Genomic DNA, 142,774 nt, shown 5'->3' with positions numbered 1-142,774 from the left:
TACAAGAAGAATCTTGAGCCCAGTTTCTCTCCCGAGATATGTGGTTGTGTTGTGGTTTGTGCTTTTCCAGCCAACTCAGCAGTTGGTGGGAAGATGAAGCCAAGAGCAATAGAAGGGATCTTGTGAGGTCTCCCATTCTCACAAAGCCAGAGCACCTGAACTTCTTGGAAAGCCATCCGCATCCCTGCTGATCCAGAACTTCCTTCAAGGTCCCAAGGACTTCCACACTTCCTCCGTTTTGCTAGGCCAGAATATTGACCTGAGCTCAGTGAACACAAGAGAAGTATTTCTGGACAGTTGACATTATTTGCTGCACTCTTCCAGGTTAGTACAGTCATACCTTGGGTTGTAAACGCTGCGGGTTGCGCGTTTTCAGGTTACGGACCGCGCCAAACCTGGAAGTAACAGAACGGGTTACTTCTGAGTTTTGGCGTGCGCGCATGCGCAGAAATTCTAAATCATGCTTTGCGCATGCGCAGAAGCACCAAATCACGTCAGGCGCGTGCGCAGACACAGTGCTGCAGGTTGCAAACACGCCTCCCGCACAGATCACGTTCGCAACCCGAAGTATGACTGTACTAACAAACAGTAACTGTGCCTTCTAGGAATCCATGCCTCCTCCTATTATTCCCTCAGCATTCAACATATTTCCATCCTGTTGGTTCTCTGGAGAGCCAGTGTGGTGTAGTGCTTAAGAGTGGTAGTCTCGTAATCTGGGGAACCGGGTTCACGTCTCCGCTCCTCCACATGCAGCTGCTGGGTGACCTTGGGCCAGTCACACTTCTTTAAAGTCTCTCAGCCCCACTCACCTCACAGAGTGTTTGTTGTGGGGGAGGAAGGGAAAGGAGAATGTTAGCCGCTTTGAGACTCCTTAAAGGGAGTGAAAGGTGGGATATCAAATCCAAACTCTTCTTCTTCTTCTTCTCACCCTGTCTACATTCACACCACATGTTTGAAGCACTATGATACCACTTTTAAAGAATTCTGGGAGCTGTAGTTTGTTAAAGGTGCTCATACTTGTTAGGAGATCCCTATTCCCCTCACAGAGCTACGATTCCCAGAGTGGCTTAACAATCAATCCCTCTTCGCAGGAAACTCTGGAAATGATAGGGGAATAGGGGTCTCCTAGCAACTCTTGCCATACTTAGCAAACTACAGCTCCCAGAATTCTTTGGGGGAAGCCTAATTTGAAGTGGTATCATAGTGTTTTCAATATTTGGTGTTACTGTGGCCTTACTCAGTATCCACAAATAGTCTTGCTGCTCACTTTCTTTTTCTTTTTCTTTTTGCAAATTTCATTTTCAACTACATTATTCATTTAAAGGAGCCCAAATCTGATTGTCCATTGTCTAATCTGAGGCTGATCCCACCCCCAAATGTAGCCAGGCAGAGAAAACTGTCAAGCAGTACACACTTTTGGCTTTATAAACCTAGGCGGCCGCCCTCTTCACAAGTAGCCTCGCTGATCAGTCAGTTACCATCATGCAACCGCGCTTGCCATTTATTTCTCTGCCATCAAACCTAAACATCTCATTACTTAACCAGACAAGTGACGCACCCAGCAAAATTGGACAGAACAGGAAGACATCAAAACTGGCCCCATTCCCAACATCTGGCAGCCCAGTGTGCTTGGCTCCCAGGGATGACTGCTGCAGGGTCTCCGATAATCAAACATCTGGTTTCCAAACGTGAAAAGGGATGCAAAGCCCATTCTGTAGCTCAGCAGAGACAAAAGGGTGGGGGAAGCTCCTCGCCATTCCTGTTGTTAATTATGCCTCTGTAATGTTCGCTGTTCTGAGCCAGAAACAGTCTAAACAAAAAAGAAGTCTTACCATCCTGAGCTAGGGCAGGCTATGTAGCTCGGCTCATGTGCAACCTGTGCCCTGGCCTCAAGGGTGCAGCTCGAGCAAGGTAATCTCTACTTAAATGGGGCACACATACCTCCCCTGTGAAATGTATTTCTGTTCTTGATCACTGAAACCAGGGAGTAGATTTCCTCTGGTATGTGTGAGTTTCTAATGAAATTCACTTGATTCTTATCTCTCTCTCTCTCTCTCTCTCTCTCTCTCTCTATGTGGAAAAACTGGAGGTGTGGTCTTCCGTGCATCCATTTTTTTGTACAGGCATATCTGATTAGTCACAGTAGAGGACCAATGCTTGTATTCTTCATGAAGTGAGACTACAAAATTGTTGTGGTTTACACAGGACAGCTGAAGGTTTTTTGCTACCATCACACAAAAAAACCATCTGGAGTACATTCTCAGTATTTATAGGGGACTGGAAGCAGCACAAGAGCAAAGGCTAGGATGTTGCTTATGGCAAGCACCTAGTCCGCCTCTATTGTTGAGCTGCCCCTGGTTTCATGACTCCATGTGCATGTCTATTTCCAAGCAGTAATAGGCAAACTCTCTCTGGCTAAGTTCAGAAACAGTTTGGTATTTACAAGCTCGCCTGTTCTCTGGCTGTCATCCCTCCAACTAGCAACATTGGTGCATGTACAGTGGTACCTTGGTTCTCAAACACCTTGGTACTCAAATGCCTTGGTTCCCAAATGCTGAAAACCTGGAAGTAACTGTTCTGGTTTTTGAACGTTTTTCGGAAGCCGAATGTCCAATGCGGCTGTCGGCTATTGTTTCCGGGGCGCCTGCACCAGTCAGAAGCTGCGCCTTGGTTTTTGAATGTTTTGGAAGTCAAATGGACTTCCGGAATGGACTAGGTTTGGCGCTTTTGCTTTTGCTATTTATTTTGCATTTTTGAGGCTTTTTCAGTTAATTTGTTTTTGTGACTGTGTGGAACCCAGTTCAGCTCCTGATTGATTGATTGATTGATTGATTGTGTGACTGTAGAAATAGATAAAAGCCCCCCATGCAAACAATGACTATCATCAGTGCAGGTAAGAAAAAAAAATAATTTTAATTTTCATCATCTACAATACTGTCTTATTTATTTTATAGTACAGTACATTGATTATTGCTTTCATTTTATGAATCAGTGGTCTCGTTAAATAGTAAAATTCATGTTAAATTGCTGTTTTAGGGTTTGTTTTTAAAAGTCTGGAGCGGATTAATCCATTTTGCATTACTTTCTATGGGAAAGTGTGCCTTGGTTTTGGAATGCTTTGGTTTTGGAACATACTTCCAGAACGGATTAAGTTTGAGAACCAAGGTACCACTGTATTCTGATAGTTCAGTTTCCACAATAATTGTAGCTTGGCTGTTTCACTTGCCCTGCATCCACCCCAGGGGACCAAACAGGCTGGAAATCTGCTTGAAAACACAACTGCCCACTCCACACAAGCTCACGTAAGATAAAGAGAGGGGCTTACATTGGATGGAGAGCAGCAACCACACACACAAAAAAAAATGGTAAGAATCAATGGGAAGAAATGACCTGAATAGATATAAAACTTACTCAATAAAAGCCAGGCTGATACTTACCAGCTGGTCACCTGGTATCGTCACATCATTCATAGCAATCCAGATAATGGTGTATTTTCAAAATTGGCACCATCATTATTTTCAAGGTACACTGCAGAATAACAAATCTCTTTCAGGTGTAGAAATCTGGAGACTTTGGAATCAGGATAGCTTTCATGAGTTTTAATGATTTTGTTGGATTTTAGTATATATTATAGGAGACAGATGGCATACAACAATTTTAAAATATCATAAGAATAGAAATATCACAATAATATAGAATATTATTGCTGTAGCCCAAACATGTTAAAAGGTCTATATTAATGTGCAGTTGATTGCACATAACACATTAAGATAAATGTATAAAGGTTGCAAAATGCCAGAAACAAGAGCAATTGTCACAGTAGACTTCTGTTCAGAAGAAGACTGGATTTATGTCAATTACTTCCTTTAAAAAAAAGTTTGCAAGCATTTTTGAACTGAACTTGTCTTTTGTGAAAGAATTGCCCTCTGATATCCTGATCATGCTCCTGCCAACCCAGCAGTTCAAAAGCACGTCAAAGTGCAAGTAGATAAATAGGTACCGCTCTGGTGGGAAGGTAAATGTTGTTTCCATGCACTGCTCTGAAGCGGCTTAGTCAAGCTGGCCTCATGACCCAGAAGCTGTACGCCGGCTCCCTCGGCCAGTAAAGCGAGATGAGCGCCGCAACCCCAGAGTCGGTCACAACTGGACCTAATGGTCAGGGGTCCCTTTACCTTTATCCTTATCATGAAACATAAGATGAATAAACATCTTGGTAATGTCTGCTTCATGGCTAGAAGGCCAATCTATATTTACAAGGGCTGGCAAGACACCACCCACCACATTGCCCAGACAGTCTTTTGCTACTGCTGCTGCTGAAGTCCATACCCACCTGCCTTGGGATACAAACTTGGCCAGATAAGAAGACTTCCCTGCATTACAAAGCAAGCACATTTTGTCTGAACACTTTGTCTCCAATTGTGATCCAAGTTGGTGGGCCTCCCTCCCTAGTGCCCTAGTGCTAGAACAGTGACTTAGGCACCAAGGATTTTGGGAAGTGTAATTTTCCCAGGACACCTGAGCATAGATGCCAGACGCACCTCAGATATTCCCAGTAGCATTTAGCAGAACCAAGATTTGAAGTGCAAATTGGTCATGATATTATGTTTGCTGACTGGGAGCAGTTATGGACCACAGGTATTAAATTTACGGCATGTAGTGCCTTAAAAGAGAATATAATGAAAATGATCTATAGGTGGTACATGACCCCAGTCAAGCTTGCAAAGATATATCATTTGCCCAATAACAACTGCTGGAAGTGTAATGAATGCGAAGGAACTTTTTATCATCTTTGGTGGACCTGCCCGAAGATTAAGGCCTACTGGGAAATGATCTATAATGAAATTAAGAAAATCCTTAAGTGGACATTTGCAAAGAAACCGGAGGCTTTTCTCTTGGGCATGGTAGGCCAAATGGTTCCAAAGAAAGATAGAACATTTTTTATGTACGCAACAACAGCAGCAAGAATTCTTTTGGCAAAGTATTGGAAGACTAAAGAACTACCTACTCTGGAAGAATGGCAGACCAAGGTGACTGAATTTATGGGACTGGCAGAGATGACCGGCAGAATTCGTGACCAGAGGAGAGAGACAGTGGAAGAGGACTGGAAAAAATTTAAAATCTATCTTAAAAATTGTTGTAAAATTTCGGAATGTTAAGATGTCAAGGGATTTGATATAAAGAATTACAGCTGAAAAAATTTAAGCTTAAGAAAATTTTAAAGAGAATTAAATATAAAAATGGATGAAGGATTGCTAAAAAATTTTAAAACAAGGATGCAGTGAAGGGGAGGTATGGGGAAGTCGTGTTATGTTTGCTTGTTTTTTGTTTATGTTGTAAAATTAATAAAAATTATTTAAAAAAAAAAAAAAGATTTGAAGTGCAAAAAGGAAAGACTTTAAACCACCTTTTACATAGTATAATATTAACTATAATTCAAGTAAAGATTTGCACACAGAATAAATCACTCACTGCTTAAGAAGTCACTTTTCCCACAATTTAAAGAGAGGCAGTAAAACCAGTTTCTGGGACAGAAAGTTAAAATCCCCCCTAGACTTGAGATTTGTTTTATCTTTTGCAAGCTCAGCATCTGTGTCTAAAGCATGCTGGGCCCAGTTCTGGCCTCTGTTTTCTCTCTGGGGATCTGATACTTGTTGATTTCACTTCTTGAAACCATGGTCTTCACCTATCAGAGGCAACCGCCTGTCAGTTTAGCAAGAGTTAACAGGGCAGTTATTTACCTTGAATTCTATGCAATAGGTAAAATATAGGACCTTCTGCTGCCATCTAGAGGACAAGTGTTAGCTGGCCATGCTACAGTCTCTACTGGGGACTGGCTCCTCTTTGAAAAGTCTTTTTTAAAGTAAACAACTGCTTATGGATTCTCCATAGAAGAGAAAGAAAAGGATGAGAGAATGGAGCTCACAAGAGGAAGATGTGTGAAGTAAGCTTAGAAGGACCTGTGAATTTCAATTCTCCACATTTTTTTGCAACAAATTGAGAATTTTATTGGGGTTTTTTTAAATCCTCAATAAAATTCACCAGCATTTTACTATGAATTTCTGCTGATAAACACATTTTTGTATGCTGCTTTGATTTTGGAAAGCAATTTCCCCTAATATAATGCATGTGTGTATGTAATTTTCACTAATATATTCACTTTTATACACAATTTCCCCTAACACATGGCATTTTTGCAAACACCATTTGATTGGAGTACTGCATCACAAATTTTGAATAAGTGTGAATTCCAAAGGGCAGCTGTGTTTTGCTTCACATATTTCAGAAGGTGTGGATTTGGTAGAGCAGGCGGCCCCTCAGTAATTGTTTTGAATGGGCCAGGGCCCCTCAATGTTACGTGACATCACATACATGCTCATGTGATGTCACACACGCAAAACGCGCACCAGGCCCCTCAATCTTGGGGGCAATTTGGTTCCTCTGTGGTAGAATCACCTCTGAATGTGAACTGAATCAAATTTCTCAGGCTGGGACTGAAGAGCTTTCTTGGAGATACAGAGAGCCAAGGAAGCAGAGCAGAAATCGCCTTATCCTGAATCAGATCATTAGTCCACCTAGCTCCATATTGTCTACACTGTCTGGCAGTAGCTCTCCAGGGTTTCAGGCAGGGGTGCTCTCCAACCCCAACCTGGAGAATTCGCCAGAGACCTAAGTGCAGTTAAACACACACACACACATACAAGTGTGCAATGTATGCGAGTGAGCCATCGTGCTATTGTCATGGCCACATCACTTGCAGGAGTATTGTAAAGATCAGAGCATCCTTTAAGGAACCCCTCTCAAGAGGCCCTTGGGAAATTTCAGCAGCAGCTAGTGAATGTGAGACCAATATGGGAAGCAAGATGGTAGCTTGCCTAGAAGAGCTTCAGTTGCTGAGGTAGGGTAGAACATTAGATCTGACCATTTGCCAAGGGATACGTGGCCAAAAAGCACAGGGAAACTGTAAAATAAATTCATTTTTGGTCATGGGTGAAAGTCCACATCGGTCTTCTCAAGATTGTACAGATCCTAAATAAAGCAAGCAGGCAAGCAGCCACAGGAGGAGATGAAGGGCAGGGAAGAAAGGATGGCAACTCTTAGTCCCAGTTCCTTTTGGGAAGTGACAATGTCTCCTTCTTAGGAGCATAACTGAGGAGAAGGGACAGGAGAATTTGCCGTCCCTCCATGATGACAACCCTACCTAAAACATCTCTCCCCACCCCATGCACTCACAGGAGACTGGCCATTATCAGGCGTCGTTAAAGAGCAATTAGATGGAAATTAAGCTGAGAACAAGTATTGATTAGCTCATTAAGGACGGGGGGAACCTACTCTGTCGATAGGAATTACCAGCGCTAACCCCATTATCTGCAAGGTTAAAGTCTGCGGTTGGGGGCTCCTCATTAAATATCCCAGAGATTAATCGATCCCTGCCCCTCCCCTCCCTTGCCCAGGGGTCTCTCTGTAATTGCTCTGAAATGTTGGAATGGCAAGAGTCCTGGCTCCCTCTTCTTCCCCTGCCCTCCAGCTTCCAACAGAACACTAAAATACAATAACCTATTAAACATTAAAAGCTTCCCTAAACAGGGCTGCCTTCAGATGTCTTCTAAAAGTTTGGTAGTTATTTTTCTCTTTGACATCTGGTGGGAGGGCGTTCCACAGGGCGGGTGCCACTACCGAGAAGGCCCTCTGCCTGGTTCCCTGTAACTTGGCTTCTCGTAGCGAGTGCATTCTCTAGCTCACCAGTAAGGAAGATCAGATTGATGGCTGCCAGTGACAGGGCTTTTCAGTGGTGGCTTCACAAGTTGTTTTATTCTATGCAGTATTGGCCAGCAGGGAAGCATGGGTAAGGCTGCACTGGTGACCTGCCTTCCCCACCACATTTCCTGCTGCTCCCAAGAAGGAGAGGGACAAAACCCTTGTGAGGTAGGTTAGACACAGTGGGTGCAACTGGCCCAGTCACTCCATGAGCTTTATACCCAAGTGGGGACTTAAATCTGGGTCTCCCTGGTCTTAATACAACACTCTAACCATTACACCACAATGTCTCTCAGCTGTAGGCCTCCCTCACTGTGCTTACAGTCTTGCTGCTTTTAAATGGGCTTTGAAGATTTACCTGCTTTCCAAATCCTTTCGTGAAGATGGCTGCTGGTTTTAATATGTTTCACCCTATTTGCTTTGGTGTATTAATATTATTTTATAGTTGTTGCTTGAAGGGTGTTGGTAAGCCACCTGGAGGAGACTTGTACCTTCAAAGATGAGATATAAATTATTCTCATAGTCAAGAAATATAACGAATAGTATATGAATGTCCAATATCTCTGAAAGTGCTATCATTGTATGGTGTGGATTCTAATACCAACAGAATTGTGAAGCCCTTTGCCAGCTTGTTTCTGGGCTCAGCTGAAGGTGCTGGGTCTTCTGAGCAGCAGTTTGACTAAATGGTCTAGGCCCTGATTATCTCAGGGAACACTTTCTCCAAGATTGGAGACCAGTCAATAAGCACTTCTTGAAAACTGACATCTTTAAAGGGTCTCTTCTATAGGAGCCCAGGAACTTTGGAACTCCATTTGACTGCCCCTCTTCTCTCCTATTGTGAACCTAAAAGTGGAAAGTAACAGACAACTCACTCATAGTAATTCTTCATGCCATCAGAGCAGGAAATGTGCTCTACCGTGGACACATGTGTTTTACAACTTTTTCCGGTAACACAGTTTTGCAAAGTACAATGAAATAGGATTTAGTGGAGGTGGAATGACATTAAAATGTTTGTGGGTGGGGGAGAAGGTGCGTCCTGTAACTTCACAAACATTTAATATGCATGCCAATCATTTCACACTAAGCAGATAAAAAGCAGCTTAAATCCCCAGGCATTTTGCTCCCTGCTTGTTCTCTGCCCCCACTGGTTCATCTCTCATCCACGGACAATATCTTTGGCCCTTGCCAAACCAATTCGAGCTTGCCAAACTGGAATCTTTCACCTTTCCTGGCAGGAGTTCGCCTCCATGCCAACCACATTCCTGCCAGTTGCAACTTGCCTCTCCCAGTCTTCATTTACCCTGTCCCGGAGCAATGCAACTATTAATCTTGGTTGACGTTTTCCAAAATACTAATTGAGAAGTTAGATAGCAGACGATCCAGCCCTAAAGGTAAAAACACTCTCCACTTAATGGCCTGCTTAATCATAACCAAGCGCTGGGATCCCTGGGAGAGGCAAGGAGAAGGAGGTAATAGATTACAGCAGGTGAGAAAGAGAACCCACTAATGAGGCTAGAAAGGGGAGGAAACAGAAAATGGTAATACGTTTGTCTGGGGGCAGAATAGTGGGGCAAGCAGAAAGGGAAGTTTGGTGTGCTTTTCCTTGTAGAGCACTAGCTGTATGCAAGGAGATTAGAGAGAGTTCTCACAGAGATAGAATATTAGGTTGGGGTTTGTGGAACTACCCTACACTGCCTTTAAACTAGGGCAGGTGGTTCCTTATTTTGTTCCACAGATGTTCCACGTGCTCGTACAGTAAGACATGTACAGGCAGTTCCATTTGGTCCCCTTCCATTCCCTCTGCATACTCCTCCTCTTTAATTTACTATTTTCACTTTGTCACTGACAGACAGTAACAAACCTTTTACTTTCTGGCTAATTACTTCAAAAGCAGAATACTATTGCAGGGAGAAGTTAAAATCTGGCTGAATAGCCTCTGGGAACAATTACATAGCAGCAATTATGTAGGGATTTTAAATATATAGTACATCAAGAGGCTTATAAATGCTTTAAATAAATAAATACGTAATAAAACAAGTGGAATCAGAGGAGGATTTTTATATTTCTCCTTTATAGGCTAAGTGTGCCTCATCTTTCAGCCTTTCCCTCAAATGTAGCGTTTTTGGATGCAATTTTGCCAGATATACACATCTTTTGCAAGCGATCTTCCTTAATATAACACATTTTATATGCCATTTTCACTAATATATGATTTTTAATGCACATTTACCCTTCCCCCAATAGACACATTTGTGTATACATTATTTGGTTGGAGTTAGGCTTCACAAAATTCAGAGTTGCACAAATTCCAAAGGATAGGCTGCTTTTTACTGCACATATTGTTTTGAAAAGTACAAATTAGGTAGGTTTGCATTAAAATCAGAACCAAACTGAAATTCTACCCCAGCCCTCTCCCTAGGTGAGTCACGCTATACATACAAACATAAATACATACATACATACATACATACATACATACATACATACAATTATAGCAACAGGTGTATATTGATTCCTTCAATATTGGGAAGGGGTGTCTTGATGCATTTTACTGTAGTTTCTTGGGGCTCCTCCAAATGACCTGTTAATTGAACATTCATTACGTGGCCAGGCAGAGACCCGCCCCCCCAACCCTAGGCGACACCCGGGTGGAATAATGACTTGTGACAGCGTGTTATGGGACTAAAATTGACCACAACTTTATTAAACTTTCAGATGTAGGAAGACCTTGGCTTAGGCATTGGGCATTTATCCCTCCCAGTCCCCAGCCAGGGATCTGAGGCACATCAGGGTTATCCAATCTGTTTGGAGATTGGGCTGGCTCTGGAAGACGTATGTTTAAGCAGAGAGCCCACCTCCCATTTCACTGCAACACAGGGGAGTGCACTGACAACCTTTCAGCGTATGGCCAGTGACTCCCCTCAACACAACCTATTTAACGGGGAACACTGGGATTGCCACCACGGGGGGGGGGGCGTGTGTCACCGCTTCACGCCCTCCCATTTAGGGAAGATAGACTAAAGAATTCCGCCCAAGGCCTATAACCACCGAAGTTGCGACGTTATGCTTAAAGAGTGAACCCAACCCTTACTTGGGCTGGGAGTGTGGCGTAGTGGTTAAGAGCAGTGGACTCGTAATCTGGTGAACCGGGTTCGCGTCTCCGCTCCTCCACATGCAACTGCTGGGTGACCTTGGGCTAGTCACACTTCTCTGAAGTCTCTCAGCCCCACTCACCTCACAGAGTGTTTGTTGTGGGGGAGGAAGGGAAAGGAGAACGTTAGCCACTGAGACTCGTTCCGGTAGTGATAAAGCGGGATATCAAATCCAAACTCTTCTTCTCTTCTACTTGGTCCATTCCCCTGGCTATGCCTCCTCAGTTGCGACTGGTTCTTTGAACTGAGGTTTGGCAGGAACCTCAAGGTTTACGACTTGGGGAGGCAGTCCAGGAGTGCTCTGCCGGGAGTCATGTAGGATGGGGGGGGGGAGTGCTGCTGCTCGCAAGGGAACGCAAAGGGCGCCCTCCATTTGATGTGGAGAGCGGTCATTCTGATTTGCTTGCATAAAACGTATGCAGAAATTATATGATGCCCATTCTTTACTGAACATTCATTCTCATTTATTTGCAGGGAGGTTATATGACAATGAGCATTCATCCCAGTTTGTTTGATGAGAACTTATGCATCTTCCTATCAATAAATTCTTATCATAAAGATTTTAGCGTATTTTCCCATCACTTTCCTAACCAGAAGTCCATTAAAAAGGGAATTTCTTGCATCAGAACACCACAGCAAATTAATCCACTTTGTAACAGTACAAAGCTACCAGTAACCTTCTGGTACGCAGTGGAATCCTTCCCACAAAACGGTGGCAGTCTGGAGGTGAACTACATCAAATAATAAGTCTACTCATGACGTAAAATGCCGTTTCCTGCAGTTTGCAATTCACATTTATTTGAACCTTGTTTTACATAAACAGCCTCCCACTTGAGTGACTTCAGATTGTTTTTCTCTCAGTACCTTTCAGTTTATCTGACCTTTCCTGGAACATTATGAGAGCTGTACTAAGAAGTGGCATTAAGTGAGTTTATTAAGCCGAGGGTCTCTAATCACATATGTGTGCTCTGTGGGATTCTTCAAAGCTCGTGAACTGGTTTTATAGGAGGGGTATTTATTCTGTGAGGCCATGTGGATCCAAAAAGAACACAGCTGTTCTGGAAGTTAAGTTATGTACTTGTATGTCTCATCGCAATACACTGATGGGGTTTTCCGAAAGTGATGGAGATGAAACCTCTAGCACTGACTGGCTGAGTTGTCCTAATGTTACAGAGAGGGAGGTGGGCAGAGATTTCTGGCAGCCATTGACTGAAGAGACAGCAAAGAGACAGACACGAAGGTTGCAGGAAGGAGGCAGAGCATTGCAGTGACCTAGAAAAGGGGGAAGCAGAGGGCATGGGAAGGCTGTGTGGTGAGACAAAGAGTGGGCTTAGAAAATGGTCCAGAGCAGTGGTTTTCAATCTTGGGTCGCCAGATGTTGTTGGACTCCCATTATCCTCAGTCAGCTTAGTCAATAGTCAAGAATGATAGGAATTGTAGTCCAACAACATTTGAGGACCTAAGACTGAAGAACACTGGTTCATAGGAATGAATAGAGTGTGAGGAATGAGAAAATCATTAGTGAGATGTGTCAGGAGTTCAGCCTACATTCGAGTAGGACCCTGGCAGAGACACATGCCCGACTGACATGTTCCCTCCCTCCTGGTTGATTGTTCAGGAGTTTCAAAAGCTTTCTTCTGCCTGAACATCACAGTGACCGATGCCAACAGACACCGGCACACTTAGGGATCCACAGAGTTTGCGCACCTTGTGACAGACCTCAGCAACTCAACATTTTGGCTAATCTACTTTATTTACATATAAACACACACGGAGCACCGCAACATGGCTCCCGCTCTCTCTAGCATCAGACAGCAAAGAGAAAAAGAACAAAGGACAATAGTCCCACTTCACGGAACACAGTAACACAAACATCCTGTCTTCCCACTCTTCCCATCCACACTTCCCACTCTGTGGAGTCAAAACATACACCGTCATATGATAGACAACAATCCCATGACTGCAATCATGGAGCAGGAATTCTAACAAGGTGTGCATAGAACAAACTTCAAATGTAAGGCGGTCTGCAATTGTTGCATATTGCTTTCACATAGTCAGTCAAGTATTTGGTTACAAGCCTCAAGTATTTATTTACTTCCCCAGCAACATCTGCCGCCACTGCTTTCTACCTGTTGACCTCTGCATGGCAATTGTGTAGCCTAGGACCCAGTTTACTATCCCATTCCATCAAAAATAATCCTCCGCCACCCCAAACTTTATCCCCAGGCTGCTCCCATGTCAGAGCAAGTTTCCCTTTCGCTGCAAGTTCCGTGGGATATGCTCAGATTGTCTGCATGAGGAGGCAAAGTGAAGGGAGGGTTGCAAAAGTGTGCCTGGGGTTCTCCTTCCACTCAAATGCATTAGAAATGTATTGTTTTCTCAACTAATCCCACTCATTACAGCATAATAAAACATATAATAAAAACGTAATTCATTTTTCTTGAGCATTCCATCTCGCAGCATCTTGGCAAGCTATTAAAAATTTGTCTTCATTTTTCTGGCAAGAGCCTTGTACCTTTTCATCTTTAATTTATGAGGGCAGCTTTGCAATTGACAAATCTTATTGCACCGCAGACTCCTACATTATTTATCAGCCATTGATTGATGGCTCATCCCAGATCCATCCGTGCAATATGCTAAGCTGGAGGAGGCGGGAGGGAACAGGGCAGGAGACTCACATGGCAAGCAGATGGGGATGAGAGCCTTTGCTGGCAGCACCTGCCCCTCTTCTCTTGGCTTTGGGCTCAATTCTTTTCTCACTCCAGTCAGGGCATGTTGTGCAAGTGGATTTTTCATATGTCACAAATATATGTCCAATGTTGGCCAGAGACTTGGTTCTCTTGGTTAAGTCACTATTGATCAGAGGTGGGGAGAAAGATCTGGATCAACTGATAGAACTCTGGGTGATCTGCTGTAGAATGGCAATGATTTCCGATTCCAAATCAGTTAACAATAGCAGCAACAAAATCTCTCTCTCTCTTTCTCTCTCTCTCTCTCTCTCACACACACATACATAGTACAGTGGTACCTCGGGTAACATACATTTCAGGTTACATATGCTTCATGTTACAGACTCCGCTAACCCAGAAATAGTACCTCGGGTTAAGAAATTTGCTTCAGGATGAGAACAGAAATTGTGTGGCAGCGGCGGTGGGAGGCCCCATTAGCTAAAGTGGTACCTCAGGTTAAGAACAGTTTCAGGTTAAGAACAGACCTCCAGAACGAATTAAGTTCTTAACCCGAAGTACCACTGTAATGAAATGAAGACTGCAGTAACTGGGAGTGGATTTTTGTGCAGAAGAACTGCAAGCTTCATTCCATTCTGATATTCAAAACAAATTCCAAGGCTCAGAATACTCTCATTCCATGTGTATGTCTTTTACACCAGACTCTGGTTGGTGAATCTCTAGTAAAAAAAACACCAAAGTGGATTCTGCAAGTCTGTACATCCCTGCAGAAAGTGACAAGCCCTGAGCACACAATTCCTCAGTGATACAAATACATGCTTTGAGAACTTGTAAGTTCCCATGTTTGATCTTCAGTCAAAAGACTTCTAGATCAGAGCCTAAGTATTCTTCAGCATGTGCTTCCTCTGCTGTGGAAGAAATAGGTAGATTGTTATGCATGATTATCACACATTGAGTTTTTGCTGTTTATACACGCAGTGGGAGCTCAAAAGTGGCCCACAACCTCCTAACACATGCACAAGTTTTTTGTTTCCTTTCCCTTCTTGTCTAGATCACATTCGCTCTCCCACTTTTTGTTGCTTGGTACATCAGAAAGCTTTAAGACTGTAGGCCTGCAAGGAAGCCCCTGTGGTTTTAAATTAGCTTTGCACAGTGCTTAGTAACATTTAAGTGCTCTCAGAATAAATCACGACATGATGCGCTACATACAGGTTGTCTTTTGTGTAGGAATTTTGTAAAGTGAAAAATGGCCCGGAATGTGGGAGAGTATACTGATTTCTTTGCTCAAATGACAGCATAGCCCTTCCATGAACAGGAATAATCACTGTAATCATAAACGGATTAACCTTTGAAGAATGCGGGTGGGAATTAGGGGACCCGCACTTGGAAGTTAGCAGGAAGCTTTTTGCCTTCATCGCCAGTAGGAGTAATTTTGGTCACATTTCCTTAAAACAAAACTCTGCATTAAAATCTGCTGTATGTGAGCAAGAAACATAGCAATGCATTTTACCTGTCAGTTCAAGAAAACAGCAAAGACATGTGCAAGAGACAGAAATTATATTCTTTATTTGGAAACAGATGCCTTATTTAAAGCTATACAAGAGGTATAACATGGAATCAATGAGGATTCCTGCACAGACATTGCTTTGCATTTGGTAAAATAAGCCTCAAACATAACCCAACACAGTAAAAGAAAAATAAGCTGACTCAAACCATTTTAAGCTTGTAAGAGTTGGATCAGATGAGGTCTCATTAAGCGAGTGTGATAAAGAGCATATATAGTAACCCCTGATGGAACTCTGAGGCTCCAGCAAAGATGACATTTAACAAAGGAAGCAAGCATGCAAACCCAGGCGGTTCTGCTCAGATTAAAATAAATGATTTGCTCCAGGGATAAAAAGTACATAAAACTGGATTAAGCCACTGACCTTCATCCACCTTTGGAGAAGGCAGTTCTGGCAGTTCTTTATTCTACTTTGCAGGTCAAACATCATGTGTCATCACACACACTTGTTCCAGTTTAGCTCTGTGTGTGTGTTGCTTAGGTCAAATAAGTGCTATGGACCCTGCTGCTGCTGCTGCTGCTGCTGAAGTCAAGGGCAAAAATGACATTGAACTAAACGTTCTGAGCAAATGGAATCTGATGCTAGATTGTGCAGAATATGCAACAGCATGGACTACAGGGATGGACATTGCTGTAGAGCATTTTATGCCTTCAGACCATAAGCGAAGAGAATTTTTATGGGTCAAATCCACCCAAAGGCATCTTATGGATGCGCTGATTCAGTGCACCTGATCACTACACACAAATCTGATCCTAGCACTGACCAGTTAAGTCTACATGGCAGACAGAAGGAATTGTAGGGTTACAAGGCAGGTACCATAATCAACACAGGGTAATACTGCAGAAAACCTCATGCCCACATTACTTTCTTCATTAGGAGCAAATGTTGATTCAGAGTCAGAAAGTGTGTTTGCAAAAAAATGACAACATCTCTCCTCAAGCTTTCCATTTAAGAAGAAAGCCAAGGTGGGGAGAGGGTGGAAGAAGTCTAGCGCAAACAAACCTGCACCTTTTTGACTGGAATTATGGCAGGCTTCTTCCAGTCCAAAGGGTTTGCTATGCTTGCAAATTGCATACAATTCTGTCAAATGGAAAGAGGCTATCATAATTTGTTGATTTCCTCATGACAGCCAATGGGGAGGCACAAAGCTTCAGCTTTTCCCAGATCAATATTCTGATACGGTGCCAAGATGAACCAGGCAGCCTTCAAACTGTCTGAGCCAAACTGGAGTAATTTCCAAAGTGCTGAATGAGGGTCCAAAACAAACCTTGGTGGTTAGTGCACACTCTGAGTATTGGATACTGCTTTGGCAAGTAAAGCATCAAACCAGATACCCAAGAGCTTTTGTGCAGACACACCTCCCCAAACGCCGGAACATCATTTATTATTTTATTTATTTTGTAAGATTTTATGTACTGCTTGATTGTAAAAAACAAAACCTCAGAGTGGTTGTCTCAACTGTTCTGGTAAAGTACAGGTCCAGATAAAGAAGAGATACTTATGTGTACCACTATTCGGTCACAGCCACATGCTCCAAAGAGAGTCATTTATGCTCTCAGGCAGGTGTGACCCTTTTCTACCTGACAAATTCACCCAAGTAAGTATTCACTTGGAGCAACAAGGTATGTGCTTAGAAATTTGGGGGGTGGGGTTAAGAATTCTCCAACTAAATGGTGAGATTTCTACTTGTGCAACAGAATTCTTCATATTGCTCTTCCCTCTCCATGTGCCCCCAAGGCCCCCCCCCCATTCGCTCCTGAGGGTTGGGAACCCCTAGGACAGATTCAGGGGATGGGGGACACACAGGGAGAGGAGAGGGAGCATAAGTTCCTTTGCACAACAATAAGTATGTTCCAGCTCCACTGTCAGAGACATTATGCCTCTTAATACCAGTTGCTGGAAAACCCAGGTGGGCAGAGTGCTGTTAGGCTCATGTCCTGCTTGCAGGCTCCCCATTGGCATTTGTCTGCAACTATGAGAATAGGCCATTGGCTTGATCCAGTAGGCTTGTATTGCGTTCTTAAAATGTGGAACCACTTAGTTGGATACCACCCATGGTATTAATGAAAGGTTTAGGGGAGTGAGTGCGTGGAAAGGGTAAGCAGAACAAATTTCTTTCTCAGTCTGGGAGGTGAAACCATCAGGCCCCATGAGCATGGGTTTGCTGCTGTCACAACCCTCACCTGATCCAATGAAGCTGGCAGAAGTGATGCTCCATTTGGATGCCATCCCTATCAATTGCCCTGGGCCTTCAAGCAAGCTATGCAACCATACAAAATATTGCTGTGGTTATGCTAAAACAGCTAAGCAGAACATAAGGGGTGAAGCCTCTACATATACAGACACATCCCTTCCCAATTTATGTGAAATTCTGTGGTTTCCAAGGGGCAGATAAAGGGCATGTTAGGATCAGCTGATTTCCATGATCCCATCTCCCATAACATAATTATGCAAACATCAGATCTTTGCTTCATCTTCAAAGCATGTGCTCAGGTCTGAATAGAAGATTGCTGATAGAAAATCCACCAACCTGTTTGAATTTTAGCAGTTTCCTGCGAACTCAATATGGTCAGTTGCTTGCTTCCCTATGTAGGAAGCAGTGTGCTTATTTGACTAGCGCTCACCCTGCATCATGGGTTTTGCGGTTTCAAGGCTGCACGTACTATCATTCCTGTACATTTCTCTTATCAGCAAAGTATCAGAACAGCAAGAGAATGCAGAGGTTCTTGGAAAAACATGTTTGGGTTGCAAAAACAAAGGTTGTCTAGAGAAAAAACATCTCAAGAACGTAGGTATTGCAAAAACACATAATGCTCTTATGTAGGAGAGTGATCTCCTTTACCTCTGAATACATGAAATTCCAACTAACCAGGACAGCCAGTTGCCTTCCATGTAGCAACTGATTCTCAAGTGTCCCATGGATTTCTCCTCTTCCCAAACGTTTCTCAACGTTATCATTCTTAGGATAATACATCATTAAGATTATAGTGCACATACATCCACACCTGTACACATACCACTGTAGAACTATGTGTAATGTAAGGATTTAGGCTTAAGGACTTCTTTGCTCCTGAAACCCAAATGGGTCATCACTGGAATGTTTCTGCTTTGTTCAGAGTATGAACATACATCACTGCAACAGCCACATTGCCACATTACAATCTACCCTAGGGTTCACCTGAATTCAGGAAGGTTATATCATACACATAGGGCCTGCCATGACTTGTCAGCCAATAAGAAAGCAGCATATAAAAGGGATTATACTATTACAAAGTGTAAATTCCTCCTCGGGAGCACCGGATCCCTGGTTCTTCTACTTCTTCCTGTTTTTTTTTTACTCCATACCAGGGCAGCATGAGGAAGCTTCTCTCAAAGCCCTTTATTAAAGTAGACAACCTCAATGTCAGAGTTTTTCTCCCTGATCAGAGCTTGGACTTCAGGTTCCAGGCGGCTCACCCGCATTGAGCTGGAAAAAGGAAAACAAGATGTTTTTCTAGTTCTTAGGGCAAAGGAGAAAGTAGGAAATGGAAAGCAAAGTTATGGGGCAGGGCTATCTCAAGAGGTGCACAGCCATGCTCTGAAAAATGGGCTATGACTTCCCATGTCATGTTTTAAATCAGCAGTAGGCTAATCTGTATATTATGGGAAAGAGATGCTTACAGTGTGTCCACCATGTATGCTTCTGGAGAACACCACAGTTGCTGAAGGAGAAACCAGGTCCCAAGCATGTGGTGACCAAAGGTGTCTTCTTCAAACTTCATGTGGGATGCTCTTTCCCACACTGTGTGGCATTTCCCCCAACTGTGGCATTAGCCCCCATTTGAAAACATCCCAAGCAGAAAGGGGAAACATCTGTGACTCCTAAAGAATGTAGGATTGATTCTATACTTAAGACAGGATCAGGCTTCAAGACTGTAACACACCAGCAGGGCATGAAAACCATAGCAAACATTAAAAAGGCCATGTTTTTCAAAATAATGCTTCTTCCCCCACCCACCCCGGCAAAAAAAAAGGAAAAAAAACCTTTTCAAATTTTGAATTGAAAGTAAACAGTTGTGAAAATGTTGACTTTGGACAGCAAAGTATTTTTTAAAAAGAAAAGAAACAGCTTATGAGGAACTCCCCATTCAAAATTGTTTAGATTTAGCACAGTGCTAGGTCAACTCAGAAGAGACTGCCTGAAGTTAATGAACCATGACTAACAGGTCCATTAAGGTCTCTGTGACCCATGCACGAGAGCACAGTTCCCCAAAAGGAGCATTTTGGGGCACCAAGATCTCACGCGAGAGCACAGCCCCTCCAAACGGGATGTCCCAGACAGTTGATGGGTATGTGCCACGAGTCCCCTGGGTGGCTGGACTCCAAATGGACCCCGGAAACTACTCTCATAGATCATAAAATGCAATAATATGCTTACCTTTTCTGGGGGAAGAGTGCACAGCAAAGGGGGGTAGCAAACACCAAACTGGAAGAACAAAGACAGGAGAGGAGTCACTTCTGCCTTGGAGGATGGGCAAGGGAGTCGCTGTGGGGGGAAATAACCCTCACCCCCCCCCATGTTGCTCTATGTGTTGGGGGTTTAGGCTGCTTTCTTGCTCACAGTCAGAATTGTAGGTGCCGAACAACACGCAATGGAGTGCAGTATCTTGCATCCCAATCAAAGCTTTTCTCTTGTGCCTCCTTCACCAACCTGGAGCTCTCCAGATGTTTTGGACTACAACTCCCAACTACAACTCAGCATCAAAAACATCTGGAGGGCACCAGGTTGGCAAAGGGCCCCCAACCAAATTTCCTGGAATGGGGATCTAGTCAAATTTCCAAAAGGAATAGCACTATGTCATGAAAACTACCTTGCCTGATCCATTACAAATAAGCTGGGTACCATGTTATTGTCATTTCAATGGGGCAACCCACAAAAGTTGAAATATTCAGAATGGAACAGGTTGCCACTCAGAAATTTCAACACCTTCAAGCTGATATACATTGATAGGAACTGGTAGAATTTCTGATCAGCCTAAAGGTCAAGTCACAGTTGTCAGGGAAGAAAATCCAGAAGGGCCATGGAATGTGGGTCCCCGTGCCTGATTCCCACAATCATACCCTCTCAGGAGATTACCTCACTTGCTCCTGTAAGCCAAGTGCTACCTGGTTCTAGTCAAAAGCCGAGTTTCTTTATTATTTATTTATTCCATGCTTGTCTTGTCTTTCATCCCAGGAGCTCAAGGCTCCTAGGTCATCATGGCCCAACCAGCTACCCCCAATTTTAGCCTCCACAACCAGGTTGGTCTGAGAGAAAGTGAGTTTTCTGGCTGAGAGACGATTTGAACCTGAGCCTCCTCACTCATAGGCACTCTACTTCCCCACACTGGTCAGATTCACACCATAAATTTAAAGCGCTATGGTATCAATTTAAACAGCCATGGCTTTCCCCAAGTATTCTGGGAACTGCAGCTCGTTAAGGGTGCTAAGGGTTCATTAAGTTGTTAGGAGATCCCTGCTGCCCACACAGAACTACAGTCCCCTGAGTGATTTAACATTCAATTCCTCTTCACAGGGAACTCTGGAAATTGTAGCTTTTTGGGGGGGGAATAGGGGCCTCCTAACAAACTCAGGACGCGGGTGGCGCTGTGGGTAAAACCTCAGTGCCTAGGACTTGCCGATCGCATGGTCGGCGGTTCGAATCCCCGCGGCGGGGTGAGCTCCCGTCTTTCGGTCCCAGCTCCTGCCCACCTAGCAGTTCAAAAGCACCCTTAAGTGCAAGTAGATAAATAGGTACCGCTTTATAGCGGAAAGGTAAACAGCGTTTCTGTGTGCTGCGCTGGTGCTGGCTCGCCAGCTGCAGCTACGTCACGCTAGCCACGTGACCTGGAAGTGTCTCCGGACAGCGCTGCCCCCCGGCCTCTTAAGTGAGATTGGCGCACAACCCTAGAGTCGGACACGACTGGCCCGTACGGGCAGGGGTACCTTTACCTTTACCTTTAACAAACTCAGCACTGTAGATAAACTAAAGCTCCCAGAATCCTTTGGGGGAAGCCGTGACTGTTTAAAGTGGTATCATGGCACTTTATAAATATACAGTGTGAATGTGACCATGGTTTGCACTGACATTCTTCTCAGAGAGCTCTGGCAACCTGTTCTCTCCTCCTGACGTACAATACTCCCATTTGCAGAAGCGCACTTACCACAGGCCCACCAGCCCAACCTGCAGAGGAGCATTCATCCAAGGGTACCGCTGGAAGGAAACACAAGGCGTTGGTTCGTGCTCAGTATCTACATCCATTTCCAAAGCAGCCGTTGTCGCTTGTTGCTTACAGAGGTGCAGCCATTGACCCAGCAGGAGCACTCATACGTTTCTTGGGGAAAGCCCTATGTGGCACTCCAGGTAGTGCTAAACTACAACACAGTCTCAGCTAGCATGGTCAATGGTCAGGGATGATGGCAACATCTAGAGAGCCAAGGGTTAACCACCCCTGCTTAAGAAGCTTTGAATATTTTTTTGTAATAGTCAACAATTGACCCTAGCATTTCCAAGATGGCAGTCAATACACCTTCTAAGAAATTAAACTCCCCTTCCTGACCAGCGTAAGAAGAGCCCTACTGGATCAACCCAAAGGCCTATCTCATCTAGCATTCTGTTTGCAGATTGACCAACTGAATGCCCTTGGGAAGCCCACAACCAGGACATGAGGCCAATAACCCTCTCCTGTTCATGAGGATTGAGAAGTAAGCTGAACACACACACAAATATGGCTAATCTCAGGAAAGCAACCACATCCTTCTCAGCCTATAGGAATGGAGGCCTGGGAGCTGAACTAAGATCCAAAAGGACCTACCTTCAAAAATGCTCTCTTCTCTAGTGCGTTCATGATCACAGGAGGGATGGCTATAAGGAAAATGAGGAAGGAGAATATTAAAGACACACCCAACCAGCCATATGTCTCCTGCACGTTTTGAATCGGTTTTAGGGTTGTTGTTGTTTTATTTCTCTAGGAATTCCTGGAATCCATTGAGGATACTCAGAAACTAACATCACAATGAGTAGTTCACAAACTTAAAAGCTCAGAGGTGTCCCAACTGGCAATGGAATTTGATTTATGACTGCATTCACATGGCAGTTTATTTCATTTTCATGACATTTCCCTAACTGATAATTTCCACATTATATTTATGCTTTCACACAATGTAAAAGCCACTTCCAGAACTATAGTGGAATACAGCACAGGTTAAGCACTGGTTTCCATATTATTTGCAAACAGGGAAATGAGCACTTAACTTGCACTATGTTCCACTACGGTTCCAGAAGTCGCTCTTACATCATGTGAAAGCTCAAATATAATGCAGAACTTAGAAGTTAGGGGAAAGCCATGAGAATGGAATAAACTGCCATGCAAAGGCAGCCCAGATTGTCATTTTGTTTTTGCCCTGCAAATGCCAACAACTTAAACAGGATTTCTACCTTGGTAGAACCTTTCAGGAGATAATGACAAAATAGCACAGCATGTATGCACCAAAAGCAGAACTAAAATTAATGGGCTCTTCAAAATGCTTAATTTTGATGTCAAATATTCTCCAGGCAATCTGTGAATGCTCAAATGGGGGCACAGGGCATGAAGGGTGCTCTTCATCCTCTGTGCTCCCCAGCCCCTGCTGACAGGCGGGCACTCATGCGCCGGATCTCTTCGGGGGAAGGGTGCCTGGTTGACACCTCCCCAAGTGTGTGCCTGGGGCAATGGTCCCCCAGGCTACACCACTGTACCATCAGCAGATCTCAGGGCCCTTTTAAATTAAAAGTGCCAAAGGTTTAACCTGGGCTCTGCTACATGCAAACATGTGCTCTGCCACTGAGCACATCAATGCACATCAAGCATCCAAATTAATTAATTAGAATTAGTTAATAAGAAACACTCCTCAATTTATAATATTTCATATCTGAATCTGACAAAAAAATTGAGAGAAGCCAGCAAATCAAAATCATTCACATTTCCACCCATAAAAAAATGTATCATCCCTTATTGGCGAAGTTGGAACTTCAAGTATTTGCTTCCGCTCTAGCCAAGGGCCAATGCAGCAGCTACTTACCCATGGCAGGTGCAGCCATGCCAATTCGAGACACCACCACTTGTGCAATGGCTTGCTGAGCAGCTGCCTTTGACTCACCCAACCGATTTCCTTTCTCGTCTGTAATGGGGATACCAAGCTTTAGCTCCCTGTAAAAATGGTTAAGGGGGAAAATAATGATACAACCCTTTATTGTCATTTTCAGCCTCTCCTTTCTCTTGCTGCCAGAAATGCAGCAGTTTTTCTGAGTCCTAGTTGTCTGTGCTTCGTGTCTTTCTTGACCGGGAACACAAGTATTAAACTAGGCTTCAACTCCAGATGTTGTTTTGGACTACAAATCCCACCCACCCACCAGCCAGCATAGGACTACATCTGTCCTGCTGGATCTCCAAAAAAGAATAGTCTGGAACAATGTGGTATAGGACCATGGAACGATGTGGAGTAGCTCCATCACATTATCCCACCTGACCACTCCCCATGAACCAAAACCACATAAAGATCACAACAGCAGACACTGTTCAGACATGAGGACAAGGCACATCAAGAGATTGTGAGACCCGTGGCTCCACTCTTCATTACACTTTTTCTCTACTCTTCATTATGTTGCCTCCTCTCCAACATCTTCCACCTACTTCAAAACCCTAGCTCTCTACCCTGGCTCTGGCACATGATGCAGCAATCTTCATAAAGCTAAGCAGGTCTCGGTCCGGTCGGTGCCGGGATGGGAGACCTTTGTATATCGCCTTGAATTACCAAGTAGGAAAAGATGGGATACAAATAAGTAAAAGGAACTATATTCTCATCTACAGTAACAAATTTATCACAGAAATGTAGACGTTGCTTTCTAAATACAGTGGTACCTCTGGTTGCGAACGGGATCCGTTCCAGAGGCCCATCCGCAACATGAAAAGAGCTTCTGCGCATGTGCATGACGTCATTTTTGCACTTATGCGCATGCGCAAGCGGCGAAACCCGGAAGTAACCCTTTCTGGTACTTCCAGGTCGCCGCAGGACGTAACCTGAAAGAACGTAACATGATGCAAACGTAACATGAGGTATGACTGTAGCTAGAAAGCTTCTCGCTTCATTCCGCGGGTGGGGATGGTAGTTCCCCTTACGCAATCTGGTATTACTTTTTACTATGTTCTAAGTCCCCCCCACCCCACCCTTCATAGATCTATAATGGCAAAGCCCTCTGCTATGCTGTTAGCCTGATGCCAGTTATTGTGGATTCCGTATATTATCATAGCTGTGAACACCTCATACTTTCAAGGTCAAAAGACTGAGAAAAGATGCCCAGGGGTGCAGTAATTTAGAATATGCTACTAGCAAGAAATGGCCAAGACCTGGACTTTGGTTTCCCCTTCCCAGGAGGGTGAGCTATGTTTCAGTGTCAGAGGACATGCTTTGCTGGGGCAAAAGGTCACTGGTGTCTCCAGGCAGGGATAGGAAGCTCCCCTGCTTGAAACTCAGGAGAGACCCTGCCAGTCAGTGTAGACAATACTGAGCTAGATGGCCCAATACTGTGCTAGATCAACTCAGTGCAAGGCATCTTCCTAGGTTCCTACCCTCTCCCCATCACGCAGCCCTATCTTACCTCTGCCTCATTAATGGTATGTTGATACAGTTAGCCGCTGCCACAGCTGCAAAAGGCACATAGCGTCCAATGATGGGTGGAAGATGCTACCGAGGTGGAAGAGTTGAAAGGGAAAGAGAAAGAGAGAGGAGACATGTGTTACAGTTTGAATTAACAGCAGGATGAATAGGCCCAGGGAAAGTGTACCCAGCTGCCCACCCCCCTTGCACAGGCCTGACTGATGCACAAGAGAAAACAGGAAGAGGAACCAAAGATTTGCAGAAGTACAGACGCACACACACATACAAAAACCAGTGGAAGAAAACCTTTCCAAACATCTCAATGAATGCTGAGCGTGCTCAGTGGCCAGGGAATGCTGATAACCAAATAAGGAAAGAGAGTCACCCTAATCTCAAAGAACAGGCATATCCTCCTTGCTGTGCCAGGGCAGACACAGCTGACAGGTGCCTTACCTTGGTGAGGGACTTGAGGCCCAGTGCTGTGACCACAGCTCCTGTGGTAGCACTGACGTAGGCAGTGCCCAGCTGGCTGTAAAGGAAGCAGGCAACCAGGTGAGGCTAAGATACTCTCAACTTCCTCCTGTCTAGTCCCAGCCCTGGGAAAGGTACTCAATGGGTGGGACATGCAGGAACATTCCTACTTCCCACCATTAAAAATCCCCACCAAGACTAAGCAGTCACACATCTCACCACCTTTCCTAGCACTGCCAGTGTTCCTTCTTGCCTCATTCCCTATCCGTTTCTGCACAGGTCTCCACCATGGTCTACCTTGCTTTTGACTTCAAGCTTTCCCTCCATGACTCCTGGAAAGCCCAGTCCCTGCAATCCTCGCCTCTTGACCCCACAAATGGGGCCACCACTGCTTCCTAGGCACACCACTTTGAAGAATTAGCTCCCATGGGTTTTCCTAGGATTCACAATGGGAAAAGGCTAAGAGTGAATTCATTCTCCCAGTGTGGATCCCCACCCACCAAAAATGGCACCCATTCGTGCACAAGAGGGAGGTACCAGCAGACTTGGGGGAATCTCAAGTTTCGCAGAAGTTCAAAAGAAAACTTAAGGGAAACTATGAACCGAAGGGAAGGAGCCCAAACACAGCCCATTGAGGACTGAGCATGCTCACTAGCAATAGAATGCTGACTGTTGTAGGGGGGAAGAGAAACAGATAGGAAGGAGGATGAAATGGAATATTCTGAAAATTGGCTGGCACCCTGAATAGGATTACTCAACAGTGCAATGTTTTGTCATGGCTTCCACTTGAAATGTAATTAGGAAGGAGCTCCTGAACAAATGTGGAATAATCCGAGTCCACACCTATAGCCATCTGGGATGAGGGAGCAGAATTTTTGGGGCCTGATGATCTGCTTCCTTGGCAGGTATGGGTCCTGAAAAGCTACCCTGTAGAGGCCGCTCCTATAGTGGTATCAGGCAATCCCATGGCAAATTTCCCACAAATATGTCTGCATTCGTTTCCAGGGCTCTTGGGCAGTACTCAGTGTCTTCTTACCTGACGGTTATGGGAGCATCTCCACTCCGGTTAGTGTAGTTGACAATGGCGTTGAATGACTGGTTCACCCATTGCCAGAACAGAACAGCAGGGGTTGTTCTGCAAGGAAAAAGAAAAGTCAGGGCTCCCATAAATATGACAAAAACCAGAATGTTAGGCTAATTCTCAAAGAAGTAGCGAACGAGCTCTATGTACTGATTTGGTGTGTGCTTCTCACAGCCCCTCCTCCATACATACACACAAAAGCACTCAATGAGGTACGCATGCAGTTTCAATGCCACTGTTCCACACCATACACAGCACTTCCTTTCTCCTTCAGATTTAGGGCCAAACTACATCCAACACAGAAAATCCATGAACAGATCTCTATCTTTTTTATTTCATTAAAACTAGCTGATGTTAGGGGGCAATTTGGGTGAGGTAGGGTTGCTATACATCCAGAATTTCCCAGACATAGCCAGGATATTGCAGTCGGAAGCAGTGTCCCGGCAGAAATTGCTAAAATGTCTGGGAAAATCCAGATGTATGGCAACCCTTGTTGGCAGTGTTGATTTTCCTTAAAAATAGAAAACTCAACAACTTTTGTGTCTGGATTTTCACTTTTTGAAATATGGCAACCCTAGGTAAGGTCCATGGTATGGGAGAAAGTGGGGTTAATTCTTCCCCCCAGCCACAATGTTAGATTGCTCCCTCTTCCTGCCCCAAAGCTGGCATTTCCCTCAGGGGTACTTGCCCATATAGTATTTGTTTTTTTTCCCTAACCTGCAGCTAAGAGCAACTTGAGAACTGAGGCAGGGGAGAGAGGGGAACAGTGTTAAACTCCTATCATAGCAGACTGCTTCAAATTAGGCCTCTACATTGCTGCATTACATTAAATGTAAGGTTGTTGTCACGCTGCAATTCGCGTGGCCACCAATAGGACCTTAGAAGTTGTGCACGTGCCTGTAGAAAGTGAGCATGCACCCAGTGATGGTCATGTTCATGGGCACCTGGGCCGACATTCGCCCAATCAGGATCATCTTCTCGCCAGTGTCTGGGTGGAAAGCCGAGTCGTAAATGTATTTCGCCCGCCATAGTTGGTCCTCAGTCAATCCTGGTGACACCTTCCCTTTCCTGAAACAATCAAGAAAAGGAAAGAAGATTGGAGGCAGTTTAGGGAAATGAGAAGATTTGCTGTGGAGGTTGCTGGGGCAGGAAGTATCAACGCACTGTACTAGGAGGAGGCGGGGTCAGTTTGGGAGGTAAGAATAGCTGTATTAGCAATGACCAGAGGTACCCCTCAACACTCCTCTCTATTCATGTACACTGTGAAATGCAAGGAGACTCTTCAAATGAACCAGTTGCCCTGTGGATAGTCTTGGATGGGTTCCTTTGAATGTTCTGATTAATTCAAAATATTGGGTTTGGAATAGGATGTGTAGACAGGGCAATGGTTTGGGACTATGCTAATGCTCTGTCACCAAATGGCCAGTAGTCACTGGAGGAGACATTAATACTAATGAGGGAATCGTTAATACTAATATGTTTGTTTGCTAATGGGAACAAAAAGACTGCATTTATGATATATTTATGTTTTCGTTGCACCTATATATTGATTTGTTTGCTTTTCTTGTGAGCCACTTGGAGCATCCTTTGGGAAAATGGCCTATAAATAAACTTGATGGTTTAGTCTCTAAGCTTCACCTTTCCATCCCTTCTAAAAGTGCATCCTTCTCCCTAGGAGTTCGTTCTCCCTGCTTCTGCTTTCCCAGAGCCACTATATTGAAAGTCAACAAGCCACTCCAGAGTGCTAAGAAGAATCTATGAATTCCAGGAACTAGAGGAGAGCTAAGGAAGTTGAATGCCATAGTTAACACCAAGTGCTTTAAAAGCCTCTAGATAGCACAACATCAGGATTCCCCACAACCTCACCCCCTCACTCCTGGCACTGCCTTCCTTGTCATTCTCTAAGGACCAAAGCAATCCCCAGACTAACAAGAGAACCTGTAATCCTCAATCACCCTCCGGGCCTCTTCCAGAGTTTTGCTAGAGAGCAGAAGGTTGCGAGGATCTGTCACCGTGAAGAAGTGTTTTGCTCTCCCTGTGAAGCTGCTCTGGTCCCATCGTGGCTCCTTGGTGTCGATGCGCAAGGACAGTTCCCCAGACATCTTCTGCAAGGAGACAAAGGAGGGAGAGCAAACTCAATTCATGTCACAGTGAGGCTAAGCAGAAGGGTTGGGTCCGCATTGCCAGTGGTGGGTGGGGCCGGAAGCAAAAGCAGTCAGAGCAATGGATGTGACTCTTTATCTTTATATAGCAGGCTAAATTTCATCCACGCTCAAGTCAGAGGCTTCTACCCATACAAATGTCTCTCTCCATTCTCCATTCAGGGAAGCGAGTGGCTGCAAATGGGAGGAAGGGACAGGAAGAATTCCTCCCATGAACTTGATTAAGTTATCTTATCTGAGCGCCCAAGCTTATGTGCTGAAAGTTTGTTTTTCAAAGACCATTAGAACTCGAGCACAATGCTCTCCAACAAAGCAGGAACAAGCAAAACTGGGGAAGTTATCAGATATGTACAAGGTCACTTTCGTACCATCTGAAAGCACGACTTTCACTTTTACTTGCATACAAGGATGATGTGATCTTCTCACATCTCCACCATTCCCCAAGTTGCTGATATGCCGGTGCTTTGCTCCTGAGTTCCTCCTTACATACATAGGGGATCCTGCCTGTTAAGCACAAGAGGGTTCTTTGCATCCCATTAGAGAGATTCCTAGCCCTTGAGCCTTCTACACAGCAGAATATGTGCCTAAGCAAAATTGAGCCAGTACAATAAAAACAGGTAAATCAATATACATGTTAAGTTGCTTATTTTCTAGAACCTGAAGCTGAGCTTATAGAGGTTACATCAACACTAAGGCTCACATCAAGATTCACGTCTGGAAATGTTGGTTGCCGTTTAAATCCCATTTGTCATGCCCCTACTGTTACCCAGGCAATAATTAAAATAACAAACATCATACTCCTTGCGTCAAAGAAAAATGTCAGCCTCCAATATTCACAAATTCTCTCTGGAAGGAATAATCCTTTTGGATGGAAACCCTGTGAGGCACAACAGTAATATTCAAAAATAAAAAATAAAAAGCCGATAAAGACTTTATCTGCAGTATTATTAGAACAAATTCTCTGAAGCTTTCCTGCAGAGACTGCACACAAAGAACATGCAGAGATACAGATTGAACCTAATAAAATTTCAGGGATTTGAATTCTATTCTCATTAGTGGGTGAAAATGCCATGAACAAGGAAATTAGTCAATTTCATCTGGAGACCAGCAAGGTATCAAGAGGTCACCTCCCCTTTCCTCTTTAACCTGAAAAGCTTCACAAGCATTTTTTATTTCTGTACTTGCTGCTGGTCTACCAAGAGGTCAAAGAGCTGCAGAAGGAAGAGGCAGTTCTATGTTAAAATGCAGCAAATCACTTTAATTTCCAAGAAGCAAACCACACCACTGGGTTCTCCCTCAGACCTTCTATCAATTTAGCTTGTACTAACAGTGGATGATCAACAAATTCCTGGGTTAGGAGGAACAGTCAAGTCTGAAATCCTCGACTTGAGTAGTTACTTAAGACAGCATCCACATTAATACTATGAGTGTGTCTATACTTGGTGTGTCTATAACCTACCAAGCATTCATTTTGGCACTATAGCACACAGCCAAGAGTACACAAAGAATATGCCAGCACTTTTCCCCCAGAACCCAGGATATGGCCCAAAGGCACAAGAGGCCACTGCCTTGCCGCAGCTAAACAGGAACAGGTCTGGTCAGTGCCTAGATGTTTGACCACCAGGAACCACATGTAGACCGCATGGAACCAAGGTGAGCTATATACAGCATTGGCCAGTGAAGCGGCATGGGGAAGCTTCGTGTGGCACATGACAGCAGAGTCAATCTGATGCTCCTGCAGCCATGCGCCAAGTCGTTTCCTGAAGAGTGCACACACCACCTCACCAGCCACTACTGACTATAGATGTAAGAAAATTAATAAATAAAAGAAATAGGACATGGCCAGGTTTAAAATGGAAGGCAACCTTGGAGATGCCACAACCAGCAATGGTCCTACAATGGTCTGCTGAAATCACAACATGCTTTATGGATCAGTTTGTCCTGGCACAAGTATAGTAGGTGACATGCCAGCCATGCAAAAAGTCTACACACACATCGCTCCATCCATGCAGAACATGGCCAGTCATCTGTCAGGGATTCTTTAGCTGAGATTCCTGCACTGCGGGGAGTTGGACTAGATGCCCCTTGGGGTCCCTTCCAACTCTACAATTCTATGGTCCTAAGTGATGACCCATTTGCTTATATGCAGTTGTGATGTTTTGAACTAGTTAGAAGCCTCTGAAGTAAAGCTGGTGTTTTAAAAATAAAATATATTATCTGGCAAAAAAAAAAAAAAAAAAAAAGCCCTGCAAGAGAAGAGGTGTATGTCTGAGCAAATGAGAGAGCCCAAAATAAAGAAAACAGGGAAGTCTTCCGTCTCTCTCTCTGCAGTCCTCTTGGGAGCCAGTGTGGTATAGTGGTTAGAATGCCCAACTGGGACCTGGGAAACCAGAGTTTAAATCCCCATTGGTCCATGAAACTCACTGGGTGGCCTTGGGCCATTCATTTCCTCTCAGCCTAACCTAAATCACAGGGAGGTTGAGGTGATTAAATGTGAGGAGGGAGAACCATGCACCTTGAGCTCCTTGGAGAAAAAGGTGGGCTATTAAATGCAAGAAAATGAAACAAAAAGTGGGCCATCCAACAGGAGGCATGTGAAGAACCTCACGGATGAAAGAAGCCCTACAGACCTTCCTGGGTGCTGAGATTGGCAGACGGGGGGGGGGGGCGCCCTCTTGGTACTTCCTCCACCCTCAGAGTCTGGGGTGCTGGTGCCCCAAGAGAGGCAATTCTCTATGGTCAGCCCCTAAGCCGTGGATCCCCCTTCCCACAAAGATGAATCCAGTACCTTCATCATACAGCTGCCACAGGATGCTGACAGAATGCCACAGGATGCTTGCCTCTGACTTTGACACCTGGGGCATCTAATTTCAAGGCTCAGCTTATTTTCCCGGTTGTTAGTTGTTCTCAATTGTTTCTAATATTGTGTTTTAATGTTGCAACCCACCCTGGGACCTTGAGGCCAAGGAAGATAGATAGATAGATAGATAGATAGATAGAGAAAGAAAGAACGAAAGAAAGACTCCCGTCTTTCAAGGCTACCCCGCCACAGAACCCGGGGAGTTGAAGGTGGATTGGAGAGGGCTGCTCTGCGTATCCCGCTATGTGCCGCTACCTGTCGCTCGCATCCTCTGCCTGCCGCCCTCCCAGCCAACTCCCCAGATCCCGGCGTGATGCTCAGCAGCCCCTGGGCACGCGGTGCGCGCAGGGAGTCACCCGCCGGCGCGTGCATGAGCTCGTGACGCGGATGGGCCCCCACCCAAAACCCCGGAGTGACTCATAAAAACGGGTGGAGGAGGAGGAGGAGGAAGGGAAAGCGCGCGCGGAGTGGGCGGCATGGGGTGGGGAGGAGAGAGAGAGAGAGAGAGAGATGGGAACGTGTGATGAGTAATCCGCAGGCTGTGGAGGGAGAAAGGGAGAGGCTGCATAGCGAGGAGAAGGCGAGGGAGATCCTGGCGCCAGAAGCCCCGAGGCAGAGCGGAGGATGGAGCCGGGAGGCGTCCCCGCCCCGCGAGGGGAGGGCCGGGCTGGGTCGCGATCCCTGCGAGAGGAAACTCACTTGTTCCTCCGAGCGGCGGCAGTGGCGGTGGCGGCTGCAACCCTGTCGCCCGGCGGCTGTGACACGGCGGCGCTGGGCTGCTTCCCGAGGCCGGCCCCTTCCTTGGCTTGTCACGGCGCCCGAATGTCGCGGCCCCCCTGGCGAGGCGAGAGCCAATGAGCGGCGAGGGAGAGCCGGCCAAGAGGCAGGGCTACGGCCTAGCCAGTTCCTCGGAGCCTGCCGGGAAGCGGAGCGGGCGGGAGACTGGCCGGGGTGGGGCTGCCTGGAAGGGGCGGAGGGAAGAGGCTTGTCCCTGGCAGCCCTCGCGGGGATCGGATTAGGAGGCGGCGGCGGCGCCAGCTGCTCTGGCTGCCGGCCTTTTCCCTGCCTTGCTCCTCGCCCGGCAGGCAAGGTGGGCGCCTCCCCTTCAGAGCGCACTACGTGCCGCTTGACACAGGCTTTGGCGGTCCGATCCTGCCCCGCTCACTCACTGGCAATCGGCCGGAGCTGTCCATGTTTTAAGTATGAAACCTGTAGCAGGACCCAGGTGCAGCCCTGCGGGCCTGCTTCTCCAGTAACCCGTCTCCGGCCCTGGAATGGGCGAGATGCTAGGGGAAAGTGCCCTTGAACATGTGCAGAGTATTTCCTTCCTTCGCTGCTCTTTAAAACAGGCAATTGTACGACCCACCCCCCGCAGCAGAATTTGATTGGAAGGGGCGGCGGAGTGGGGGGGGGGTCAGCTTTGTTTCTTAACAGCTTGCTCAGAGTAAGCTGGCAGTCAGGATACAGGTGACCTGTAACAGGACCTGCGAGAGGAGCTAGCTGAGTCTCTAGAGTCCATGGATAAAATATATTATTGCATATGCAGTGGAATGGAATGGCCTCGCATGAGAAGCATAAATTAGGGCAGAAGAAGCAGAAGCGTTGACGTTTTGGACTACAACTCCTATCAGCCCCAGCCAGGATGGCCAAGGAGACATTCTTATAAGGAGTGGGATATGGCATAGGGTCCCATCTGAGATCAGATGTCAGGAATGGGCTGCTGTTTACTGAATTTGTAACAAATGCCAGAACATTTCTTAGATGCTGTGTGACAAACGTGTATGAATTCATGACATCTCAATGTGAAAATATCTTTAGCCGAATTAATCACAATATCATGGTAGAAATGCTTAATACTTGTAGTACCCTTTACTTTAGTGGTAATCTATGAATTGTTACATTGTTATGCATGGATAGCTTTTTCAGCTGAAATAGACCAAAAACAATGTGATTTATTGCTTTGTTGGTATTTATGTTCTAGTGTGATTTAGAATACAATCATGAAACATGTACTGATGACCATGAGATATTTTTGGAAATATTATTTTAAATAAAAATAAAATGATTTAAAACATGTATGTCTACTATTTGGATATATTTCAAAAGGAAACATTCCAATGTTTCTTTGGTGGGATATAACCACCTCATGGAAATTGCTTACTTGTTTGTTCTGCTCACAACAGTTAATGTAAAAGAAATGTACTTGTTTTCCCATCCATTGCTAGATGGTATACATTATTAAAGCCCCAGCCCTTTCTATTCAAATCCCATTAGCTTACAAAGAGACATTTAAACACCAGGCGAGGATGAGAGCAGGGAGTGGAGGAGAAAGGATATGGAAATCCTGATCTCCCTGCCCCTGATTATGCTGGTAGGGGTGGGCCCAAGTTGCCCCCTGGGGCCATCGTTCCTGGTATATTAATACCCTTGCCTTGCTGGTTCCTTGAGATAAATCCCAAATCTGTGGTAGGCATGTGAGAGAACGACTCTCAGCATCATGACACAACCAGGTGAGTAGGATCTTGCAAGGGAAAGGGCCTAGAGCAGAATAAGGTGTGCTTTGGAATCTAGATCTTATAATGAGCATGTACACAAGGATTCCACTGTTCCAAGGGGAAGGGCTCCATCCCTAAGAATTCTGGAGGGAGTGCTTGGGGTATCATTTTCCCATTTCAAAAATTGGTGGATTCCGTGCTCATGTGCAAAGACTCATGATATTGCCTTCTTTTTTACCCCCTAGGAAAGTCTGTTTAGTAATTTCAACTATCTCAGGAGGGTGAGTGAAAAGAAATGTTCTTGGTGATGCAGGATCACCCCATTATTTCAGCTGCAAAATGTGGTGTTAGGGTTCCCACTATCCAAGAAAAGGGGTCCGGTGCACCAACCTAGAGGGAGGCACATTGCTTCCAAAAAAAGCACCTGTGTTGCAGGACACAATATCAATCTTCTGACTCCTCTGATCCAGCCCGTGTTAGCAAGCCTCACATTCCTCACTTTGTGTTTTTGGTCCAAAGCTTGATTTTGCAATTGCGTTACAGTATATGAAGGGCTGTACGCTAGGCAGATGGGGTTCATGGAAAGCCTAACAAGAGAAGAGTTTATTTATTAGCCCCCTAAGTCTGACCCCATACCGTCCAAAAACATTTCCTGTTGTGTCCATATATCTCTCATACATCTTGCAGAGAATACAAGCGTAACTATGAGTAGACATTGGAAAGGGATGTTTATAGGTTTGGGGTTTGATTTCATTAGGTATGTATCGGGAAATTTTTAATGTCTGATGTTTTACAATTTTTAATATATGCTGTAAGCCGCTCAGAGTAGCTGGGGAAACCCAGTCAGATGGGTGGGGTATAAATAATAAAATTATTAGTAGTAGTAGTAGTAGTAGTAGTAGTAGTAGTAGTAGTATATGACTGCAGAGGAGGGTGGAGGCAGATGATTTAGGCTGCAATCCTAACGGCACAACCTGGGATCAAACCCCACTTAATTCAGTAGGATTTAGTTCTGAATAAACATGGTTAGGAAGCATTGCATTGTTAACCATTTGTGGAAGACAGATTCCCTGGCACTGAGCACCAGGCCGGATGAGTTCTTTGTTCCTGGGATTTTCCTCTTCGTGACAGAAGCTGTGAGCTAGTCACGCAGCTAGGTCACATTCTCCTGGTGACATGGATGTATACGATTTGTGATGGCTTGTTTTTATAGTGCAAAAGTGTTAAATTGCCCAGAGCTTTCCCACACTACAGCTGCAGCTGAATCAAATGCAGAATAAGGAACCAACTCTAACATCCTAACATTCTCCTTTGGAAGTCGTGCAGCCTGGCAGTGGACCACCATGGCATAAACCATGGGTAGGCAAACTAAGTCCCAGTGGCCGGATCCAGCCCAATTGCCTTCTAAACCTGGCCCACAGACGGACCGGGAATCAGTGTGTTTTTACATGAGTAGAATGTGTCCTTTTATTTAAAAAGCACCACTGGGTTATTTGTGGGGCCTGCCTGGTGTTTTTACAGGAGTAGAATGTGTTCTTTTATTTAAAATACATCTCTCGGTTATTTGTAGGGCATAGGAATTTGTTCATTTTTTTCTCCAAAAATATAGTCTGGCCCCCCACAAGGTCTGAGGGACAGTGGACCGGCCCCCTGCTGAAAAAGTTTGCTGACCCCTGGAATAAACTGTTGAAAAGCACTGCCAGTTCAAAAATTTAGTCATTTGGACTCATACTGAAGGCAGGCTGAAGGGAATGCATGCACTATTACAGCCCTCGTACTGAGCTGTGTGCATGTCTCTGTGTTATAAGATCCACACAGTTATATAGCATGGCGCATAGGATGTGTGTTCCTGACCTTTCTCTCTTGAGTCTATTTCTGTCTACAGTTATATTCCCTGTAATGCTGAGCTATACCTTGCTGCACTGCAGATACCCAGCAAAAAGACCCTGCTTAGCCATGGCATCTACCATGCTCTCCAGTTCCCTGCTTTCCCTCCTCTATTTGGTGCTTCTGACGTTTGTGGGCAGTGCGGTGCTCCTTGCTGAGATGCACCAGCACAGCTCACAGAGCCGCAACGTCCATGCTTTCCTGGAGGCGCTCATGATCTCTTCCTGCATCTGGATGCTCTGGTTTGGCTGCCACTCTTCCCGCAACAAGCAGCTGAAACGGCACCAGGATCACCAGGCAGGAGCAAGCTGGCTAAAAGGTAGAGATGTTGACACTGATAGGATCCACTGCAATATGCTCATGCCCAAGCAAATTGTGCAATCCTTCAAACAACGAAGACCATCACTAGCAATGAAACCTCCTTGCCCTTCCAAAGTTTTGGCATTTCTACTAAAAGGGGACTCAGACAAGTGAATTAGAGGAGTTGTGACACACAAGACATCATCCCAGTTGAATCCTGCAGAGAAAATGTGGTTCTTGGATCTGCTGGTGTCTGACAGATCCAAGCCAACCAGAAGATATTTCAGAATTTCAGCCCACTCTGCTATTAGCCTGACTTGCACTTCATTTCATTTCAGAGAGACAGAGAACCTATTGTTCTATCCAGTGCTTTTTTTTCTGGGAGGACGCAGGGATACGCATACCCCTAAACATTTTGTGAATCTCTGTACTTTGTCCATTTACCGTATTTATTTTCTCTGATTTGAACTATAAAATGGTGGTTTTCTTGAGTCAAAATGAGAGTACCCCTAAACACTGTTTTAGGGTGGGAAAGCACTGGTTATATCAGCCAATTTGTTCTCACAAACAACCACTCGCATCAGCTGCCTACCCCTATTAGCATCGCAATGATTGGCGAGGGTGGGGACTTCCATGAAACCACAGATTTCTCAGTCTTGTTTCACAATTCCCCTTCCATGCAGCTCATGTTGTTGTTTTTTAATCTGTAGTCTTATGGGTCAGTGGAGAAAGGCACTGGGGACTCACTTTGGAACTGACAGGGTGGAACTGTCAGGATGCAGATGCTTTCCTTCATCAGCAGGGAGCCTGCTCCCCTTGCTCTGTCTGGTCCCACAGTCTTGGCTTAATATGAATGGACCTCCTGCCCCCTTCTGCTTCCTGAATAAATTATCAGCGTGCCTGCTTTCTGTGCCGCATTTGTGGTGACCATGCTGTCTTGTCATGGCAGGCGGTCTCTCTCTCTTTGCACTGGCCACCTTGGTTCTGGACTGCCTCTCCCTGGGGTACTGCTACGAGCTGCAGCACTGCGCCTCCATGCTCATCACCACCTTCCCTGTCGTGCAGGCTGTTTTTACCATCATCCAGGTGAGGTCTAATGTGGTCAGATATTTGGTGGGGATGCCACAGCACAGGCAGGATCAGCCTTAGAGGAGTTAGCTATTCTCCTTCCTTTTCTGCCATACATCTAGGATCCCAGCCCTTTCTGCTTCTCTCCACTGTGTTCTTTCTCCTTGCAAAATGTTCACTACTGTTAAAGAGGCAGTGCATAAGGCAAAATTTCAGAGTACTGGAGGAACAGTTTGTGCCAAGCTTCCTGAACCTAGTGGGCTTTCAGCAACCATAGTCAAGCTAAAGGTAAAGGGACACCTGACCGTTAGGTCCAGTCATGGCCTCCTCTGGGGTTGCGGCACTCATCTCGCTTTATTGGCCAAGGAAGCCGGCGTACAGCTTCCAGGTCATGTGGCCAGCGTGACTAAGCCGCTTCTGGCGAACCAGAGCAGCGCACGGAAACGCCATTTACCTTCCCACCGGAGCGGTACCTATTTATCTACTTGCACTTTGACATGCTTCTGAACTGCTAGGTTGGCAGGAGCTGGGACCGAGCAACGGGAGCTCACCCCATCGCGGGGATTCGAACCGCTGACCTTCTGATCGGCAAGTCCTAGGCTCTGTGGTTTAACCCGCATGGACTACAACTTCCAATCTCCCTGGCCATTGACCTTCCTGGATGGGGCTAATGGGAGTTGGGAGTCCAATAAACACAGAGAGCACCAGGTTGGGGAAGACTGGTTTATACTATTAGTGGCAAATGGTGATGTGGTCTTCTGTCTCTTTCCCCGCCCTGGCACCTTCCTTCCCTTCTTACAGGTCTCAGTGCTGTTGTTTAATGCTAAAGTTTGCATCCAGGAACATCAGCATCTAAATAGGTAGGTGTATTCTCTTGAGCTATGTAAAATCAGCAACCCATACAGCTACCAGGCATACACACTGGTCCAAGGTTTGAACTTGTACAGTCTTTTCTAACCTATGGGATTCTTTATTATTTCATCCATCTTTCTTCAAAGGTGGGATAAAAATGCAATAAATGAAAGCACCCCATCAGCACGAAGACTGCTGTTTGTACTGCAGGACTCTCTCTCCTCCTCTTCACCCCCACCCTGTGCCCTTTCCCTAAATGTGCTCCAGAGGTAAAGGAAAGTCCAGAACATATTTAAGGGGTGCACAGGCAGGGAAGGAAAGCCCTGTTGCACAAACAGTAATCATTGTACTGCTAGGGCATGCACTTAGCACTGCACTGGATGCAATTAGAATCACAGAGAATCAGAGACATAGAGTTAGAAGGGACCCCAAGGGTCATCTAGTCTAACACCCTGCAATGTAGGAATATTTTGCCTGCAGCTGTCCCTTAGAGGGCTTGAACCACCCACCTTTCAATTAACAAGCAGATGTGCTGACCCATTGCACCACAGGAGGGTTTGCATTGGGTAGCTGTAATATGAAAATTCTGCCTCTGGCAAGGATGAGGACGCCTGGAAGAATCTGAATGTTGCAGATGAGGCAACCATGCAGGGAAAAGCGAGTCAGGTTTTTGGCAGCCTCGTAAGAATGCCAGTGCATGAAATGACTACAAAGATGCTAATCATGGCTGGGAGGAATGTTTGGCTTGGGGCCAGGGAGCCTCTATCTAACTTTGAACCAAATTGAGTAGGGAAGGGTGAAGTGCAGAGATTTTGCATTTATCCCCTTCCTTCCTTCCTTCCTTCCTTCCTTCCTTCCTTCCTTCCTTCCTTCCTCCTTGTGACTTCTAGGTTTGGGCTGATGCACACTCTAGCCACCAACGTGCTCCTGTGGATGAGTGTGGTGCTGGATGAGTCCATGAAGCAGCTGGAAGAATTTTATGATGCTCACAAGGGAGAGACTTCACAGGCCCCCCATGGTACAAACTGTCCTTCTCATCTGGGGAGTGAGCTCTCAAAGAGAGGTCTACAAATGGCTTGGCTTGATCAGGGACAAACTTAGGAACTAAGTCTTTCAAAGTGACCAAAGGCATGGTGCAAATCCAAGGATAGGGTTGCCATATTTCAAACAGGGAAAATCCGGACAGCAAAGTTGTAAAGCTGCTGACATAGGCTGCCATACATCTGGATTTTCCCAGACATTCGGCCTATTTCCACCCAGACTCTGCTGAGGAATGTGGTATTCCGAGTAAGTCCAGGAAATTCTGGACGTATGGCAACCCTGTCCAAGGGACTTCTGTTTACTTGCTGTCTTGCTATACTTATATGGTAGCCCAGTAATGTATGTTCTCTTAGTATTCACATCCGTTCTCTGGCCTTCTTTCCAGCAGATGTGCCCCCTTACTTTGCCATTTACTCTTGAGCCCCTCATGGGGCTGGGACTGGGAAACTGCTGAGACTCAGCCCAGCATATAAGGAAATATTTGGCTCCAATAACATAAGGAGAGGCCCCCTGTAGAATGCAGCTCTGCAGCTGCCGCACCCCATATTTCTCCTTTGCATCCCTTCCCCAATGCTGCAAAGCCCTAACACTCCACTTCACTTGAGTTTCCCCCTGGATTGAGCCATTTCCCATCCATGCTTTAACTATCCACCCTACGATCACTGTGCTTCCTATACATGATGTTCCATCTCATGCCATTCCTCTGAAGCACCCATCCTCCAAATTCAGTGGTAAGAATTTATTTACAGATACAGTTAGCCTGCAGCTCCCCTTCCCACAGCGTGTTTTGGTATAAAGTTGTCATGATTGGATGAAGAAAGCAGAAAATTATTATTATTATTATTATTATTATTATTATTATTATTATTATATTATTATTATTATTATTATTATTATTATTATTATTATTATTATTAATACCCCACCCTCCCCAGCCAGGACCAGGCTCAGGGTGACTACCATCAAAGTATGTTACATTAAAAACATAAATCAAACAATCAATTAAAATACAGCTTAAAATCAAATTTGGAGCAGAATAAAATCAGATGGCAACCCACGGATTATAACTAATGGGGATGGAAACATTGAGTGCTCACCAGGCCCAACTGTTTGTGCTGGTCTTACATCAGCCGGTGGAAAAGAACTGTGTGCGGTTTCTCAACTGCACACGGGGCACAGCCACACAAAAAAGTGCTTGCTCTTAATACCATTTTAAGAGTCAGGCTTCCCCCAAAGAATCCTGGGAATTGTAGTGCTGACCTCACCAAGCTACAATTCCCAGCACCCTTAACAAACCACAGTTCCTAGGATTCTCCATGAGTGTTAAAGTGGTGTAAGAATGCTTTAAATATTTGCTGTGGGTGTGACCTAAGCAGATAGAATTGTCCTCTTTTCCAGTTAGAAGTTGCCAGACAACCTTTTCTGTTGTTCCTCTGCTAAACATATATCCCTCTTCTAGCACAAGCATCCTATTCTTCCTACAGGTGGTTCCCACACCAACAGCTGCATCTGTACCACCAGCCTTTGCCACATCTTTTCAGAAGGTGCCGCCTACCTGCATCCCTTCAATATTGAGTTCAGTCTCTTCTCTTCTACAATGCTGTACATCATCTGGAAGAACACGGGGCGGCAAAGCCCCAGCCAAAAGCCCCAGCTTACTCACAAGGCACACTTCCATCTCAGTGGGGCTTTTGTGGGGCTAGTGCTGGGGGCCTTGGCCATTTCAGCAACATTTGGGGTGATGATCTCTTTTGGAGTGCTTGCCAAGTCTCCCCACACCATTCCTGAAGCCCTACGGACATACTACATCTTCAACTCTGTGCTCTTGTCTGCCATGTTCCTGGCAACTTTGATTGGCATTGCCACCTACAGAATGAAGAAAAAATCTGCAGCTCTCCCTTCTGACAAAAGCGTGGTAAGAAACTTAGATGTCACCTTGCTTCTCGGCAGCTCCTGTGGTCCCCTCATGGTATCCATCTTCTCTTTGGTTGCCATCTTATTTCTTCATACCAATGGTGGCCTCCACCTCCTAGACTTCTGCTTCTCCCTCTGCAAGACCATCCAGATATTGGGACAGAATCTCTTCATTACTGAAGCTTTGTACTCAAGCCTCCCTCAAGAGCCAGATGGCCAAGACAACAGCAATTCTGCTGCCGCCAGCTGGATCTTTTCCATTTCCAGAGGTCCTGCAGAACAGGACGGCAATAGACCTTACTCCAAAACCCATACACTGACCAACATCATGGCCAGTTTGGAAAATCAACTGCCCATGCACTTGTCAGATCATGGTGATGACCCATCCCTCTTCCAGATTTCACACATTGAGAGAGAACCTAAAAAACAAAGTATCAGAAGGAAGGTCCTACAAAACATCTCAATTCTCCTCATCTTCTACAACATATCGGTAAGTTGGGTTTGGTTTAAGACAGATCTAAAGGTAGCACCAAAATTGCAGTGGGTGGGAGATTTTGTGGAAAGGGCTTCTAGGGAGACCCTTTGCAACCAGGAACCAGGCTGTCCATGACATAATTGAGGCAGTAGTCTCTGTTGGCCTTAGTTTTGATAATATGATCAATCTATGTCAGCATGCCAGGTCTTAGCACAGGCCTAGTGAAGACTTGTGCACTGTAGGAATAATAATGGTTTGTGTTCACTAGGCCCAGGCCAAGTTATTACATACCAGAAAGTGCCACAGATACCAGTCAAGAAATGGCTATCTTGAGGGTGTGGCGCAACACAACATGCCTGCCATGGGGAATGTGGCATGACACAAAATGGCTGCCACATCTAAAACAGCAGAAAGAGGGACACAACCGCAAAATGGTAAGGGCATGTCCACAACCACCAGCTACCTCATGAATGGGAAACAGGTTCCTACAGGATTGGACACTGTCCTACAACCAGGTGTATCTGGCAAAGTTATTTTATCAGGCAACATTGTGCTCACTCACCAAGAGCAGTTGATTTCTGAACCGAGAACTGCAAGGAGCATTTTTCTATGAGGTAGCTGATGCAGGTGCCTTTTTATCATCCACCCCAGGGCTGCCCCAGAGAGAAGCTCTTTGCACCTCTCCTGTGTTCAGAATAGATGAGTGGATGGGTGTCCAATTCAAGAATCCAATGAACTGTGGGCATGTTTAAGAGTGGTGTGTAAGTGTGTTCAATGTAGGAGAAGCTGAGCCAATGCAATCAGGAACTGAGCAAGAAGAGCAAACAGTCTCCTTTGAACTATGGATTTTTGAGAGAGTGTTTACTGAGACCTTTTGTGGGCATCGCAGTAGGTACTGGCGGGAACACTGGTGCCTTCAAGCACCATGTTGGTGATCCCCATTATACACCAACATAGAATGACACCATTTCCTAAAAAATAATTAAATTGATTAAAGCTATCATCAACACATCAGTTATATAAAGAAATTACAAATATGTCATAAATGTTTAATGACAAGGTATAAAAAGATATTAAAAGTTAATTCACCCTTAATTCAATATTGTAGTCTTTAAATAAGAAGCAGCATTAGAAACCTATTTTACACCATGAAATTCCAAGATAGATACTGCAGAGCAAAAGAAAGGGAGTACCTCTTATAGCAACCTGTTTTGCATTCAAAAATGTCCTAAACAATTCCCAGTCTTCTTTGAACTTATTTGCCTTAGGTCTTCCAGGCTGATATGAAGACTTTTACTCATCAATGCCAAATTTCAATTTGCTCTACCAAATTTCTTATTGAAGAACCCCACCACCACACATTATGTTACATGCATGAATCTTGCCATGATGTTGATGATTTTGTTAGAGCTCCAATCATGCCAAATTTGAAATGGAAAACACAGAAGATTGTCTAATAATATTTGTTGTAACTAACTTTGCAAAATCGGTTCTTGAACGTGTTCCAAGTGAGAGAATCTATGTGACCCATAGAGGGCAGTAGTGGATTAGAACCAAGATCAACAAAAAACTCTTATGGCACCTTCAAGATGTGGACCAGAGACCATTTCATCAGATGCATCTAATGAAGTGGACTCTTCTTCATAAAGGTTCTGCCATAATAAAACTTGTTTGTCTTTAAGGTGCCACAATACTATTTGATGGTTGGAGTAGCAGGAAGTTAACATAGTTACTTATAAAATGGCTTGTAACTTTAGTCACCTAACAAACTGGATTTGGTAATTTGCAACACCAAGTCAAGCTTTGCTATCACAAATCCTTTTCTCCTGATTCCAAAAATGTACATATTTGTTAGTTTCTCCTTTATGCAAATCCTCCACCCCTTTTTTGTTGCAAACAGTATCAAGGAAACAGCACAACAGTGACATAAATGAGGATTCCTATGCAGCCTATAGCTCCAATGTAGGTACACTGGTACCTCTGAATGCCAATGGGATCCGTTCCAGAGCCCCGTTCGCATCCAGAAGTGAACTCAACCCGCATATCTAAAAACATAACGCATCATCATTGTTTAAAATGTCATGATTACAGAAATTTTCAAAGACCTGAGTTACGTAACTGAAGAATTCTGGCACCGCATGGAAAGCATATCTTCTTGCCAAAGAAAGTTGGGTGAAGTGGAACAACATCCCCATCTATATAATGGCCGATCTACATGTTCAGGAGGCACACAAATGCTACAACTTTCCTGGGACTGTACCAATTTGGAATCCAGGCAGTGGAACTGCACTTTATCCCTGTCTTCAAAATTGAATTCCACTCCCCTCCTGCCACCACAAAAAATCTGGCGTTTTAGAAAGAAAGGCTCTAACCAAGCTTTACTCTTGACCTGCTGCTTGTTTATGTTCATGCAAAGGGAAGGGAAGCTATAGCTGTGTGACACACCTCTCACATTCTGACCTACAACAGGTCATGGAGTGCTGTCCCATGTTCTTTCTCTGAACATGTAGATTGGCTCAAAGAGTACCTTCTAATCCGGCACATGAAAACTTCTGATTGTTGTTCATGTGCTTGAGAAAGCAGAACAGGGGACAGTGGAAAAACAGGTGTATATCCTAGACAACGTAGCTTTTCCATGTGCTCTATAGGCACGTCAAATGCTAAATAAGTATGGGAGACATTTCAGGAAGGATGGGGAAGTGGTGGTCCACCAGATGCTGCATGGGGCTGATGGGAGTTGTAGTTCAACAATAACAACAGAATATGGAGGGCCACATGCTCCCCATCCCTCCCATGAAAGGATGCTGCTGCCCCAAAATAATGGCTACTTATGCCAACAGTTTGAAGTTGGTTTTATTCCTTTCCCTGTTTCCTTTGTTTGACTAGGTGTGGATTCTATATGCCTATGGGACCCGCCCGCACCTGGTGAGCCAGATTGAGCAGTCTTTCTATGGCTTCACACTATGGGCCATTGTGGTCAAGATCTCCCTGCCACTGGGCATCTTTTACCGCATGCACTCCGTGGCTAGTCTCTTTGAAGTTTACTGCAAGACCTGCAAAACACCACCAGCCTTAGGACCACCAATGCACCCTGACATCATGGAGAGAGCAGCATAAGTGCCCCCACACATGAGGGAAGCTAAAAGAAGCTGCCCTTTATACAAGAGAGGGTTGCAAAGCTATCTACCTATTGCACCAACCAGCATTTCAAGCAAATCACACATTCCTCAGATTAAGTCCACGGAGCATCTGAATGATCAACTTGAGAAAGCCCACTCTATCAGAGACAGGCAACTAGCAAGTTTGGTACATGAACTAATCTCCCTGGCAGGTTTTATTTCAGGGGGTTAGCAGACTACCTAAACTAGTATGATGTCCTTCTCCCCTATTTAACTCTATTTTATTTTTAATGTCTTGGTTTTTAGCTGTTTTAGCAAAAGCAAATACAACATTTCCTTTCATATAGAGTTTTAAATGCAGTTTACTTTTATGCAGACTTTATTTGTATTCTGTTTTGTTTTCTGTTGATATGGACTAATTCAATAAAACTCTATGCTACTCTGGTTGGGATTTACCTCTGTTCAGTCTTGCCTGCATGCCAGGAAGTGCTTTAGTCCAGTGTCATCACTTCACCTCCACCTAGTGCAAAAGACAACAAGGCTCCTGCTTCTTTCAATATAGCAGGGTAGAAGAGGGTATTTCAGCAGGTGCAGGTGACCTAACTATTAAAGGTGACTATTAAGGCCCCACTTTCTTTTGCATTTGGCCACCCTATTAGGACTAGATGTTAATGGCTATAATAAATGTGTATATTTTAGATAATTTTGCCCAGCAAATATACTAATGCAAAATGGGAATCTCTTCTTCAAATGTAAAGTTAATTTACGAGATGTACAGACTTTCCTCTACACCTTACTAAAGTATAGATATGTCTCCTTTTATTATCATAAATGTACAAGACACATAAGCAGGACACAAAGTCCAACAAAAGCATCAAAACATAGACAATAATCTCAATGGGGTATTTTGATATCTAAAAAATTGCTTCCAGTAATTAACACACATAAGCCATTTTAGATTGGGGAGGATACATCCCTCTTCAGCAATCACATGCCGTTACCTGTTCATTTTGACTGCAGAACAAATGGATAGTCCTAATAATGTTCTCTGTTGGAGCTGCTTCCATTCTTCTCTGCTTGTTACAAGTCCAGAAACACACCTGCTGAGTTTCCCCCCTTCCCTTCACAAGAGATACAACGAGGAAGTGCTGTGAATAACTGACAGCTCTTCTGACCTATGAGAGGTCTTGTTCCTGGTTTGACCAGCCAATCCATGTGACGGGGGTGATAGGTACCTCTAGCAGCCACCAGGTTTGCAGGCTCAACTGTGTGTCTGTCCCAGGTGAGGAAGTTTGCAGAGCAACATGGAAACAGGTGAGGGGGGCATGGGAGGGGTATGTTAATCAGGGGTTAATTGCATTTCTGAGCGGGTCACCCTTCCCTTTTCGTCTCTCTACTGTCTGTAGATTATTTTGTGCTAGGTCAGAGAGAGTTGCCAGGTAGAACAAGGGCGTTAGGCATGAGAAGGTTTACCTGCAGGTAGCAGGATGCAATTTAATGCAGGTGCTTTCGGGAGACCTGTCCAAGGTGCTGAAACATCCCGCTCCACTCACACTGGAGCAGAAGCGACGGTTGTTGAGAAGTTGCCGACTAGTGGCCTTGTATCAGAATTGGGGCGTGCCCCATATCTTGTCCTCTCCCACAAGGGTTTCTGCGGTCCCCGCCTCCGTGCTGTATCTCTAATGGAAGAGATGACATCACTTATTTATTAAGGTCAGGTCACTCCGCACGCAGGCTTCATTCCAGCTAATGTGCAGGCAAGGAAACGGCGGCGGGGGGGGGGGGAGACTGGGGCTTGCGTATCAGTGATGCAGAGTAAGCTGGAAAATCCCCCTCTCTTCCCCTGAGTGATTACATAGCAAAAGCAGAGAGATCTTCCAGGACTGAACAGCCATGTAGAGGAACAAATGCCCACGCTTGGGACATAGTCTCTTTTAAGGCTTCTTATTGAGAATGTTACAATGAGCAAAAGCTTTGGCTGTTGCATACTGCTTTATACTGGGTGGAATGCAAAGCTTCCAGGATATTCAGCAGAGAGCATTAAGAGATCAAAGCAGAATTCCTGCAGCATCTCGAGTTATTTACAAGCAAAGCTCTAAAAAGTATTAGTTTTTTGGGCAATTCATTAAAAGTTTCTGAATTTTATTTTTTTTAAAAAAAGAAAAGAAAATTATTATTTTCTTATCTATACAGCAAGCTGAAAGCATTTCAGCTTGGCACTGGCTACTGTAAACAAGTGTACCCACTTCAAGCCACCCTAGTGTAATTCTTAAGCGGTAAGAATATTGAGAAATATAAGCATATCAAGGTAGGGTTACTTCTGGTCTCAGCTGAACAAGTGCATATCCAGTCACGCTGTGCAAACCAGGAAGATTTGGTTGGGATAGCTCAGTCGGTAGAGCACATGAGGCTCTGAATCTCAGGGCGTGGGTGAAAGATTCTTGCATTGCAAGGGGGTGGACTAGATGATCCTTGTGGTCCCTTCTAAGTCTAGAATGATATGATTCTATTAAATTGCCAAGCCATAAACCTGGAGATACATCACTGAAATCAACAGATGTTTTTAGACTAAAAGTGCTAAAATAGAATCACACTGTGACACTGGAAGGAAAAGAATCTGATCCATTTTCTTTTCAGCTTTAATTTTTCTACATTTAGCTAGGACAGCCATAGTCAAACAATATTATTCCTGCTTTTTATTCTACATAAATTCCATGGAACACAACAGTCCCACTACAATGAAAATGTTTCAAACAATGTTTGCAACATGCTTATGTCTTACTGTAAAAATGTCTTCATCCACCATATTGCTTAGATAATAAATATGAAGTGCCTTCATGTCTGAAACTGTTGAATTAGCATTAGAAACCCCCCACACACACACACACCTAACTTCAAAGAGTGGATGCAGTGAGCACTGTGTGAAAGGTAGTAATATTTTTGTAAAAATTCTGCCAGCCACAAATTTCATTTTTTTAAATTTCATTTTCTCAACCTTGTGAGTGCAAAAATATTGTTATGACTGTCCTCAAAAGTTCAGGTACTAGAGGGACTGACTGAGGGTATGCTCCCTTGTCAAGGAGACTTCTGGAGTGCCATAAAACATGTTCTTGTTGCACCACAAACTCAAAAGAAATCCATGCAGCCATCCTAAACTTATTTACATAGAAATAAGTCCTGTTTAATTCAATGGGAATTGCTTCCAGTTAAATGTGCATAGGGCTTAAATTTGACTAAAGGCTTTAGGGTAAAAAAATGATAGTATTACTACTACTACCATCACTACTACTATTATTACAGAATACATGTCTGGAAGACAGAGAAAGAGCATGAATCTAAACCCATGAGAGGCAAGATGTTTTCATTGGATCCTGCATTTTAAAAATAGGTGAATTTTCCTAAGGACAATCCTCAGTGGTAACATCACCATCGACAACAACAAAATGAGTCTACGAGAGGTAATACTATGATTGATGGAAACATGTCCAGCAACGGTTTCCGCTGGTGGGAAGCAACCTAAGGGGCCAAAATGTAACAAACTCGCCCAACTTTCCTGAAGGAATCAGGCCCAAGCGCAGTGTGCTTCTCCAACCCATCAAGAGACCCGACAGCGAGAGTCCTTCTGTGCATAACCAGCACCCTGTCCTGCCATGGCATACACTCCTGATTCATTCCAGAGCGAAATCATTTACCCGACTCACTCCCGGGGCTCCAGCAGTGACATCAGCACTGCCAATCGCCTCCTGCTGAGCAGGCAGAACCGGCTCCTGAATGGGAACCTTCGGGACTACCGCACCTCGTCCCCCATGGGAAGAGTTATCCTCATCAATACACCCCTTGAAGGTACCGTTGGGGATGAAGGTGGGAGGTGGTAGTGTGCAAGGGACGTGATTTCTACCTACATAGCCAAGCCAGATCCTGGCTGGATGGAGAGAGTTGGTATCATCCTTTTGCAAAGGAGTAGAGCCATAGCCAAATGGTGCTGTTTGTTCCTTTCCTTGCAAGATCAGTTGCAGATTTATGAGGAAGTTGCTGTGACCCAAGAGAGCCAATTAGCGCGCACACCTCATTGCCCTGCAATTTTATATACATTCCAGTATTAGTAAATAAGCCAATTATGTGATTAGGAAGTATCACTGTAATTAGAAACATGCATTTGTAATATGCATAATTCCAGGAAGTAAATGTTACCTCATGTTATATAGGATGGGTTGTTTTCGGCAATTATTTGGTGCAAAGAAATGAGGTGTTAGGGGCAGAGATAAGAGGACATGGAGCAATGGCAGAACTTGGGGTCTCAAAATTCAGCACCCCATACCTCTTGCCTTCCATACTACATTATAGTTGCAGTGGCCCCTATGGCACACCAAGGCTCCGCACCCAGTGCAACTGAACCAGGCGTTCTCCCCTAAATTAGCCTCTACATTGAGGGAGAGAGATAAAATTGATTCAGGCAGCCTCCCACAATGCTGAGCCGCAGCAAAACGGGACTTTCTACTATGCTGCCACTTTCTGATTGAGGACCAAAGAAGACACGGTATGAGAAGTCCATGAGCAGAACTGTGGATCCTTTTTAAACAGGGTGCATTTTAAACAGGCTCGAGCAGAGAGGGTGAGATACAGCTGGGTATACCTGTTCCAGGCCTCAGAGGGCTAAGCCAGCCAAATGAGGAGTGCCACCAGGCCTGCCAGACTTACACTGTTCAGGGTCTATAACTTTATTCTAACAAGACTCCTCCATCAGGCCTCAGACAAGTTCTGCATGGGCCTGATTTTAGTTGTGAATTGCAACCATAGGGATCATAGGGTGAGGAAGAGCTAATTTGGATCAGGGCCATGATGGAGATAGAGCTTAACACTTTCTCTGGGGCTGCCCTCCCCCATTCTTCTATTTGCCCCAGGTAGCAAAACATATAGGTGTCATATAGAACATTTTACAGGCTCCTTGATATATAGCGGTCAAAATCTAGAGATTTAGAGGAGAAAAGGCTCCTGCCACCCCAACCCCAACCCCCTCCAATAGACTGATCTGTCTCCTCATTTGACCTTGCCCTGAACAAAGCCACTCCCACAGCTCCTATTAACATGTTGCAGGCATTTTATTACGGTCAATAGCCAGTGTCAAGATAAAAACACCAATTACAAAATTGAAAAGCTGAGAGCAAAATAAAATAGTATAAAATCACATCCACATAAAAAAGCAGTTCTAGTTGGGACTCTTCTGGAGCTGGCCATGTTCCCAGGGTGTGAAGGCATTTACAATATTGCTGCCAGATAGGAGAACAGGAGGGGGAGATGCTTGTTGCAGTTCTAGGTTTGTGTTGTGTGTATTGTAATCATTTATATTAGACAGGACATCCATGTGTGCATTGACAGAGGAGACATACTTTGACAAACGCCCATGTCTCCCTAGGAAGTAAACTGTCAGGGATTTCATGGCATGCCCTCCAGCCTGCCCAGATGACATTTCTGGGTCTGGTGGACCCACAATGATGGGGAAGGGAGGCTAAAATGCAGAGTGTAGGGAGGTGTGGCATATTTCTCTTGCAATTCTTTCTACTATCACTTTCCCAGTGTTAGGGTAGAGGATCATGAGTAGCTCCTTTTGCTGGTCATTCCAGCGCAGTGAGTGTCCTTAGTGGTGTCATTTCATAATTATATCATGCTGTATCCCCATGACAGCTAACAGTGATGAGAGTGATGCCATCAATGCCATTACGGTGGAAAAAAGCACAGATGGGAAGCTGGGCTTCAGTGTGCGCGGAGGCTCGGAGCATGGCCTGGGTATCTTCGTCAGCAAGGTGGAGGAGGGCAGCAGTGCAGGTAAGCAAAATCTCTCCAATCCTCCCAGCCTTAAAAAGAGACAACAAGCTGCTCGGATGTTCTATCCATAAAATCAGAACTTCATTCTAGTCCCTGCAACACTGGCAAAATCACCTAGACTTAAATCTTTGCCAGCAAGTGGTCTTCCAGTGCTGACCAGTTCTTCTCCAGGACCTAACCCATGTCTGGAGGTTGCAGCAAAACCCAAGCAAAGTAATTTATTTGAGACAATGTTTATGTGTCACGTTGCTAAGTAGTTCTGGAAGCACATCAGTATAGAATTCCATGACATCGCAAAATGTCAGATTCTCCAAGAGCCATGCATACAGGTCTTTAGAGCTCCAGTGAAGAATAAGTCTTTTAATCAGAGAGAGAAAATATGCTATCAAGGCTATTATTATTATTATTTATTACATTTATTACATTTTTAGCCCACCTTTTCCCCAAGGAATTCAATGTGGTATACATGGTCCTCTCCCTCCTCTGAGGCAAAAGGGCCAAAGAAGGAAATTATAAAGTAAAAGCCTGCTGTTGTTATTTATATAAACTGGGAATATAAAGGAAGGGGATAAGAGAGATAAGCTTTTACAGGAGGAAGAAGCAAATGTCTAAGGACCAAGGAGGAGAGATGAAAGAAACTTGTAGTTGTGGGAGAGGGGCAGAAATTAGGTAGAAGTTGAGTGTGAAAGGAGAGTGGGAGAAGAAATTACAGAAGATGGGTAAAAATACTTTTAGGGTCATGTGGGAATGGGGAGGGGAAAATATTTTTAAAAGATTTTTTCACTTGGAGCCCCTGAATCAGCAAATCCTGCCTGAAATGAGGAGGCCCTCACAATATCTCCAAAGCAAATTATGTACTTAGCCTGAGGAAAACTGACCCATTGAACTCCTTGCCACAAGAACAATGCTGTGGCAGACTTTAACCATTTCCAAAGATGGATTAGATATACCGTATTTTTTGCACCATAACACTCACTTTTTTCCTCCTAGAAAGTAAGGGGAAATGTCTGTGCGTGTTATGGAGGGAATGCCTACGGGGGGGGGGGATCTGCTGCAGTTGTGAGCAGAGGATCCATGGTTCCCCTTCCTTCCCTCCTCCGTGGCTCGCTTTGAAACAGCAAAGTGGGAGAAGAGCCGCTGAGTGGGGAGGAGAGAGGGACAGAGAGCCTGCTTCTTTAAAGGAGTAAAGCGGGAGAGGAGAGGAGCTGCTTACACGAGTGTAAGCGGCTCCTGTCCGGTTGGTTCCTTTAAAGCAAGCAGGCTCTCTGTCCCTCTCTCCTCCCCACTCAGCTTGCTACATAGCAGCAAAGTTTTTCAGCTCGCTAAGCCGGGGATGAGCGGGGAGGAGGAAGAAAAGCAGAGCCTGCTTGCTTTAAAGGAGCAAAGTGGGAGAGGAGAGGAGCCTTCTCCCCTTATACCCCTCTTCTTCATTATTAGCAGCATCCTTCTCCACCCACCCCACGTGTGCTTCTTCTCCCCTTAAACCCCTCTCCTGCATTATTAGTAGCATCCTTCTCCACCCACCCCACGCGTGCTCCTTGTCCCTTGAGTGCTTTTCCTTCCCTCCCCACTTAAAATGTGGTTACAAAGCACGGATCCACATGGATCCTCAGGATTTTTGCATTGGGCTACTCCAAACTCACTGTCAGATCACATGTCTGTGGCCACAGCATGAACCACAAAAATCATACATCCACTCTTTCGTTTAGAATTTTTTTTTTCTTGTTTTCCTCCTCTAAAAACTTCGTGCGTGTTATGGTCAGGTGCGTCTTATAGAGCGAAAAATACGGTAAGTGGGAAACAATGTCAGTAAATGCCAGCTGTTTTTTCCAAACTCTGCTTCCTGAACCACCATTTTGTGACTGAGGTAGACCTCAGTAGTTTTCAGCTGTTTCAACTGGGAGTAGAAAGTTTTAGAAACCCTGCCTTACTCTAAAATGTGTGTGCTATATACTTTTATATTTTGCCATTTTAGTAATACTGTAAAAAAAAATAATTTTTTTTTAAAGAAAACCAGGAAAGAGAAACCCTCTCTAATCCTTAGCCCAAGTTGAGTTACCTGTATTTAATACCAACAGAACAGGCTGGGCTGTGTGTTGGAGATAAAATCACAGAGGTTAATAGTGTGAGCTTGGAGAACATTACAATGGGAAGCGCAGTCAAAGTCCTGACGGGGAACAACCGGTTGCGGATGGTCGTGAGACGCATGGGCAAAGTGCCAGGGATAAAGTTCTCCAAAGAAAAGACCACATGGTAAGCGGAACTGCCTGCTATGGTGACACCCTATTGTCAGCAGGCCCTTGGGTAACCAAAAATCACAATGTGTTGTTTGTAAGGGCCGAGGCAAGTGTGCTGGGCTCAGCGGAGCAGAGAAGGTGCGATCGGGTTTCGTGAGAAGCAAGGAGATGCTATCGGGATGAACTCTGACCAGGGTGCAGGAGAGGGACGGGTCAAGGTGACCTGGGGTTACTGGGCTAAATGCTCCCCTCTGACTTAGGGCGCTTCCAGACTACTGCTGTTTCCAGGTGGGGTTCAATCACATACAGTTGCACTGCTTGGGTTGTGTTTACACCATACCTTTTAAAGCACGTTCAAAGCACGCCACCACCTTCACCAAAGAATCCTGGGAACTGTGGCCTACCCCTCACAGAGCTAGCATTCCCAGCACCCTTAGCAAACTACAGCTCTCAGAATTCTTGCAGGGAGGGCAAGGTGCTCTGAATGCGTTTTAAACGTGTGTTGTGTAGCCAGCTGTAGTTGACTAGGATGTCATGCAATGATCCCTCAAAACAGGGTTGCCATATTTTAAAAGTATAATTCATGACATCCGCAAACTTTTTTTTAGGAAGCCCCCAAAATTGTAGAGCTTTTTAAGGAAACCACCAAACTAATTTGGGGGGAAATAGTGATTTTAAGCTTTTGGAGCTGTTTCCGCTGCTTTTTCCATCACATTGCCATACATCTGGGTTTTGCCTGACATTTTGCAGATTCGGTAAAATCCCCCCGCCCCCCGGACGCCTTTTTTACACCTGAAAACCAGGACGTGTCAGGAATTTTCCTCACATATGGCAAGCTTACCTCAAAAGATCAGAGTTTTTGTATTAAGGAAAGTAACAGGGAAATGCACTGGAAAATGTGGGCTAACTCCTGCTTTTAGGTGACATCGCCAAAGCTCCCTGTAGGCAAATTGGGATGAATAAACAGGCCATTAAAACACATGGGGAAACGAGGCTGGACATGGGCTTTGTGCATAATATGTAGATAGGAAATGAACAGTGATGAGCAGAGGGCTGGGAAATCATCTGCTAATGTGAAAGAGGGAAACAGAAGAGGATCAAGGGGGCATGCATGGGACTCTGTAAGCAGCAGGGCTGGATTAAAGCCTTTAGAGCCCCTAAGCACTGAAAAGATTTTGGTGCCCCTTATGCAATTCAAAATCAAACAATGCTAAACTGTAAAACGGCATGTTATTTCTGGAAATGACACAAGACATGTTGAAATTAAAATAGCTTCTTTCAAAGTTTTCTGATTGCAAAACTCTGGATAAATTCATCAAAACTGACTTGATGAAGCACATTCGCTTCCATAAGCAGTAGGGAAAGGGAATCAATACCTATTTTTCTCTCTCTCTTTTATTCATTTCAGATGAGGAAAAAGCATTATTCACAGCATTCATAACCCGTACAGTTGGTAGTACATATTGTATTCCGTCTTTCATTACTGTGAAAGATCCACGACTGAATTTCATGTTTTTTGTTTCATTAAACTTTGTGACATATAACACTAGAAAAATAGCACTGGATATAAGTTTCCTAAAATACAATACATCATCCCCAGATCCAGCATGGAGAGGTTCTCTTCTGAAACCAGAAATGACCAGGCTCAAGCCCTGTTAAAAGCATGTTCTGGAGACATGTTTTGGTGTCTTGGGTGTCAGCCCTAATAAGCCCTGATTCAAATAAAGTTTTGTTTCAGAGGTGGCCATATGCTAGTGTGGCTGGAGCCATCACACATTGCTTTCATTCTCTTTCTGTCTCACACATGGACACATTAATTCTCATTCTCTCTCTCTCTCTCTCTCTCTCTCTCTCTTTCTCGCCCTTCCTTCCTCAGCCCCACTCCCCCACATGGCAATTATCCCTAAGAGGGAAAAGCTCCCATTTGCATCCATGGAAGCTTTCCTCTAAGCCTAATTGCCAAATAGGGAGAGCCATTTTTCTCAGGGTGATAGCTGGGGTAGGTGGAAGAAGAGCGAACCCTCCCTGTGTACAAAAAAATAAATAAATCATCCTGTTCTTTGGGTGTATTCCTAAGTCTCAGTTACGGTTGTTCAACATCCAGATTGCAATTCTGGTTACGTTCTGCCCGCCACCTATGGGCTTATTGATTTTCCAAGTTCCATTCAAAAATATTTCAGCTGATCATGGGGAAAGGCCTGTGTAGAACTCCCAGAGTCCAGAATACTGGGTGAATTCTTTATCTCGCAACAGGGTTGATGTGGTGAACAAGCGCCTGATTGTGGAGAGGAGTGGCTCAACTCCATCAGACACGAGCTCTGAGATTGGGAGGCGGAGGATCATTCACCTGTATACCACCTCTGATGACTACTGCTTGGGTTTCAACATCCGTGGGGGGAAAGAGTATGGCCTTGGTATCTACGTCTCCAAGTAAGTCTTGAGGCTTGTCCACACTTCCACTTGAAAGCATGAGTCTGAGCAGTTTTCTGCTCACCCCACTCAGTTCTCAGGGAAAACCCACTCTTTAGTGCCCAGTCAGAGCAAACATCAACCCAGAGAAAAATCCTGAATTGCCTTTGTTCTGATTGAGCACTAAAGAGCTGTTTCACACTGGAGCTTGCCACTTTTAACTGTTTTGGAATCTTGGTACCACCTTGGCTGAGTACCCACCATATATTTAAAGCACGTTGCTTCCCCCAAAGAATCCTGAGAACTGTAATTTATTCCTAACTGAGCTACAACTCCCAGTACCCTGAACAATCTACAATGTCCAGGATTCTTTGGAAGAAGACATGTGCTTTAAATGTATGGTTTGTATGCAGCCTAAGATTAGGTTTACTATCCCTGCATAATACTTAATAGAAACCATTTCTATTAAGAAGCTCCAGCCATAATGATACGATATGTACTGTATTTGTAGAAATACAGTAGTACATTGTAGAACTTGTTTTGGTTGCTATCCTTGCTCACTTTGCAAGCAGCAGAATAAACTGCCAGAGCTAGCTTGAACCTCAATTATGCACGTTTATGGTTTATGGTGTAAATCTTATTGAACTTAATGGATCTGTTTAATAGGTGCTCTTTAACAGCCTTGATCCACATTTTAAATGTAAAATTGGGTTAGGTATATCATGAGAAAAAGGTAGATTTCCCCCCACTCTTTTGGTACAGGGCTGTGAGTGTAATGGTTATTCAATCTTATTTGAATTTGATACCAAATATAGATCCTTCTTTCAGGTTAATTAATCTAGAGTAAAATGGCCATATCTTATGTCTGTAGTATTATCTTGTGTCTATGTAGCATTTGTATGCGACTGTAGCAGCCCTCTTGCCTCTTGTATTTAGACTTTTTCAATCAAGTTTGTTCAGTCCCAAATGCATGCAGCCTCAGAGAAGCCACAGCTGATGTCACCTTCTGTAGCATGACCACATCATTAGATTTGATCCATGGCTTTCTATGATCTGGGGACAAATAATCTTCAGCTCTGAATACATTTACGGGGCCTATGCCAATCTTCCACAATTAGTTTAAAAGCTGGGTCATTTCAATAATTTACTGAGCCATTGGTGAATTTATTAGAAGGAGTCACTCACATCCTGGCTGTTACCTCCAATCTAATCCCCGGATTTGCAAATCTTTCCCCAGACAAATTCCATCCCCAGAATGTCCCCAGATTTGCAAATTTGTCCCCAGGAAACGTGGCAGCCTCAGCAGCCCGGAGCCAGCCTGTTAGCAGGCAGGTGGCCGTTGCACAGGAGCGGCGCAAGGCGCGCGATTTCTCTGCCGGGCAAGGTGCAAAGCCCTTCTTTCGTGAAGCCTAAATGTGCAGACTTTTTTAAAAAACTGGGCAATGGTGCATCGCACACCCATGACTCCCCCGATCTCCCGCCCCCTTCCCCTTTTGTTTTGACAGATCGGGGGAGGCTGGGCAGCCATTGCCCAGTTTTTTAAAAACTCTGCGCATTTATGTTTCTCAGGGTGAGAAAGAAGGGCTTTGCACCTTTATACAATATGCATGTGTGCTTGGGCCCAGGGTCTTTTGCCTCACCATCCCCACTACTGACTCCCTGTTGCTAAATCAGCTTCCCAAAAAAAAAAAGTATCCCCGGATTCATTGAAAAAAATCTGGTAACCATAATCTAAAGAGAAGGTAAAAAAGGCTCTTCTGTTTTCAGAGTCCATTCTTAACACCTCATTCTCCTTTGAGAGCCATGAGGGAAAGTGCCTTAGAGGGACATGCCTTCCAGTTGTGCTAGGAGGAACCAGAGCTGTTACCACCCTTATTGTCATAGAATCCTGGGACTGGAGAGCTGGAAAGACCCAAAGGGTCATTAGGCCCAACCCTCTGACAGCTTCCCCTCTCTGTTGGCCAAGAACACGTTCTAGTTCCCCTTGTCCTGTTCACTTGACTTGGAATGCCTTGTATACCTGCCCAAAGCCTCACTGTTCCCATTCAAGAATAATCATCCTAATGTTGTATCGTTCCCAGAGTGGATCCCGGCGGGCTTGCTGAGCTTCATGGGGTCAAGGTCGGCGACCAAGTCCTTGCAGCCAACGGAGTCAAGTTTGATGACATCAGCCATAGCAAGGCAGTGGAAGTGCTAAAGGGGCAGACCCACATCATGCTGACCATCAAGGTGAGGCCTGTACCTTGCCAAGTGCTGGGCCAAGATTGGGATAGGAAGGGGTGCTACTCTATGGGAGGATGACCCAGTGGTCCCATTACTGTGGGAGGTTAGGGCCATGAGACGAGGCACCAATATCCTGATTGCTGGATGCTGTCAGAGTTCTCACCAGCTCCCATAGTCAGCTTCCTACAGGTGTAATCTCTTTCTCTACCTAGCCAGACATAGGATACATCCTTTCTATGGCTTAGCAGAGAGCATGGCACCCTGGCCTAGGAAAATGGCACTTTATAAATAAGCAGGCTACAAAGGGCCAGGGAGCAAAGACTACTATTTTGATAAAGGGCTGATCCACACTTTTGCTTGACCCTTATTTTTGATCATATCGTGTACCCATTAATTCCCCAGGGTTTGAGAGCTTTTCTCGTTGTTCTGCAGCTGTCCCTAGCAAAAATCTGATCTTACCCACTGAACTGAAGCTCAGTTAAGCAAAATCTCTCTTTGGATTTTCCACACATCTAATGAGATCTGATTCAATGGGCAAGATTTTTACAAGACATGGCTACAAAACAAAGAAGAAAGCTCTTGAATCAGGGCGAATTAACTGGTATAAAATACAATCAAAATACCGGTCAAGTGGAAAGAAAGTAAAAAATACGGGTGAAGCGAAAGTGTTGATGAGCCCTTAGGAAGTGGTAGCTGCTAGAGGTGGAAAGCAGAAGCCCTCCATTTCTGCTAAAAGTGTCCCAAAAAAGAGACCATGCCCTCTAAGAAGCTGCTTGCCAAAGCAGCAGCACTGAATTCTCTTTCTTGCTGCCTTCTGTGATGCCCAGCAACTCCCTCCCCAAGACGCTGTGGGACCCAGACTCTTGAGACTTAGCAGATTCAGTTTCAGCTGGGAAGGGACCTGGCAGTGGGGGATGCATTATTTATCAAAGTGTCTCTCCGCCTGGGATCGGGTTAGCCTCTGAAGACACCGCTCAGTGCTGGGCAGGCAGCAAATGATCCCATGACGTGTTGTGTCTCTCTTCTGTGCTTTCCATCTAGGAGACGGGGAGGTTCCCTGCATACAAGGAAATGGTGGCTGAGTATTGCTGGCTCAACAGATGTAAGACACAAATGCAATTTTCTGTCTACATTAATATGCTGGATGTTGCTTTGCTAAGGATGAGTAAGGAGTGCCAGGGCATCCTGCAAGCAAATTGCTTTCCCTCCTTGCATTTCAGAAAACAACCCTCCTTCCTCCCTCACCCTTGTGTTTGGGCTGTTTGCAAAGAATGCAGTGTCATCAAAAGACAAAACATGCAGAAAGAATAGCCCAGGAGTGGGTGCTGTGTTGCACAGACCATTGTTGATGGAGCTCAAATTCTCTCCTCCCAGTTGGCATTTTCACCCTTAAGGACATGCTTGTAAAAGCATAGATCTATGAGTCTGTTGCACGAAGAAAGAAAACAGCAGTTCAGAGGAGCATAGGAAGCTGCCTAATAGTGAGTCAGGACATTGGTACAGTGGTACCTTGGTTCTCAAACTTGATCCATTCCAGAAGTCCGTTCCAAAACTAAAGCGTTCCAAAACCAAGGTGTGCTTTCCCATAAAGTAATGCAAAATGGATTAATCCATTCCAGACTTTTAAAAACAACTCCTAAAACAGCAGTTTAACATGAATTTTACTGTCTAATGAGACCACTGATCCATAAAATGAAAGCAATAAACAATGTACTGCAGTCACACAATCGATCAATCAGTAGCTGAACTGGGTTCCACACAGTCACAAAAACAAAAAAGAGCCACAAAAACAAAAACGCAAAATAAATAGCAAAAATAGACAGACCTCAGCGTAACACTCAAAACGGAAGTGTGGCACTCCAAACGGAGCATGTTTGGCTTTCGAAAACAGTTCACAAACCAGAACACTTACTGCCGGGTTTGCAGTGTTTGGGCTCCAAGTTGTTTGAGTACCAAGGCATTTGAGAACCAAGGTACCACTGTACATCTAACTCAGTATCAGGTGGGTATCCATGGCACACTCATAATCTCATTCCACACAGCAATAATAATAGCAGTGCTTGAACTATCTGGCACAACAATTGGGGTTGTTGTTTTTCCCCAGATACAAAGTTGTAGCACATTCCTTGCTGTGGAAATGCAATATTCCCACAACAAAAGCAATGTAAGTCATTTGGCCTGTGTGCAATAATGGGTAGCTTCTGTGCATTTATTATACTAACATGGATTGTCAAAACAAGAAAGACTCCTATAATGCTCATTTCTCTCTCTCTCTCTCTCTCTCTCTCTCTCTCTCTGTCTCTCTCTTGCTCCACACAGTGACCAATGGCCAGTTGCAGGAGCTGTCCCAGACCTCGGAATCCAGCTCCTCTGCATCATCCTACTCCTCAGGGACCCCCTTCAGCTCCATGAATGGCCTGTTCATGGCCCCGATCCCCAGCTCAGCAGCACAAAGTTGCATGGTGGATGTTGGCATCTCTGCTGAACTGCCAGTCCAGAGACACACCTTGGAGAGAGCAGAGACCGCCATGCAGACTGATCCGCTGTCGGACGGTGCCTCCTATTCGGGGAGTCTGGTGATGGAGACCCGACGGGTTGTGGAGCCCATGAAGATCCTGAAAGACACCGCCATCCGTACCGAGAGCCTCAAAGAGTCCTTCCGCTTGAAGAAGCACCGGCCCTTTGCCAGCAGAGAGACAACAGACCCCTCCCCTAAAACTGCCCTCCTTCTGGCACTCAGCCGTCCACGACAGCCCATCAAGAGATCGCAGAGCTATCTGACCATTTATGGTAGGTGCCATGGGACCATTATTCGTACCATGGTTCATGGAAACTGCAACAGGATTCTAGGTACTCCTTCCAGTCGCCCTCCCCATGTCCCGTTTCCCCCCAGGGAGCATTCCATGCACACTGAGCATGCTCAGTCTTTATTGAGCCACTGGGGTGATAGGGGTACCTTTCTGTTTTGACTACATAAATACTGAGAGAATTGAGATTGCTGCTGCTGTTATCATCATTATCATTATAGCAATAATAGCAATAATGTAGTATAAATCAGGAGGGTTGCAGTTTCCCTCCCCGTTTCATTCTACATTAATGCAACATTATTTTGATGTCAAATATTAAATGTGGACCCAGGAAATAATTTCATGGAGGAAGAAGGAGAGAGGGATAAAGCAAAGAGAAGAGGATTGGCCAAATTCATGGAAGATAAGTCTATCAGTGGCTACTAGCCATGGTTGTGTTCTACCTCCGCTGTCAGAGACATTACACCTCTGAATATCAGCTGCTGGGAATCGCAGGTGGGCAGAGTGCTGTTGTGTTCCTGTCCAGCTTGCAGCCTATCCACAGGGATTTGATTGACCACTTCTCCAGTAGGGAGTTCTGAAAATGTACCTTATTGCTAAACAGTCCTGGTCCTTAGTATGTAGGCAGAGAGGAGAAAATCCCATGGCACATCTGAAAGATACTGGTCTGTGCATTTTGTTCCATCATGCAGAAGGTTTCTGGCCCCCTTTTAACAGGCAGAGTCAGAAAGTTACATAATCAGATACCTTTTCTTCTCCTTCTTAAAATGGTACCCACAATACACTGTCAATGGGGCTGGAGTGGGGAAGGATCAGATTTTGGGTTATCCCACGGCTGTGATCTTCAGGTATGACTTTTGGATTCTTGCCCCAGAGGAGAAACGCCAGAGGAAGAAAGAGAAGCCGGTCTCCCCGGAGAAGAAGGCCACGCTCCAGCGCTCCAAAACCCTCATGAACCTGTTCTTTAAAAGCACCCGGACAGGGAAGCCAAGCTCGGCAGCTGGGTCACCAGAGACACAGAGGCGGTCCAAATCGCCAGCGCGGTCTGATGGCGAGAAAGGTAACAAAAAGATGTCCTGTTTTTAGCATCCTCCAGAGAACACAGTACTCTGGTCCTGCTTGATTGTAAACTTGCGCATGGCAGCAAGATCCACTGAGATTTTTGGTGGGGAGAAGGGAACCTTTAACTACAAGGCTTTCCCCCTTTATTGGGCAGGGACAGAAGCAGGGAAATAATAGATTGTCAAGTGTGTGAGCATTTCCCCTCACAGAGTTAAAATTCCCAGTGACCCTTAACTACAATACTCAGAAAGGGCAAGAGTGTGTTTTGAATGTGCTTTAAAGCTTATAGTGTGTACACAGCCTGAATGTGATTGCCAGCCAGCAGGCAGCGGAACCAATCACCATTCCTATTTATATCAACAGCTGAGCTGGAGAATTTCTGTTCCTTTCTTGGCTGTCCATTTCTCTCCGCAAACCATGACCAAAAGAGAAGGCCCCGGAATCTGGCCTAGCCAAGATTAGGGGCCCATTTTACCAGGTGGACGTAGACTGGGCTGTTGGTTCATTTAGTAGAGCACTGAGAAACAGCATCTTCCATTCTGTGCTAAGGGCTTTTCCATTTGGCCTTTCATCCTTTCTACTGGTTGGGAGGTTCTTGCCCCAAGCAACAAGGGAGCACAATGGAAGTGCATTTGCCAAATGCAGATGCTTTGATGTGAAGCAGCTAGAGCAGGAGTCTGTCTACAGGCAGGAAGGTGGCCAGAGTCTGTCTGTGAGGCACATTAATCCTCTGGAGGTTACATTTGGCAGAACAAGTTGTCATAACCCTTGCTTCAGCATTTCATCACTAAACTGGAAGTGTCAGGAAAAGTCGAAACATGGGGAAATGTGGCACAGAGAATTGTACTGTATACTGGCCTGCCTCCCTATGTCAGGGGGGAGGAGCCTCAGGGCCAGGAGCCAGATGTGGCCCCTTCTCCAGATCTCGCTCTCTCTGGTCCTCAGAAACTCTGCTCAGGCCCTGCTCCGTGCTCTTGTCTAGTTATTTTACCTGGCTGGGCTGGGTCCTTTGAAGTGCAGTAATACATTTTGGCCACACCCACCACTGGTATGTGGGCCCTGGAAGGTGTGACCATGAGGGAATATGGTCTTCTTCAGGCATCTTTTCTGTGATTATTTGTGCTCGTGATGCTATTGGGGCAGTCATACACCCTTCTGCTTTTGCTGCTGTTTGCACTTGCAAAGGTCCAAGGCGTGCATACTGCTTTGTGCAGTCAGTGCACATTCTGTAACTCGCTGCTGAAATCCTGTAACTTTTCACACCACAAATGTTTGGAGTGGGGGGGGGGCATCATTTCACTTGTGTTGTACTAGACGCAGACGTGCCCCTCTATATGGTAAGAATGCACTAACATTGGGGAAACATCGCAGGACAACTAAGAAAGCAGAAAGATGTGTGGATGGCCCGGTATAAACCCATCACTAATGCACAATTATTCCACCATGACTGGTTGAAGAACACACACATAAAACAATCTGTAGGAGCCAGTAGGTGGTACAGACAGCATTGTCTGTCAGACTTGCACAAATTGTGGGGAAAAAAACACTTCTCCAAAAGGCAGAATGGCAGTAGTTTTCCTTTTCTCCCTTTTCATCCGACAGAGCAGAGACCAGTCCAAAATGGCCCCCGCTTCCCTCCAATTTGCCCTTCTCCACTACAGATTCCAAACTATTTGTCTTTGCTCTTTCTTCCCATCTCACCCTCTTGCCTGCAGTTAGCGTCGTACAGAAGATTGTCACCCGCACTCTGAGACGGGGTAACTGAGCAGGAAGGCATGCCGTGCCTTGGCCAACAAGCATGTAGCTTTGCGTGAGCATGCCTTTGGAAACCCGTGTGTGTGTGTGTGTGTGTTGCTATCAATTGCTACTTCTTCATGCCTTTCCTTTCTCAGCTGTGAATGTACAACACCTGAACATCCCACATCCAAATCCAGCACCCTGACCATCTTCATCTACACTGGGGTACTTGTGGGTACAGAATAACTTGCATGTGCAATGCCAGTAGTTACCCACAGACAAAAGATTTCAAGTGCATGCGTACATTTCAGGCTTGTGGTTCCAGGTGGCTAATGGCCTCATGGTTTGTTATTCCCGGATTATGTTTTTGCACTGACTTTCTGTGGTGCCCCTCCCAGAAAAAGGCCGCCTTTTCCCCTCCTTGGGCTCCTCTCCCCAGTACAATGGCACGGAGCGCAGCAAAGTCACTGAGAGCCACCTGCTGCTTATTGAAGACATGGCCAGGAAGCTGCTGATGGAGGATGAAGTAGCAGCTGTGCTGAGACACTGCACTCGGGTAAGGATGGAGGACAGCTGCCATGTGTGCCATGGTGCCTGAATGGGCCAATTTCTCCCTTGATTGTGAAATGTCTTGCAACAACTTATGAGCTATAGTTGCCTCACTCTGCCTTCAGTTACGTTTGCACCTCTCTTCTGTAAGGCTGTGCTTTAAAGCATCCCATTTGTTCTGTTGCTGACAGGCTTCCCAGAAGCAGCAGGTTGGTGACTACTGTGCCAAACAGGACGATTAACAGGATGGTCCAACATGAGGCTCTTGTGTTTTGTCTCACTCTGGCACATGGTTTGGCAGGCTTTGGTCTGCACCCATTGCATTCATTTAACTAAGAGCCTCTCATTTTGCTTTAAGTGTCATGGCTTCCCCACCAAAGAATCCTGAGATTTGTGATGTGTTGAAAATCTTCAAACAGTTCTTAGCTCCCTTAACAAACTAGAGTTCCCAGGACTTTTTTTGGGGGGGGGGGAGAGACACGACTCTTAAAGTGGAGTAAGAGTGTTTGTGGCCACAGTTGGTTTGCTTGCTTTTATTTGGAGCCTATTCTGTGCAGGTTTAGGGTGAAAATCTGGTAGGGCAAAGCAGGCATTGGCATGTCTGGCAATCCAACCTTCACTGCAGCTTTGAAGGTCTTACATACCCTCCAATGCATCAAAGGCAAAAACCGGGATGCCATCTTCCCTTTTTTTTTTTCACCAGAGGACAGCGGCCATTTTTGGTGCTTTGATCTTGCACCATTTTGTACTGCAATCCCCCCCCCCAAAAAAACCCCAGTGCTTTTTGGGCATGGGTGCCATGCAAGATGGGGGAGGTTGCTGTGCGTAATTGCGTGAGGTCACAGCACCCAAAAAGGCCAGTGTCCTCTTGTGAGAAAAAATGTGATGTCCTGGTTTTTCTGGGACACTTGTTTGCCCTCACCAGTTTGGTACCTCCCACTTCTCACCATTCCTGTTGGCCTTTGATGTGCCACTAGAGGGAGCTCTGAGCTAGCACATTGTTGAAACTCATTCCCAAGATTGCTTCTGTGAAGCCCAAGAGAGGGGGGGCACTAATCTTCGTGCAGAGAGGGACAAATGAAACTAGGGCAGGGAGAGGATTGCTTGATAGCCTGATGCAGCAGCCACCCTGAAACGGGTTTCTTTTTGCTAAGACCGCTAAGGGCAGGATTACTTATCGCTTATCAGGAATCCTATAAACTAATAAAGACTTCCACCTCCAAGCATGCAATTCAGCCCTATGCATGTTGAATTGTGTTCACGGTGGGTGGGTGTTACATTCTCGTGTGTCTAGGACTGCAACCTTGAAATGCTTTATTAAAATGTTTAAGGATAGCATTCTGATTAAAATGGCTCAGTCTGCAGATAGGTCCACTGTCTGTATTCTCTTAGACTTTCCTGTCAAGGGTCACACTCCCTTGGGAGTAATCTGTTGAGGGCCACTTACAAATGGTGGGCAGCGCTGAAACCAGCAATGGGAAGAAGCAGAGCCCAATGTGGGGTAGCTGCCCATTTTCTTGGGCTCTTTCTGTGACAGCAGCACCACACTGTATCTCTGACATGCCTTGTTCTCTGTCTCCCCTCCCAGCCTGACTCTTGTCAGAAGTCTGAACTGATTGCTTGCAGCGGGCTGGGGCCACACGTTGCCCACTTGAAGCTAGGATGAGGCATATGAGTCCAACTTTGGGTCAGGGAGGGGGAACCACCTTTGGTCTGTGGCCCAGTTTTGGCCTGCCAGGCCTCCCCATTTCCCCCAAATGAACACCTGTCTCACATCTGGATTCCAACAGAAAGCTGGATTGAAGCCATCCATTGATGCCCAGGCAGTTCAGTCCTACTTGGGAGAGAGCCTGGGAGAGAGTTCCCTACAGAAAGCAGGATTAAACTCCCCACCCATCAACTGAGCCTAGGGGAAGATGGGCTCCCTTTTGAGGGAGCTGGGCAACAAGAGTAGTAACGGGGATCAGGGGATCTGCTGCTGCTTCAAACTGAATAGCCAGGTGATCTCTGCTGATGGTTACTTTTTCCCCAACACACAGTACATCCAAGAAAGTGGGGTGGAAGATCTGGTGAGGCCACTCCTGGCGATTCTCGACCGGCCTGAAAAGTTGCTTCTCCTCAGAGATATCAGGTAGGAACAGGAAGCAATAAACTGTGGGAGGGTGAACTGCACCACTAAACTCAGAGGGTGGGGAGAGGGAGCACAGGAGGGAAGCGCACATCATCCCAGCCTTGCCCAGGGTGACCATTGCTTCCTTCTGGTGCTCTTTGGTTATTTGCCATGTTCTTCCCCCAAAACAGCTGCATTGCATGAGCAGAGAGGTGAGCCACCAGACACCCACGAGTCTTCTCTCCCACTTTTTTTTTAACAGGAGTGTGATCACTCCCACGGATCTGGGCCGTTTTGACAGTATGGTTGTGCCGGTGGAGCTCGAAGCCTATGATGCCCTGAAGAGCAGAACAGGTGGGAAAGGAACCAGCAAGGATCACAGGTGGAAGAAAGAGGGGGACACTTTCCCTCCCCCACCTACTTTTATATTGGGGGAGGGTGATGGATTGGGGGGGGGGCTTCTCAAAGCTCTCTTTCATTTTATGGATGCTAGAAGCAGTTGGTGGAAAACATTCCTATTTAAAAGGGTTGCCACGAGGAAAGGATTATTTCAGTCTATTTATTTGTCCTGAAAAGAAAGCAAATGGGGTGATTTGGGGAGAGCTCAGCTGAATCAACATTTCTTGCAAACCATCTGAATATTTATTCCAAATGACTGTTGATTTTTCTGCTCAGTTCTTCTTGGCACCAAGAGACAAAATCATGGGTGAAGCCAGGATTTATGTTGCGGGGAGGGGCAGGCTTCATGTTAGGGGGCAGAAACTTAGTTTTTTTATTGATTTACTTGATTTAGGGGGGGCAGCTGCCCCCCTGCCCTCCTTGGCTACACCCATGGGCAAAATGGATGTCGTGCCATTCATGCAACTAGCAATTGCCCCGTGCAGTGTAAGAATAGTGGCAGTGGACCCTTTGACTATCTAGGGGCCCCAGTCAGTCCCTTGGCTTGCCAGTCTGCACTGCCGGTTGTGCCTTCAACCTACCCTGAGTGCCAGCAACTGAGCCTGGAGTTGCATAAAGCAGGGAAGGGAAACATGTGGTCCTTGAAGATGGGGCTGGGCTCTAACTCCCAAGATCCCAGATCCTTGGCCACGGTGGCTGAGGCTGATGGAACATGGAGTCCAGCAATATATGGAAGGCCTCAGGTTCCCCCATCCTTAATGCAAAGAACGATGAAGTTTCTGAACATGTACATAGCACATCCTCCTTCATCACAGAGTGTGAGCTTAGCTTTGTGTATGTATATACACAATACTCTCATGGGAGTAGGGTGAATAAGCCTTCTATAGAAGAAGAAGGCCTGACTTCCGAAGCCCCGGAAGCCCCCTTTTCTCTAGAAATTAACCTCTTAGAGGAAAGTAGCCAGGAAGAAGGGCTGGCCACCATGCCACCTAAGGTCACTGTGCAAAAGAAAATGAAGCTCAATTTGTCCACCTTTCCCTCTTCACAGTGAGGTCACCTGCTCTCCGCCCAGCACAGCAAGAAACACCTCCCAAGAGACATCTCATCACCCCAGTGCCTGGTGAGTCTCCAGCCTTCATCCTTGGGGTCACACACACACCGTGCTTAAATGTAGCCCTCCCAAAATACTGTCCTTAGGAATCAATGTGGGGGGAAAGACTTTGAGTTTGAGTTTGGGAGTGAGTTATAACACAGATGGCATGAATGTGCACATTTAATTTCATTTGCAAGAGATGTTCTAGTTGCAGCGTTGGGGTTTCTACAAAATGTGGTGTGTGTTTGGCAAAGGAGGGTGTCAGGCCCAAATATCTGGCACTTCTGGTTCAGTTAACTCAGGCAGCAGGGCTGGTGAAAATCTTCTGTGAGCCTCTGCTCATAGGGAGAGAGAGTGCTCTGCAAAGAGGGGGATCATTGGACTGACGTGCTCCTTACCTAGGAACCAAGAATGGCACATAGGTATTGTGGTAACCAATGGGACGGGCCATATTTGTGATTCCTGCTAACACACACACACACACAACTCCAAAAAATCTCAGCTGAGGAAGCATAGTCGAGACAACCATTTCTTTTGTATTCAGTATGGCGACATTAACTCAAAATGTTATGTTTTGAACAAGGTTGAAGTTGGTTGCCATTTCACAAATCCTTATCCGCATGGAAGTTCCAGTGCAACCAAGGAACTGGGAAGTATTAGCCAACTTCAACCACACATTTCCAGTCCTTTCCACAAGTTAGGGACAGAGGAAGCTACCTAAAACCCAGACCATAGGTGTAGAAACAGCTTGGTATTGACTGGAAGCAGTTCTCACGGGTGTCAGGCAGGGAACATTCCTAGCCAGGGACTGAACCTGAGACCTGCATGCAGAGAAAATGCTCTCCCATGGAGCTACGGTTCCTTCCACGTTCACTTCAGGCATCCAGATACTAGACCCATCTCACCAAGTTGCTTTCCCTTTTTCTGAGGATTGCTAGGAGAGGGCTGCTCGGGTGATGGTCACATCCTGTGATTCTGGTTTCAGATTTCCGGGGCAGCTTCCTCCTGAAGCCAGTGACCAGCAAGGAGAAAGGAGGGGAGGTGGAGGAAGCAGCAGCAGCAGCGCTGAAGGATAGGATGAAAGGCCTGCAGCTCTCGTCCAGCCCTAGACGGACTCACCCCCGAGGCTATACCCCTCTTCCCGACGTGCCAGTGGATGCCTACGCCTCCCACAGCATCTCCGCCTCAACTGCTGGGGGCGGTGGGCAGCCCCACTGGTTCCTAAGCAAGCCTGCAAAAATGTCAGCGAGCCCCACGCGAGCAGCACCCCCTCGGGAAGAGGCGGGGCAACCCCAAGAGCAAGGGGACGGGCGGCCTGGCCGAGGGAGGCCTCGCACACCCAAGTCAAGCCATGGGAAAGCCACAGTCTGGGGGCCACATGGGGACGTCCAGCCTGCCAAGGACACCCTGTACTCTGCGGTCAACAGGCCCCGAAGAGGTAGGCCCCAGCTGAAGCAGCTCTTCAAGGACGCCCCGGCCGCTGACCAAGAGCACCTGCTCCAAAATGGCCCCAGTGATGTCCTGGAGGAGGAATATGAGCTGCTGACGGTCAACCTGTCCAAGAGCAAACAGTCTCTGGGTAAGTTAAAGGCACCGCTGACAGCCCTGGAAATGGAAGCAAAGGTCCCAGCCCTTCCTTCTGGGTGATTTGCGTACAGCTAAGGAAACAGCTCTCAACTCTGACTGTTACGAGGTGAGGAATCTCAGACTACCGAAAGGAATAGATCTGAGATTTCAGGCTTCAATTCATTGGAAGGTATCAAAGGGAGGGGGGTCACATATGGATAGCCCTTCCTGTCACCTCCAGCAAAGTCGATAGCAGCTACAGACTTCCTTCAGTCTGGGAGGAGCATTGCAATGGTTTGCCACCCAGGTTGCTTGTGTTCCCCTGTATTGGCTTAGATTGTACTTCCCATTTCCCTAGAACAGGAGAAGGGAGCTTGGACTCGACTCCCATCAGCCCCAGCCAGTGTGGCCAATGGGGAAGGAGGACAGGAGCTGTAGTTCAGTAACATCTGGAAGGCTGAAGGACCTCTCCTTCTCCTGCCCAAGGATGACAAGGGAAAGTTCAGAAACCTCTCTGGTTTTTCAGCAGGACTACCCTGCTTTGGAGGTAAACAAGGTGGTGAACACCCGTTTAGAATTAGGTCTCATCCACACCACACCTTTAAAGCACTATTATGCCACTTTTAACAGTCATGGAGAAGTCCAATTGCTGTGAGGAAAGAGAAACGAGTCTTTTGTTCCAGCAGCAACAACTTTTGGCTTGGTCCTGCTACCTCACAAGGCCAGGACACCAAATTGGAAGACCATGTGCTTAAGGAGTCTGCAGGCCTGTTGTTTTCCGAATTGCCAGCAAGCGAAGCATGTGCGCCACTCTCTGGCACCACCTGCTGTTCCAGGCTGTTGGCACACCTGGTGCTCCTCTTCTCCAGACAGGGAGGATGGTATTGGCAGTGGATTGTATTGGCTCAGCCACTTTTCCAACTTACTCCCGAGTGCTCACAGAGAACTACTTTGTTTTCCAGGGATCAGTATTTCCGGTGGGATAGAGTCCAAATTGCAGCCAATGGTGAAGATTGAAAAGATTTTTCCGGGGGGAGCAGCATCCCTGAGTGGAGAACTGGAGGTAAGCAGAGCAGCAAAGCAAGGCTGGCTTTCAGCGGCACCAGCTCCATACAGAGGCCAGGTACTCCCCACCCACAAACCTTGTTTCTCTACTTAGCAGCTGAGTATTACGATCTGCCATGGCCCACAGCAAAGCACTACTCAGTCTGGTCTGGGCCAGCCTATCTCAACCTTGGGTCCCCAGCTGTTATTGGACTACAACTCCCACCATCCCAAGCTAGCAGGAACAGTGGCCAGGGATGGTGGAAGTTGTAGTCCAACATCTGGGGGCTCAAGGTGGAGAAAGTCTGGTCCAGGAAGCCAATGTAGTGTGTGCTCTCCATGTTACAGGACTATAACTCCCATCAGCCCAAGTCACCATGGCTCAATGGTTAGGGATGGTGTGAGGGCAACAGAATCTGGAGCGCAGCACATGGGTTGTCCCTAGTGTAGCTGATCTTTGCATAGCCATTATATATTTCTTCTCAGCTTGTCCACAGCAACATACACAGCTTCTGCAGCATGCAGCAAACAACACTTACTCTGTGCACTTTCAATAGGATTTGTGCAGTTGCTTCAGCAGCTCTGTTGGGAGCCAGTATTTGCACACCCAGCTCCTCCCCCCCCCACATAACCCACCAGCAGAGGAGGACAGCACCCTCCCTCCTATCCCCCATACTAGCAGGGAAGCAACTTGGCCAAGGTCACCCAGGGGAGTCTGTCATAGAGCAGGCAGCAATCTCTCTCCTTTCCTAATCCCTATACTCTCGCTTTGCTGTCTCTACAGTCTGTTCTTCCTCTCTCCTCCTCCCATCAAAGCAGCCTGTCCCTCTACACCACTGTTCATGCAGCCTTAATCCTATGCAAGCTTACTCAAAAGTAACTCCTCCCGAGTGCAAGGGAGCTTAATCCCCAAAGATGAACAGGACTGTAGCTTCTGTGTGGAATTGCGACACATAGAACCTACTAAATTTATTCCTCTGTTCCTATTGCTATGAATTAATAAATTGCTTTCAATGCAAGCACACTTTTACTGTACAACTGAAAAAGACTGCATGGAGGAATCTATTGCAGCTTGTAGGATCTTGATGAAACCATTGTAATCTAAAAATCATGGTGCATAAGTGGGACTAATTTGGAAGAAATAAAAAAAGAGAGACAGAGAGATTTCAGCCAGTCAAATCCATATACAGGAAGGTAATATAACAATCCTTCAAGTGTGCCATATCATATCCCTTTGCCAGGGAGGGAGACCTTAATCAGCAAAGCCTGGATCTATTTATTCATTAATCAATGACGTTTTTATCCCACTTTTTTGTCCCAGTATGAGGACACACTGGGTTATGCTAGCAAAACAGGATTTTCCCATAATCCACAACTAGGGTTCAAGGCATCTCTACAAAACAGACCCACCTTATTCCAGAGTATTTATGTCTGAGAGTCCATCACCACAGGACTGGGATGGGATCACCAGATCACAAGCAGGGGAATCCCAAGTGAGCCACACTGATCCCTGTGTTTGCGAAAGAGTGATCAAAGCTTTCTAAGGAGCCACCAAGCCACATTGAGCAAGCCAGTCTCCTGGCTCCCAAACAGAAGAGCGTGCCATGGTGGCCATACCAGGAACCTGACCCCCACCCCACCCACTTACATTGCCCCTTCCATGGCAAAGGGGTTGCGCCTCCCATCTGACATCCCCACAGCCCTACCTCCCTGCGCGGTTTCACCCTTTTAAGACATCCGCCCCCTCCCCACCAAGTAAACGCTCATTGTGCTTTGTCCTATAATGAGGCCAAGGGCCCCAGCGGCGGGCATACACACCCCATTGTGCCATTCAGGGTTCCCCACGGTTCAGGGCGCTGTGCGGCATTTCACAAGGCCTGCGTAATGAGGCCAGGCGCTGACAAAGAACCATTGTGGGCCTTGGCCCTCCCGCCCGCCCACCAGGCAACTTTTCATCTGTCCCCGGGAGCAGCTGTAATTAGATTTCCCCCTCAGTGGCCTCTTCACTGAGGGGACGGCAGGCCCAGATTGCCAGGTGGCTCTGGAGGGGGGGAGGCCTAATGGTCCCCCAGGTTGCTGTGGCGGGGAGAAACAGTCAATGGCTGGCTAGAGGCACAGGTGACACTCCTCTGCGATATTTATGGAGGGCTGCTGGTGGTGGAGGAGGGTGTTGACCTAAGGCTTGCCAGTTTCTTCAAAGCTCCCTTCTCTGCGGCCAGACCACCTCCCTGCCAAGCCCACAGACAGGAGTCTCTCTCTCTCCCCAGCTTAGCTTTTGCATTACTGCTATACACAGGGATCCAGCTATTCTGCTAATTCAGGATGCAATATCCAGCTCGGCATTGTCACTTGACACGTAACTGAACTATGGGACTCTCCCCAACAGGAGGCTGTGATGGCCACCACTTGGAATGGCTTTTAAAGACAACAGGAGGCAGTTGTGGATTCAGTGCAAGTTGCTGGGAATTGCAGAAGGGGTGTGCTCTTGCCCTTGGGTCCTCCTGGCCACTTTCCTACAGGCACCTGCCTGGCAGTTGTGAGAACAGGTTGATGGGCTAGATGGGCCTGCTCCAGCAGACTGTTCTTATGGCATTGCTGGGCATCTGCTAAGGTCCACATCTGAACAGGGGACCCGCTGCCAATCTCTGGAGGCTCCTGGACATACTGTTCCTCCTCCTTGTTGTTACTTTTCCTCCCCTCTTCAACCTCCTGAGCAGTGCAAAGAGCAAGAGCAGTCACTTCTGCACACCTTGCAATGGGCAAGGCAATGGGAGAGGCAAGTCGTTGGGCAGCAACAATTGCAGTGAGAAAGAGGTCTCGTTCAGGGGAGGGAGCTCACCGAGGGCATCATATCCAAGGAACCAGCACTGAAGAATATGTGCAGTGTTCCCCAGCCTGGTGCTCACTAGATGTTTGGGCTTACAATCCCCATCCACCAAGATGGCCAAAGGTCAGGGATGATGGAAGTTGTATTCCACAACATCTGGAGGACACCATGTTGGCTGCTCCTGTTTTAGACTGTAATATCCATCAGCCCCAGTCAGCATGCTAGCTGGGGCTGAAGGGTGTAGCCCAAAACATCTGGATGGTTAAGGAAGGCTGATATACCGAGTACCAAGGGGCACAGCAAAGATGGAGCTGCTTACACAAGTGAGACACAAGAAAGGTAGGTCAGCTGAGGGGCTTGTTCCATGCAGCATCACCATAGCTAAGACAGCTTGGTTCCCGTGTATATTTGGTGACTCTAGCTCTGAAGTGTAGCTGCACCTACCATTCTTCTGCTCTAAGAGCTCCCTGGCAGGTTTCAGACAGGAGTCTTTCCCAGCCCTACCTGAAGATGCTCAGGGTTGAACCTGAGACCTTCTGCATGGGAGGCAGATGTTCTGTCACTGAGCTGCAGTCCTTCTTCTTGAGCTACATCTCTTCCCCAATATAAAACATATAGGAATGCTGGGCCTCCCTTTCTAACTCCTTTGGGGTTTTTTTTGATAGGCGGGCCAAGAGCTGGTTGCAGTGGAAGGGGAGAGTTTGCAGAACGTGACTCACCAGCGAGCTGTGGACATCATCCGCCAGGCCTATCGCAACAAAGCCAAGGAGCCCATGGAGATTGTGGTGAAGGTGCCGAAGAGAGCCAGGTAATGGCGTGGACAAAGCGACATGTCCTGAAGAACGTGGCCAGCCCAGGCCTTCGAAGTGGCTGCAAGCCCCCATTGTCAGCAAAGGACCTGTTTATGATGGATGCCTATTGCTCAGAAAGGTAGCGGTACCACTGAAGCAAATTACTGGCTGGGTAAGAAGGGAAGCCACTTAGCAAGCAGGGGGCTTAAGGGAACATGTCGAGCTTCCCATTTCTGGAGTAGCAGCAGGGAAGCGCAGGTGCACCTATCACAGGACCAGCCTCGACAGGAATCAGGTGTTCTGTTTCCAAAATCCACCATGAAGATGCTTTCATGAGCAGCTGTAAGTGGGACAGCTGCAACCAGGACTAGTTGCTTTGCAACAAACTTCTCGCTGTAGTGAGCAGGCGTCAGAGTTGTTTTTGGCATATGGAACTTTGTACAGCTCTCATTCGAGTGGAGGTTTTCAGATAGCAGGATGTAGGGCTGGCACCTTTAAACCAGCCTGGCCACTTTTGGGACACTCGGCTAGTTCAGATTGAGCAATGAACATCCGTCTGCAAGTGAATTGTGGATTTTCTTCTCTCCTTTTGGAGAGACAACCGTCCAAGAGTCCACAAGATCATTAGTGCAGGAAACAGGGCTTAATATATTCACCCAATACTTTATTCCATTGAAACTCAAATGCTAAATCCATAGAGAAATAACAGGCAGGAGTCCCAGTAGGAGATGTATAGCAAAGCAAGCTGGTGGTCACTGTTTCCATCTAGCCTCAGAGCCGCTCTGCAATGGTCATGATGTTGCAAGCCAGCAAAAAGGAAAATCCTCTTCTCTGAACTCCACGTGGGGAGGACCTCTAGCCTGGAATCCTAATGTCTGTTTCAAAGCATCCCCCAGCTATTGCCTAATAGGGAAGATCTGCTAAAGGAAAGGGATAGATCCATCCTCTTCTTATCCCTGAGCTGAAGTTGCTATTTTGGATCAGAGAGTGTCCATTTCCCAGGTGGATACATTCCTTATGGGGCATTTTTTAAAAGATGCTGCCACAAATGTTTTGCAAGCCACTGAGTGAAGGTGGCAATTGTGAACCAAGGTGCATTTGGACCCAGTTTTTATACAGCAACAAGTGCAAGACCACCAGCCCACCCACCTCTGCTTCTCATCCATCATCAGAACCATTCTACCCTATCTTCATCCTTCCATGCTCCGCTACCCTCACCCATCAAACCACCAGGTGGCTTTTCTTAAAAAACACAGAAGTGGCTTTGTCGTCTTCTTCTTTTTTTAATTCACACTTTTCTTTTGGTTTGTACAAGAAATTTACACAGCTTGGAAAATATACAATTTCAGAAATAAAAGTAAAAAAAAAAAAAAGCAAAACACAAAGTGGTGCTAAAAAAAGGGAGGGGAAGAGAGGGATCAGGTAAGCAACAGTCACAGAAATAACATGCACCAAGCTTTTTCCTTTGGTCTAGTGTTGTGTGTCCCTGGCGCCAATCTCGTGCACTCCCATAGCTATGGACAGGAGAGTTAAGAATGACCAGGGGTGGAAGTGGGCGGAGATGGCTTGTTCTCTCGGAATGCACAAAAATCTCCCAAGTGAACGTGGAAGCCATAAACTCCCTTCTGCAAACGATCCAGAGCTGGAATGCGTCCTCCCCAAATTCTTGAGTGTGCTCTTTCGTTTTCTTGCATGCGGATAAACAGGAGGAACTGGAGCTAAGGCTAGACCAGGCTGGCAGATATCAGGCAGTCCCTCCTCTAGCAATGGGGCTGTCAAAGCAGGGTGCTGAACTAGGCTGGGCTTTGGCTGCACTCTGGTCACAAGTCACTCAAGGAGAGGCTTCTCTGCTCAGCGCTTGCACAGCCAGAGGGACGGGGCTAAGAACATCTGACCAGCTTGGCAGGATGGGCACATCAAGGACTAGCTGCACAAAGGAGAACTCGGGGTGGTGAGCCATGTTTGCTCTGCCATCTGGTTCTTCCTGCATTGGCTGAAATGATAACCCATTCCTGTTCCTAGTCCTCCTTGTTCAACTATACCCTGTTAACCCCAGGGATATGTGCCTTGTCCCCATGCAGTCAGCCTGGCTACATCTCTCCACTCCACCATAGAGAGCTTTTCTCCTTTACAGGATATTCAGCCACTCCCAGTCCAGCTCCTCTGGAAATTACTTTTCCGCACCCCAGAAGACAAGGCCCTGCTTCGCTGACCTTTTTTGCTCCTGGTCAAATATTGCAGGGTATTTGCAATGAAGCTCTTTTTAAAAACACTTTACCTCCAGGAAGCTAGTGGGCAGCATAAAGCTTAATTTATCAGGGAGGGTTTCCACAGCAGGTATGGAGGGCATCGCTCTCCGCAAGTGGAGATGATGCCCTCTGAAGAGCCCATCTGCAGAAAAGGTCCCTAGGCTATTTGGATGTGAGAATAGAGGGTGGGCATTTGGGTCGGACTTTTTCCTCACTTCCAAAAGCAGCTTGCGTACAGATTTTTAAAGATGTGTGGGCTTGAGGGCACTGGATGGAGCAACTCTGGTGTTCAATTGCCTCCAAGACCAAAAGGAAGACTGGACTGAAAACAGGAACGAAGCGTTCAAAAGAAACAGGATTCAAACTGAATCACATTTGGTTAGAAGCCATGAGGTGGAATGGAACTGAAAATGCAGGCATCTGGGAACAGTCAAGGGACGCTGTCCATCAACTGACCCCATCCTTCACTAACCTGGTGTCCTCCAGATATTTTGGACTACAACTCCCAACAGCCCTAGCCAGTGTGCCAGCCGAGGCTGATGGGAGCTGTAGTCCAAAATATCTGAAGGACATTAGGCTGGCAAATGATGGCCTACCCACATCATCCATGAGAAACAGTGGCCAGCAGGGCACTCTGCCAGCCAGGCTTGAAAGGAAAGCAATGGGGGTATCATGAGGATGGTGCTGCAGGCAGGCTCAAAGGCAGTACCACTGGGCCCTCAAGCAGCTTATGGAGCCTGCAGGGAGTGGATACAGCTGGGCAGAAAAGCACAAGCTGGAGGAGGACAGGCGGGGGTGGAGGGAAGACCCAGGCAGCAAGGCCAAACAAAAGGCACTCTCAAATCAGAGCTCAACCAGGAGCGACAAAGGCAATTGGGGGTGGGGTAGAAGGACATCCCAGGTCCCCATGCAGCAGGGTCCCCCGCCCCGGGGGGGGGGGAGGAGTGGGACTGGCAAGAAACTCAGAGCCCTGGTACAAGACTCAGCAACCCCAAGCAAATGGGCAGGCTCTGGTCTTGTATGGAGAACAAGACATCCCCAGCTTACAACAAGAGGAGTTCAAATATCTGGGAATGTCCTATAAAAATAACTTGGGCATCATTGTTATTATATATTTACTTATACCCTGCCTATTTTCCATGACGGGACTCATCATGGAAGTGAGGATGGGGCAGGAATGCAGATGACATTGTCTATAAAAATTCAGAGACATCGTCTATAAACTGTGACACTTTGGCTGTCCTGCTCCCCTTAAGGTTAGGGCACGTGACAGGGCATCAGGCAGCCAGTGCAGATGCCTGAGAAGCTTTGGCCTTTTAGTCTTCTTAGGGAGGGGCTGGGGGGGGGGGGGGCTCCTGCTTCCACAGCACAGGGGGAGACTACTTTTCCTCAGCAAGCCTAGCACAGTGTCTTCCCACAATGCCTTGGGTGAGATCAGGCTAGGCCGGCATATCTTCTGTAATTCCATACAATGGCTACCAGTCACATTTGCTAGATGCTACTTTCATACACCAGAAGCAGTTTGACACCTAATGCCATCTTTTTTTGAGGGGTGTGTGGATAAACTGCAGGGGAGGGCTGCTAGGCTCATACACTGCTTGTGAGCTTCCCTTAGGTATCTGGTTGGCCACTGTGGAAACATAATATTGGCCTTTGGTCTAACCCAGCAGAGCTCTTCTGAACGTTCTTTAGCACTGAAATAAGCACTAAATGTGGGACCAGAATTCAGCATCCTGAGAATCAATGTTGGGTCTTACCGCTATTTATCATTCTTATTATTGCTGTCCTTATGACTATAAAAAAATAGCTTGTGTGGACCTTACAAAACAACCTGCCCTTTACAACTACTGTAAGCAGCACAAATTATGCAAACAAAGTGCATGTGTGCAAGTTTGCTTAATTTGTACAACTTGTCACAGTCACAGAATCTGGGCTTCTCTCGATGGCTTTTGATTGTATGCCCCCCATTTATTTTAAAGATTCACTTTACCCAGCCCAGGACTGGGACAAAGGTCAAAAGAGCATCCTGTAAAATGCTTCTCCAGCCAGCCTAAAAACAGGCGATGTTAATTCCTTCCCACCGGTTAAGTGGATCAGCTGGCTGTCAGCAAAGCCAACTCAGCCTAATTTCTAGCCAGGTGGTGGCTGAGGGCCAGCTGGGTCACTTCATACAGGTAGTGGCAGAAGAGAGAGCTTCCTGCCTTCACCGTATCTCCAGCCCGCAGAACAGGAGGCAAAACAGTGGTAGCCATTTTATACCACAGCCAGCACCTTTGTGGGAGGCTGAGGAGCATTAGGACCTAGAGGGCAGCTGCTTCCCCATGGGGAGGGGTGGGGGATGGAGGAGGAGGACAACATTCCAAAGGGCAGGCTTCATTAGGTTAGTCCCGCCTCCCTACAAGGCAGGTCTGGAAATACTGACAAAATCCTTAGCAGCCTCTACCTCCCAGTGAAACTGCCTGGCTTCTGGTCCTTGCCTTATCTCAATGGCAGTGAAATCTGTTAAGCTGGTGGGGGTGGAGGGAGTTCCCCAGCCAAGTTAAGTAATGGAACAAGTGCTACCCAGTGGGATTCAGGTATAGCAGACATCTCCCTCCACCACTGGTCCCAAGCTCACTCCGTTCTCACGTCCAACAGAGCACGCTCCCTTGTCTGCGGCCGCACAGCCTATTCACCAAGGCCTTCTTCCTCCAGGCACGGTCAGATCTCGGTGGCGGCAATCTCCTCGAAGCAGATGCCTTCGCCCCCATGCATCTCGTACTCCTCCATGTCCCGGGCCTCGAGTTCAAGGCTAAGGTGGCGCAGCTGGCTCTCCAAGTCACGGTTGTGCCGGTACATCTGGATATAGTTGTGCTGCAGCTGCTTCTGGTAGCGGATGACCCTGTCCTTTTCCCCCTGCCAAGTGACACGCTCGGCGTGGAAAGCTTCCCGCTGCTCCTCGCCGCGCCGGCGCTCACACAGCAGCTCGGCGCGCAGCCGTTCGGCCTGGGAGCGCAAGCCCTGCAGGGTATCGGCTGCCTGGCGCTGGGCCTTGGCCTCGTCGCACTCGGCCAACAGGGGGCAGAGCTCCCCGCCCACACTGCGCAGTCCCTCCAACTCATGCTCCAGCCGCCCCACCTTCTCACGCAGCAGCTCCGCCTCGCTCTTGCGCCTGGCCAGCTCGTTGGCACACACCTCCAGCTCCAAGGACTTGGTGTGGGCCACTTCCTGCAAGCCCAGCACCTGCTCTTCACCAGCCTGCAGCTCAGCCCTTGCTTCCCTCAGCTGGGCCCTCAGAAGCACCAGCTCGTTGCCCCGCTGAGCCACCTCCGCCTGCGATTCCTTCAGCTGCTGTTTCAGTAGCGAGATCTCGCCAGACTTCTGGCACACCTGGTGGGAGTGAAACAAGATGCATCAGCTGACCTGGAAGATGCCAGAGATTCTGACCCAGCAGAGCAAGAGGCGTGGTTGGATTAAGAATGTAAGAAGAGCTCTGCTGGATCAGGCCAGTGAATCGTCTAGTCATAGAAAAATCATAGACATCATAGTTGGAAGGGAACAAGGGGATCGTCTAGTCCACACCCCCTGCAATCCTTTGCCCAATGTGGGGCTTGAACCCACAACCCTGAGATTAAGTCTCATGCTCTACTGACTGAGCTATCCCAGCATCCTGTTCTCACACCGGCCAACTAGATGCCTGTGGGAAACCCGCAAGCGGGACTCCTGAGCACAAGATCCCTCTCCCCTCTGGTGGTTTCCAGAAACAGGTATTCAGAAGGATTACTGCCTCCAGCAGTGGAAGGCAGAGCACACCCATCACGGCTAGTAACCATCCTTAGCCTTCTCCTCCATGAGAAGGTAGCCTGCTGTCCTCAAGCCCTAGAGCAAAATCACAGCCTGCAGAACAGAAGCCTAGGGCAAGGATGGAAGAGATTGAAAAGGGAGTCCAATAATCTCAAGCAGGGTGAGCCCTGATACTCTCTCCCACCAAAGGCCAGGAATAATGCGCTCCTGTCAACAGGAAGATTTCCTCCACTCCCCCCACCCCAAAAGACCCAAACATCTCTGCTCGACATCTTCTGAACAGTGCCCAAAATGATGTGTTTTGAGGATATGAGAGAGAACTAAAAAGTATGCCAGGGATTATTCCCAAGCCCACGGTGAAAGCTATACTTCAAGACTCTATACCAGCCTTCTTCAACAATCAGAGGCTGTTGGGCTCAAACTCCCATCAGTCAGCAGGGTGAAAGGTCAGGGATGATGGGAGTTGTTGTCAACTAACATCTGGAGGGCAGCTGGATGGGAAGGCTGCTCTGGACTGTCCTCCAATTCAGCCAGAAAGAGATAACTAGTGATTGGGGGGGGGGGGGACGACTTCCCTGTATAGACTAAAGGCATGTGTTTAAAGACTTCTAAGGGGAAATAAGGCAAGAGGGAACCTCCAGGATCTTTGAAAGCAGCACAGCCAGCCCTCTGCTAGCGGTGCAACCTTGTGCACTATGCAACTTTCAAACCTGGGGGTGGGGGAGCCAGGGAAGCCCCTCTTTCACGCAGCCTGGGCTCACCTCCCACTTAGTCTCTTCCAAGCGGGGCCCCAGCTCCGTGTGCTCTCGCTCAAAGGAGGCGCAGCGCTTCTCCAGCAGCTCCCGCTCGGCCAGCAGCTGTGCAAAGTCCTCCTGGAGTTTCTTCTTCTCCTGCTGCAGCTGGAAGATCTGGAGCTGCAGCACCTGCTGGCTGCGCTGGGCCTTCTGCGCTGACTGCTGGAGCTTGGCGGTGTAGCCCTGCCGCAGCTCTTCCATCTCTTCCTCGCAGCGCCTCTGCTTCTCCTCGTACACCTGGAAGGAAAGCACCCCTTTTCATCAACCCCAAGGTCACTGCTTGCATTAGGAAAGCTCTGCCGCCGCTTGCAGCTTCTGTGTTTTAATTCAGTTGGCATCAACATTCCAGAATTTCCACTACCCCTCCCAGGGATCAGACCTGTCAAATTTCAGGCAGGTGGGAGGAGGGAAACAGTCCCTGTTTTGCATACTTTTTTTTAAGGCTGATAAATAGATCTTACCATTAAGAATTTTCTCCTAATGTTTAGGTGAAATCAGCTTCCTTGCCATTTCCACCCATTGGTGCAAGTTCTGCCCTCTGGAGCAACAGAGAACACATCTGTTTCTTGATCTGAGTGACAGCCCTTCTGATAGTCAAAGGCAGCTATCATGTCTCCCCTTAAATTTCTCTTCTCCAGGCTAAACACATCCAGCTCTTTCAACTGTTCTTCATATGACTTGGTTCCTCCACATCTCAGCATCCTGGTTGCCTTCCATGGAACATTCTCCAGCTTGCCCGTATCCCCCTTAAAACATGGCGTCCAGGACTGCATGCACTAGTCCAGATTCAACTAGCGCACAATAATGAAACTATCACATTTTGTGCTCTGGATACTACGCTTCTGATCACACATCCTAGTCAGCATGGGAGGGGATGTAGCCAACCACTGGGTCTCAACAGAAAGATTACAATAATAGCAGCCTGCAAGCGCCCAAAATTACAACTAATTCACCTAGATGATAACAAAGTGCAAACTGGGTTCCAGGAACAGATTATTATTCTGTCTGGAAAAGCAAGATGACAGACTGGAAACATTTGTGAAATCATGACTCTGGTAACAAGACACACAACAATGCTCCTTTATTAGATTATGTAGACCTTATTTATGATTACTCATTTTTGTCCGTCACAATAGGATGCTGTGAGACAAACAGTTGGAGAACTTGTTAATGTCATAGTACGGAAGCTGCCAAGAAGGGGAGTGGCAAATCTGCACACTGGAAACCAAGTTATGCTGCTAATTCCTGCAAGGACCAGTTTCCAGCATACAGTGCTGCCAGCCTACTCAACATCGACAACACACTGCACCTTGAGATAGGCAGTGTACCCCTTTCTGCCTTGAGGTGAATTTAACCTAATTGTGCCACAAAGGAGCTCCCAGTTGCTTGACGTTATTGGAGATGAACCTGCTGGTTCCTGCCCTACAGCAACTGCCTCATGAAAGCTGCCTGGTAAAACGAGAAGCTGCTGCCGCTCCAAGCACCAACAAAGGCAGTCCCACAGTAGAAGCAGCCTTTCAAAAACCAAAGAAACCCTCTCCCTGGTGAGAAACACGAGCGCTCCCCTTGCTGCATCAGACCTGCCTGCATTAGGAGCAAGCGAGCAACCCCGAGCAGCTTACCTGGCAAATGGCCACCTCATTCTCGTCCAGGCTCTCCCTCAGGTGCTGCAGCTCGACCTCACGCTCCCGCAACTTCTCCTCAAGTTCGTGAATGAGGAGGGCTTCATCCGCTCCGCTGTGCACAGGCGAACGGCCCCCGCAGGAGCCGCTGTCGGAGGAATGGTGGCCCCGGCCGCTCAGAGAGCCCGTGCTCTTGCTCGACGACGAGCGGCCGCTGTCTGAGTTTGAAGGCCCCGTGAGGCCACGCGAACTGCCTCCTCCGCCGCCGCCACCGTCCAGGGTGATGTGGCCCATGGAGATGCTGACTGGCTCCATCTGCTGGCTGCATCCAGTACTGTAGGTGGGGAGGCTCGAGAGGGAGTTGCGCCCCGAGTCCGACATGGTCCCTGAGTGAGAGCTGGTTCGGCAGCTCAGGGAGTTGTGCTTCTCGGTGCTGCCCACAGGGGCACTGCCAAAGAGCTGGGCAAGACTAGCTTGGCTCTCGGAGAGCACAGAGGCACCGGGACGCAGAGCCAAGTGCCCCTGCAGTGGGCCATTGCGGTTCTTGGGCATGACTGGCTTGAAGGCCGTGGGGCGGATAAGCGTCTTCTCCATGGCCTGAAAAACAGCACACAGGCACAGGATTGCTAGGGTGGAAGTTGATACCAGAAGGTTAAATCAATGGATAATGAACCCTCTCCGCCTTATCGCACTTTGGGCAGACGTGTACTCCATATATCACAAGAGAGGTAATGGGCCTTGTCTAATCTCAGTCAAGATTAGAAGGGCTGTTTCTAAACAGGATGGACCTACCTGCCTTCTCCTCAGCTGTCACAACCCTCTCCTAAGCTACAGTGCTACTTGTAGTAACTGATGTGGTGCGACTCTGGCTGCCCTTTTTTAGCTGATACAGACAAAGGCAAACAGGAGCACCATTTAGCAACATGGATAAGAGAGCTCATTAATAGTTGCTCCTACTGTGGATGAACCATAATCCCCAGCTTTCATTTTAAAATAAAGATGGCGTTTCTGGGATTTGTAGAAGCTGAGTTATGAGCCAAAATGTAGAGACACTATTCTGCTTATTTTGTGGGTCGTGAGAAACTAACCTGCTCCCTCTTTCGGTGCTTTAATATGCCCCTGGAAAAATTCCTGCAGAAACCCATGGACACCCTACCATGGTTTTGCCTCAGCTGCATACACCTTCCTGGGTTTAAATGGGTAACATTATAGGTGCACTGAGAAGGGTCAACTCCTGTGTTCAGTATGCATTTCTCTCAAGACAGAATCAGGATAGAGATGAACAATGGAGGAAGAGGATCCTTATTAGCCTTTTGACAGGGCTGAGGAAACATTCATCAACTAGAACAACTCTCCACAGCCTGGTGCCCTTCAGGTAATTTAGGACTACAGCTCCCATCAGCCCTAGTACAGCATATCCAATGGTCAGGGATGATGGGAGTTGTAGTCCAAATATCTGGAGGGTACCAGATAGGGGAAGGCTGATCTAGACAGACCAGCATGTTCTGCCCAAAGCACGCTCTCTCTACTTACCTTCTCAAGTTTCCCCGAGACAGGCACCAACTTGGGGGGTGGTCCGCGGATGGTGCCAACTCGGGGCTTGTCATCCTGCAGGTCTTCTGTGTCACTACAGGGGCTGATGGGAGACACCTCTTCGGCCCAGTCCTCTTCGCTTACGTAAGCATAGCTGCTCTTCTTGGTGGGAAGTCCATGGCACAGGGGCTCTTGGGAACCAGCCCCGCCAGGCAGGCGGAAAGGGCCAAACTCTGTCGTGGCTTTGTGGCAAGGCCGGCCAGAGATTAGGCTGCTGACACTGCCCATGGCTGCAGGGGACGGGCAGGCACTCGTGTGGAGCTGGGCAGCCCCTTCAGAAGCAGACTCAATGGAGACAGGCAGGGTCTGCACTATGGCCATGATGTCCGCAGGAGGGGCTTTGCGCGTGGTCTGAAAGAGAGAAGGGATTGGCTGCTAAGAACATGACCAGGAAATCACCACATCAGCAGGGCCCACCAAAAAGAGGCAGCATAAGCAGCCTCCGATGCAAGGGTCTGTTCTCAGAGTTGGTTCTCCTTTGAGGAGAAGAAAAAGAAGGCCTCGTCTGGGAATGACAGCACCGATCACTGAGGAATCAGACCACACAAAGGAGCCCATCAGCTCTCAACCTCCACACTCTGCCAAGCCAGAGGTCAATGGGAAAGGTCCCTTTGAGCTGCTATGTGGGGAGACGATCAAAGGTGGCTTAGGGGAGAAAGAGAAGCCTTGGCAGCAAGGAGGGAAAAGCAAAATAGAAAACAGGCCAAGGAGCAGAGTTTGTGTTCCATAGTTCATTTACACTGGAAAAGTTAAGTCAGTCTCTTTCCTGCCAGGGAAATACTGGCATTCAGAAAATCCCAGTCTAAAAGCAACTCAAATTCCCCCAGTATCACTGCCAGGCAATGGTATTTAAGGTTAAAGATAGCTTCCAAAACACAAAGGAGGAGAGATCTCCCTTGCAGAGCAGGTCCAGAGCCTACCTTGCACTTATGGAGAAGGGTGTTTTGCTTCCTGGTCTCCATCAAGCCAGGAAGGCTCCCATGAGCTATTTTTACAGAATGCTATGGATGCTACAAATCCTCCTATTTCAACACATGTCCGGATGTAAATTTATATGCTCTACATATATAGTCCTGGAAGAATCAGCAGCAGTTACGTCCACTGCTTTCCTGCCCCACTGCAAAATACACCAATGTGTATGTGGGGAGTGCCCTCTCAAGCTATCTACTGCACAGAGAAGTGAGCAAGTCCCCACCCAAGATTCAGCACACTTAGAGTGGGCAGGAGTGATAAGAAAGCTGCAGAGAAGGTACCTGCCATGCCTTTTTACATAACAGCAGGGACATAGGAACCACTATCATTTAAAGGGCACCTTTGATGGTGTTCAAAAAGTTTCAAAGGCTGGAAGGGAACTGGAGGGAGACTAGAGTGCCAACTCTTTCCACAGAGGCAGGTTTCCTTTCAAGCAGAACCTGCAGCCTCTTAGCTGTTGTTGGACTACAAATCCCATCAATCGGCTATGCTAGGCAGGGCTGATGGGAGTTGAAGTTCAACCACAGGTTCCCCATGCCTGCTTTAGAGTTCCCACGCAATACTATGTTTCAGAGGCGCAACAACCCACTTGCCTAGGGCAAGTAGCAACAGCCCATGAAGTGCAAAGCCTCTCTCACAGCTAGAAAGGCTGTGTGTCTTTTCTGGCCCTTGAATCTAGGAGAGACAGCTGGGGTATTGTTTGTTCCTTCCAAGATGGGCATCCTGGCTGCCTCTCCTTGCTTCCGAGAGCCAGGACAGCCAGCTAGAGCTGCCTGCCAGTCTCCATGGAAAATGCCCATTGCCCAATTGCTTTTCCAACGTGGATTTATTTTGCATGCCTCTTCCTTTCTGCAGCTGAAGCTGGGAGCGCCAAGTGGGGCTGCAGACAACCACCCTGCTAATGTTGCACAGAGGGAAACGACTAGCCTGCCATTCATACATACGGCTTCTGTTAATCCTTCCCGCAATTGCATGTGATTTTCCCCCTTCCGCAAGAAGCAGAACATGCTACGTGTTCGGTTTAGGAGGTACTGTAGTCAATGGGGAAGCCACCCACCTAGAACTGATAGGGGAGCTGGGGTGGAAGGAAGCAGAAGGATTCCAGGAGGCAATTTCTCCGCCATGCCACCAACGGAGAAGAGCCATGGGGGAGGGAAGGCCAAGCACAGCAGCACCTCCCCGCTCTCGGCTTCCCTCTCCCTTCGCTTCTGTCCGCAGAGCAGATTTCCTTTTTATAACCTGCCCTCTGTGCTGTGCTTTAAATAGAAAGCGCCTGTGTCTCCCGCTCCTGCCAGCAGTTCAGGATCACCGAGCGGAACTAACTCGCATTTATTCCAACCCTAGGCACTAGACCAGCCCCTGCTCAGCTCCCATCTTGGGCAGTGCATGAGTACATGAGCATTTTTTTAGAAAAGCAGAGGGGAATTGGGAGCGGAGAAAGACTCTAATAGAACAGGATCTGCAACAGGAGAAAGACCTCAAAGGTAATACTTTGGCCTTGTCTTCCTTGCTTACCACAAGCCTTTGGTCTTGCGTAATGAAAGGCAGGCTCCCCAATGCTCCCCAGCGTAAAGGGATTTGTGCTTCACTACAATGTTTCAGAGAGCATCAACATGCAAAAGACTCTACCCTTGCTCACAGATTTAAAGGGTGTTGAAGGGAACAGTTGCCAGATTGAGATGCCCAGATTACAGTCTGCAAATTCATGCAAAGAGATCAGAAATATCCTAGCCCAAGGTTGTGGGGTGTGTGCCTTCTGTGTGCTATCATCAACTCAAACATTCCTGATACAGCAACACATCTAAGAGGGACAGAAACCACTGTCATAACTTTTGCATTGCCATGTTTGAAATCCAGCTGCTCAGGCAGTGATATGTGAATGGGAGGCATGTGAATGAGGTGAGAGAGCGGCTGAATGAACGGTGGCCACAGGTGCTACTGACTAACAAGTGAAAACATATGCAACACATTTCTGTTAGTTCTTCACACCAGAAAGCAGCAAGATGATAGCCACTGAGGTTGTGGGATTTGCACTCACAAAAATCTTCAGACAGGCACAACTGTTCAAAATTGATTAAGTACCAACAATGTGGCCAGTGCAGTACAGAATATACCAGTAGCAAGGTTAGGAAAGTGGCAAGAGACTGGGGGAAGTCAAGTGAACCTAAAGGTGCAGTTAAGGTCAGGAAAATTACGTTGCTGAAGGAGCAGATATTGAGATGAAGGAACTTAAGGAGTGAGAGATGTGTGATGAACAGAAAATAGAAAGATGCTCCAAGTACGGGATTCACAGCATGGCAAAACGACGTAATGCAAGAACAGGAGGGAAGTAAAGGTACAACGGAAAGGATTCACTTTCAGGGGTAACTTCTGCTGCATCCTACCTGGCTACATTTTTGCACAAAGTGAGCCGACTGCAAAACAAAAAACATCCTTTTAAAACTTATTCTAAAAGAAGCCAAAGCAGCTGGCTGTAAGAAAATGTTCCCAAACCACTTTGGCTTGTTTGTCTGGCTGACAATCTCATAGCCCTGTGATTTTGTAATGACTGCAAAGAATTTTAGATGACTGAGAATCTGTTCTCCTATTCAGCAAAAGGGCTGGGGAGAGGGGTGTATATGGAATAAGCGAGGCCACTGCAGGAGGAAGACCAGCACTATCAGATCTTCTCAGGAAGTTCTTTCCAGTACACACACTTCAGGAGTACTTCCTGACAACTTCTACTTCCCCCGATTGTTAAAAAAGAAAAAATAAAGTCCAACGCTGAGTCATGGGATGGGCCTTTGCTCCCAAACCCCACATTCCAGATGCATTTGTACAGTCCATGCGAATACGAATTAGATCACGATCTCTGTTTGTATATTCTGCTTCTGTTAAGTGGGGCTTTCAGAGAACTTGGATGTTTTGGCAAAGGGGCAATGAAAGTGCACAGGGAAGGAGGGAGAGATTTACAAAACAGAGGTCAGAAAAATGTGACTCAAGTTCCCCAACATTTTTCCATAGCAAAGAAGACTGGAAAGTTGTGCCTTCAAAGAAAAAGAAAAACCTGGAGGAGGTAGTTAATAATATACAAGAACAAGTTTGAAATAATAACATACAGGGAGAAATTTAAAAGGAGAGACTGCTGCAGGAAGAGTTAACTCTAGTTTTTGTGAGGCCAAGAAGGGATGTTTCTGAGAACAAGGCCTTGAATTTTGAAAATTCAAGCACACAAGAAGGAGACTGAAAATAGCAACACAGTCTTGATACTGGCCAGCGCCCTTGTGTCAAATGGGAAAATTATATCAACAAGGAAATTGCAGTCAGAGCCTAATCCTTTTTACTCTTATTTATGTTTTCGTATTTAAGACATTTATATATTGCTTAATCATTCATGTTTCTAAGTGGTGCACCTAAAAATAAAACCCAGAAAATTAAACAATAAATTATGAATCATAGAATTGTAGACATGGAAGGAACCCCTAGGGTCATTGAGTCCAACCCCTTGCAATGCAGGAATCTCAACTAAAGCATCCATGACAAATGGCCATCTAATCTCTGCTTAAAAACCTCCAATGAAAGAGAGTCCACAACCTCCCAAAGGAGTCCATTCCACTATTGAACAGCTCGTATCATTTATCATAAAACTGAACACTACCTTAAAATGCCCCCTGAAACAAGGATGTCTTAGTCATGAGCCTGAAGTTCAGCAAGGAGGGTGCACCTCTCATGTCAGGTGGCAAGGAATTCCACAGGCTACTACACCGAATGCACAGCTTCTAGTGGTTACAAGTGTTGCATCTGAACCACTCACCCATTGATCAAGTAGAAACACATAACCTAGGATTTCAGCCTTTCTGTGCAGTAAAGGTAAAGGACCCCTGACAGTTAAGTCCAGTCGCGAACAACTCTGGGGTTGCGGCGCTCATCTCGCTTTACTGGCTGAGGGAGCCGGCATTTGTCCGCAGACAGTTTTTCCGTGCACTACATGCACTCAAAGGCTGCTGTGACATACACTGGAGCTGCAATCCTATGCAGTTAATTAAAAGGAACCAAGGTGGTGGGAGGGGAGAAGGAGAAAACAGCTCTCTGTTCTCTTCCACATCCATTCACTGGCACTGTGCAGAGCATGGAAAAGCTTTTTAGAAGCAAGGTGCCGAGGTGGGGGTATGGTGTGTGAGGAACAGTAGACAATCTGCAAAAAGTCACAGCTCAGCTCCATTTCTCTAACCCAAAGCTTGGGAACACAAACCCAAGTACGGTTTGATTCCAAATAGTTTGCCTTAACAACACCATCATATCTGCAGAAGTACAAGAAAGGTTTGTTCTTATTTCCAACCTGCCAATGCATATCCATGGGCACCATAAGCCTCACTTTGAAATCTGACTCTAGTGTTGCCTGCCCAGGCAGTTCTTTGGCCTAATCAAGGAGGAGGAAGAAAGAAAAATTTGGTGGGGGGTTGAAACCCACCTGCCACCAGTTCCATCCATGCCCACTGGCTGTCCACCCTGGCCATAAGGCTTCCAAACTGCAACAGAGAATTGCTGAATCTGAATTCCAGATTGCTGAAAACGAACACATTGCTTTGTGCACATGCTGTGGTGAGGGACCATTGCTTAGCGGCAGAGCACATGCACTGCATCCAGAGGTTTCCAACTTCGGTCCTTGGCCTCTCCAGTTAAAAAAGGTGATGGGGAAAGACCTCTGCCTGAGTACCTGGAATGCTGCTCCCAATGAGAGTACACTATACTGGGCTACGTGGACAGACAGACCTCATATACATTTTAGTTCCATGCTCAAACTTTCACTACTGTCAAACAGAATCACAAGTGCAGAAAGCATTGCTACAGGCATCTGGTTGGCCGTTGTGAGAACAAGATACTGGATTAAATGGGCCTTTTGCTGGATCCAGCAGGGCTCTTCTTATGTTCTATACATAGCTGTCAACTTTTCCCTTTTCTTGCGAAGAATCCTATTCGGAATAAGGGAATTTCCCTTTAAAAAAGGGAAACATTGACAGCTATGGTTCTATATAAGCATGCCTTCGAAGTGTGGAAAGCTAAGGCCTTTAACAAACAAAAAACAAACCCCTGATTGTGGATGTCCCAGTAGAGGAAGCAATATGGACAGCTCAGCCCCCAGTCCAGATGGCATAAATAATAAGATAGCAAATAATTAAGCTGCAGAGTCTATAGCTTTGGAGCTGGAATTCCCAAGTGCCCACAGGAAATTGTTCAGGGCAGATGGGGAGCTAAGGGACTAGATGAATGGCCACAGAAACACCATTTGCACTTGCTGCAGAGAACACCAGAATAGCATCAATGTCCTTTCCAGTTAGCTTAGGCTTCCTATCCATAGACAAGGGATTATTCAGTTCCTACTCCAAGCCGGCACAGACTAGTTTATAAAGCTGCCAGATTTTAACTCAAAGGTAGCTGCATGGCAGGGTTAATGCAATTCAACGTTCACTACAATTTGCAATTGCAATCTATTCAAGAAAGAAAGCAATTTCGAAGAGGAAAATAGCCTACAGAGCCTGCAACAGCACAGACAATGAGCTGCCCGTATGGGCCAGATCAGAGATGATGCAAAATTCATCTGCTGCCTGCTGCAGCACAGCCAAAAAATTAGGGAATGTTCCACAAGTGTAAATGGCATTAACTTTGGTTAAAGAATACCCTTCCTACTCAACAGGTAATAAGAATAAAATGTTTTCTTATCCACCCTTCACCATAAAGTCCCAGGGCGGCTTACAGCAATGTTAAAAATACGATTTAAAAATCAGATCAAACAATTTACAATCAAAAGAATAGGTTGGGTTCTAAAAACATGCATCTCAGGTGTCAAAGGCATCTTCAGCATGTGGTAGAACCTTTATAATCTGATGTACCTCTATAGGGAAGGAATCCCACAGCTTAGAGGCTGCCACAGAAAATACTCTCTTCCAGGTCACCACCTCCCTCACCTCTGAGATAGGAAGATAGGAACTGCTGCCTTATATAGAATCAGACCATTGGCCCATCTAGCTCAGTACAGTATACACTGACCAAGAGCAGCTCTCCAGAGCTTCAGGCAGGAAGTCTCTCCCAACTCTTACCTGGAGATGCCAAGGACTGAAGCTGGGAGCCGCTACATGGCCCTGGGGGTGGCAGATCTACCAAGAGGGCCCAATCTGTTGATCTTAACACCTGTGAGGGCCTCTAGGGAACGAAGCAATCTTTCAGGTATTTTGGGCCTCAGTCAACTAAAGCTTTAATCCAGGGATAAGGAACCTTCAGACAAGGGACCAAATCTGGGTCTCCAGGTCTTTCCATCTGACCCTTGAGACTCTCCTCAGGCCACATAAATGCCAAAGCCCGCTGCGTCAGTGGCCCTGCTGCACCCCATCCTTGAGTGCTTTTGCTTGGCTTGAATGTGTCCTTGAACTGTGACAATGCCTCTTACTTGCCTAGATGGAGAGGCAGGTGTAGAAACCTCTGAATTGTGCACCTATTGTGCAGAGGAAGGAATCACACCTGTTGCTCCATCCACTTGTTGCCCCTGGCTACACCCACCGTAGGTATGCCCCCAGAATGCTGCCTATGAGGGAATATGGCTCCCCAGTCTGAAAAAGGTCCGCCAGCCCTGCTGAGCCATGTTAGTATAATGGAACCTCATCCGGTAATCTGGCCAGTGCATTTTGGGCCAGCTGAAGTTTTGAGTCATCTTTTGAGTCATCTCCATGTCGCATGTGCTGCAATAATCCGATCTGGAAGTTACCAGGGCATAGATTGTGCAGTGGCCAAGTTGTCTCTGTCCAAAAGCGGCCTGCTGAGCTTCCCATCAAGTGAAATAATGAAGCAGGGCATTAAATGTTTAAGAAGATTCTGAAAGGGAATGGAGATGGGGCTCTGATAACCAAATTTATCAAGATCAGAGAGCCAGAGTCTTCTGCCTAATAGCGAAGGCCAGCCTCCTCACAGCGGGAGCTGAGCCATTTTTGTGCAGCCTGAAAACACTGGCTGAAATTCTCAAAACGCTAAGCTTTCCTTTTTCTGATAGCTTAGTCTTCATGGCTGAGAGAAGATAGAAAACATAAAAGTGTTTCCATAATAGCTCACAAAAGCAGAATGAAAGAACCCACCTAACATGATGTTTTCTTAATCTCCTCACAGGATTGGAGAGAACAAAGAGTTTTGAGCATGCGAGTTTCTCAACCATCCCAAATAGTTGGAAAATGCCATGGCTCAGTGACAGAGGACATGACCTGCATGCAAAAGATCTCATATTTAACCCCCCAGCATCTCCAGCTACAAGGTCCCAGGTAGAAGGACATCTTCAAGACTGCCACACAGAGTAGATCAGAGATGGGAGGGAACCTCAGGACCAGGAGACAATGCAACAGCCAAGTCTCCCTATCTGAGTCTGACCCTTAGGATCCTCCCCATGCTGCATTCCCTCCCTATCCTACCCGCCCCTCTCTGCTCAGGGCCAGCCCTGCCATTAGGCATGGTGAGATCACTACCTCAGGCAGTAGAAATCCCTGAGGCAGCATCCCCACGGTCACCCCACCAGCGTCAGAAGTGGCAGTGCACACAACAGACAGAGGCAGTAGCAGTGGCAGGTATGGTGGAGGTGGGGGTGGTGGCAGCAGAAGGGCAGCACTTCCCATATTGCCTCAGGCGGCAAAATAGGATGTGTCACCCCTGCCCCCTGGCTGGAATGTGAACTCTCTAGTAATGCTCCCTGCTTGCATTGGTATACAATGGAGGGAGGAAAGAGTGGGGTTTGTGGGTGTGTGGTGATACAGAATAATTAATAAGAAACTAGGCTACCATATAAAGGTAAATTTTACACTAATTTCTCTGTCCACCTTTGCAGCTGGCCCCACCCCACATGTAGCCCCCAGAAGACATGGCTGGCCTTGGGTTCCCCGCCCTCAAAGTAGACAACAGGGAGCCAGAAGGAGCAATGGTCCGACACGAAGGCAGCATCTTCTACGTCCATATGTCACTGGCAATTTGGGGTTATTTTAAAGCAACTCTCCCCCCCCCCCCGGTCATTTAAATGACAGGCACAACACAGAGCTAAACTAGGTATCCATATGTGTATTCACCCATTTGCCTATAAAATCTTACTTTTTGCACCAAAGTGAGTGCATGAAGAACAAAAAAGGCCCCCATCCTGTCTTAATTCACCATATTCAGCCACTTAAGGCTGTTTGCCTCTCACAGCCTGGCTCACTTCTGGTATCCAAGCCAGGCTGATGGAAAACAGTTTAAACCAGTCAAGCATAGCATGGCATAGCAAGGCAAGGGACAGGTTTCGTTCTGCTCCCCCTGACACTCGTGTTGATATAGGAAAGCAGGAGACACCCCCTGACCCTCTCCAACTCTTGAATAAAGTGTATTCTGTTAGTGTATAATAAGCATGCACACATCTATTTTGGCCCACAGAATCAGAGATGTGTGACACATGCTGAGAAACTGCAGTTAGCATTGAAAGGAAAGTTCATTTACAGCAAGCAGACAACAATCTGCCCTTTGTCAACCCCCTTCCGCATCACCCAAGGATACTGAATTTGCGGCTTCCACAAACTTTAACAGAGGCATCTTGCAGACAGATTCTCCGCCACCCCAGTCTTTCTGCCAAAATGAAAGATGCTGATTTTTGTGCAGTGTGCTATACAGCGTCACTCTTCCCTAGACAGCGCACATTTCCATGTTTGGACCTTGATCAACGTAAACTGAGAACTTCAATTCACAGGTTGCTGGCAAAGCATTCTTAAGATGGTGTTTTCAAAGTTCAACTCCTGAACAGGCTTTATATCTATCAACTACGACTTGTGCTCAGCCCATTCAGCCCTCTGGACACTTTCCAAATATGCCCCATCCTGTTGATCAGCAAGAATTAGAACAGGGGCAGCCAAAGTTGTTAAGGCTGCAAGCTCCCATCATATCTGACCATTGCTGGTTGTGGCTGATGGGTGCAAGAGTCCAAAAACACCCAGAGGGCTCACATTGGCTAGTCCTGAACTAAGGAATACAGCACAATTTTCATAGAACCACAGGATGGAAAGCTGCTCTGCTCTGGGTGTTGCTTCTTCCTTTTGATGATCACCACTGCTGTCCCTAACAAGAGGAGGAACGACTGCTGGGAAGTGTGCACCTGCATCAGCGCAACCAGGCCCCTTCATCTGCCCCAGCTGCAACAAAACATGTCTCCCCTGTATCGTCTCTACAGCCACAGCAACAGCTGTAACTCCCCAACAGTTTAACTTCACCCCCGAAGGCACATTCTTCCATTGTCTCCCAAGACAGACAGATGCCAACCAACCCTACCAGCACAAGTAGAAGGATCCAGGGGGATCATTGGAATGAATCCAAACTATGCTTAATGTATCCCATGCTTCCTGCCTGTCCATCCCTCCCCACCCTTTCAAGCACTGGAAGGAGACACATGGAAAGGAACATCTTTAAATGAACCCAGGACAGCAGAGTGCTCATATAATAATGCAGGGGTCAGCAACCTTTTTCAGCCACCATCCCTCAGACCATGTGGTGGGCCGGACTATATTTTGAGGGGGGAAATGAACGAATTCCTATGCCCCACAAATAACCCAGAGATGTGTTTTAAATAAAAGCACACATTCTATTCATGTAAAAACACCAGGCAGGCCTCACAAATAACCCAGAGATGCATTTTAAATAAAAGGACACATTCTACTCATGTAAAAACACACTGATTCCCAGACCATCCGCAGGCCAGATTTAGAAGGCGATTGGGGTGCATCCGGCCCACAGGCCTTAGTTTGCCTGCCCCTGTAATAATGTATCTATATTTTAAAGAAAACAACAGCCAGGTTCTTACATAATGTGTTGAAGTGGCCATGTTTGCACAAAACGGTAAGCCAAAGTTTCCAGTCTATTGCAGCTTATTGTGAACAAGCAGTGGGTTAGTGCACATTGCCCAATCATTCCTGCTTTGCTCCCCACCCTGGAGAAGAAGGAGATTGCATCTATACCATGGATCATGGTGTATTATTCTCTAACAAGTCCCAATCAGCAAATCAACCACGAATCGCGGGTTAATGTTGGCTCGTTAACATTGCTTGTTAAGGAGCAACAAACCAGGGTCTGTGAGTTCAAACATAATGATAAGCCAAGTATTCCTGGACTGTTTACCACTCTCATGTCAGGGAAGGAGTGAAGCTGGAACTATTGAGCAGGATGCACCAACACACGGCTTGTTCACAATAAACCACGATAAGTCAGAAAGTTTGGCTTGCCAATACGTGCCAAGGCAGCCACTGTGGCCCAGCTGAAATGTAATTACAAACAAGAGTTTGATGCTTATTTATTTTCTCCTTTGTCCTCACAATGCCAGTACTTAAAAGAGGCAGGATCTTTTTTGGCTAGTCAAATGCCCACCTCTAGGTTTCATAAAAGGAGTGCACCTCAAAAGACAAAGTATGAAAACAGCCCAAAATCATGCCAGAGACATTATCCTCATCTAAATCTATTCTAAATAAAATATTTGCATTGCTGATGGGCTGCCGTATGACAAGAAGTTCTCTGAGCAGCCTAAGACTTGCCAACACAACACATAAATGTACTCGAGACACAATAATCTGTATGTCATCAAACACATGAGTTCAAGAAGCATTTATAAGCTGAATTTCAGGGATACCCAGAGAAGGGAGCCTATTTTCCACAGTCCGTCCATCTAGGGAGCCATGCCCTCCCCCACCCACCCCACACTTGCTGCTCGTCTTCATCCAGGACAGGCATCTGCCTGGAAACCGGATCTTTGTTTCCATGCAGGCCCCTGCTGCTCCAGGCCCTGTTTGATGTCAGGATCCTCTTGTCCTTAACATAATCAACATCTCCCAGCAACCGCCAGGCTAAGGGATTATGGGAGAAATAATCCACCAGCAGGAACAGCAGCAGAAGCTGAAGTTGGGAGACAAAAGCTCCCGTTTTCATGCAAATGTTGGCCTGAACCAATGAGCCTGGGACTCCAGGGAGGTCCCGAATTTGACCTCACAGCTGGGCCACTCTCAGAGACAACAGCCTAAGAAAGTTGCAGATTGTACCACTCAGGCCTAGCACCTGGGAAACCCATTATGCTAGGCAGGAGAGCACAGTAAGCAGATCAGTTCAAGGGAGATGAGGATCTTGGGAGTTTTTCTTTCTTTCTGCAGGATGGGTGGGGGTGTCACAAATATTTCAGTGAACAAAGTATCACAAAATGGGATTTATAGTTTCAAAACTGCTGAGGAATTAAACTATTCATGAGGACTAGGAACTTCATTTGATTTTTAAAGTAAATAGCTTAATAGAATCTGTAAGGTCCAAACATTAGACGAGTTTATACAGTATTAAAATAGCTCCTCCTAAAAAAAAAACCAACATACATTCTGCTACTATCCCCTCTACATTTAGAAAAGCAAAGGAAAACTGCCTTAGGAAAGGCTGAAAAAATTCTAAAACCCTCACACATAAATCCGATATTGTTTTGTTGAGGTTGGTCCTAATGTCTGACAATTTTTAATGCTTGTCAAACCCAGATCACTAGGACCAATCAAACAGAGGTCTTATTTTAAAATGACTGTGTTTGGGGGAAAAAATTCTTCTACCAGAAAATCCTTAGATATGACAACGTTGAAATAATCCAGTCTAGGGAAATCCCAACATCTTTATTGCCAAGGGATGCAAAGCAGCACCTAGAAAGTTCCACCATTTTACCTGCACATATTAGAGTTTATAGCACCTGGAAAGTTGTGTGGATAATAAATAGAACAGGCGAAACAATGTTCAAATCCTGGAGTAGACATGTTGCTGGACATCTTTCAGTTATCTCCTTTCCTAATTAAAAAGTACTAAGCATTATTATTTGAGACTTCCACTTTTGACCTGATTTTCAAAAGGTTAATTCACGATGCCTATTAAGTCTAGATTTGAGAAAGCCTGGCTGCGGCTGATGGAGTCCAAGATCTCTGGAGGGCACCAGTTTGGGAAAGGTTGTTCCACAGGTTATGACTCCCAAGACAGAAATGCATTGGGATGCACTACAGTGGATTTCAGAGTAGAATCAATGCTTATTTGTATTTATTTGCTCGTTGCAGATTTATATGCAAGGATAAGCTTTGTGAGTTCAACATCCTCAGGTTTATGAACATGGATGGCACAGTCAGCTGAAGTTCTTTTCTAGAAGGAAACGAGGACCTTTTTCTGCCTCCCCACTTCCAGCCACTCTCTGAAGACTGAAGAAAAGACCCTCTTAAGAATATTTGGGGGGCAGGCAAGGGAAGCATGGCTTTGTTGTTGTTTTTTGCAGTCTTCAGATGAAGACTAGACCATGTGAAAAATGAATATAAGATTTTAGCTGCAGTTCATTCATTTTTCAGCTCTGTATTCTTGTTATTTAAAAAGTGCACCTAGACATTCCGTTGTTGCACCCATAACCTAGGTTTAAGGTGCTGTTTAGCTCCTAGCTTTCATATCTCAGTTTCTAACACTGTCTCTCTCCAGTCAAACATATAGGGTCCCTGATTTGTTGCTGTTTCCTGTAGAGCAGTGTTTCCCAACCTTGGGCCTCCAGCTGTTTTTGAACTACAATTCCCATCATCCCTGACCACTGGTCTTGCTAGCTAGGGATGATGGGAGTTGTAGTCCAAAAACAGCTGGAGGCCCAAGGTTGGGAAACACTGCTGTAGAGCACTGGGTGATTTGGTTATCTTGAGGCAAATCAAATCAAAATGTTTATTCGGCTTTACGCCCATCATGAAACACAACATAACAAAACAAAACAAATCAAATAAAACAGCGGACTCGTACAAGCCACAAGCAATACAACACAGTTCACAACTCACAAGGACAGACATTAGCCATTCACAAGAAAAGCTCAAGATTAAGACTAAGATTCTGGCACCACACCAAAATCAACATCTGCTGTCACCACAGAAAACCCTTACAACTATCAATAATCAGCCAACATTCCATTCCGTCTCTTGTACGAGAGGACGGCTGTTAGGAATTTAGCAACCTGTAGGGTAATATAAGGATCCACATCTTGAAGAACCCAGGCAAGCTGTAGGTCTACTGGTTTGTCAGCCATAGGCTGGATTATGGGGTTTAGTATACTAGCACGGGCTGAACTGTACAAAGGGCAGATAAACATAACATGATGTAGAGATTCTGATGGTTTCATTTCACAAGCACACATTGAAGGGACTTGGCCCTTAGTGAATCTATGTCTCAGCACATTTGTTGGAAAGACATTGAACCTAGCTCTAATGAAGGCATATCGGTGAGACGCGGCCATAAGCGATGTTAAGTAGGACGGAGCGTGGTAGATAGGGGTTATGCCGAAATTTAACGGCGAGCAGGCTCCACCACCAGCTACGAAATTTTGGTATAGCTCCGCATCATCCAGCCTTTGATTTATACACCTTTTTGCCACATTTAGATCCAGTTTGAGCAATTCAGTGGGCAAGATCTCATAGGACAGCAATTTGGCATGGATTTTTCCTGACCACAAATTTGTGAAGTCATCTCGCCACATGCATTGAATGAGATAGTGGTTCGGGAGTTTATGCCATAGAGATATCCAATAAATCAAAACTCTCCTCCATATAACTAACTCCACTGAGGGGATCTTCATTTCTAAGCGAATAGCCGCATTACTTACGCATGTTGGTAATTTTAAAAGTCGGCCTAAGAATTAGCTTTGAAGTGACTCTAAAGGTGAGAGGTTTGCAAAGGCAGCCCATAAAGGTGCAGCATAGGCCATTGTGGCCATCACTTTGATGCTATACACTTTCAGGGCCGCAGGGATGAATAAGGCCCCCTCAGAGTAGAAAAAACGAAGGAGGGAGTGTGAAAGGGCTTTTGTCTTGTTTTGAAGATATTCAACGTGCGCTTTCCACCCTAAATTATATTGAAAATAAATTCCTAAATATTTGAATTTGTGTACTTGTTCGATTTTCGTGCCCTCCAGTTTCCATGAATAAAGTTTGTGACTCCTTGAAAATATCAGTACTTTGGACTTGGTGTGGTTGATAGACAGATGATTAGAATGGCAATATGTCGCAAAAATCTTTAGTGCCCTCCTTAAGCCCACTCTGGAGTAAGAGAGTAGTACCGCATCATCTGCGTAAAGAAGTAAAGGCAAATACTCACTTTGGTACAGTGGTACCTCTACTTACGGACGCGATCCGTTCCAGGGTGCCATTCACACCCCGAAAAGTCCGTAAGCAGAGCGCCTCTTCTGTGCATGTGCGTGATGCAATAGAGAGCTCCTGCTCTCTCCTGTAAACACTTCTGGGTTTGCCGCATTCATAACCTGAAAAAACGCAACATGAAGCAAACACAACTCGAGGTATGACTGCACTTCACATTGCTGTGCTTTCCTCCCCCTACCTCTATTGTGTGTGTGTGTGTGTGTGTGTGTGTGTGTATATATATGTGTATATATATATATATATATATATATATATATATATATATGCTTTCGTAGATTTTCACGGGTACAGGAATGCAGGTTTTGGTGTCCTCGGGTGTCTTCCCGTGTAAAAGTTGGGGTGTCTAGGCGACGTTTCGACGAGGTCTCACTCGTCATCTTCATGAAGATGACGAGTGAGACCTCGTCGAAACGTCGCCTAGACACCCCAACTTTTACACGGGAAGACACCCGAGGACACCAAAACCTGCATTCCTGTGAAGATGACGAGTGAGACCTCGTCGAAACGTCGCCTAGACACCCCAACTTTTACACGGGAAGACACCCGAGGACACCAAAACCTGCATATATATATATATATATATAATAAAAATGTATTATAGCCATCTGTCATGGTGCTTAAGTTGAGATTTCTGTATTGTGGGGGCTTGGACTAGGTGACCCTTGTGGTCACTTCCAACTCTACGATTCTACGATACGAAGCTGCCTCATATGGAATCAGGCCATGGGCCCATCTAGTTCAGTATTGTCTACACTGACTGGCAGCAGCTCTCCAGGGTTTCAGGCAGGGGGTCTCTCCAATCGTTACCTACAGATTTCAGGAGTTGAAACTGCAGCCAACACTGCATGCAACAAAGGTGCTCTACCACTAAAGTCAAGAAGACCCGTCTCCTACACAGGATCTTTGGCAACACAGTATGATGCAGTTATCTGACACAAGGAGATGTTGTTTGCAGGCAGATGCTGTAGAACACAGAGAACAGCACACTGTGGGACAGAGATGCCACCTACCAAAGCACGAACGTTACCACGACTGGACCAATCTGCCAGAGGGCATCCCACCCCTTTAAGTGCAGATCCACTCTCCCCAGCATGAGGGCAGGCCATGTGATAGCTGCACACATGACAAGCTAATGAGTTATGATCACCAGGAGCGCTGGATGGATGTGGAGTGACAGGCCACCCAGAAGAGCAGCCTAGTGCACACTCATCAGGGGCAGCATTCAGTCAGGCCACGGCTGGGTCAACCCAGCAGGGTTCCTCTCCACATGCACGCGCACACATTCCACATAAAGCCATGGAGAGGAGGAACCATCTTCACCCTCTCGTTGAACCTGGGGAGTAAGGATTTAATCCCATATGATGACCTGGGCTGGCACAGGAGGACCAAAAGCTACCGGGAGATGTCCCTGCACCAGGTTTTTTTTCCAGGAAAGCAGTACAATTAACACGGAGACCCTTCAGAAAAGAAGAGAAGGGGGAATGAACAGGTACAAGCAGAAGAAGACATGGCCTTCTGAGCACTATTGAACCCTGCAAGTACCTGACACATCATAACTACGTAGCATAAGCAAATCCCAAGGTGCATGTGTGCACATGTGCGCGCATGTGCACGCACGGTCCCCAACTCCCCCAGTCCTCTGAAATGCCAGTATGCTGACACTAGATCCCAGCAGCCGGCCACACTCCTGTACTCCCAAGTACAAGGCCTCGCCACCTAGGCTAACCCAATCATAGTGGCAAACTGGATATGCGGGCACCACAATTCCAGCGGCATCTGCCTCAGCTATGTAAATACTTGCAGGCAGAGAGAAATGTGCTGTGTTGCACTTTTGGAAGAGGAGCACAAAGCAAGCTCAGCGACTCATGGGATGGGCAGGGCTCCCAACATACCAGGGGGCACAGCCTGATTGCCAACTGATCTCTGGAACACAGGCCCAGTTGTCAAGGGGAAGAAAGGAGTTGCTTTGGAAATTAAAATGAGAAAGAAGAATTCCAATCAACTCTTGATCATTGCGTATGGTGGCACTGTGCTACTCAGCATACAGTTAAGGGTGTTTTGGTGGGGGGGGGGTTAGAGAAGGGATTTTAATTTGCTGACTGCAGCAAAGCCTAGGGGCAGTGCTGCCCACCACTGTACAAGTTTAAACAGCAGGAAGTCAAAAAATGGATTGGCAGATAAACAATCTAAATAGAGGGCCAGCTGCAGAGAGCCTTAATCCCAACTAGCTGCAACATGTTAACCAAAATAGTTCGCTTTTACAGAGCATTTTAGAGAGTTTAAAATGTATCACATACATTGGTTCAGTAATGATGCTTCACAAGGTAAGATCAGCCTTATCATACCCATTTTGCAGAGAAGGGACTGAGGCTGAGAGAGTACTGGTTTGTTAAGACCTCTGAGTTTGCTGCAAAGGAAACATTTGCTTGAAGGACTTCCTAGTTCACAGTTTATACACTTCAATACACCTGCCTTGTAAATAAGCCAACAAAAGTTTGTTTTTCAAGAATATTACTAGCCTGCATTCCCATGCTTGCCATAGATCTGCAGATGTCCTATTCTGCAACCCCACACATGGAAATGTAGGCTTCTCTACCCTCCTAACAAGCTAGCCACAAGAAAGAAAGAAAGAAAGAAAGAAAGAAAGAAAGAAAGAAAGAAAGAAAGAAAGAAAGAAAAGCCTTCTACCAAGTGGACTGGAAGTAGGCGGATGAAAGGATTGACTGCTCCTCTGGCACCCCACTGTATTTGCATGCTGATTGCAGAGAAAGGGGCACAGAAACCAAGTGGGATGTTGGGAGAAGGAGCCGCCTCCCCCAGCCCTGTCAATCCCCAACATGGAACTCCTGCTTGCCTATAGCTATCAGTGAAATAGAACTCTGCCATTGCGCATCCCTGGGCAAGCCCTAGCCAGGCATGTCCAAAGTCCGTTTCGGGGGCCTAATCCAGCCTCCTGGTCAGTTTAATCTGGCCCCTGTGGTAGTTTATTTTCTGGGTAAAATACTAAAAAAAAACCTCAACAACAACTTTGGTCGGCCCTCACGGCCCTTCACCATCAAATCTGGCCCTCTTTGAAAAAAGTTTGGACACCACTGCTAGGCATTCATATCCTGCAAAATTGAGGTCTCTAGATGTAAGCAAACAAACTAGCTACAGATAGCAATTAACCTTCCACAAGGGCCATATCTAGAGGTTCAAGAGCCCTTGGCGCTGTGCTGGGCTTTTCATGAGATAAATCTGCAGAGGTATATAGACAATGTACTAAGGGGGGCATCTATCCCTACCCTAGCTGGATCTGAGAGTCATTGACTGTAACTGTTTCTTCATTTGTTTCTCTGTCTAAAGGTCTACTACCCCACTTTTCACAGTTGTCTCAAAGCAACTCACAAAGAAGAAATTAAACATACAATGTACAAAAGGCATAGATTAAACATAAGAAAACAAGAACATTAAAGCAGCCTCCTGAAATAAAAAAATTGTTCTGACCCAACATCTGAAACTTTGCAGTGTCAGTCCTCGTCTGGTTCCTACTGGAGGAAGCTCCATAGAACTGGGCTCACTATGCTGAGGGTACAACCCCTTGTTAATGTGGGTCATGCTTCTGGACCATGGGGAACCACTAGTAGCTTTTCATGTTGGAAATCTATGCTTATCCTCCACTGGGAGACCAAAAAAAGAAGCCCCTTTCCGCCACCATTTCTCCCAAACCACTCTCAGCACTCAGAGGCTTCTTTTCCCACAATGCAGCAGTGAAGGCCCTCTATATATACACAACTCCCATCAGCCATAGCCTGCACTGTCAACAATCGGGGGTCATGAGAGTTGTAACCCAACAATGACCACAGCCCCCACTCCCAATGCTTTGGAATAAAATGTGCTACTTTGTGCACGGCATCTGAATAAGTCTAGGAAAGCCATCAAGGGAGAGGAGAAGCCTGCTGCCTCCACTTCTTAGCATTCGGTCTTAAGCTGTGTGCCTGTGTAACAATGCTGCCCAGCAAACAAGACACTGCAGAGAGGGGAGGGGAGGGGAGGTTGGTCAGGGCTGTACCCTCCCTTCCCCCATCTATTTCACTTCAAAGCAAGGAGCAGAGGCATCTGCTGAAGCTATCAAGCCTGTCCAGCCTAAAGCTGAGGAACAAAGAACATGATCAGAGAGCAAGCAGACTCTTACCCTTCCACAGTCCCCCTCCCTCCTCTCAACTCTGCCAGCAGAATGTACCCAAGAAAAAGCTGCTCCCCCCCCCCTTGCCTTTGCATGCACGGATGCACCCATCACCAAAGATTCCCTAAATCCCAGCCCTGGCAGGCTGAGCACTAGAGAGGCTTCCTGGCCCTTCAATACTTTTCTCTCCTATCCATCCTTCACGGGCATCTGGCCTGGAACTGAAAGCTGCAAATGGCAGTGCTTTGCCCAGACTTTTCCAAGCCCTGCAGAACCAAACTGCCAGCAGCAGAGAGTTTTAAAAGTTTCAGGGCTTTCAGATTCTTGTTTATAGAGAATGGTGATTCACAAGCTTGCAAAGGACAGCAAGCTGCCCCTAACAGGAGAGTCCCTACCGCAAACAGGCTCAGGCTGGATCTTAAAAAGCACCATAAACACAGAGGCAAGAATCCGAACACAACGAGTTGTGATGAATGGTTCCTGTTGTCTGTCCTCTTCACAAACACAAAGAGGCCACCTCATTTCTCCAGGAAATGTAATTAATACACACAGTCGCCTCTTGGGAGTCCCCAGCTCACTCACATGTACCCCCAATGACAGAAAAAGAGAGAACAGAATAAGAGAATTCATAGAGCTGGAGTGAGATGGCTTAGAGCAGCCTTCGTCAACGTGGTGCCCTCCAGATATTGCTGGACTATTGCTGAGCGGGTCAGACCAGGACTGTGGAAACCCAGGTCCAACGCCCCATCCAACTACTGTACAAATCTTATAAGGCAAGTCTGGACCCGTCTCTCAGCCTAGCCTGCAGGGTTGTTGTGAGGATAAAACTGGAGGACAGACATATATTCATTCCTGAATTCCTTGAAGGCAGGATATAAATGCAGCTTATTATCACATTCTTGTCCTAGAGAGGATCTTTTATAGTTAATGCTTCTGATATTAGCCCACAGCACCCACTGTTATTCCACATGCAAACAAAAATCTCCAGGGCTTATGGCAGCAGCCACTACTGCTAAATGCAGAAAGAGGAGCTGACAGAAACACATGTACAACAGGGAAAGCCAGCATTGTTTGATCTGCCCAGTGCAACACACATGCTTCCAGCATAATATACAACTGTGTGCATATAAACACATTCAAAGAGCCTTTTTAGCTGTTGCACATGCTCCTACAGGATGCTTGCGGAACATGTCCCAGTATCCACATTGGACGGTTTCCTCATTGGCCTCCCACCTGTGCTGAAAATAACAACCTACACTCACCCACCCTACAATTTCCACACACCATGCACACCCGCCTCCAGCACTGAGAGACTAACACTGTCCCAGCTGACCGCTGAACTCCAGCTCCCATCAGCCCCAGCCACCATGGCCAATGGCAGGGAATGATGGGAGTTGTGGTCCTACTACATCTGGAGAGCCACAGGTTCACTCCCCCTGCTCTGCACAGTATCATCCAAGGGCTTTGCACTGGCTATCCTGGCTGCTGGGGTCACTCTGGGGTTCCTTTGGGGCATCCACAGCCCTCTCCCTGGGGGCAGCTGGAGGACTAGCCCAATTGCTCAGAGCAAGCACCTGCAATGGACTCTCAACAGGCATAAACCCCAAGCCAACCCATCCAGGCAGGGGAGGGAGGGCTCTGGCACACAGCCTGGCCTCCATCAACCCAGGTTCCTGGCGCAGATTCAGAGCACCGGGGATGTGGAGGAGGAGGAGGCCACGGCCAAACTTTCCCCATGAATGAAAGGAGGGAGAGGGAGAAGCCCACTAGGCCAGACCAACAAGCTCATTGGCTGGCAAGAGGCTGCCCCGTGACGAAGAGGGAGAAAGGGGCACCTTCACGCGCGCCACAAGCCCGGCAGCGCAGACTCCCGCTTCTCCGATGCCCTTTCATGGAGAAAGTAACGCGAAGGAACAACATTACGCGCTCAGAAACCGACTCGCCGCCGGGACAAGAGGCAGCGGCGCCTCTCCTTTCCCAGCGCGGGAGACGCAAGTCGACGGATGGCGAAGGGAGAATGTGATTCCAGCAGGCAGATGGAGGGGGAAGCGGGGGGCGCATAAACAGCGACATCGCCGGCCTGCTTCCGACTCCACGCAACCACAAAGATCGCCGCGGCGGGACCACGCAGCCAACTCAGCCCCCTTCAGGAAGGGAGGTGGACGGGGAAGCAGAGGAGCGACCCGTCGCTGGAGAAAGGCATCCCGAAAGAGGCTCCCAAGCAAGCCCCCTCGGTCGCCAACTGGAACTCAGCGCCCAAGACTCTTAGCGCACAAGCGCTGGTCTTCTTTTGGGCGGAGGGGGGGAGCGCTCTCCTTCTGATCTTCCTGGGCCCCGAAGCGAATGCCCGCCCGTCTCCCCCCACCCACCGGAAAGCGGACCGCGACCTCCCGCTGCCCGCCTGGCCCCGCACCTGGCCTGGCCGCCTCCATGGTGCCGGTCCGCCGCTGGGCCGCTACGGGGCACAGTTCCCCCGGCCGGCTCGCAGCGCCGCCGCGTCTCGACAAGTTTGAACAGGCTCCTCCCCTCGGCTAACCGGGACTCTCGTGTCTCGGATCCGCCCCCTACCCTCCTTCTCCGCCCAGCCCCACTTTCCTCCTCCCTTTCCCCACCCCCACCGACTCGGCCCGGCCTGAGACACACGCGCAAAACGACGAGCGGGCGCACCGGCTCCGCCGGAGCGCCTCGCCACCCAGAGGCCCATCTCAGAGTCGCCTGGTGGTGCGCCGCGCGACTGACTTTTTTGCATCCGCACATCGCCAACCGCAAGCGATGTGGAGTAGGAGCGCGCGCACACACAATTGCAACTGCTGTGTAACTTTAGCGCCTGCTAATGTGCTCGACTTTTGAATTATGGTGCTGGAGGAGACTCTTGAGAGTCCCATGGACTGCAAGAAGATAAAACCTATCCATTCTTAAGGGAATCAGCTCTGAGTGCTCACTGGAAGGACAGATCGTGAAGCTGAGGCTCCAATACTTTGGCCACCTCATGAGAAGAGAAGACTCCCTGGAGAAGACCCTGATGTTGGGAAAGATGGAGGGCACAAGGAGAAGGGGATGACAGAGGACGAGATGGTTGGACAGTGTTCTTGAAGCTACCAGCATGAGTTTGACCAAACTGTGGGAGGCAGTGGAAGACAGAAGTGCCTGGCGTGCTCTGGTCCATGGGGTCACGAAGAGTCTGAAACGACTAAACAATGTGCTCGCCGCTGTACATGACAATGTAGCTCCGAGGCTCTAAACACCATCTGACTGCGAGGCACGGGGCTCTTTGCCCACTCACCAAACACTCTACATCCCCAAGGGGCACCTGTGGGGGGGAGGCCTCCAGTTAGCATGTGCAGCCCAGTTTGCCGCAATGTTTTCTGGTTGCACATCTTTACCCAACTGTGTAGGTGCAGGTTCAGTAGCTATGGACAGGCTTCAGCCTTATTCCACCCTGACCTAAGCTGAGCAACTGTGGTTGCATAACTGCCTTTTCCCACTTATCACTGACTTCCTCTTGTTTATTTTTCAAAGGTGACTGGCTACAAAGGTGAGCAAGACTCCTGCATCTTCAATAGCTCTGTGGCTTGCAAGATTTTTGGTCCATGCAGCTTGTCATGCAGGAATTGGGGGTGGGGAGACTGCATATATCTGCCAGAAATCCATCTTCTATTAAAGGTGCAATGAGGCTTGATCTCCTTTGTAAGTTGGTCATTCTCCGGAAGTTGAGAAAGAATCCCTTGGGAAGAAATTGGCTTCACACATACCTTGCAATTCAATGATCTCTACGGAAGTTCCACTATGTGCATGGAGCTCCTCCCCCTAGAGGGCTGCCCCCTTCATTTCACTGCAGTGGCACTGGAAGTTTCAAAGGATGTAAAAGCATCTCTCCCAGGAAGGGCAACGTAAGCTCATTGGCAGAGCATCAGCCTTGCATGAAGAAGGTCCCAGGTTCAATTCCTGGCATCTCCAGGTATGGCTGGGAATGCCCCCCATTTGAAACTCTGGAGAGCTGCTGCCAGTCAGTGCAGACCACACTAAACGAGAAAGGTGATTGGTCTGACTCTGTATAAAGCAAGCTTCCTGTGCTCCTGCAAACTAGTGTTCAGAGTAAACACTAAGCTCATGTCATCTTGCCTATACATCCTTTCCCATCCACCCCTAAGCTGCTCTATGACCACTTCTACCCATCCCTGGGCTCCCCTCCCACGGCTGCACTAGGTCTCTCCATGCTGTCATTTAGTCCATATCTGCCTGGGTCCAGGCATGTGTGTACCACTCCTGTCCCCAGCCCATGCCAGCCAGCCAGCAGTGCAGGCCAGGAAGTCAGTCACACACACACACACACACACACACACACACACACACACACACACTGCTGCCTGATCTCGCTTTGTACATCCGCCACAGAGGCAGCTCCTTGATGGCCGCATGCAAGACTCTGCCTGCTGCTGTGCTGTCGCTTGCAACTGATCTGCCCACTGAGGAGATGGAGCCAAGACAGATGGCAAGCCGAGTACAGGTGCAGGCAGGCCTTTCCCCAGATGGTGATATTCCACCCCCAACCCAGATAGCTGTCCTCATCCTCAAGCCTGGCCAAATCCTTTTGAACACATCTCCCATTATTATTTAAGCCAGCCCCCCGCCCAACCTGTGGTCCCCAGAAATTGCTCTCTCCTTCTGCCACTAGAGGGCGCCATTGATTTATATACCGGTAATCTTTCAGGGATATTCCTCCGATGGCTCACTGCCCCTTGCTCCAATAATGTGCTTATGCAGGATTTTTAACTTGCCTCAAACCTTAGCATTTCAAAACAAATATGCCTTTAAGTTGCCCGTTGATATTTAGCACTGGGACAGCAGACTGAGCAGGCATATAGGCCACCTCATTGCACTTCACAGAATCCAGTCCAATCCCCAGCAATAGTCGGGTATTATGTGAGCTATTGGGTCAACACAACATCTGGAATACCCCGGGTTAGCTTATCCTAGGTGCTAAACTTCAGCAGATTCTGAATTAACAGCAATGGAGGGAATGACAGATAAGCAGTGGGAGGAAGGAGTCCTCACAACACAGGGAGAAAAATAAACATGGAGGTACATAGGCAGAGTGGCAGAGCACAGATGGGAGTTCAGGAAGGTGCCTTATACCAAGCCAGAAAATTGGTCCATCTTGCTAAGTATTATAGACACTGCCTGGCAGTGTATCCAAAGATCCAGGGATGGAACCTTTTTGCATGCAACATGTGCACTCTACCACTGAGCCAAGGCCCTTCTCCTATGCGGTACCACTGGCAATACAGTTCAATGCAGTTATCAATGGCACTGCTGTCACAATGCGATGCTGTGTGAAAAACAAGCCAGATGCTACACAGAGCTCCATATGCTCCACACTGACTGGCAGGTGCTCTCCAAGGTCTTGGGGTCTTTTCTAGTCCCACCAGGAAATGCCAGGAACCAAACCTCAAACATCCTTGCATGCTCTATCTCTGAGCAACGGCTTTTTCTCAGAAAAAGGAAAAACTCTGATTTAGTGGGGACTCTGGTATGCAATCTCAAGGGCTATGGGATAGGATCACTGGAAGATCAAGAGCCCTTTGGCCTTTGTTTGCTTCTGAGCCTCTACACTCCCTTCCAACAATGCTCTTGCACCACGAGGCATTTGCAGTGAGCCCCTGATGTTGCCACCCCCTCATCTGTTCAAGAATGCCAGGCGGCTTCAGGACTGGCTGGCAGAGTAGATATATCTGTGTCCTGCTTGCCGATCAGAGAAGACAGGCCTGCCCACATCTTCCTTGTCACGAGGCTGCTCCAGGCCTTGGTGTTTGTTTGCTCTTTGGATTTCTGCTTCTTCAAACAGAAGTGCATCCCCAACCCCCTGGTGTGACTATGGCAGCCATATGATTCGCCCAGCAACTGTTCCTGGAAATTCACTGGAGAATCTTGCTATTTGGTAGATATTGGAGGGGGGGGGCACGGACGGACACATGGGAGGGGATTCTCTTAAAGGCTATGACACCAATAGTGGAGAAATGTTATTTGGTTGGCAGTGCTGTCTTTGGAACAAGGACAGATTCAAATCCCTATTTGCCCACAGGACCTTGGGCAGGTTTCAGCCCAACCCATCTCATACCACTGGTTTTGAGCAATGGTTAATTGTAAAGAACTGAAAACACCCCAAATATCAGGTGGTTACAACTCTTTAAACCTGGACTTTTCATATATCAGCCAAAAAAGTTGGACATAAAAAAAATCAAAGTCTCATCCACTTGTGAACTACAGGAAATGTTTCTGATACATTATTTCCCTGTATCAGGAATTTTTTTATGTCTGATTTTTACTGTTTTTTATATTTGCTGTAAGCTGCCCAGAGTGGCTGGGGAAACCTAGCCAGATGGGCAGGGTATTATTATTATTATTATTATTATTATTATTATTATTTTCATCTTCTTATAACAGCCTAGCAAGGTAGGTAGTTTTTAGCACATGCCATTAACATTTACAGTACATCTGCTCTCCATCTGTACAAAGTTTAAAGTGATTTCAAGGAGACTGTTCTACAACAGGCCAGAAAGCAACCACCTTAGGACACCCACAGGTGGTTTCTTATTTGTCTGTTGGGAACTATGGCACTAAGATATGGCCCGAGTGCATTCAGAGATATGGCTAGTTTTCTGATGATATCTCTCTGAAATGTTTCAAGTGCTCCTACTACATTATGTAGCTTTTGCTCCCAGATGGCCCAATCCTGTGTAAGCGTCCTCAGAAGTAAATCCCACTTGGTTCAGTGGGACTTACTGCCTAGCTAGTATGCTTAGGATGCAATCATAAGAGTTACACAACTGAAGGGAAAGCGAGCGATAGACTGTCCTTGATCTGACACTAGAGGGCAGTATGTTAGTTAAGCTGAAGTTTGCAGACGGCTACACATTTTTGCCTGTTTCTGACAGATGTTAACAATCTGTAGTCCTGCTTTCAGAGGTCTGCCCTGTATGAGTTTTCTTCCTGTCTTCACCAACCTAGTGCCTTTCAGAAGCTTTGGACTGCAGCTCTCATCAATCCCAGCCAGCAAATCTTTGTAATGTAATCCAGGATGTCCTCTCTCCCTCCCAAATCCTCGCCTCCTTCAGCCGAAGAGAATTCACAAGGCTGGGCAAACACCAGATGGGGAGAACACTCCACCCATAGCACATCACACTCTCCAGCCCAAAGCCTCACATGACAGGATGGAATCCATCATGTGCCGCCAGTCATGTGCTTACAGAGCACATTAAAGCCTAGTAAATGTTTAACCCCTTCAAAATCTGGCACAGGCAACCTATCCAGCTGCACAGGTTTGGCTGGTGAAAGGATGACCAACTTTAACAGCTCACCGGGGGAGGGGGGCAGAATCATAGCAGGAAGGGGAGGAACAACATAGCTCTCAAATATTTCTGCTGTGCCACCCAAACAGAACAGTGTCACAAGAAAAATGTCAGAGCAATCACATGGGGTGAAGACCTCAAGGTGAGTCAACATTCAGACACTTTCAGAACTAGCTTTCAAATTCTCCACCTTTCTGTCAATAGTTTGTACAGAGATGAAATAAATCTTCCAGCTTGGAATAGGATTAAGCCTGACAAGCGTTGCCAAGGGCTCATCCAGACTTCCGCTTGCCTCATTGCTCCCCCAACCCAGGAGAAAAACCCCAATCTTTACCGCTGAATTGGACCAAACGTCGATTGGGTTTTCTGCAGATTGATGTTTGTGCCAATTCAGCGCTAAAGAGCAGGTTTTCCTGGGGAAAGTGGCTGGGGAAACGGAAAACTGCTCAGACCCATGATTTCTAGGCATGGGACAAGTGGAAGTGTGTCCCAAGAGAAAGCTGGTATTTTGATAACTAAATTACTGAAAGTGGACTATATTTATAACCAGCTGTTTCATACCAAGAGTTGCTCAGGTGTTCAAAGAAACGAAAGTGCAGTTTTGAAATCAGTGGTTAAAATCAGCAAAGTTTCGAAATCTTGATATTCCCTTTTCCTTTCTAAACAAAAGTATTCTATTTATTATTAAGTAAGTATTATTACTTACTTATCTATCAGTATTTATATACTGCTTCATCATCAAAACCTTTAGATAGCTCACACAGAATACAAACCAGTGTTTCTCAAACTTTGGCCCCCCAGGTGTTGTTGGACTACAGCTCCCATCATTCCTAACTAGCAGGACCAGTGGTCAGGGATTATGGGAGATGTAGTTCAAAAAATATCTGGGGAACCAAGGCTTAGAAAGGCTGCTTTAGAATTACAGAAATGCAGAGTTGGAAGGGACCCTGAGCATCATCTAGTCCACCCCCTGCAATGCAGGGATATGCAGCTGTCCCATATGGGGATCGAACTTGCAATGCTGGCCTTAACAGCACCATGCTCTAACCAATTGAGCTATCCAGGCATATTTAGGAAGAGCCATCTATAAGCAGTTACAATCCTTGCACAGTCGCAAAGGGAAGTGGCCAACCACCGGGGGCAGGGGCAGGCAATTTCACTCAGGCTTAAAAAGATGACATCCTTTGTTAAGAGAAGCTCTGCAAACTTTGGAGCTGAAGCTACAGCCCCTTCATTAAACAAATCTGGGCAAAGCAAACGAACAAAGCCAAGGCTGTTTTCCCAACTGGAAAACACGGGGGAGGCTTGGAATTAAGGAGCCTCTGCAGAGACTTGCTCAGAGCCCATGGGAGGCGAGAGGAGGCTTTGGGGCCAAGAATCTACCATGCACAAGGTGGATTCCCAGGCTGCCTCTCCCTGAGACCCAGGCTGTTCTTATTCACTCTTCCTTCTTTCCAAATCCCTTGCACTACACAATACAGAGAAGGAAAAGGAAAGAAAAGGAGTTACGTGACAGTCCTTCAAGCTGCCATCTGTGGCATGAGGTGGGCTAGTCTCTCTGACATGGTACCGCCACTTGCTCGGCAGGACCAGAAGGGGGCAAGGCAGGGTGGTGGCAGGTGTGCCACCACTGCCAACGCGGTGCTTCCACTGCCCTCGCCCCACCCTGCCCCGTCAAGTGGCAGTGCTACCCCAGGACAGTGCAGGAGACACCCCACACACACCTCAGACACCACAATGGAAGACATCCCCTCCAATATCAGGCAAGCCTGTTTTATGCCATGAATAGGACTCACATTGCATTTTCCAGAGCAGAAGGGAACTTAACAGGCCAGGAAGAAGGCCTGCAGGGCAGTGTGGAGTAGTGGTTAGTGCACTGGAATGGCAGGCCAGTTACTGCAGAACAGGGGCCCTTGAAAGCTTTTTGTTGTCTATTAGGAAGAACAGAGGAAGCTGATTTATACTGAGACCATTGGTCTCTCCAGCTCAATATTGTCTATTCTGACTGGCAGCAGCTTTCTGGGGTTTCAAGAGGCATGCTCTTAGCCCTATCTGGAGGCTCCAGGGATTGAACCCAATACCTTCTACCTGCCAGGCAGATGCTCTCCCACAGAGCTGCAGCCTTTCCCCCCCAATATCACTGCAAAAAGCCACGTCAGCCTAGCTGCAGAGAAGTGCACAGGAACACTGGAAGCTGCTTTATACTGAGTCAAGCCATGGGTAACACAGTATTGTCTACATTGATGGGCAGCATTTCACACAAGGGTCTCCCACAGCCCTACCTGGAGATGCCGGGGATTGAACCTGGGACCTTCTGCATCCAAAGCAGGTCAACTGCCACTGAGATATGGGCCTTGCCCCCATAGGAAATAGGAGCCAGAAACCCTTGCCAGTCTACTGCAAACCAGCTAATGGATTCCAATCTACCTTCAGCCCACCCGAGCGCACAGAGTCCTACCAGTGCACTGTGTCACATGGAGAAGTGTGCACACAATAATAGTCCTCTGCTTCAGCATCAGCAGGTCCTCCATGGCACTTGAGTCCCCACCATCAGTGGGCTTTCTGAGGCCAGGTATCACCTGCAAGGAAAACTGGCAAAGCACCCTGAGCACCAACCACAGACCACATCTTAAGACAATGCTCAATGGGCTTCATGTGCACCAGTTTGGCTTGTTCCGTAGAGGCCTCTGCCTGCAACAGAAAGGCACCCATCTCTCTACTTCATCCATCTAAAACCCACCAAGGTTAACTGGGAATGATGAGTGACACAGGTAGAGAGCAGCATCAAGCCCGCCCCCACTCCGGCAGATCTGGAGCAGAGAAAGGGTCCACTAGAAGACTCTCTGCCTCCAAGAAAGTGCATTCCTTTGCTCCGTGTTGTCAGCTGGGGATTTTCTTAAAGAAAACAGAGACAAGGAAGCAAGTCCTCTTGGCAGGCATCACATCACCAGATGGGGCGGGAGGAGGTGGAACATTTTTTATTTGTTTGCACAAATCCGGATCCAAGTTGTTGCAACTTTTGCCAGGCAGACAGGAAGGTTTAGAGTCCTAGACCGCAACATCTCTCAACTTAGCAAGCCCTAAACATCCAACACCAAAGGCTGCTCCTTAGGCCTACTGACATCCAGTGTAATTCTTCTGTTTCTCCCAGAGGGGAAATTCCTCCCCAAAGGGTGAGTCACTTTGCTCTCGTGTATAAACCTAACCCATTGCACTGGCTTGAGATGCAGGAAATTCAGGCACCCATTGAAAGCTCTGTCACAGACTTCCTGCAGAGACATTGGCAAGTCTCTCTCTCTCTCTGTCTATCTAATCAAGGGGCCTTTTGGACAAGATGTTTAGAAATATACAGGTTTAGCAGATGGAAAGCAAGCACACATAGGCAGTGCTAACACCAGAAGAGCAACAACCCAGCACTCCCAAGATTCACAGCAACCTTTACCAACCAGCTTCAAAATATCACCTTTCTCTTTCTCTGGCCCAATTCAAAGTGCACAAACTGTTCCTTTCAGACTCAGCCAGAATCCTCCAGGGAGGTGTGGCTCGAGATACTTCCTACATGGATTTTTAGATTAAGACTACCTTAATGATCATCAGACAGTAAGAAACTACCTATGGCTACAGAAGAACCTTAGAAGATGATGCAGTACTACTAAACCTAGGACCAGCCCAAATGGAACAAGATAGCAAGCAAGTTTTTGAGTGGTCCAGAATTCCTCAGGCAGGATGTCAGACAAAGGAGATGGTGCAGGTGAAGGGAGAAAAATATGGTCTAATGGTAAAGCCATAAATTTGAATTGGTCTTAAAATAGAGCAGGAGAACAGCTGGGTGCTGTGCTGGTTTCGGGTCATACTTCGGGATTTTGGTATGAAGAAACACACAATGGCCAATTCCCCCTTTTTGGAAATGTAAAATCCAGCAGATACCCAGATCTGTTTCTAGCAGGTTCCTTATGACAGAAAACACACATGACAAATCTTACAATAGGAAAGCCAGAAATTAATTTTAGCTGGTGTACTCTTTTCCCTTGGTAAACCATAATAGTGTACCCGTGACTATTGAGTAATACTGTCATATTTGCTTTCCATGCATCTCCTAAAATTACTTCAGCATTACTAATTCCTCTTCTGTAACATCCAAACCCAGAGTTAGCTGAAGATGTAATTATTCCTGTTGCCCCATTCCCACCAAATGTGCAAACTAAGACATGCAGCCTGATCCAATGCATCCTTACTCAGAAGTAAGCCCCCATGAAATCAGTGACATTTGCCCCCTGGTAAATGTGCAGAGGGCTGCAGCCTTAACCGTGTGATCCACAAAGTCAATGCAGTGTACACTCCAGCATGGCACTGCAGAGATACATTCTCAGGGCCTCCTCAGACCCAAGAATTTCTAGCCATACCCAGACTCTGCGTGCATGTGTGTGTGTGCACGTGCACGCGCATGTGTATGTGTGTACCTGTTAAATGAGGAAAACAGTTAATGAATCTGATGAAGTGTCATTTAGTCCACAAAAGCGCATCATAAATGTGTTTGTCTTTTAAAGCTTAACAACTCTCTCCATTTATTTATTTTTGGTGCCACAAACTAACATGGCTACAAATCGAAGTTTCGAGACAGGTTACTTATTTACTGGCCAGGCATTGTTGGGACTCCTCTGACCAGTCACAACAACCCTCTGGGAAACAGTGTCCAAGGCTTGTGGCTCCCAGCCAGGAGCTCTTGAAAATGCTCTTGCAAGTCACTGTTGCAAAGTCGTCTCTCTTCTCCAGGTACAGCTGGAGGGTGTTGGAGCTGAGGAGGCTGTGCATGATGAGAAAATGCACGGTCTGCACCTAGCAGCGCTGCAGACCTTTACGAGGGTGCTGTGTCTGCCCCATAGTCCCTTGCAATGCATACAGAGGAGGCGGCTAGATTTATAAAGGACAACCAACCATTAATAATTGCAACTCAGAGGACACAACAGAACACCCTCCCTCAATCACAGAGCATTCAAAGAATGCTGTCGAGGAGATGCCGATCCACATCAGTGACAAAGACAACATTTCTGGTTAATTGATCAGAAATAATAATAGAAAAGCACGATGCAAATTAAGTTTGTGAGCTGGGCAGTGGAGGAATCTTTGGCCACACAACTAAACATGCATCAACTGTACTGTGGGGATAAACATGTGGTTAAAAGCGTCAAGACATAAGTAATCCTTCTTGAGATCTTGAGAATGCACCCCAAAAATGGACCAGAGCAGGAGTTGGGGACCTGATGCCCCCTTCAGATATTGTTGGACTACAGCCCCCTAATCCCTGATCATTGGCCATATGGGTTGAAGCTGATGAGAGGCCACCAACAGGTAGAGGGACATACCTGGTCTAGAGCAAAGCGAGCTAAGGGGTGTGTGTGTATGTTAATGACCACGAGAACCAAAATGAGGGAGTTTAGCCCAGAATAAAAGAACACTGTAGCTGCAATCTTATGCACATTTTTCTGGGAGTTGGCCCTACTGAAAACAGTGGGATTTAGGGCTCATCCACACTTGTCCTGTGTTTGATTTCTAAGCACAGGTCTGCTAGAATTTTTGATTGATATGTGCTCCAATTAAGCAGTGAACTGTGGGTTTTCCTTTGGAAAGAGGTGGGGCAAAAGAAAAACTTCTCAGACCCTTGTCCAGAAATCACAGGATAAGCAGAAGCATGGACAAGCCCTTACTTCTAGGGTTGAGCAGTGTTTTGCGACAAGTCTTCCAGAACAATCTAAAGAGCGGATGTGGTCAGTTCCTAGCTTTGCTTTAATAGTCAAGTATCTTATGGCCACAGAAAAGTCAGGACAGTATCGGTCATCATAGTCGCCTAATCAAATCGCCTAGACTGGCATGGGATTTGCGAGCGACCACATCTGCCACATGATTATCTGCTCTGCTTTTGAGCGACCACAATGAGCCCAAATGACCAACGCCTGGTGGTCATTTCTAAAGAGGCGTGTTAGGCCTTAGGCCCATGGAAGCCACATCCTCTTGAAAACCTTCTTCATAATCCCACATGTGTGGTGGTGAGTTATGGCTACTTACAGGAGTAAGGAAAATGCACTTTCCACATCTTCAGAGGCACCAGCTTAATTACAATTTTGTGGCTTCCCAGGATGAGTCCTGGCACTGCAGTTCCTCAGGCTGAGCCCCAATGAGCCTTGCCAAACAACCATTCCTAGGGCTAGAATGTTTCTGTAACATCTGACCCAAACCGAAAGTCTTGCCATTTGAACCCATTGCTTCTTGTGCCCCCCCCCCCAGCCAGAAAACTAAAGGAAAACAGCTTGCTATCTGCTTTGCTGCTATCATTACAATATTCCAAGATTGTTAGCAAGCCATCCCTTGCTGCATGAGGGCTGCTTGGATGGAGCAGCCTATGTCCATTCCGTGGGGAAGGATGGAAAGATCTGTCACTTTTGGTGCTCTCAGTTTCTTGTTTTTCTAATCTTAAATACAGTTCTCCTTATTTTACATCGATTTGAGATTATTTTTTTAAAAAATCATGAAAATTCATCAGCACATTAGTGCAAATTTCTCCAATAAACACGTTTTTAATACACCGTTTTAACATTGTTCATTATTCTAAATAGCCAATCATTATCATTAATTCCTCCATTTTGGATACTTTAAATACATGCAAGTATAGGGGGTGTTTGTTTTTTCATTCATTTGTTCGTTCTCTCATTCATTCATTCATTCATTCCAGCCTTTCATGCCTGACAAAACACATCTGGGGCTACTGCGAATAACAACTTCACCTCCTGAAAAGCTATTAGTCTGCAGAATAATGTAGACCAAAGAAAGCAGTCCCATGATTTTCATACCACCTAGTGGGAAGAAAGGAATGTCTCTAGGAAATAAGGCCTACCCATTGAGCTCTAGTAGAAACCCAGCCAGATGGGTAGGGTATAAACAATAAAATTATTATTATTATTATTATTATTATTATTATTATTATAATTATTCACTTCAGTGATGAACCTGTGTCTGGACTGGACCATTGTAGACTGGGTGGGGAAAGGCTTACTTTAATTTTTCTTCTACACACATCCGCCTTTAGGTAGAAAAAAGGATGTCACAGAAAAGGTTCTAATCTAGCTTTCCCCCTGACATTATGGATTTTATGTGAAGGGTTTTATTTATTTTTAATGCAAGACCTTTCAGTCTCCCATACTAAACAGCTGGGTTTTTAAGACCTTCAAGAGAAGCCCTCTGGTCTGTTCCAGGAACTTGTGAAAGCGTAGTCTTTGCATTTTATTGCTGTTCTGTTTTATTATTGTTGTTGTATTATTGTCATTAAACACCTTAAACACCATTTGGTGGGAAGGCAGGATTGAATTTTGCAAGCAAACAAATTAATTGATTTGCCTACCTTGCCCACCCCCAATCTTTGGCCACCTGAAGTGGTACAGCCCAGACATTGGTTTCCCATCTCCAAGACCCCCTACCTTGAGAAAAGTCAAAGCATTTTGACAGTGAAGACTGTTTATTTTGCTGGGGACTATACAATACAGTATACAAAGGGATTTGACTGGAGATGAAAGGAATTGACAGGAGAATTAACTCATCCCAGATATGTTTAAAAGTGTGGTCTACCTTCCTGCTTGACTCAAGATCAGGTGGAAACAGTGAGCAAAATAATAACCAGACATAATCTGTCTCTCCAACCCACAAGTGGGAGAGGCTGTGATGCAAATCCTCTCAAACTTGGTCTAAAATCAAAACAGCCAGCCAAATCACGGGACCCAAAACTGCCTGAAAACCTGGGTTTCAAGGATGCACAAAAAAGCAGTTGTGAAAAAGAGGTCTGTGCCAGGGGGCACATTAAAACTTCAAAGCAGATTGAGCTCCTTGGAGGAAAAGGTGGGATATAAACAAATGGTATGACTGCTTCAGTATATGCCCAGAAACACTCATGGAGAGGACTATGGAAAACCAGGCTAGCAAAGATACTCACAAGGAAGCAAAATCTATTGACTCCTAGCTCCTTGCCTGGTATGCTAACGGTTAACTTGCCACTTGGATAGAACTATGCAATTCTCTGCATAAAGTTTCTAGTTCTGTTTGAGGATTTAAAAAGTTAAGAGACATGAAAACCATGTTTGTTCTTGCAGCACGTGGGCCCTGTTCATGCTTAGAAACAGATCTATTTGTTCTCCACTAAACTTCCCTGAAGTACACCATCTCCTCCAAATGACAGTTCCAAAGATCACCTCCCCTCACTGTGACACACGCCTACAGTCACCTTGCTGATCTTAAAGAATCAAAATGCTGGAGGAAAGGGACTTAAAGGTCATTTCATCCAAATCCTTTTCCATTCCATTCACTAGAAGGTCTTACACAGACCATACAGTGGTACCTTGGTTTACAACCATAATCCGTTCCGGAGGTCCGTTTGTAAACCAAAACAGGTTGTAACCCAAGGCGTGCTTTCGCCAATGGAGCTTCCAAAAAAAAATTGCTTGTATAGTGGTACCTAGGGTTACAAACGCTTTGGGTTACAAACTCCGCTAACCCGGAAGTAGTACCTCAGGTTGAGAACTTTGCCCCAGGATGAGAATGGAAATCAAGTGCTGGCGGTGCAGCAGAAGTGAGAGGCCCCATTGGCGAAAGCGTGCCTCAGGTTAAGAATGGTTTCGGGTTAAGAACAGACCTCCAGAACGAATTAAGTTCATAACCCGAGGTACCACTGTAATCCAAAAAAAATGGGTTGTAATCCAAAAAAAAGTTGCAAACCAGGACATGCACTTCCGGGTTTGACATGTTGTAATTCAAAACATATGCAAACCAAGACATATGCAAACCAAGGTACCACTGTAGTAATAAATTCAGATAACATAGAAAAAAAGTACACTACAGTCATACCTCGGGTTGAAGTAGCTTCAGGTTGAGCATTTTTGGGTTGCACTCTGAGGCGACTCAGAAGTAACAGAGTGTGTTACTTCCGGGTTTTGCCACTTGCGCATGCACAGACGCTCAAAATGACATCACGCACATGCGCAGAAGTGGTGAATCACAACCCGCGGGTGCAGGTTGCATTCACTTCAGGATGCAAACGGGGCTCCGGAACGGATCCCGTTCGCATCCAGAGGTACCACTGTACTCAGAAGTAGTGAAAAATAACAATGCCACCTAATCAGTTTCCCACAGCAACAGGGTAAAAACAATAAGAGTACACAAAACAGACAAAAGCCTTGTGGAAAAGCAAGCCAGATCTTGGGAGATGCCAAAATGAATGCAGTGTAGGGGGCTTGACAAACCTCTATGGAGAAAGCATTCAACTATCAGGAGCGGATCCTGCTCCTTGGGGAATGTCCACCATACCTAACCACTGTAGCCCAGGCATTGGTCACCTCAAGGCTGCATTACTGAAATGTGCTCAATGTGGGGCTGCCCTTTGGCTGGTTCAGAAGCTCCAGCTGGTGCAGAATGCAGATTGTAGTGGCCAGACTCCTATGGGGACACCTGACATGTGACATCATTTATAGAACAACTGTACTGGCTGCTCATCCACTACCAAGCTAATTTATAAATTTAATTTATAACGCCCAGAACATCTTAGGTCCAGGGTAACTTAGGGAACCACCTGAACCCTTATATCCCAGCTTGATCAATGAGATCATCTATACAGGAATGTCGTTGGTCATCCCCCAAGCTGGAAAGCCCATTTCTCAGCAACAAGAAACAGCCTTTAGTTTCATCGGTTCAGTCCTGTGGAACAGAGGTCCAAGGAGGTGCCTTATGTTCCAACCTTCAAATGCCTGTTGAAAACCTTTCTATGCCTCCATGCTTATTCTCTGTTCTAAGATAATATTCTTAGTGAGAAAGTATCCTTCTGTAACAGTTGATCTCTGGGTTTTTTAATATATACATATATGGTTTTTACTGCATGGTTTTATGTCTGACTGTTGTAAACCACTTGGGTTTTTAATGAATAGAATGTTTTTTAAAAAAATAATAATAATAAGCCATGTCGGTGTGAAGTGTGGCTGGTTTTCAGCCCAGAGGCAAATTCTGTTTCTCATTCAAATGCATGCAAGTTGCTTCTGGACTCAAAACCAGCCACACTTTGCACAGACACAGCATAAAGTATAGCACATACATCTCACCTGATTGCAAACGCTGTGAGCTTTTGGGAACCTTTGACAGATGTGCACCTCAGATTTGGGTCTGGCTGTTCTTTTGTTAGAAAGGTTCCATATGCAACCTTTTCTCTTCCCTACATTTACCATCCCACTAGTTGGGCTGGAAGGGCTCAAATAGAGTTCTCACCTGGGTTAGACAATGCTTGGCACCAGCCCTACTGCAGTTATAATGTGGGGAGGGAGGGAGTTACGAGAACACTTCCCTTCTTGCATTGAAATGCGTAACTCTTTTACATTTGAGCAACGGACCGGACCATGTTCCTATCAAACCTGCAGCCTTTAAAAATAGCACACTTTGCTGCAGAACAAACTACTTGAAACAAAAGGGTAGGGAACTTCAATGGCAAGTGCTTTCATTTTGCAGCAGCACCTATAACTAGGAAACTAAAATGAGGGGGGGGCTGCCTGGGTTTGTTGCCCTTGCATTAACAAAGACTTCCTCCAGAGGATCAGGACATGTCCTGCCTGACCTGGTAATGGAGGAACAATAGCTGGCTCAGTGGGATTTGCCCACTAGAGTCACAATGGGAAGCAACAGTGGCTTCGACTGGGGTGCTCATGAGGCTAGCATGCCATCCATGCTCAAAATGCAAAGTAAATTCTCATCAGCACCAGCTAAAACTGGCACAGTGCTAAACTTTGTTCCTATCCAAGCTCTTATGCAACCAACCATCCATCCATCCATCCATAGCAGGCTGATCATTGATTACTCACAGAAGGAGAAGGAGGAGCAAAAAGAAAGTTGTGCTCTTGGCAGTGCCAACCAGGAACTGTGGTGCCCAGCACTGGATTCCCCTGGCACTAGGGAAGCACATCCTGCCAAATGTGTTTAGGCAAAGGAGCTTCTCAACTTTTTAAAGATCCAGTTATCTGTGCTCAGGGAGAGCCTTTCAGTTCCTTATCTGCTCCCCACCCCCCACATGCAAAAAGGAGGCTTAAAGGAAGACCACAGGTGCAGGCCACAGACTAAGCAAAACTGCCTCATCGATGAACCCTTAGCTGATGAGAGAGCAGGAAAGCAGTTAAGCCTGTTCCTGCCCAGGAGATGAGAGAGCGGGGCCATGTCTGGCTCCATCTGGAGTTTTGCGCAGACCACGTGCATGTTTCAGCTTGCACTAAAATAGCTGCCAGACTTGGAGGAAAACAAACTTCACTTAAAGGGGAAAGTGGCAGCATTTTCCACAAACAAACAAAGGGTGTAAGATGCACATCAGAGAGATTCTTTTGGTTAACAGACCCCAAAGGACACCAAGCAGATAACCAGGTGGGGGTGGGGGTGGGGGGAGACATTCTATTTCTGGATGGATGTAAGGCAATAAAAAACACTGTTCACCGCTGAGGAAGGAGGGAGAAGATAATGAGCCCTCCCTTCACAAAGCGAGCACAGTGCCAACAGCAACGTCTTGCGTCTTTCTTAAATGCTATTGTTTCCTTTCACAGCTGACCTGTTTATCTCAGAAGACGCTCTCTCCCAGGTACCCAAATCTCAGCCCTCCACATTTATTTTGATTTCACCAAATTTATGTAGCACTTGATTGTAATAAAAACTCTAAAAACAGTTTGCAAGAAATATGAAAACCGTCAATAAATACAGCTAGAAACAAATAATCTAAAACATTCAAGAAATTGTTAAAAAGCAACAGTAGCTAAAAAGAAATAAAACGTATATAACTTCTACATGTCTGGATAGGTTTGCCTAAACAACAAAGAACTATGCAAGTATAGAAGATTGTAGCCTGTTAACTCTTACTCAGAGTAGACCCACTGAAATTAATAAACCTGTATTAGTCCTGTCTATTAACTTCAGTGGGTATTCCCTGAATAGGACTAACATTATCACCCAGTGCAGTCAGATGCTAATGGTGTTTGTTAGGGAAACCCAAAAGTTCTGCGTTTTGTTCCTGTTAATCTCCTAATGTGAAGTCCTATCCCTCCCCCGTTGCTGTACTATTTCTTTGTATTCTCCATTGGGAGGAAGGGAGACGTCACCATCCTCCCTCCACGGATGAAGGTCAACATCCTGAGAAACAAACTAACTTACTGGTTATCACCCAAACATCTGTCAGAACAGAGAAGTGCCTCCCAAGGCCAGGGGCTTGTTTGAGTGTTTAAAATTCCTCAATGGAAAACCTCAGAATTTGTGGGCAGAAAACAGACATCCATCCGCTGAAACATATTACAGAATTTCCACTAGACAATTCTTCAATGCATCTGCATGTGTAGATGCATAGATTTGCATAGCATGATTGCACAAGGGCCAAGATGTCAGGTGGGACTCCTCGATGATACTGTGGCTGCGTACACACTATATATTTAAAGAACATTCTCCACCCACTCAAAAACAAAAGAAACTGTACTTTACCCCCCCCCCTACAGAACTACAATTCCCAGCACCCTTAACAAACTACTATTCCGAGGACTCCCTGGGTTGGGTTGGAATAAGCAATGTGTACCCAGCCTGTGCTACAAAGCATTCTGAGTGGGCAGGGCTAGGCTGCTGCCATCTAGAAACAGACTGCACAGGAGCTCAGCTGTCAGGGAACCATTCTGAAAGATTGTCATGATATTTCAGGGGAGGACAAGTAGCTGATCTGTGGATTTCAAAATATCCTTTTACTGGTCAGCAAAGCACTCCACAGTTTTCACTTCTGGGGCAACAGGATAGGCCAGTTCCTGCAGACCCAGCGCTTACGGATGCCCATCAAAGCCCCATTATTTTCAGCAGGCTCATCAAGCTTTCTCTGGATTGCAGCCCTTGTTCTTTCACTGCCCAGTCTGCTCATTTGGGCAAATGGTCTCTTTACAATTTTGCCTTTGCAGAAACCAAGCTTTTGCTTGCTGCCGCACCTGTCCCTGCTGCCCCCTGATTCTTGTGCTCCTTATCTCTGTCATCCATCTGAGACAGATTGCATGCTTGAACTCTGTGCCCCAGCTCCAGTCTGCCCCCTGTGCTCACTGCCCGTGTTGATGGATGTCCTTGTTGCAGACACAAGAGACTGAATGCTGCTCTACACCCAGGCAGGCCTCCCAACCTAGCAAGTCAGAATGAGATCCTCTCTGCCGTGGGGGGGGGGCACAAACTCAACCATTGAGAACTGCACAGCATCAGTGCCATTTAGGGTGAGGCAGAGGTGAGTCTGGCTGCGGCTTCCAACCCTTGCAATTTTCAAGTGTAGCAGAGAAAATTGCTAACCTCGTGTGGGAGGCTGTCCTTTGCTCCAGGGTCATGGGGAACTGACCAAGCTGCAAAGATAAGGCGCCAGCTCAAAATTCTTCCCTTCTTAGCAGAGACAAAAAACAACAACAAGGGCTCAAGTAAGGAGCGTTGCCAAGCATGCTATTAGCCCGGGCGGGTGGAGGGTGGGAGAGAATGGGACTTCTCATGAGCACAGCCGCCCACCACTCCCAGAATCCCCTGGGGCAGAGTAACAGCAACAAGAACACATGAAATGTCCCGTTGCACCATAAACGAGAGCTTGCTAATCTATGTTGCTCGTGGCACATGTTGAGCAAGATTTAGAATTCAAAGGGAAGAGGCCCTCGCCCACTGGGCCCCCCATCCCCTTCCCACACATAAGGGAATAATTAGTTCCAGCTGACTACTTTCCCCAGACACAGTAACCTAAGAGGTAGGCTCCAGTGACACAGCTGATATGTTGCCGAGTGTGACAGAACATGGTGACTGACCATCAAACCGCCTAATGCAAAGGCATTCCATAGGAAGCAACAGAAACCGATTTAACAGGAAGCGCAGTGGGGGCAGTCCCCAAGGCCGGGGGGGGGGGAATGAGTTGTGCCTTGTGGATGTTCTTTTGCATGTAGATCAGGCACATGGCCACTCACACCAGGTACATGGGCCCCACCCCAAGCAGGATGCATCCTGGAACAAGGGAGCAACCTTTCTCTGCTGTGCCATTCCACAGAACAGCTCCTGTTAATTCCTCCCTTGAAATCAAGCTCTCCTGTTTGTTTGGTCAGTTATCTTTCTACGGAGCCATCTGTGCAGCCTGCGTCCCACCAAGGGGTGTGGCCACCTCCCGATTGCAATCTATTCAAATTGGGGAGGAAACCACAATTAACCTGATCCGCGAGTTATTCTGTTTGCAGAAACTCTATTGACATGCAGGGCTCACCCACACAAAGAGGCCTCTGGCACCTGGAGAGCAGCTTGCAAGGCACCTCCAGCAAATCCATAAAACTATAGTAGTGTTAGATCTCCATTCAAAATAGGGTGACAAATTGGTATCCTAAATGGCTTATACCAAACGGTAACTCTTCCAGGTCACCAAAGCACCTTAAGAACCATCAGATTCCTTTTGCTCCACCGTGATCACAGATCATCTAACGGGGCACTTCTGGTGGTTCCCCATATCCTTGAGGTTCAGTTGGCCTTCACTAGGATTCGAGCCTTTTACTTGAATCCTAGTGTGGCATGCACTGCCCTGTGGAACTCCCTGGCAAAAGAAGTTGGGCAGGAACCATCCCTCTCTTCAGACACTTTTAGAAAACTTTTTTGTTTAGGCAAGCTTCTAACAACATGAATCCCCCTCCCCTCTCCTTTTAACCAACCAGTATTTATTGATGTTTTATGGGTGTTTTAATTATGGATATTTTTGTTGATTTCATTATTATATACAGTATTGTATTCTGCCTTGCTGTGTTTTTACTATAGATTATAAATTTGTAACACAATCGCACAAACATTAGTGAGCACGCCCTTTGAGTCAAACAGCCCGATCGTGCTGTGTTTGTGGACTCCTGTAAGTACATATTGCTACCATAATCAAGTCTGCCTTTATTTCAGGCCTCTTGGCCCAAGGAAGGCAGGAGGAATCAATCAGAAAGTGAAGAAAACTGAAATGATTCTCATTCTCATTTATTTACACCAGGGGTAGCAAACCCCAGGCTAGGGTTTTTTGCCTGGCCAGAATGCATCACTTGCTTGCCTGGATGCAGAACAGAGAAAAACGTGTGGCTGTGTGTTCAGGACTACTGAACAAAAGTTAAACTGGCATTTGTTGCTCTGCCCATTTTTGCTCCTGGCCCTTCTCACCAGTGACACGAGGCCACCAGGAGGCTGCCCAGAAGAGAAAGTGGCTTTTGGGCTGGAAAAAGTTCCCTACCCCTAATTTGCACCATTTTCGGATGCAGTATTGGTGAGCACTTGAGCTGCCATGTAAACTGGAACGCAGCACTCAAAGGAAAGGGAAAATCCCATTTCACATCACCTTTCATTTCCTCCAAAAATTCCTCCCCGCAGCTTGGAATCTTAGCCATTTAGAACAACTATCAAAAGAAATTATGGCTGTTCCTGCCTTGCATGAAACAAAGGAACACAGAGAGCTGCTTTACACTGAGTCAGACCATTAGTTCATCTGGTTCAGCATTGTCTACACTGACGTCAGGGACTGAACCCTGGAACCTTTTGCATGAAAAGTACATGCTTGCTACCACCGACCTATGACCTTCATTCACCCCCTCTATAAAAGTGCATTGTGACTAAAAAATTTTGCATGATCCACTACTGAAAATTGTGCAAGAAGCTCTTTTATTCCACATCAAATTTTATGATTGGGAGGTCTTAGTACTCAAGTTTAGAGTCATTTTATAAGCGAAATTATCAGTAACAAGGTACAAACTTTCTCCCTATTGCCATTTCAGTTGTACACCCATTTATCTAGATATCAAACACAATTCTTCTGGTAGTGTCTTTTAGCTGAAGCCAAAAGACCCTGATGTTAGGAAAGATTGAGGACACAAGGAGAAGGGGACGACAGAGGATGAGATGGTTGGACAGTGTTCTCGAAGCTACGAACATGAGTTTGACCAAACTGCGGGAGGCAGTGGAAGACAGGAGTGCCTGGCATGCTCTGGTCCATGGGGTCACGAAGAGTTGGAAACGACTAAACAACTAAACAGCAACAACAACAAACCTGGCTACTTCATAATTCATAAATTCATAAATAGGTGAAACTGTACAAATTCAGCATTCATTAACAAAACGAAATCTGCAACCCAAGCTTGCAGTCCCAGGACGAGGAAGCATATGTGAAACCCTGAGATTGGTACAAATAAGGTGAAATGGCAAAACGGAAATGAAGATGAAAGCAGGAACATAAGAAGTGGGGGGTGGAGGGGGTGGCCCCTGCCTCCCACCAGCTGTGGAGCTACCGAGGGCGCACACAGTCCGTAAGGGCTGCCATGCATGCGCAGTCCTTACAGGATGCCATACATGCACAGTCCGTAGGGGGTGCCGCTCGCACGGTAGCCTGTATGGCCTCCGCACATGATCAGCTGCCCATATAGCCACATGCACAAGTGGCAGCCCGTGCACATGTGTGGCAGCCCGTACGGTCATTGCACATGCACACTCCATACAGGATGCCGCGCATGTGCACTCCATATGGGATGCCCCGCCCCGGGTGTCGGAGAGGGTTCCTCCACCACTGGACGGCAGTACTAGACAATCTTACTAGTTTGGAGTGAGACTCAATGAACTCATTTGAGACTTTCTTCCTAGTACAAAGATCCATACTTGTAAATGAAATGCCATACAGCACTTTCCTGGGCGCATCCAAATTCATGCCGTTGATGTTTTAATTTGCTGATGCTTTAAGTTGTTGGAAGCTGCCCAGAGTGGCTGGGGCAACCCGGTCAGGTGCACAACATATAAATAAGATGTTGTTGATGTTCTTGTTATGCATGTTTATTCAAAGGTAAATCCTGCTGTATTTAATGGGGCTGTAACCTCTTGCACACCTACTCACAAGTGAACCCTCCTGAAATCAGACTTACTTCCATGTAAATATGAGGCTTGCTTCCATGCACATTATATCCTGCATATTCTGTTCAGTCATTTCACAGTCCTGAATAATATGATTGCCAGATGGAACCCAGAAGCTTTACATTAGTGTGGAGAGCATGTGGCCCTTCAGCTGCTGCTGGACTCCAATTCCCATGAGCCCCACCCAATATGGCCAATGGGTAGGGATGATGGAAACTGTAGTATAACAACAAATGGAGGGCCATAGGTTTCCCAGACCCTCCAAGTGTCCCTATTTTCCAGAGATAGTCCTGGATTTACAGAAGCCGTTCCACTTTCTGATTTGATCCCAGAATGCTCCACTTTTCCTTAGGATGTCCCTATTTTCATCGGTGAAATGTTGGAGGGTATAGAGTTATGCAACCCACGTGCCAAAGAGATAAGATACAACCTTTGGAAGACATCTGAAGGCAGCCCTGCATGGGGAAGTTTTTAAATGTCTAATATTTTATTTTGTTTTTATACCTGTGTATACTGGAGTATAAGCTGACCCGAATATAAGCCGAGGCACCTAATTTTACCACAAAAAACTGGGAAAACTTATTGACTCGAGTATAAACTGGTTCACCACACCACAAACCTCCTGGTGGGCCGAAGTGTGTGTGCGTGTGCGCAGAGGGGGCTTCTCTCCCCCCCCAGCCCCTCCCGCCCCCCTGTCTACCTAGGGTGCTCCCGAGAGGCAGAGGCTGGTGGCGGCAGCAGCGGAGGAAGAACAAGCAGCCCAAAAGGCCTGCTTTTGGGCTGCTTGTTCCCTCTTCCACCGCTGCCGACAGCAGCAAAGGTGGAGGAGGAGGAAGGAGCAGCCTAAAAGGACCCTCACTCGAGTATAAGCCGAGGAGGGCTTTTTCAGCATAAAAAATGTGCTGAAAAAGTCGGCTTTTACTTGAGTATATACAGTATATGTTGGAAGCCACCCAGAGTGGCTTGGGCAACCCAGTCAGATGTGTGGGGTTTAAATTATTATTATTATTATTATTATTATTATTATTATTATTATTATTATTATTGAATAGGATGTCCCTGTTTTTATCAGAGAAATGCTTGCAGACTTCATTCAAAATCAGAGGGCAGCTGCAGTCTTGTGAAGAGAGGCGAGGTCTCACCAAGCTGCAGGTGTTAATTTTGCGTTTCAGAATATAGAGATTAAACAAAGCAAGCAAAGAACTTTATAAGTACTTTCGGTAATCACACCCAAAGGGATGCAAAAGGAAAGCCCCAGAACTTGTTTCAAAATCAGAGCTCAATTCTCAAATGTGTGAAGTAGTAACAATAAAGGGAGTGCCTTTCTGCAGCTTCCAAGCTCCTTTCCCTTCAGATGGAGAAACTGCAACCAGCCATGGACCCATGTAAAGAGTTTCCAGAGCAAAGACTGTTGTGTTTCAAGAATGTATGAGTTCTAGCATCTCCAATTTTGGAAATTAAGCACTTAAGTGATGAAAAGCACAAAAGTGACTAATAACAAATTTCTCAGCTATTTGATGAGGGAGGATGTCCATCAGTCCATGCATGCACCACAGTTTTGTGGGACGACACAACAGAAAATGAGTTTCCATGAGGCCAAGCGGCCTGGGTCTGACTGTCATGTGAAAGATCTAAAGAACAAAACAAAAAAAAATCTACTATAAACATGGCCATTTCCTAAGACCCTGGTGCCTCTTTCTGTCCACCTCCCATCTGAGGAGGCATTAGACCTGCCCTTGTTGAGCTCAAGACATGTGACAAGCCTTTCATGCACGGTTAAATTATAAAACTATTACTACACAGGGCAATAACACATGGCAAAGACAGCCCCAAGGCTGTCAGTATCTGCAAATGCTCTGAATACATATTAATGTCAATTTCACTGCATTTGTCATCACTGCTCCGAGCTGCCTTGAGCAGGAACTGCAAGCCCAAGATTGGAAGGTCATCTGGTTTAATGAGTGCTTTTGTGTCAGTCTCTTAGTGGCCTTCACAAAAAGGGGAAAGGGTGGGGAGGGCCCTTTTGTAACTTGCTACATAGTTAACTCCCCCTCTGGAAGTCAAAGCAGGCATCCCAGTTCTTTTCTCTCTCTTGCCACAAAGACAACCAGTGTCAGAAAAGTTTTGCCAAGTTAAGTGGGCAGGCTAAGCTATCCTCTGTTGGCACCAGAGGAGGACAGAAATTAAAGGGAAAGGCCTTAGGATTGCAGTAGGGTAGCAACCAGGTGCAGTGACAAGAATGGGGAACACTGAGTGCCGTGTGAATGCACAATGAAAACATGTACTACCCAATTTTATTTAGTAAGCTGGTAAATCTTTTCATTCCATATGCAAGACTGAGCCAAAATAAGGTCCAAGTTTCCAAATACACACAGGGTCAGTTTCCTAAAGAGGGTATTGGTGAGCAATATCCTGAGAGATGGTTGTTTTAAATATCTAAGTCATTTGATGTGGGGGATTTGGGGTGGGGAGTTGCAAATTCTCCAAAAGCTATCATAAGCACAAACCATCCCCTTTCAAAGTGTCAGTCCCTCAAAGAATGCAAGGGGTCCAAAGAAGGGGGTGGGAAGATAAATGAGAAAGACAAAAAAGGAGGTTGTTCAGAATGTGATTCCTTGGTCATTCCTTGCCAACCAAATCTGCTGCACTTTGATATAGTCATAAATGTACTAGAGTAAGCAAAAGACTGCACATTAAACTAAACTAGCTTGCATTATGGGGAGAAGGAGAGCGGCCTTAAGTGATTCATATAAAGAACAGCACATCATTTCAACCTCCAGCACATCCTAGGACACAGAAGCCAAATGACAGTAACTCTGTAAATTTTGCTGTGGTATCTGAGGGGACGCTCCCTTCATGTACCTTACCTGCCTCAGGTCTTGAAAGTGAGCTCTGTTCTCCTGTCATCAACTTCCTCCTGAAACAAGAGAAAAATTGTGAGGCCAGAAGATTAAGTGAAAAATCAGTGCAGTTTCTGGCATGTGTAGCACATGATGAGTTTCAGTCACAACAACCAACCAGGCTATAGGGTAGGTTCTCAGAAGTTATCAGTCCCCACTCTCCATATTGCTCTGGATTCCTTGTGCAAATGCAAAATTAAGGAACATTGAAGGATAAATACACAGTAGATGGTGTACGAGGAAAATACAGATCGCCCCTTGCTAAAATCAGCCGAGACCCTCTCTACATGCACAACTCAATAGCCACAGGGAAAGTTCGTACTTCTCTACTTTTCTATTCTGCAATTCATTGCTGGAGGACTCCCTCATTACAGTGATTTTCGCTATACAGTAAATTCATCTGCTCCACAGTGGAGTTCTCCACCCAAACAGCCAGCTTTGGTGTCCAAGTTACAAACGCAAGCAATTAATTTAACAGCGGCTGAATGGAGTTTGGTTTTTTTCCTCCTCAAATTTATCGTTCGAAGATCAGGGCAGGGACACTCTTACCTCTAGGCAACATTATGTTTCAAACTGTGCCAGAGAAAAGTGAGCTGCACAGCACCACCTCCCCTGTTCTGTATCCCACACCATATGCCTTGGCAGGCAGAAAGGCAGAAAGACATACCAAACAAACGCAAACCCGGTCAACAACAGCCAGACTTCCGAACCAAAGGGCAAACCACCAGAGAAGCTTGTCCATGTAGGAAAATGGCAGATGAGGCTGGCTCACACATCCTGCAAGAGTAAAACCACTAGCGGTTTCAAGTTGATTCCTGCTGCCTGCCCTTCTCACTATCATTCCAACTCCCCAAAAAAATCCTGGCCAGCGTCACAGCCAAACAGTCTTACCAGCTAATCAGAGAACAGGAGGGGAGGGACGCCTGTCGCTTCACATTTCTTTCATGCTAACAACTAGGTTCGTGTGTGCATGTTCCCACATGTGCAGTGCATATCACGTTCCTCTGTTTCCGTGCAGTTCATTTCTTGTAGTCTTTACCAGCTCCAAGACATAACCTAGAACAACTTAAGGCAAATGCACACGAAGCCACCAAATTTAGGATCAGGACTAAAAAGCAGCAATTTGTACAGCCTCTCTTCTTTCCTGCGCCTGGCACAGGAGAGCGCAAAAACTCCTGGATTCGTGCCAGAGGAAGGCCCATGAGATTTTTCTCTTTCCAGCGGGCACAATGAGCAAATCACACACAGCTTACAAGCCCCCAATACTCTCTTCCCTCCCTCCTTCCCACCCCATTCTCCAGCCTTAGAAGTCAGAGAATCATGTTACAGACCCTTTCATGCTCCAAACACAAAGCAGAGACTGGCTCATTATGTAGCGCTCAACTAACTACTCATGGAGCAGCTGCTGTCAGCCTGCTGCTGCGTGGTCCAATCCAAGCTCTGAAGAACAATGTCACGTGACCATCAAAATCCTTGCATATGCTTATTAACAAATGTGACCCAGTAAAAAAAGTACCATTTTACCAATCTCTTTTCCCCCAAGGTTGTGAAACGGATAAGGTCGTGTTATGTTCAGAAGAGAGGAGAGGGACACATTTATCCCACTGCTGCCCCCAATTCAAAAGATCATTGCAGGCATAAGAAATGCCACCAAAGAAAACATAGTGGCTTTTCAATTTTGTTTTTTTGTTTTTTTGTTTTTAAAAACTTGCCATCAGTTCTACATTAGAAGAGAAAACACTTCCAAAAGTGGAAGTCAGAGCAAAGCTAAATATGTTCTATACCCATGAGGAGCTCACATAAGAGTTTCTTCCTTTGATTTGTAAAGTGTCATTCCTATGTTGGGGCTTGTGTTAACAGGATGTATGCGCAGGGCAAGAAAGCTGAGGAGCACTGAGGAGTGCCATCAATTTAGGGGCCTCGGAATCTGCACAGGAGATGTAGGATATGATGCATATGGAAACAGTCACACTAGGGGGCTAGTAGTTCCATGCAAAGCTAAGGGATTGGGCTGAGCTAATGCTGATGGGCTAGGACAGAGGTGGGGAACATTGGGCCCTCCAGATGTTGTTGTCTCCAACTCTCATCAGCCCCAACCATAAGGTTGCAATCCTTTGCACACTGACCTTGGAATAAGTAAACACCCACCAAACTCAGCGAAACTTAATGCTGAGTAAGGGTACATGGGAACCCTTTCTGTTAGAGTGCAGAAATTATAATGAATTTAGTGAGAAAAAATCTAGCTCAATTTGACAGAAGGGGAATCTGGGGGTCAAAGATATAGCACAGCCTTGGAAATAAGCCCACAAAAGTTACCAGCTTCTGTTTCCATGCTGGCTGTAGAGGAAAGGAAGCCCCCACCCTCTGCTGCCAGCATGCAGATACAGGTTCCTTAGACTCTAAGTAGGCTACTGAGTGAACGGGCAAAGGAAGAACAGATTATTTTCCATATCCGCCTCTTCTCCACCAGCCTGCTTGGTTTGCATGCTTCTCAGGGAGGAAGGGGCTTTCCTTCCTCTGTGGTTAGCACAGAACTCAAGTGGTGGAGGGAGGCGAAGGATCCACCCCTCATCCACCACCTCACCCATTTCATAGAATCATAGAATCATAGAGTTTGCCTGCAAGTAATTCTTAGTTACCTGCGGCAAGTTGTTCAATGGAGCTGCAGCGATGGCTGGCCCATTTTAGTGACTGGAACACTGCCCCACCAACCTCAATCTGACCATAGCTGTCAACCTTCCCTTTTTTTGCGGGGAATTCCCTTATTCCAGTGCCGTTTCCCGCTGCTTCCCGCTGCTATCCCGGATTGTTAGATATCCCGTAGACTGTCCCCGGGACAGGTGAGGCTGCTGATCCCTTATTTTCAAATCTGAAAGTTGACAGCTATGAAACTGACATCAGCCAGGCAGCCCACCCAGCCTTGCCTTCCAGCCTTTCTCAACCTGTCGGTCCCCAGATGTTGTTGAACTACAACTCCCATCACCCCTAGCTAGCAAGGCCAGAGCTCAGGGATGATGGGAGTTGTAGTCCAACAACATCTGGGGACCCACAGGTTGAGAACTGCTATGAGCTGGCGTTGCCTGTCAGCTTCCTCCACCTTATGTCTCAGTGTTGCCCTTGTAACAGGAGTGCCAACCACGACCGTGGTTACCCAGGGTTGTGGGTGCCATGCAGCATGCACAGCCCTGGCACCAAAATTTGTGGATGCCCGGCCCCTTCATGGGGAATTTTGGGGCCCCAGGGAGCTTGCACCTATGCCTTGTAAGGAGGGCAAGGGGGAAGGGGGCAAAACTTGAATTAGTTGGCTCTGAATCTCATTGACTCTGGCTCCATCAGCTGTTGGGCTCACTGCTTTCTGCCCTAGCACCTCCAATAGGCACAAACCACACTGTGCAGAGGGTACATAAGGTGAAGCAATTCAGGCAAATTTAGCTATAACCTGGGGAATGCCCAAGAGGCACAGCCTGCAGCACAACCCTGAAATAACCATCCAAACCAGCTAGGCAGGAGTACTTAAGCTTAAACCATCTGCTCTGCATCCTGGGCTGAAAGCTAATACCAAACAGGAGAGAAGAGTTTGCCCAGGGAGGGAGGGGATAATAGGCAGTTGCCACTCCAGATACCAAAGTCTCTGCTCCTGTCCAAATAAGCTAGAACGTCCAAGGGTAGATGTGGCCAGGGATGTGAGGAGGGAGGGAAGGCGTGCGAATACTTCTAGCCACAGTTTTCAATATATCTGATTGCAATGGAGCCAGCTTTCCCCATGTGGCTGTGAAATGGAAACTCTATATTCCGAAAGGGAAAAGGAAGGCTGCCAGGCAAGCTGGGCACTGCATATATCGGAAAGAAGCTTCGGGGAAAGTTTGCACTGGAGGTGAGACAGGGAACGAAAGCCACCGAAACCTCTCCAGTCCCTGCCGACTCCTGAGCCTGGAATGTACACTGTTGAAACAGTCCCTCCCTCAGCATGCCAGAGACTTCTACAGAGAGCCACCCTCTCAGACCCAGAGCCCATCTCAGCCAAACCCCTTGAACCCCCAGAACCTTTGATCCATTATCTAGGAAAAGGCATGATATAAGCTTTTGAAATCAATCAATCAAACAAATCCTCCTTCAGTAATCAAATCCCCTCTTCCACAAATGCTAGTCTCCTGGAGTGGGGAGCCTGTACCCTTCCAGTCGTTGTTGGGACTATGACTCCCATCATTCCTGACCATTGGCTACGCTGTCCAGGATCAATGAGTCGGAATCCTGCACAACAACATCTGGGGGGCCCTAGGCTCCCCTGCCCTTTGCCCCTCAGCATCAGCTCCTTCCGTCCCTGGAAGAGTCACTTTTGCCTTTTCAGCCACTGCCCCACACTTTGACCCAGCACAACACCTCAGTACCACCGGATCTCCCAGTCCCTTCCTCCACTCCACCCAAGATCTGTCTCCCCAAAGACCCTCCAACAACCCATTGCCCATATTCCACTTCTGGACAGTGGTTACATAGCCCACAGAACCACCAGCCTCGTAGCGCATTTTCCCCATGCGTGATACCCCCACGCTCCTTACACAGGTTCTCAGCCCCCTAAAAATATCACACTCCAACTCTTCTGCCCCACACATACAAACCATCAACACAGCAGCGTATTTATTTTAAGCTTAGTTTAAAAACATGTCGAGGACATTTAGCCCTCCGCAGAGGCTTGCCTTAAGCGCCTGGAGGATCTCTCCCCTGTATCCCTACATTTGCCCTACAACGTCCCCCCCCCCACGCCCCCCGCGTTTTAATTCATCGCTGCCTCAGTTTTAAAGCGTTTTCCTCCACTGACCGCCACACAGTATCTCGGGTCCACACAGCCAGCCAGCTCTCTCCCCCTTGCCCAGAGGAGCGCTAGGACAGCCCGCCGCAGCCTCCAGCTCCCCTCGCCCCCCGGCCAGTCGATGCCCGGCCCCAACGCCAGGCTCCGCCCGGCCGCCACCCCCCTAAAGCCCCCCCCCTAGACGGACGGCCGGCCGAGCTAACGGGCAGTGGGAAGGGGCCGCGCTCGGGAGAGTCCCGACGGGCGGACAGTGTCTGGTCCCAGACGATCCATCGGGGGAGGGGTAAGGAAGGGCGCCTTTAGGGTCGAGGGCAACGTCCCAGTCCTAAAACTGTGGGGTTTTTAAGAGAGACAGCGGGCAATGCCGGCTTGGCTTGGCCAAAGCTATGCCTCTTGCCCTCCCTTCAACTTTTTAAAGTTATGATGATGTCTGGAGCACTTTTTCTGGTCTTGTTTCCGGGATGGGTGTTGTGTCGTTGTTTCCCATACCATGTTCCTCTGTTATGCCCTTTTAACTTCTGAGATTACAAGGGAAGAGCCAAAAAGCTGACCACCTGACCTCACTATATACTGTATACTGTAATTCCCGGGCTGCGCGCACGTCAATAAAAGCAAACGAGGTTAGACGCGCCTCGTTAAAAAGGCTATTCAGAAACAACCACCTTCCTTCTGCATCACGTGCCGTCAGAGACATATCTTTATTTCTGGACCAACTAAAATATTACAAAGCAACAATTAAGCAAGCTTTCGAGGTCTCCAGGACTCTTCTTCAGTCTGGGTGTTAAGCAAAACATAAGGCAGCAGCGGGAGGTTGGGGGTGGATGGCGAGAAATACTAGTCTGTAGTTTGTAAGAGCCTTAAATTGGAGTGCAGGAGGCATTAGGCAGACTTAATTAGATTAGACTCTGTAGGTGCAGAACAGATTTCAGGTTGCAGCAAGGGCTGCTGGGACACAGAAGCAATAATAACTGATTTCCTTACTTACGGAGGGAGGGACTGTCATTGTGGGTGGTTTTTTTGGTCACAGTAAATTTTAAGGTGCAGCCTGAAATCTATTGTATGAGGAGTGTATAATCTTCTCAACACCTCCTGCACTCCATTTTAAGACCCAAATTGTGGACTTCGAGGCTCTAACATTTTGTCTTCTTTTCCTCCCCTCCCCCTTGTTTTCCTCAATATCCAGAGCTATGAAGAACCTCAAAGCTTGCTCACTACTTTGCTCTGCTCTAGTTACTCCTCCTCATAAGGGTATTACCATATGGTAACTTTTGGGGTTGTTTTCGTCAAGTGGGTCAAGAGAGTTAGTTACCTACATTTTTATTTTTACTCCTGTGCACTTCACACATTTTATACACGGGAGCTCATTCAATATTTTTCATTATGAGGAAGATCATGTTTATTGAAACATTGCATATGCTCTGTCTGTTTTCTTCTCCTCTGTTCTCACAGTGCAAGCCATACATTCAAAGCACATAGCTTTCGCCCAAAGAACCACGGGGACTGTAGTTTTCCACTCACAGAGCTACAATTCTCAGCACTCTTAACAAACCGCAGTTCATAGGATTCTTTGGAGGGGGAACATGTATGGTGTGCATGTGACTTGAGTGCCACCCTGGACCAAAGTGAACTGTGTATTCTGGTAAAGATTACAGGAGCAAAATAGTTCTAAGGTGGGTGTTATGTACTAAAAAAAGGCCAAGGGATGGAGGCATTTCAATAGAGTCATAGCATAAAATGCCACCGCTAATATTTCTCTGTTTGCCACTTTGCTTTTGTGGTAGGAAGATTGTGCTTCCTTTGATAGCATTATGGGAACAGGTTTTATCACTTGCTGTTTAGTGTGTGTGTGTGTGTGTGTGTGTGTGTGTGTGTGTGTAATTTTATGGCTTTAATCATTTGCATTGCATACTGCCCAGAGAACTTCTGCTATTGGACAGTGCAGAAAAGCAACAAGTAAAGCAATATAAAAAAGATATAAGTAAAGCAAGCGCTTGAAGGGAGTGGGGAATGGCACAAGAGAAACTCTAGAGTTGTTAATGATGTTCTTTAGAGTTCTGCCAAACTACTACAACTTGAAAAAGGCGACTATCACACTGTAATATCTTAGAAAAAGAAGGGACATCTGGCAAAATGCATGCTGGAACAAGCAGGTAAACAAACCTCTGCAAAGCAGGAGACACATGAGTGATCAAACTAGATTAAGTTCCTTGAAAAATAAATGCTGGCATAAAAAGACTGTGTGTAATTCATTAACCATAATTTCCAATGGAATTAACACGTAGGGTTGTCACAGAGCATGCATTATTTGACATTAGCTATGCAGGCATCTCAAGGCAAGTGACTTTTCCTATGTTGCCTGCGAGACAGGAGTTAACTTCCTGTGCTTTTGAGGGCAGGGAGCAGAAGAAGCCTGTTTTTCCACTCCATTACATTCCTTTTAACCACCATGTATCTCCAGTGAATAATGCATTTGTTCACCTTTTGCAGAAGATGCCTGGAGCCCCTCCCCCCAACCCCAAAAAAGCAGGGAGTAGAGCACAGACCCCTATTACCAAACTATAGAAGCACAGAATAATAGGATGGGAGGGATACAAGGTTCAGAGCAATTTCTGCATCAAGGTGGGACCTCCTCCTGAGTTCCTAGGGCCAGAATACACTGGCAGAGGGGGTGAGAACCCTGATGTACCTTCGTATTCATGCAACAAGCACCTAAACAGAGGATCCCAGAGGCTGCACTGGAGTAATGGAGTCGGGGAGATGTTTTGTACAGCACATGGACAACCCTCTTCCTGTTTTGCTGATGAAGCTGGGAGTGTTTTGTTTTGTGTGCATGTGTGTGGTCTTTTTTTAGCATCAGGCTGCAACGTACTAAAGGCATTATTATTTTTTACACCAAGCAGCATCTGTCCACCCACTCCAAGAAATGTCTCCACCCAAATACGTCAAAAGTTCCCCTCTCCGTGCAATATACACACATAGTAGTTTCCATAACCATGTTATCGATTTTTTCTTTTCGCTCAGATCATTTTTAGCTCAGATAATTAGCCAAGCCAGTACCAAGCATCAACTTGCTCTGCTCTCACTGCATTTCATTCCTTACATAAATCACACAGCATTTGGGAGACACTTTGCGCATGAAATATTAAAGATAAAAAAACCCTTGATTAGTAGCTTATGAAACGTTAAAGAAAAAAGAGTCGGTTTTACCATTAACTGATGCTCCAAGATTTGCATAACTGCCTTGAGCCCCTGGCATAACAGCCCTGCTGTTGCAAGGCTTGGTGTGTGTGTGTGTGTGTGTGTGTGTGTGTGTGTGTCCTTGCATGATGCAGCATTTTGCAATTGTTTTCTGAAGCAATGTGTTTTAGGATCAGGCTCTTAGTTATGTAAGCAAACACACACACATATACACACGATTGCTGCCGATTCTCTCTACAGGGAGACTGCTGGAGATTTTCTTTGAAAAGTCAGTGAGCATTAAGCACAGACTACACATTAACAAGCAAACATATGGAGGTGAAACCATGTCTATGTCACATGCAGCCAGGGTGGAAGATCACACACACTTTCCCTCTCCACCTCCATCTGCTCTGACCACTGGTCCCTGTGCATGGTTAGTGTCCCTACTGCTTTTCCGAGACCTTTCCCAGAAGATGCCAGGGACTGAAACTGAGATCTTCTGTATGGGTGGCATGCAGCCTACCATCAAGCTACAACCTCTCCTCCAGAAATGTGTGCTGGTAGTAATGCTTATACAGAGATAGATAATACTTTAAACAAAATGATTTGTTTGTTTGTATATACCAGGCATAGGCAAACTCGGCCCTCCAGATGTTTTGGGACTACAACTCCCATCATCCCTGACCGCTGGTCCTGTTAGCTAGGGATGATGGGAGTTGTAGTCCCAAAACATCTGGAGGGTCGAGTTTGCCTATGCCTGGTATATAATATACACACAAGGTAGGTGGGCAGAGAATGCCATTCCTCTTCCAGATAACTGATTTTAAGAATTTGAAATTGCAAGGGGGGGTTGGGTTGCATGCAGATTTTGTAGGCTCAACTCCAACATTCTTTATTGAGACTCAACAAGATGTCACAAAAAGGTGGCAAGCTTTTGAGTGCTTCAGAAGTCTTCATCAGACAAGATGTTATACAAAACAGGAGGCAAGAAGAACAAGGAGTTAACAAACGCAAAAAGTACAAAAATTAGGCTTAAAGTTCATTTGAAGTTTGGGACCAATATTGTTATGTACTGAAGTTCTCACCCTGGGCCAGCAGGGGGATACTGTAGATAGTTATGCAAATGAAGGATCGAAAATGACGTTCAGTGATTGGATAGTTTGTATGCAAATGAAGGATCGAAAGTGACGTTCAGTGATTGGATAGTTTTAGAAAATGGCAACAGTTACATTGTTCTGGAGCTCTATATAAGCAGGCTGACCGAGCTCCTCAGTTCAGTTCTGTTCCAGCTTACAAATAAAGAGCTGCTTTGGAAGAATCACTGTGTCATCTGATATATTCGCCCACAACTTAACAAATATGGATTAAAAGCTTCCTCATCCTAGAATCTAATGAATGGTATCTAACTTAGTCCTAGTCAAAGGATACCCATTGAAATTAATGGACCAACTGAAATTACCCATAAACCAACACTGGCTACAACTCTAGGTTTGTAACCCATATCGGGGTTTGTGAAGCGAGACCCTGTCCTTTCACCAATATTGAAGAAACATTCAACTACCAGTCCAGTTGGCTTCTGTGCATCTTGACCTTCACCTCAAGCAGCAAAATGTATTGAACAGGCCCTGGTGGCCATGATCAAAGTAGAGCTCAGCCCACCAAGGGTCTACGGCCATCAACGCAATTAATGTCTCCTATTCAGTCGCAGTTAATACTGGAGGTACGATGAAAGCATGGTATGCCACTAATAACAGCGACAATCAGGCATGACCAAGTAACATCAGTGTATTCCATTACACCAGTGTTATTTGGTTGTATATACAGGCCCATGGAGAGCTGCCAATGAAAAGTACAATTTTCATGCTGGAGATAATGATCTTTGTGTGATAATGAAAACCACACAGATTTGAAATTGGAGAACATACTGCAAATGTTGTTTGCTGAAAGAACATGTGGATTAAAAAAAATACATTCCAAAATTTTATTAGCAAGTTATAGCAAAGCTGTATGCAGAAAGTAGTTACATTTTAAATAAAATACTCATTACATTTTTTTCCTCAGACCAATCCTGTCACCGCAAAACTTTTAACTTCTTAATGTATCAGGATTTATTATTATTATTCTGAAGACTTTAAACTTCTCAAAACCACGAAGAAAGAGATACTTTACTTATTCAGAGGATTGGAACATTTTTTCTCTCCACAATTTGGGGCAGGGGGAGGATGTTTTTGCTTTGCCAAAATGAAAATACACATTATGCTGTTCAGGGAAGTTCCCCCAGGAAAGAAAATAGAAAAGGGTTTTGCTATAGTCAATCTGTTTTAGTTTATTGTGATTTAAGAAGAAGGGAGTACAATAAAGGCAAGCAAATAAAACAGCTCTGAAGTATATCAAATCCAGGCATACAGAATTGCCGAGAGCAAAAAGATCCACGGGCAATCATTTTCCATTATTTGCTACCATTCAGACACAGACTTAGGAACTGATGCTAAGACAATCATCTCCTCCCGGGTGTCCAGACAGAATGAACATTTGAGACAGTGGTCAAGTGACGTCAGATATAATCAGTAAGAAACAATTAAGAGACACCAAGAGAGCATTTGGTCCAACTCCCAAACTGATTATGTTGGAAATCTGGCATACGCCTGTCAGCTAGCGCAGCAACCAAAACAAGCAGCCCCATGAGTCAGCAAGTTTGCTCTTTGAGGGTTTTTTATTATGGGAGCATTTCAGGTTACAAAAAGGGCTTTGTGTGCATAAAATTCAACATACACATGAAATGGGAATTTAAAAAAAGCAAGAGTGAGAAAAACTATTATTTGAGGTTAAAAGCTTGCACAGAAAAATCTAATTTTTGCCTGGGGAACTCAAAGGCACAGGGTACAAATAAATAAATCTGGATGAATTGAACCAAGAATGGGAGATTTGTACAAGTAAATAGTGTTTTATTTATTAGGCAGGTTAGGATTTGACACCACATACAAGTTTAAAATATGTTGGTCACAAAGTTGTGGGAGTTCAGGCAAGACTGAGCCAACATTTCTTAATTGTTTATAGCCACTGGGAGAAGAACAGAGAAACGGATGTACTAAATGCAAAGGAATGGCTTTTCCCCAGTAACAAAATATTGCTGCTATGAGGACAATGTTGCATCAAACAACATTATGCTGAGCTACTTGCAGGAGATTACTGAAACAAGTAATGTTGTGGTTTTTTTAAAAAAAAATAGGACATAAGAAGAATCCCTTGGATTAGACCAAAGGTCCATCTAGGCCAGGGTCCTGTTCTTATAGTGGCCAATCTATGGGAAGCCTGCAAGAAACAATTCCCAGCCACTGGCATTCAGAGGCATGCTGGGTCTGACAATGGAGGCAGTACACAGCCAACAAGGCGACTAGCCTTTGGTAGCCTTATCCTCCATGAATTTGTTCAGAGATCCGAGTTTTAAAACAGATACCCTACACTTAAACAAAAACCAAACCTGTCTGCAAAAGTGAAGACTGCTTAATTTTTAAAAAAATCCAACAACTCACCCTGAAATTCTAAAGGAGCTATATTCTGTATTTTTTGTAAGACAGAAGACAGATGCACAGAGTGTGCATATTCCAGAAACCATTGGAAGCATGTCACTACGCATACAGGCTTTCCTGCTCCTTCCAACCAGCATTCCCCATCACAAAACAGCCCTTGCATCACAGAAAGACAGACACAGTCCTGCCATCCCTACCAGCCAGTTATGAAATTAATAGTGAATCAATTACTTCTGTTTCCCTCAGTACATTCTAATAATCCTGCAGGTTCCTTCCATTTTCTTACAATAATGTTTTCAGGACATTATGGCTTTCCTTCCTTTGCCTTCCCTGATCTTCAGTACTGAATCATTGCTGCAATTTATTGAAACATGGCAATGGGTCAGGGCATCTGGCTGTTAACCAGAAGGTTGGTGGTTCGAGCCCACCCAGGGACAGCTGTGGGTGGGCAGGATTCCTGCCTTGCAGGGGGCTGGACTAGGTGACCCTCAGGATCCTTTCCAACTTTTTACTTCTATGATTCTATAAATGGCTTAGAACCAAGTTGCTTAAAAGATCACTTTCTCCCATATACTTTCCTGAACCTTAAAATGCTCTTCAGGAGCCCAGCTCCATGCCCCCACTAAGTAAAGCAAGGTGGGTGCTTATTAGGCAGGGGAAATTGTTGTGGGTGGCACCCAGCCTGTGAAATAGTCTCTCTAGAATGCCTCACCTGGCACCATGTTAAGTGTGTTTTTTATACCAGGCAAATACCTTTTTATTCACCCAGACCTTTTCAAATAATTGGCCATCTTGAAATCTGGGCTTTTAATGTCTGGTATGCAACTGGTTTTCTCTCTTTGTTTTGTTGAGAAGGTTTCGTGATGCTATTTATTCTGTTCTCAAATTTTCAATATTTTCATTATTTTATTTCTTCTGAGCCACCTAGAGAATATATTTATTGGGTGGCCTGAATAATAAGTAAATAAAGAAATCAACTCCAGGAACAATAGTGAGGGAAACCACTGTGACCACCTATGGCCAGGCTTATATAGGTTTCTGAAGGGCTTCCAGATTATCAAAACACATATTTTCTCCTTAAGAAGTTCTGCTACGCAAGATTCAGCACTGCTGTTGGGAGAGGGCATGATCTTCATAGGAAGTTGCCTCAGACTAGAACAGACCATTTGTCTGACATGCCCAGTACAATGTGCTTCGATTAGCAGTGACTTTCTAGGACAAAGGTGGCTAATCTGTGACCCTCCATATGTTGTTTGCCTTCAATTCCCAGGAGTGTCACACAGCATGGCCAACAGTCAGGGAAGATAGAAGTTGCTGGCCAGCAACATCTGGAGGCCACACATCCCACAGCCATGCTTTAAGACCGCAGACAGATGCCTTTCACATCATCTGTTATCTGATCTTTTGGAGTGGCGAAATAATAGAATGTGGGGCCTTCCCATGAAAAACGTGTTCTCCGCC

At 46.3% G+C, this 142,774-nt stretch overlaps 4 protein-coding genes across 12 annotated transcripts; 2 read left to right on the top strand and 2 right to left on the bottom strand.

Annotated features, from left to right (window-relative positions):
* Positions 1-15,134: 15,134 nt before the first annotated feature.
* SFXN3 (sideroflexin 3) lies at positions 15,135-32,241 on the bottom strand. Of its 3 annotated transcripts, none has more exons than XM_081864012.1 (11): positions 32,087-32,241; positions 28,304-28,470; positions 27,263-27,433; positions 26,321-26,419; positions 25,267-25,342; positions 24,815-24,900; positions 23,239-23,366; positions 21,993-22,042; positions 21,342-21,391; positions 19,577-19,624; positions 15,135-18,625 (listed from the first exon to the last, which is right to left on the bottom strand). In XM_081864012.1, the coding sequence occupies exons 2-11, from the start codon at positions 28,465-28,467 to the stop codon at positions 18,529-18,531; spliced, it is 969 nt and encodes a 322-aa protein (XP_081720138.1). In that variant the 5' UTR covers positions 28,468-28,470; positions 32,087-32,241; the 3' UTR covers positions 15,135-18,528. The 3 variants fall into 3 exon arrangements, with proteins under 3 accessions (XP_081720138.1, XP_081720136.1, XP_081720137.1); XM_081864010.1 differs by lacking the exon at positions 32,087-32,241 and adding an exon at positions 31,643-31,774; XM_081864011.1 differs by lacking the exon at positions 32,087-32,241 and adding an exon at positions 31,316-31,336.
* Positions 32,242-33,878: 1,637 nt separating this feature from the next.
* LOC309341528 (proton channel OTOP1-like) lies at positions 33,879-44,902 on the top strand. Of its 2 annotated transcripts, XM_081861076.1 has the most exons (8): positions 33,879-33,897; positions 34,128-34,163; positions 35,811-36,088; positions 37,019-37,155; positions 37,939-37,997; positions 38,880-39,007; positions 40,515-41,434; positions 44,306-44,902. In XM_081861076.1, the coding sequence occupies exons 3-8, from the start codon at positions 35,839-35,841 to the stop codon at positions 44,534-44,536; spliced, it is 1,725 nt and encodes a 574-aa protein (XP_081717202.1). In that variant the 5' UTR covers positions 33,879-33,897; positions 34,128-34,163; positions 35,811-35,838; the 3' UTR covers positions 44,537-44,902. The 2 variants fall into 2 exon arrangements, with proteins under 2 accessions (XP_081717202.1, XP_081717201.1); XM_081861075.1 differs by lacking the exons at positions 33,879-33,897; positions 34,128-34,163 and having other exon boundaries at positions 35,775-36,088.
* A 2,999-nt stretch (positions 44,903-47,901) lies between these two features.
* Positions 47,902-73,753, top strand: PDZD7 (PDZ domain containing 7). Its single transcript, XM_081863962.1, has 15 exons — positions 47,902-48,381; positions 50,221-50,361; positions 52,440-52,614; positions 54,852-55,028; positions 57,089-57,236; positions 58,272-58,332; positions 59,550-60,020; positions 60,912-61,097; positions 63,235-63,392; positions 65,425-65,516; positions 65,758-65,849; positions 66,943-67,014; positions 67,973-68,566; positions 69,516-69,616; positions 73,090-73,753. Exons 1-15 carry the CDS (start codon positions 48,189-48,191, stop codon positions 73,234-73,236), a joined length of 2,808 nt encoding a protein of 935 aa, XP_081720088.1. The 5' UTR covers positions 47,902-48,188; the 3' UTR covers positions 73,237-73,753.
* A 725-nt stretch (positions 73,754-74,478) lies between these two features.
* On the bottom strand, positions 74,479-134,746 carry LZTS2 (leucine zipper tumor suppressor 2). 6 transcript variants are annotated; one of them, XM_081863979.1, is made up of 6 exons: positions 134,613-134,746; positions 129,764-129,813; positions 83,197-83,607; positions 81,664-82,260; positions 80,009-80,278; positions 74,479-78,833 (listed from the first exon to the last, which is right to left on the bottom strand). In XM_081863979.1, the coding sequence occupies exons 3-6, from the start codon at positions 83,575-83,577 to the stop codon at positions 78,165-78,167; spliced, it is 1,917 nt and encodes a 638-aa protein (XP_081720105.1). In that variant the 5' UTR covers positions 83,578-83,607; positions 129,764-129,813; positions 134,613-134,746; the 3' UTR covers positions 74,479-78,164. The 6 variants fall into 6 exon arrangements, with proteins under 6 accessions (XP_081720105.1, XP_081720107.1, XP_081720104.1 ...); XM_081863981.1 differs by lacking the exon at positions 134,613-134,746 and adding an exon at positions 130,688-130,947; XM_081863978.1 differs by lacking the exon at positions 134,613-134,746 and adding an exon at positions 130,464-130,660.
* Between the last annotated feature and the right edge of the window lie 8,028 nt (positions 134,747-142,774).

The sequence above is a fragment of the Podarcis erhardii genome (assembly GCF_964252035.2).
Source record: "Podarcis erhardii genome assembly, chromosome: 5".
In the NCBI taxonomy this organism is placed as follows: Eukaryota; Metazoa; Chordata; class Lepidosauria; order Squamata; family Lacertidae; genus Podarcis; species Podarcis erhardii.
This window is presented reverse-complemented; position numbering and strand designations above follow the sequence as displayed.

What these genes read in the sequence shown, in the direction of transcription:
- SFXN3 (XM_081864010.1), bottom strand. Translation starts at nt 31,759, where the DNA reads ATGCACGCGCCGGCGGGTGACTCCCTGCGCGCACCGCGTGCCCAGGGG. An exon ending in GCCTCAAGTCCCTCACCAAG is followed by an intron (nt 24,901 to 25,266) that starts GTAAGGCACCTG and finishes CCACCTCGGTAG; the next exon opens with CATCTTCCACCCATCATTGG. An exon ending in ATACCATTAATGAGGCAGAG is followed by an intron (nt 23,367 to 24,814) that starts GTAAGATAGGGC and finishes CCATTTTTACAG; the next exon opens with GGAGCTAAAGCTTGGTATCC.
- LOC309341528 (XM_081861075.1), top strand. Translation starts at nt 35,782, where the DNA reads ATGCTGAGCTATACCTTGCTGCACTGCAGATACCCAGCAAAAAGACCC. An exon ending in AGGAGCAAGCTGGCTAAAAG is followed by an intron (nt 36,089 to 37,018) that starts GTAGAGATGTTG and finishes TTGTCATGGCAG; the next exon opens with GCGGTCTCTCTCTCTTTGCA. An exon ending in GACTTCACAGGCCCCCCATG is followed by an intron (nt 39,008 to 40,514) that starts GTACAAACTGTC and finishes TTCTTCCTACAG; the next exon opens with GTGGTTCCCACACCAACAGC.
- PDZD7 (XM_081863962.1), top strand. Translation starts at nt 48,189, where the DNA reads ATGGCATACACTCCTGATTCATTCCAGAGCGAAATCATTTACCCGACT. An exon ending in CAAGAGCAAACAGTCTCTGG is followed by an intron (nt 68,567 to 69,515) that starts GTAAGTTAAAGG and finishes TTTGTTTTCCAG; the next exon opens with GGATCAGTATTTCCGGTGGG. An exon ending in CCCTGAGTGGAGAACTGGAG is followed by an intron (nt 69,617 to 73,089) that starts GTAAGCAGAGCA and finishes TTTTTTTGATAG; the next exon opens with GCGGGCCAAGAGCTGGTTGC.
- LZTS2 (XM_081863979.1), bottom strand. Translation starts at nt 83,577, where the DNA reads ATGGCCATAGTGCAGACCCTGCCTGTCTCCATTGAGTCTGCTTCTGAA. An exon ending in TCTCGGGGAAACTTGAGAAG is followed by an intron (nt 82,261 to 83,196) that starts GTAAGTAGAGAG and finishes GCTGTTTTTCAG; the next exon opens with GCCATGGAGAAGACGCTTAT. An exon ending in ATGAGGTGGCCATTTGCCAG is followed by an intron (nt 80,279 to 81,663) that starts GTAAGCTGCTCG and finishes CTTTCCTTCCAG; the next exon opens with GTGTACGAGGAGAAGCAGAG.